We start from the raw sequence: 144,179 nt of genomic DNA, 5'->3' as shown, positions 1-144,179 counted from the left end.
AGAGGACATCTGCATTTTGATGATGCTGGGTAGATCTGTATTCTATGGTGTAGTCATACTGATTTAGTACCAGTGCCCATCTTGCTAGTCTGTTGGCTGCTAGAGCTGGAACTCCTTTGGTAGGTCCTAGAAGTGTGAGAAGAGGTCTGTGGTCAGTTACCAAGATAAACCGTCGACCATACAGGTACTGGTGATACTTCTTTAGGGCAAATATGATTGAGAGAGCTTCTTTTTGTATTTGTCCATATTTCCTCTGTGTGCTGGTCAGTGTTTTTGAAACATTGGCTATTGGTCTCTCACTTCCATCAGGATAACGATGAAATAGTACAGCTCCCAGTCCAGTTTCTGAAGCATCACATGAGATTCCAATGTCAAGATCTGGGTTGAAGTGTGCTAAGACACTATCAGTTGATAGCATATCTTTCAGTTTGTTGAAGCTCTTTTCTTGTTCAGTGCCCCACTTCCAGGTCTCTCCTTTGCGTGTCAGTTTGTGCAATGGTCCTGTGAGTTGTGACAGATTGGGTATGAACTTGCTGTAGAATTGTGTAGCTCCTAAGAAAGATCTTAGCTGAGTTAAGTCTGTTGGGACTGGCATCTGTTGTACTGCATCTGCCTTCTTTCCTTTAGTGATTCCCTTTGAAGTGAGTTTGTGTCCCAGATACTCTACTGTAGGTTGAGCAAAACAGCACTTGTCTTTTCTACATCTGAGCCCTCTTTCTTCTAATCTTTGAAGAAGTCGACGTAAGTTTTGTAGATGGCTCTCTGCATTGGCTCCACTCACTAGTATATCATCTAGGTATACTGCTACTCCTGGGAGGTCTTGTGTCAGTTGCTCCATGATTTCTTGAAAATACCCTGGTGCTGAGCTTATGCCAAAGGGCAACCTCTTCTGTAGTAGTACTCCTCGGTGTGTTGATAGTGCTAGTCGTCGTTGACTTTCTGGTGCCAACAATATTTGATTGTAGGCATCTGCTAAATCAATCTTTGTGTAGCAATAGCCTCCACCTAGTTTTCTGATTAGATCTTCTGGTAGTGGGATAGGTTTCCTATGTGTTTCTAGCTGATTATTGATAGTCTTGGAGTAGTCTCCACATACTCTGATCTTCCCTGCAGCTTGACCTGTTGTAGATTTGCGTACAGGTACAACTGGTGTTCCATACTGGTTGAATTGAGTTGGTTCCCATATGCCTTTAGCTACACCTGCTTCGTATGCTTGGTTGAGCTCTTCTGTCAAGGCAATAGGAACTGGTCTGGGTCGGCAGAAGACTGGCTTTGTTGAAGGTTTGAAGTTTATCTCTAGTTCAAAGTTCTTGAGACATCCTAGCTCGTCTTTGAATATTTCTGGAAATTCTTTGCACATCTCCTTACACTTGATTTGTAACCTCCCATCTGGCTGGTTCTCTGTGATTGTTGATACAAGGTTCTGTTGTAGCTTGTCATCAATAGAGATGCCTAGTTGCTGTATAGCAGTTCTTCCTAGTAGGTTGAGATCTTGTACAGCACTAATCACAAATGGTAGTCTGACTTCTTTCTGTGCATCCAATTGGGCAGTTAGCTCACATCTGCCAAGCGTCTCTATGAGATGTCCTGAGGCTGATTTGTAGTTAACTGTAGTAGGTTTTAGGTTTGGCTTTCCTAGCTTCTCCCATATTGATTTACAGATGAAGTTGTCACATGCTCCAGTGTCCAGTTCAAGTGTGAAGTTGTCTCCCTCCAGTTTGATGTTTTCAGCAAGTTTCACCATCTTGGTTGATGTGCATTCTATCATCTTTACTGGTTTTTCTGCTGCAGATGATTTCTTTTTCTTGCATGCTCTTTCTATGTGACCTTGTTTAGAACAAAAGTTGCAGGTGGCTGCTTTGAATCTGCAGTCATCCGCTGTATGGTTAGTTCGGTCACATCTGTAGCATAGCTTTCCTTCCTTCTGCTTGTCAGGTGTAGAGTTGTTTTTGTATCTTGATTTCTGTTGAGCAACCTTGTTGACTTTAGACGAGTTTCCATAAACTGTCTCTTTGGCAACTTTAGCTGCTTCTTCTGTCTCCTGTGCTACCTGTATAGCTTTGTTGAAGTTGAGTTCATTGTCCTTGACCTTGAAGAGAGATTTGAGAACTGCTTCATTGTTTACAGAGCAGATAAATCTTGTTCTGAGAGCCTCATCTAATGGATCTGTAATGTCTATGAAGGCACATGTAGTTGCATCCTGACGAATTCTGGCAGCTAACTCTTGAATAGTTTCTCCAGGTTTCCTCTGCATGTCACTCCAATACTTGTAACGCTCTCTAACAATGAAGCGCTTAGGGTCATACTGGTCTTTGAGAAATTCCAGTATTTCATCCATGTTGAGGTCGTTGATCTGCTTGGGTGTTGAAAGCTGAGCTGCCATATTACTAAGCTGCTTGTAGAGTGTAGGCTGTTGGTTGGTGAGAAAAGTGCCAGCAATCTTGTCTTGATGAATAGAATTTGCTGCAATGAATGTGTTGAATCTGTCTATGTAATCTGTTAGTAGCTCTGCTGTTGGGTCAAAACCTGGGAAGGCTGGAACAGCGGTTGCAGCTGTTTCTTGTTTCCGTTGTAGGTTTTGTAGTAGTAGCTCCATCAGTTTCTTATTCTCCTCCATTCTTTCATCTTGCTGACGTCTGTATTCCTCTTGTTGCTCCTGCATTAGCTTGATCAGGTCTGCTACTTCTGTCATTGTAGTGGTGCAATTTTGAACAGTTACTCTTGTAATAAACTAGAACTCTTTGTATCGATTTTATCAATGATAAAATCTGAACAAAACTCTTTGTAACTGTTCAAAAGAGAAATCCTTGTCGCCAATTAGCTTCTGTTATGTTTCTGCACAGAAGCAATTAAATAGAGTATTAAATTAGAGAAATGGTTTATTGCACACTCCAGAGACAACTGATTTGATAACAGAAAACCCAAGTATTTATATGTTTGGTCATAGAAAAGCTTTGTAAAAAGCTACAAGCATTATTAATAGCTATAATGAGACAGTACTATATAATATTAGCTTGTATAAAGCTTTAGCTAAAAAGCATAATGTTTGTTGGCAAAGTACCAGTAATACTTGGCACTTGCATGACAAATTTCAATTGTAAAATATCTTAACTGTCAGATTACCTAACACATCAAAATCAATCGCAAATAATAGAACATTATCAATACTTTCTGATAAATATATTAAAATTGTGTGCAAGTTCTTTTCTGATTTTTAATACAAATGGAAATATCTCGGTTGCTAGAAATAAATCATGAGCTGACAACTTCTGTTGAATCAAACTTGATTAGAACTTTTCAAGTGTCCTTTTATTTATAGAGTAAAGCCACCTGTGAGGAGGCGGGCCCACATACATTGATTACTACCCTAGGACACTTATGTATTCGCGGCATCTAACTTTTGAATTTTCGTGGCAACATCCTCTTGCGAAAATTTCATGAGTATAGCAAAACTATCATAACAAACAAGCGAAAACGCGAAAATAAATGGCTTTTTTCATTGATATTCACAATAATATCGTCATATTAGAAATGCATGCAATTTCGTGTCTGGTTGGCTCATTGGGCAATTTTTGCTAAACTCATTATAGCTAATACAACGACTGAGCAACATGGCCAAACCAATTAAGATATTAAGTTTCTTTGGAAAAGCCTAGACAAATGAAGAAGATGATGATATTAGTTTAGTCATTTAATTTGTAACTGATGAGGCTGACAGTCTGGTAGGAAAGTCATAAAATTAAATAATAATTATTGTGGTGATGAATTTTATTACCAACCAATAGCAATAACAACCCGGAGCCATGGCCACAGCGGCAACGCGTGCTATAAATGCTTGAATTCTAATATTGGTACCACATCAGTCACTGTGGCAGGGACGTTGACGTCATTGATAGTCCAGGAATCAAATGGCAGCAAGCAATCAAATTGCATTATTGATCTCGCCTACACATTTCTACCTGCGGTTCACAAATACAAACTACCATACTTTTCGGTCTATTAGCCGCTACTTGTTTCTGATGATTTGAGCCATGCGGCTTATATAAGGGTGCGGCTGATCTGTGGCTTTTTCTTTCACCGCTAGGGCGCACTAAAGGGAATCTCCAATTAGTGCGCTCTAGCGGTGAAAGAAAATATGAAACAATGCCTCACAGTACTGTCCCGTTAGACACTGAATTAAAAAGCGTCGATAATACGAAACTGTGCCATTCTGCACTGTTCCGTTTTAAACGGCAAAGTTGCTGCCACGTTAAATAGCACAGTCTTTAGTTCTGCGGCCTATACAAAGGTGCGGCTTATGTATTGCTTTATTATCATTTTTTGGAAAATAAAGCAGATGCAGCTTATATAGAGGTGCGGTTTATAGTCCGAAAAGTACGGTAGTCCCAAATTGAAAAATATTTTGTACCAGTGAACTAGACCTGAGGAATCTAATGATTTTTGCTCCGCTGCATTTATTTTCACATCACTATATTTTCGCACTCATCAGAGCTGCGAAATTGAGTTGCAGCGAAATTTTACTCCGTATGCTACTCATGAAACTAAATCCTAGCGAAATATAAGTGTCCTAGGGTATAGCATATGTACCTGTTGATACTTGTCAGCTACCCCTGGAGACCGGACTATGCAAAGATAACCAAATATCGTGGCGAAAAATAGACAGAAAATATGTAGTATTTATATACTGAGGTGTGAAAGGAATGGGAATAGATTGAGATAAAACCTGTTTAGTATTGTAAACAATCGGGTCTTTACTATAATAGGAGTTGTCTCTGTCTGTTTGAAGCCATGCTAAGAACGTTTGGAAAAATATGTTATAAAATATGTACTATTTTAATATGAATGTTGTGAAAGGAAAGAGAATAGATTTTAGTGAGTAAGTGGTTGAGATAAGAACTGTTTAATATTGCAAACAATTCAATCGTTACTATAATGGGAGTTGTCTGTCTTAAACTGTGCTTTAAATGTTAGGGGAAAAAGACTCCTCACAGGGCATTCGAAACAAGATATTTGGCTTCCCAATTAAGATTGCTACAATCTGTTAAACTCAACCACTTGGTTGTATTCTGGAATAACTGTACACATACTTATTACACAAGCACAGGACTGCCAGTGTACCAGTTTGTGATCATCACCTCATATCTGTTTCTGATTTTGCAGCCAATTCTCAAGAAAATCATGCTTGATAAAACTCACTTTTTCAGCATGAACAATAACTGCATTTGTCTCCCTTGTTTACATTAATGTAAATTGGTTGGGCTGGCACACACAATGCTAACGGAAGTTCATCTCAACAATAACTTGTAGACATTGATTGTTTTGCTTGAATCCAACTAGTAATGAAAAATAATTTACCTAAATCTTGGTTTGTCAATAAATATAAAAAAAACATTTTATTGCTGATTGAGATTTTTTAGAGAAAACAGGTAAAATTCAGTTTGAGTTTGTTAAATTAGCCGATTGCTACTAAATTGCAAGTTATTGAACGATTGAGACTACCAATCAGAGCAGATCAAGTGTTATTGCATTTTCTGAGACAGTACAAGCTAGCTGCTGCTAAGAACCAATGAGAGATGAGGCATTTGCAGTGTAACCACAATAGGAACTATATATTTAAATGTAACTACGATTATAAAGTTTAGATAAAATATTGTTTCATGTGGGGTTCGAACTTGTGACATTCCATCTGGTTGACCAATACTCTAACTTATCTTGTTGAAGGCTGTAAAATTATTGCAAGAATGCTCTCAGCACGGTTAGAAACAGATAGACTCACATCTTGGTCTGTCTCTGTGATCAAGGCCTCACTGCTCACCAAACACAATGTTTGTAATCCAGTTTTTTGTCCCCATGTTGAAAGGATTTTTATTGTTCTTTTCCTATTGGTATTGGCATCAGCTGTTGTTATGTTTATGTTTGCAGTGTTACCCATCTTTGTTGACATGTACATCTATTTTATTTTGTATTTGCCTATGATTGTTGGAAAAAAACTTTAAATATAGCCTCAGATACATTGCTATATTATACGTTTCAAATACTCTAAAGAGTTTGTAGAAAGGGTAGAATTTGTGCCATTGTTTTTCTCTTACTGTTGTGTAAACATATGTTAGTAACCAATGCTGATGATTGGATAAATAAGATGTCGTATATTTATCACATTTAAACATAAACAACTGTTAGGTACGTCATTTTAAGGGAAGTCTGAATGTTTTGACTGCTACCAAGTTTGGTCAGTTTTAATCTTGAAACATCCTGGCACTCAGACCACCTAAAAGAACCAACAAAATCTTACAGGATGGAAGAATATCTATAATTTCTCATATAATCTACTAAATTTTGATGCGATCACATCTTCAAGGATCAGATATTTTTGAGTTTTAGTTTATTCTAACACCTCGACAGCTGTATTGGCTGAGTGGTCATGAGTGCCTGACATGTGAATAACAAGTTGTAATTTGGTGTCACTAATTTTAAGCTGTAGAACCTTTAGACCACCAGAAAGGTGGTAAGAAGTACATCTTATCACACATTGCAGTAGTTGTAAAAAGAGAAATACTAAAACATGGTAGTAACCGGCTGCCTTGTTGGCACAAATATTGATTTTTGTAGGAAACTTTTTGTTTCCAATAGCTATAACAATGATTCACTTTTTATTGCTGTAGTTTGGCAATTTCAAATACAGCCATAAAATCACGGAAACATCACCGAATTGAGGATATATGGCCAATAAATAGCAGCTGTGGCCTTGTGGTCTGGCACGCTTGACCTACAAACAACATATTGTGATGTCAAAAAGTGATCTAAAAATGTCACTGCTGGGAACAACAATGGTACTTTTACCTTAAATTACTGCAACTTGGTATGTCTCATGTATTGGAGGTTTTCTTGCTGCTGGGTTCATGCATGTTCAGATAAGCAGGTTTGTTCACCTATGCTCTCAAAGGTGAACTTCCATTAAATTTCACTTGATTTCAATAGAAACTTGTGTATTTTTCTATTATTTGCAATTGTTTTTCACGCTTGATGCGTCCTGACTTCGAAAATGTTTCAAAAATAAAATATACCAAACTTGATCGCAGTTAAAATAATCAGAAGATAAATACATTCGTTGAAGCATCGTTGAAGTCAGGTCACCGCAAATGTCAAAAATAATAACAAAACAAAACACCGATATTTTCCGTTAAAATCTACTAAAATTGTGTGTAAGTTTATCTTTAAACTGGCAGCCATATTGGGTCTCCACCAGCATATTACTTAGAGGGTTTAAGTTAGAGTTGCCCCGATTTTGGTATCGGTATCGGTGCCGATATGAGTGTCAAGCATCTGAATCCGTATTGGCCAATCTTTTCTTAAAAAATCTGAACCTTCCGATACTTTTTACAGATCAACCATTTAGCAGAAAACTGTATTTTAGCCTGCTATACTAATAAAAAATCATCAGCTGTAAGCTTCTTACTTTTACTTAATGAATTTCAGGCCTGCCACACAATTTATTTCATGTCTATAGCCTGATCAACACAGCGAAGGAAACTTTTTAGCCAGAACGTAAACAAAAAGTGTGGTATTTCCCAATTACAGCGATAGGTTTTATTGCAAGCAATCACGAACAAGATAACAAAAATGGGAAAGAAGAACGCAGTGTAATATTTCTATTTACTTGCATTACGAAAGTAATTTAAACAGTCGACGCATAAAGTTATCTATCACTTTCTTGATCCTGACGATACAATGGATCGTTTGTATTGTACAAAAAACGGTAACCCCAGTGGCGTATCGGTATGTAGCCTGTCCTCCAACATCTGTTGCAAGGGAATCCCCCCTTCAGTACTCTTGGCTACATCGATAATGATGGAAGAAAAGAGACGTCTTACTGAGATAATTGAATCACTAACGGTTTTTAAAAGACACATTGATTTGCTCTAAACTTGTACAGGCACAGCAGTTCATCCAACAATAGAAGAGGGACCTCGTTATCACAGATAGAACTGTACCACTAACAGTAATTACCTTTATTTACAAATTACAAGAAACATGGACTGTTTTGTTACTACATGCACGGTATGTCAGTATGTGAATATGTATATATTTTTTTCCATAAATGCGAACAAATAAATACAATAATATTCATGTTTTCTTTGCATTATGTTTGTATTTGCATAATAAAATGAGCTACCATCTATGCAACACAAAAGATCTGAATCGGTATCTGAATCGGATTATTTTTAAATTAGGATCGGTATATCGGATCGGTATCTGAATCGGCTGGTGAATTTAGAATCGGGGCATCTCTAGTTTAAGTATATGCAGAGGAGCAGTGGTGATAAGGTGTCACCTTGATAGATGCCACAATTGATTCCGACATTAGTCAGCTTTTTACCTTTAGCTGTCAGTTCTGTTTTTGGTGGGTCAATAACATATTTATGAACTCTACAACTGCAGGGTAAAAATTCTACAGGCTTATTCACACAATGATCCAACTCTGGGAAATTGAGTCATAGACTTTTCTGTAGTCAATACAAGCAATAGAAAGATTGTGTGTTGAGTCAAAACTATTAGAATCAAGGAAAGTATGAGTGCACTTTTTATTAGAGCTGATGAAGCTCTAAATTTATATTTTACTTTGAGGCATTTAAACTAAGCATTGTAAATCATTGTAGATATTGCAGAGTGGTTATGAAATTATAATTCTTCCATAATTACTCTAGTAAATGAGTTATCATATTATTTTTATTTATCTAACATTGTGATTAAGATAATTGCATTTACTTGACATTCAGAATGTGGTTTAGCTAGCCATAGGGAGAATAAACGGAGGGAAAAAATAATGTCACAAGTTGGTCTCGAACCCACATACTTACAGAACACTGAGGACATCTAATTTTTATACTCCCTTCTTTTAAAGGACACTGAAGGCATGTGAAAAGAACTGTCAAAACTGATGAATAGGACATTTGATTCCCAAAAGAGAAATGACTGACTAGCATTTAATCAAATATGTTTATTTACCACTTCAAACAGCTTGTTGCTTTGTAACAAATTAACACTTTGGTATATTTGATAAAAATTAACTTGTGTTATTAATGTACATGTATAATTGTATACTTTTTTGCTTTGATGGATAGATATGCTGGTTGCTGTTTAAGGTCTCTGATAATATGCTAGAGCCTTCATGAAAATTATACAGTGGCTACATGCTGGCCAGTTAACAATATCTGTTCTGGCTGAATATTAGTCAATGTAGTTACTAGTAGTCACTACCATAATCTATTGGTAAGTTCTCTAGTTTGTTAAGTAGGTTTCTCTGTCGACCACTAATACTATCTAACATGAGAATGAATGATGATAATTCAGAGTTATCTTTTCTTTGTCAATATCTATGTTGAGCTAACACAGTAGTTATTCAATTATACTACTCTATTACCATATCTATCAGAAGAAGACAAGCATGTAAATTAATATAACATTTTAGCACTGCACAAGCTATTACATTGCTATTACCAGCCATGTAGTAGCAAGAGAATCGCCTTTAACATCTACCCAAGACAGTGACAAACTGCTATTACCAAAATAACTAGTCAGAGAGCACCATTACACGCTAGTATTCTCTTATCAAGAGTACCAGTTTAATTTTATTGCTCTATAGACAACCGCAATATAGACTAAACTGTTTATATTTACTCCATTCATCGTTTATAAAATTTTATTTGTACACTCAAGTTTGTAATAAATTATAATATATCTATACATGAAATGAAATATATAATTTAATCATGTTTGCTGCAGCGATATCAAGGAGTTGTCGTCAATGAAGGGGTCTAGGTTGACTGGTTGCTTCTCTGCCAATATTCCTGCCTTGATGAATATTACTACTTGTCTTTAGTTTTCGTAATCGGAGTAGGTTGTTTTATTCTCAATCTGCAGTAAACACAAAAAAGAAAAAAATCTTAACAAGTGTCAAGGAAGTACAAAAACAATAGCTGAAGTATTTAATGAAAGCGATCAGTTTTTAAACAAAAGAATTAACTAATGCAGTTAATAATGGAAAACGTATCTGCACTGCACATCAAATACATACCATAATGTCCAGATCAGAATCATGATCGTCCTCAACTTCGGTATTCGAGATTAATGGAGTTGATTTCAATGTAAAAAGACTACGAGAGCTTTTTTGCGATGATGAAGCCATGCCGAACAACTTGTAAAAACCTTGAATAATTTTGTAAAGTTTCTGCAATGGCAATAAAACTCGGAACCCCGGCGAGGATTTTAAAGAAGTTTTGGAACTCGGCTACGTTTAGTACTTCTGCCTAGTGGCTATTTTCTCTATGACGCCATTCTGCCTATCTTGTGACAACCTTGAATAATTTTGTAAATAAATGTGATGCATTGGCATTGGTGTTAGCTCAAAGCCTAGGCAATGATTTAAAAATGTTTTGGAACTCACCTATGTTTAATAGTTATATTAAAAACTAGCCTAGCGACTAGTTTTTACTTTGATGCAGTAGTTATTCTCCCTTGTGATAAAAAATAGAACTAATTATTCACGGAATTTAATAATTCGCGGAGTTGACTGTTCGCGAAATCGCGAATTTTTATATCCATCAGATATTTTCATCCTGTACGGTATTCAGCTTCCCAACTAAGCTTACTACCATCTATTAAACTCAAACATCTGGTTGTATTCTGGAATAACTGTACACATACTTATTACACATGCACAGGACTGTCGGTGTACCAGTTTGTGATTATCACTTCATATCTGTTTCTGACTTTGCAGCCAATGCTAAAAAAATTCATGCTTTATAGACATCACTTTTCTAGTATGAACAATAGCTTCATTTGCCTCCCTCGTTCACATTACTTGTCTTGTTAATTACTGTAAATTGTTTAAAATATTTTATTTGATATAAGTTAACTTGTGTTATTAATGTATAATTTTATACTCTTTTTGCTTTGGTAATTTAGGGTCAAACATAGACTGTAAAAACCAATTTATCAAATATGCTTCTGTTTGTTTTGATCATTTTATAAGTAGATCCACGAGTTATATAAAAAACAAGATGCCCAAACCCTGGTTAAGGAAGGTCCCTAGCTCGTCCCTTATTACTAGCTCTCAGTTTTTAGGTTACTACGTAATGTAGGAATGCCTCTATAATCATGAGCCTTGTTATGCACTTTCCTGATAGCACTGATTGGGGAGGCAACTGCTATTAACCATTTCCTGCATTTCTGAAACTGACTCTAGTACTGGTATCAAAAACTAACAAGGAAATAATCTCTTCACTACTGCTTTCTAGTAGTAACCAAGTTTCACCCATTCTCTTACTTATGTTCTAATCTAGTTTGTGATGAAGATGTTATATAACAGGAGTAGCTGTGTGTGTTAAACTCTACCTTCTGTAAAATATAATTATTGTGTTTTTCAAGCTGATTAGCTGACTTCACGATCAAACAAGTTTGTCAGCTGACATATAATAAAGGTAAAGGTACCTTTCCTCTTGTCTCCAGCGACTAACTAGTTAACACATTTCTCCCCATAACAAATGAATAGATACGCTGGTTGCTGTTTAAGGTCTCTGATAATATGCTAGCGCCTTCATGAAAATCATACAGTGGCTACATGCTGAGCAGTTAACAATATCTGTTCTGGCTGTATGTTAGTCAATGTAGTTACTAGTAGCCACTACTATAACATATTGGTAAGTTCTCTAGTTTGTTAAGTAAGGTTCTCTACCGACCACTAATACTATCTAACATGAGAATGTATGATGAAAACTTGGAGTTATCTTTTCTTTGTCAATATCTATGTTGAGCTAACCCAGTAGTTATTCGATTATACTATTCTATTACCTAATATAACTAATATTAACTAATATAACATTTTAGCACTGCACAAATATGGTTGTTACACTCGTTGCTGGATTTTTACACCACATATTGACTTTCTTTAGTAGACTTGGCAAGCCTCCAGACGGCAAGGCCATAATAAATTCAGCTCTATACAAGCTTCCCTGTTATACGGCCACAGTCGTGTGTCAATCAACAAGCTTTCTTCTAGTAGAGTTGGCAAACTTCCAAAAATTCAATTCGCTGCGAAGAACAGTTTTGTCTTGATTAATAGTTTATCTTTATCATTCTTGGTTACTATTTAGGAATTTAGGAAAAATTATAATTGACTAGCTCTGTGAACCGACCTTTTAAGGGCAATTCTATTAGATGCTTTATAACTTTTCTAAATGCTTATTACCAGCTTTCTTCTAGTAGGTTTGGCAAGCTTCCAGGTTTCGTTGGATTTTATTTCTATGGATGTTTATCAGGGAAAGTTTGAAGAGCTCTCTGACCTTTCACCTATTGACATATTCCACTGCCCTGCTATGATATTCTCACATTTTCTGCCCAAAAACAATATAATTTATTACAAACCTTTAAATTTAAAAAACGCAGAGTAAAATATCCAAACAAGTATAAAAATGAGACATTCTGGTCTACAAATGCCTGAACCCAGCCTCAAATATACAGGCATTCAAACAGCCCAACACATAAAATCAAACATACATATTCAGGCCCTACAAGGATGCATGGAGTTGTCAACATGGATACAAATATCATGATATGTACACCCATACATGTATATATACTTATACACTCCAACACTATGGTGTATGTACTCATATTGCTTAGCATACAGAGAGCCATATACAAGTAGAAACACACATTTTATACTCACAAATATTCAGATGCATGCAGACATATGTACATATAGCAAGGATTACAGACAGTCATCAAGAACATCTAGTAATATAATAATCACTAGTAATAATAGAAGGAATCAACATGTTTATAATCGACTCTCTCTAGTTATTAGTTATACAATTTTGTAGAAAGAGAGATTCCTGCTGTTGTATTTAGGAAGAAGTAGGGTTGAGTCATACACTTTTAAGGACCACACACTACCTCCAGCTATATCATTATGTGCCATCTGAGAGACTATCTTCCCTACAATATATAATAATAAATACACAGTCAGACTTAAACAGATGAATATTAGCTACACATGGACACTGCTGTCAGCCAGGTCTTCCAGTTAAAATAGAAGAAACATGGAGGCAGCATACAATTTGACATGAAATTACATGATACATTCCAAAGCTGCAGATGATTGGTTTTCTCATATCACAATAATAGCCATTGTTACAGAAAATGTTAAATGAAGGGGTTAATATAGTATTAGATACATTCATTTTTTATGAGGCTTACAACCATTTCTTGAAAGTTTGTTTTTCTATTTAGCGTACATTAGGAACTCAGTCTACCATCAGCAGGAGCTCAGTTTATCATGCAGTGTTATAATTCACATTTAAACTGCTGCAAACACTGTATATGGCCAGCTTTTTGCTAGCCAAAGAACAAATGCTTCTTGGAACTCAGTCTATAATAGAATAAAGTATGAATAAAGGGCTTCCATTAACAATTTACAAAATACTTTTCATTGCAATAACACCCTGCAATATGAACTCAGTCTATAATAGAATAAAATGTGAGTCAAGGGCTTCTATTAACAAATTACAAAATACTTTTCATTGCGATAACACCCTGCAATATGAACTCAGTCTATAATAGAATAAAATATGAATCAAGGGCTTCCATTAACAAATTACAAAATACTTTTCGTTTTAATATCATCCTGCGATATGAGCTCGGTCTACTATATGGTATTATATATGGTACTTTCAGTGTAAGCACAGCTTATGATGCAGTAATATATTATATATTTCACTATTATATGGCTCAACTCTTTGTAGCCATACATACCTTTTAAAGTGTTTTGTTTGAAAAAATAGGAGCTCAGTCTATCATGAACTATTTAATGTGCTAAAAATAGATGGTTACCCTCTGTGTAGCCATTTACATATTTTAATTAAAATATATCCCTATAATATAACAATATATATTATAACAACCCTGCATCATACTCATAACTAACCTGTAGTAGAATTAATGACATAGATAGTCTTGTTGTATGCAGCCAGTAGAATATACTCTCCATAGCTAACCAGCCCTAGAGGGTTCTTCACTTCAGTGAGGGTCCACAGGACTCCCTGGGTGGTCCAGTCTATTTTAAAGACTTTGGAATGTCTGTATGATGATATTATGATAGAGTTGTTGTCAGGGGCGCACATTCTGACACTACCACTATCAGCGAGAAGAGGACAGGGAATATGATGTAGAACTTGACCATCTAAGGAGTAGGTAGTGATTCTGGTGTTAGATGGGTCTGTGATATGAACCTTGTCTTCAATTATCACCATGTCAGAAAGGGAGCCATAACAAGGATGCTCCCAGCTGGTGATCAACTTCCCTGACATGCTGTAGACACCAACTGTATAAGGACTGGTACCGGACAATGTGTACATTCTTTCCTTGTAACAAGTGACAGAATCTACTGGACCGGAGGTAGAGATGAACTTGTTGGTGATCTTATTATCAATATCTACTCTGCTGACTGTCTTATCATCTAGTCCAATATAAGTATTACCCTTATAGTGGCAGATGGAAAAGGGACCGGCTGGTAGTTGTACGTAGGACAGTTTGGTGAGGGACTTGGGGAATTGAACAGGTGGAGTCTTTTGTTCTTCAATGAGGATATCATGAGAGAAGGTAACTTCTAATTCGATATCTCTCCTCTCACCTGTAGTATATAGAGTGTACATGTACTAGCAACAGATACTAAATATTATACACATAAATATTGTACTTGAGAGAAAGATATTAGCTCATAGTAGCCAGGATTCCGGTTTTATCACCATCTCCACATTGCTTTGTATGTAACTATAAAATTATGTTCATGAATTGTCCTCTTCCTTGCATGACAAGTAGAGTAAGGAAAGGATAATTTATCCAATAAGAAATAACTCAACAGTCAGCCCATGTGACAGCGCTGCCATACTGTACAACTATAAACTAATAATTAGTTATATAATACTAATATCAACTGCTATCAGCAGCATCCTATATTAACCATTGTTACATGGATTACTTGGAGGTATGCCAACCTGGCTCTTTTTACCTAGCTATTTCTTCACCTAAACACCAGACTATTAACTATTAGTATAGTTAAAGGTGCTTTAGTATTCCATGTAACAATGGTAATTATTATAGGAATATGTTGATATACAGTGATGGCAGCTCATCCTGTAAGAGCTGGTTTGGCAGCGCAACTCTAGATTACACCGATGCTGCGCATGAATGGCAAGTAGGCTATGATACTTATATTTATCATTGATATAAGATATATTTTTACCATTGAACCTGAGGCTAATGAGCCGTTCTGACAACTACAAGAAATTGTCTAGCTGTTTTTATTAAAAATATCTCAGCTATCAATATATCAGAAAGCTGAAATGACAAAAGGCTGAAAAAAAATTAAACATCAAAAATAAAGGGGGTGGACCATCATATACAGTAACTCTGAGGCTATGAACCTAACAGTTCTGCTTAGTAACAGTCTTAATCGTTATAAAGACAATAAAAGTTGCAGTTTTATAGTTTTCATATGTTTATACTTAGTCAAAAACTGGGTATTTGTTAATAGTGGTTTATTAGATTCATTCATGAGTCATCAATAGAGTAATCCTCTCTTTATTTTAATACCGTAGAAAGTGACAAGCAGGAGATAACTCCAAGATCACAGATATGATTAGAACTTAATGATTACCTGTAATTATTTATGTCCTTTTTATATTCGCCAACAAACCCTCCAGGACACATGTGTCAAAATTAAGGCTTTCACGACTTTCAGTGACCAAACATGCCATTTTATGTGAGAGATGAAGTTTTTTTGTTACAGCCAACAATTTTAGATTTTAAATACAGCTCTACAAGAAATAACCAAACATACATTTTATTTGAAATACTAAAAAGGTGCAAAACAAACCTGTAGCACAGTACATACAGAACAGTGTGGTCACCCCTCAATGATGATAGAAAATGTATACATGCATTTTCAGTTATTCATACCTATCTGCTTTAACTGTAGCTGGTCTGTGAGTTGGAGTTTTGGAAAATGCTCTTGGGTGATTTTGTCAAGCTGGGCCTTTAACTTCTTGAATCCTCTCACAATCGCCGCCTAAACATAGAGTTACCCTAATACAATCAATAGAAGACAAAGAGATGTTATCTGTAAGTTGATATACTTACAGTCAGTGTATCTACGGGAGAACTGCCAATGCTGAATATAAGCCCTGACAAGTGGTGTCTGGAAACTGGACTGATGGTAGGTAAAGCAGGGATGGAAAGGCTGAGAGTATAGACTAAACAATGGAAACATACAAGTAAGGAGAGCTGTTAGACAGCACACGATGTATGGTACATTAGTAATAGCAAGTTCATAAACTCAGATCCATTGAAGGAATGGATTGAGCAGACAGTTGATGGTAAGAGGTTAGTAGGTCATCATAAATTAGTCTAGTAGTCTTATTAAGCAGATTAATCTGACTGAGTAGATCAATTGATCATATGCAGCAGATATGCTGAGACGTAGACATGGATCCGCTGCACAAAACAGACAAGTTCAGAAATAAATCTAAATAATGTACAAACGCAGTTATCCATATAATACAACAACTTCATAGACCTCGAGTACTTTACCACACAAGCACTGGTACATAAATCTATACCAACATATTCACAAACACTCACACACAGCCAGTACAAAAAATCATGCACGATACCAAAGTCCTGAATAAGAAAACCGATCAATAACTTACTGGGGATGACTCTTGGTCCCAGTTTCAAGCAACTCTTGATGGGTTCTCAGGCTATTCCATTGCTTGAGCAACACATCTTCTATGAAGTCCGCAATTTTAGTCTGTGATTCCTGTCGGTTTTCAAGCACCTGTCTCTCAAGTGTGTCATATTTAAGTTTAACCTCATTCAGCTGTAAGAGGAAATAGTAAACGGAAATAATAGAAAAGCTAAAAATTTGGAGTTGTAGCCTCCTCCTCATTCTAACACAGATCCTTCAGTATCACAGTAACCACTACTCAGTGTGTCTGCTCTTGCTGCAACTACTCATTCCACTGATGGTTTCATAAAACACCAGTTTGTTTCAGTGAATACCAGATATATTACTCCTAATATATGCTGCTTTTGTGGCTTCTTAACATATTTATTAACAAATCTCTAAAAATATGCAGACAATAGACTTCGTATTAGTTACCTTAATAGAGTAACTGATAGATTTTATGTACTGATTTTACCAGCATGAAACCTTGTAATAAGAATAATATTTACAAACCTGACTATCTCTTGTCTTACGAATAAGCTGAAGCATGCTTTCTGTTTTAGCATCATAGTCCGACTGAACTTTGGATACTTCTTTGAAGAGTTTTTCATATTCCTCATCCTTCTTTGCACTCTCTACTGTTATCATAGTACTCAAGAGGGAAGCAGCCAGATCTTCCAGCAACTGGAAGTCATGTGGTACACCTGTGGAATATTATCTTAGCTGTTAGTAAGAAACAAATCAAACTGGAAGTACGAATTTGATGCAAACTTCATGATGTTAGTCAAAAGGCAGATTTTTGCGTAGCATCATCTACAACAAACTTTGATCTGTACCTGCTGAATATATATTTTGAAATAAGTTCAGCTTAAGGATGTATAAATATAGTGTTTTCCTGTGCTTATCCAGAGACTTGAAACAGTTCAAGGAAGTTCAACACACCTAACCACTTTTCCATGTAATAAATGTTATAAGACCGATAAAGCTCCTCAATCAAATGAGCTTCCCTGGCAGTGTTATAACTGCAAAAAGTGGGTACATTAAACTTCTTAAATGAGGAGAAGAAATGGAACAGACGGAAGAACAAATAGGAGTAACGGTAAAATTCTACTAAGTTGTCAGGCGAGTGTGCGATATCTGTCTTTGACCTTCATTGTAGTCAATTTTCATCAAAAAACTTGCAATATAAATTGAATATTTTAACAACTGTTTCTAATAGTTTTATTAGTTACGAAAGTGTTTGTCGGAATATTTCAGTTATATTTTAAAACAGCCGAGGTTTAGTTACAAGTTAGCTTATTTTTATTTCAAGCAAATTGTGTTTCTTCATAAAATACACTAACTGATTATCAGCCTGCCAGTCATGACAAAGCAGCAGATGTCAATATGAAGCATTCTTTACATATGCTAATAGAATAGTGTTCTCCACTAGCATCAGCTACAGCAAAGCCTCAGACCAATTTGCCTACTACAGAGAGCCCTGGGGGTATGATGCCACTGGTCTTTGATTATTTTGCCAACAATGTAGAACACAATGATTTTTTGCTTTTTACATACAAAATACCTTCAGCCATATGTTATTAATGAAAATTTCTCTCGAAATTCAAATTGGGCAGTCAATGTGCCAATTATGTAAGAATAATACTAGCGTTCACTAATAGCATCGTCAGCAGCAACACCCCCATGCTGATGAGTTCACTGATGGGTTACAGTGTTAACTCAATAAGCTTACCATTATCACATCTGGTTGAATCTGCTACACACTTCATACAGCTGATGGTATGGCAGACCTTACATCCCATTACTAGCGGCTGATTCTCATGCTTTGTACAGATGTCTGGCAGATGGGGGCTTTCCTTTGATAAATACTGAGCCAAAGGAATTGTATGATGGTCTTCAAGTACACCATCATGTTGCTAAAATAAAGCCAAACATGTTATGACAAAATACCAGGCTATAGACACTGGCGTGATAGTCATCAATTAACCAATCGAGTTGCTAGAATAAAGAAATATGTGGTTGCCATAGAATTCCTATCATTGTAATTTGTCAGGCAAATGAAAAGATTCAAGATATCGGTGACATAATTTGTATTGCAGCTAAACTTACACAAGATTATAAACATAATATTATCACCTCTAGTATACCAACTGTCTATTATAATCATGTTTAAATGGAATGGCTGAACAAGCGCTAACTAGTGATTTATCCTGCTCTGCTATCAGGATAACCATTAGGAGTAACTTTGATTTATAAAATAACCACATAGAAAAGGCTCTTTCATAGTAAACCTCTAGTGATCAACTATATAACTTAGTTGGAACTGCATAGCCTATGAGCAAAGTTTCTCTCACTAAGTGATAAGCATATAGCAGGTCACCCCCTAATAATCTAATGCTGTATATGAGCTGGTGGCTAGAGTAAATATTTACAGAGAGAGATATTGCAGCTGGTTAATACAGGTAAACAACTGGACTATTATATTTATATCTAAGGAATAACAGAGCTAACAACAGTAAATATGCTGCTCTGTAAAATGACCTTCATGTGACCAGCTGAAATCTGAAGGTATGAATGGTAATGGCAAATAACCTAATATACTACATGTGCATATGTTACATACCTCAAGGTGCTTCGTGCAAAACTTTCTGGAGCATTCTGTGCAATATGACACAGCCTGACGCTTGTTTTGACCCTTCTTGACACAAGTGTCACAAAATTGCGCATCATCAAAATCAGGTAGCATTTCAGGGGACATTTTATACACTTTGCTAAAAATCAAAGATGGCATAAAACAGAACATTCCAAAAATAGTGTAATAAAATAACACTATTAATACTGTTACAACAATATATTGTGTTATCCTATAAGTTTATTAGGCGCTTGCTCCAATAGATATGCTATCATAATAAAATATAATGGGCAGCTCAATTCTTTTTAATTCAGTTCAATTTGCTAATGAAACACTCTCAATTATCTATTATATCATTAACCATCTTTTGTCAATATGTTGATTATTACTGTGAGGAATCAATATTTATTCCCTGATTGGTACTATTATTGAAGGATTTGGTAGGCAACTGATTAGCTCAGTTGGTCAGAGTGTCAGCTTGATAATCTAAATGTCAGGTACTCAAGCTCCATGTTGACTTGTAGACATGTGGACATTTTAGTCATCTCATAACTTGCGTGTACATAGTTTTGAGCTTGACTAAAAGTTGGCATACCCTAGGACACTTATGTATTCGCCTCATCTAACTTTCGCATTTTCGCGGAGTCATCCTCTCGCGAAAATTTCATGAGCGAAACTAAAATATCATAACGAACGAGCCAAAACGCAGAATTAAATAGCTTTGTTCATCGATACTGTAGAATGGAATTTTATAACGACATTTATTTTAACGTTTTTATCGACCACTATAGCATCGTTAAAATATAAATCAACAAAATAATTTGACTGTCAAAATTTATTACGTTATTATTTTGCAATAATTATGATTATTCTCCCATTAATAATGATTTATAATGATAGGAATTTGATGTCAATGCACACGCATTAGTAGCGCTATTGTTTGTTGGGGACATCAATCAATGCAGTGAGCACCGCCTGTTGAAAGAAAATACGACACACTGATACTCACAGTACTACACAAGCAGCATGGCTCTGGAAAGGTTTGGATTCATCACTGACACCTCTTCAATAACTTGTAATGGTTCAGAAGATGAGACAATAGAGAAAGAGTTAGCTCTGATAAATAACACTAATGAAAAAGGAAGAGAAGAAGTTATAATAACTACACACTGTGCTAGTATCTGTAGCTGTAGTATTACTAGCAGCAGTATCATGTATGTATTTGTATACAACTTGTAATTATTGAAATAAAGATGTTCAGCAATTATTAGCAGCAGTTGAGTGTTTGGAAAAACGTTAAAATTAATACTTATATACAACACCGTTGATCGTTAAAATTAAAATATATTAATATAAAACAAGCTAAATTTTGACAAAAACGTTAAAATTTTCAACGTAATTAAATTCCATTCTACAGTAGTCCAAGAAACAAATGGCAGCAAGCGATCTCATTGCATTATCGATCTCGGCCATACTATTCTACCTGCGGTTCACAATTACAAACTAGTTCCAGAATAAAAAAAAATTCTTACCGGCGAACCGAACCTGAGGAATATAATTATGTTTATTCCACTGCATTTATTTTCACATCATATTTTCGCACTCATCAGAATTGCGAAATTAAGTTGCAGCGAAATTTTACTCTGAATGCTACTCACGAAACTAAATACTGGCAAAATATAAGTGTCCTAGGGTATTTAAAACTGCTGCAAAACAAAATAAAAAACAAATTTCTAAAAGAGCTGATTTCAGATTAAAGTTACAATGGAAATTGTAGTATGTCCAGAAAAATTATTGAAAAAAACTCATATCAACAAATTAAATTTGCATAAATCCTTTCTCAATGGTCTGATAAAGATTTGTACAAATGAAGAGCATGATAGCTATCTTCAGCTTGCGTTTGTCAATTTTCAACACATCATCTTTGTCTCTATTGTCAGTCATTTGGGCCTGTTCAAACCAAGTTAATGCTGCTTTACCAAAAACACGCAAAGTAGCAGACAACCTGTTTTACCAATCAATGTCCCTGAAGAGTACAATGACCAGAGGCAAAACTTCAACAACAATCACTATTTGAAGTGTTAGCAGGGCCAACAGATAAATATTTATCCTTTTCAAGTTCACTCTCACATGTTAAATATTTTTAATGTTAACTTGACAGTATTGTTGGATATTACTTACCCACAAATTTGCAGACCACACCAGAAAATCTCATTCTCTTTGTAGTGTGATGTAAGGCATGGCATGCAGTTTATGTGCCCACATGGCAGCTTCTTCGGATCAACTATTTTATCATTCCTTAGACCGCAAAACTCGCATTCGATGTCCTCTGATGCAGAAGCCATTGCTACAATGAAATACCAAGAATACAAGATAATTTAAAAATTCAAATATTTATAATTTCTACTCCTTAAAATAATATCTTCAGCATTGTATTATAAAATTGCAATGCACAAAAATGGGAGCATTGTATCTAGGCAGAAAACTGGCACACATCAATGCCATAGTCTAAATGTATTAGAAAGCTCCTGCTTATTGCGATGGAAAACTATCAATAGTTCTACTGAAAAATGCCAGAATTGAAACAGTTCATACCAGTTTTCTAATGATTAAATAATAGTATTTTAATATTATTTGTATTTACAATAACAATAAAAACTTTCCAGTTTTATCAATAAAATCAGATGTTTTATAATTGAAAATACAGTTTTGAAGACTAGTGGGGCAACCTCGCATAGTTGACAATAGAAGGCAACTCCCAAGGGGAAACAAAGATGTATAAATTACCAATAAGAATGCTGTAGACTCGGTAACATATGAATTTGAGACAATTTTGTGATGTTTGTTACTTGTAACACATTAAAAATTTATATTATATGCTCAGAAAATGCACAAAATCATAATGATTCACAGTAAAAATAGGATTGCTTCTAGTAGTAAAAACAGAGCCAGTCACGACTAATTAGTCTATAGTTAGGAGGTTGATGATTGATTTACCAAAACAGTGATTGACATTAATTTTATTGACCTCAGTTTTATGCAATGGCATGACATGAAGACACAACTTGCTCAAAAAGTACAGAACTTCTAAAAGAAACTTGTGTCATCTAGAATATTCTATAAAAAAGTAGCGCTTATGTCTCTAGAGTGATGTTGATGAACAAATTCAAATTTTCTTGTTCTCGCTCTCTTAGGTACTGTGCTAATATACGCCTAGGCAGCGTCAGTGGTTTGTTAGTAAAGCCAAGTTTTGTTCCTTAACGTGAATTAGCTAGCAGTGGATTTATTTTAACACCTCAAATAACAAGGCTGCAACGAAGCATTAAGATCTTTCGATATTACAATGCATACTTGGCAACTGGCAATCCTGTCCGCATGGTCTCTGAACAAAAGCGATACACGCACCTCACAATATTTTACAAATGTTCGACCATAAGTCAAACTAAACAAACATCATGTGAAGATGTAACGAGATAAGCTGAGAAACTATTAGGCCTATCCATTGTAGCAACGACCTAGATTGACTAATTATTATTAACTTATGGGACATAACAGCGTAATCAAATGTAATACTCACTGATACAACCTTTCACTCGAGATAACTGCAACGCAAACCTAATTGCACTTGAACGAGGAAGTCACCGGTAGGCGTATCCCTCTGTGCGCGCATTCCATTCCGCACTAGCAAATTGCTACCATTTATTTCAACAATGCTTAATAAGGGAAAGGAAGAGTGACAAATACGTGACTAGTAGTTTCGGTAGTTACGCCAGTATTCCGTTGTTTTATAGCTATTGAGTAGGAGCAAACAACTACAACATTTATGAGTTTCCGCTTCAATCAAGCACACGTGCATCGCGTGTGTAGACTACGGAGATTATATAAGATCGTTAGGTAGCATTAATTATTTCACTGTATGGAAAGTGTAAGGATATCAGTGAGGCGAGAATTTTCACGTCCTGTTAGCGTTGTCTTAGTAGCGGCATCTTAAATGTTAACGTTCAACAAAATTCACATTGCAGTTATTTGGTATCACAAGATTAACCATATCTTACTCTGCTGTGTTGTAAGTTCAAAATACATGGAAATGTGATTACAAGCTCTTAAAAGCTCTGAAACGAACAGTTAAGCACAGGCATCACAAAAATGTCGTAGTTTGGAATCTTTTGATTTCGATGATGTTATCACACAATGTATTTGTTGTTTTGACATGAGAAGTTATCACATGAAATTTTAGGCCAATAAAGGCTCAATATAAAACATCTCATAGCACTAGTTTAGGAAAAACATTTCGGGTTCTACGAAAAAGCCCTATCAAATATGGATGCAGTTCACAGTTTCGTTTCAGCATGATCTAATCGTCTATTCGTAATCTGATCATGTGACCCATACTTTCTGCCATATAGCGTGAACCAATTCTGCCGCATTTTTTACTATCACAGGTGCCCAGCAGGCTGCTCATGTTTATCAGAAGATGATATGCACACCTTCGAGCTAAGGTTGAAAAATTAAATAAATTTTTACAGTAGGTTTTGATATATTAGTGCTAAAAGTGACAGCATTGCAATCATGATGAAGAAGAGGCATTTAGACAATAGACATGGTTCTATTGAATGCATGAAGCATATTTGTAAAAATATTTCGACAAATGAGGTGGCATCAAAGTGTAAACAGAAACCATCGTGTTCAGCTATGTCCCATTCCAGCTGTTTTGGAAGGGGTTTGCAATATACGGCGTTTTCGTGATGGCTTCAATTAACTGTTTGTTTTTGAGCTTATAAGACCTTGTAGGAACACTCCCACATATGTTGCACCTACAACATAGCAGAGTGAGACATGGTGATTATGTTGATGCCAAACAACTGTAATGTGAATTTTGTTGAAAATCAACATTTAAATGAGTCCCATTTCTTGCCGTTTAGTACGATAATACGGGAAATACGGGCCTGGCCACACTTTCCTGATTAATTTTCTAATAATTTGTAAGGTAATTAGCAGTACGGCTGGCATACCAAACAAATAGTAGCAACTTAAAAATGCTGGTAATAGTAATTTTTCGTTCTGGTTTTATTATTTTTTAATAATATTTCAAAACTTATGTAACGATTTCGCATTAACACCTGCAGTAGTGATAAATTAGACATGTGGAGATTTCGTTTGCAGATTTAGAAAAAAGTGTTGTGAGGTCATAATGTCACTTAGTGAAATATTTATAGTATATATTTAGGTATAGTTTTTTTAGGTTTTCTAATGTGCAAAAGACAATAATGCAACATGAATTAATTACGAAAAACAATTTCTTAAATTATTTTAACCAATAGCGTTTGTCTGTGTTAATTTTTATCTGTATGTAAAACTAAACATATACTCTAAAATTCTATTTCTAGGTTTTAGATGATGTTTAGGTTCATAAATACTGTTGAGGAAAAATAACTGGTACTTTTATGTAAAAAATTCTCAAGGAGAGTTAAAGTTGTGTATATCTTATTCTTAGATAGAGCAAAACATTATGAAAACTGGTGATTAATTTGAATTTAAGTTATATGACAACAATCAAAGAAATGCTATTGAACTTTAATTAAAAAATAAATAATAAAATAGTTGTATTTCAGCAGTTCTCTTTTTGTGTGCGGTAGGACTTCTAACCGAGTTACCCATGTAACAAATATTTGTTTTGAACTCTCAACGTGGCTCCTTTTGACAAGCAAAGAAATATTTTTCCAGGCTGTAATACTGTCAATTTATGCTAGGCATTTCTGTAAGATCCATTAAATATCTCTAATTTTGACACTAATTGTCTTCTCCTGTTTATATGAACGCTCAACTCTCAGCTTAGTAGTTGTCTTGCCTCGCTTGGTCACTAAGGTTCGCTTTTCAATATTATGAAGAGAAGTTTCCGTTTTTCCATGCCTAGTTCCTAGCCTTTCTTGGACATCAATGACGACAGTTGCGTGCAATCTTGAATATTGTTGTTGTATCAACAACAGATTGGCCTACTTCAGGCTTTGATATAATGGATATTTAACAGTAATAATTATAATAATCCTCACTTGTGCAACAAACTATTTAAAAAAATCGTCCAATCAGTTCGTAGCATATACTGAGCATCTTAAGAATATGATCACAATTAGAATGGCTTCAAAATTGTATTAAAATTAGTGCAGTATTCGTACTCGTCCACTTGGACAGTTTGGTCTGCTTTCTCCTCATTTCATCTCATTTATTCACTTTCATATGCTCATTTTATACAAACCTTTTTGGTATAATTTGTTGAAGAATAGTCTACTTCAATTGACTTTTTGTCAGCATTGTGCATGCTATTTACAAACGCTGACTAAGCATACCGCAGCCCTTTTGCTGTGGTTGAGCACATTACCTCTTTTAGGGAAGACCATGATGTCTTGAAAACAGTCATTTTACCGAGTGTATAAATTATATAAATGGCTCTATTTCTTTTGTTGTTAGTGTTTAAGATCTAGAAAGAATTTCTAGAGTATATATTTTACTCAATACTTTCGGTTTTATGAAGGTCATACTTAAAATATATTAAAAAGGGAAAAACTATTAAAACTTATTTTTCAGAGGCTTCGCTTACTTCTAAAAGCCAGCTATCTGAGAACCTCCGTGATTAAATGAAATGTCATGGAAACTTAGTTAACAGGTCTGGTTATGTGTGCTTTATAGTTTACAAGTACTACCTTTACATAGCTAGTGCAAAATACTAATGAAATGTGCATAAAATACAAAAACTAAATTTAACCCAAAGTGGAAAGACACAATTATCATAAAATACAAATGCTTAAATTTAAGCTCAAGCAATGCAAATCTTATTTGTATGATGTTTGTAATACAATACCCTACAAGATGAATTTATTCGCGAAGTTACATTTTGCGAAAATTGTCTTTTCATGCATATTCGCGGATGAATTTATTCGCGGCTGAAGACGGCCACTCTCTAGGAAAAGTTAACTCTATTGCGAATAGTAATAGAGTTATTCCTATGCATGCGCACATCACGTGTTCCGGTTTATATTTAGCTTACAACTGTGAGGCGATCATGCTAAGCTACGGTAAACAATTTTTGCTGCGTCCAGAGGTTTTCACGAATTTTCATCGCTTTGGAGGCATTTGATAAACCAACAACTTGTGGTAAGTAATAAGTTTTTCACATTTACTAAATTAGTTGAATTTTACTTTGGTTCCTCGGTGAAACGCAATACTTATTTTTCCCTACCTACTGCTTCATTATTTGTTTTAGTGTGAGAGAGAGATTTTTCATCATACACCGAAGAACAATGATTGCAAGGGTGGTAGATGTCATTTTTAAAAGATCACCAATTATTCACGAAGGTCTGGAAATTGAGGTCGAAGTGACCGAAGCTACTTACGAGAAGAATATATCTGTTTTTAAAAAAGGAACAAAAACGCCTTTACGAGCACAAATCTTTGGCCAACCGGCAGAACTTTGCAATAGTATGCCACGAGGAGAGTTCTGATGATAGTTTCCTTACCAGCCATGTAGTAGCGAGAGAATCATCTACCTAAGACAGTGACAGCGACAGAGCTTCTATTACCAAAATAACTAGTCAAAAATCACCATTACACGCTAGTATTCACATATCAAGAGTACCAGTTTAATTTTATTGCTAGACAACCGCCACATGGACTAAACTGTTTGTATTTACTCCATTCATCGTTTGTAAAATTTTATTTGTATTTGAAATATTTTATTTGTACACTCAAATTTGTAATAAATTATAATATATCTATACATGAAACAAAATATATAATTTAATCATGATTGCTACAGCGATATCAAGGAGTTGTCGATGAAGGGGTCTAGTTTGACTGGTTGCTTCTCTGCCAGTATTCCTGCCTTGATGAATATTACTACTTGTCTCTAGTTTTCGTAATCGGAGTAGGTAAATTGTTTCATTCTCAATCTGCAGTAAACACAAAAAAGAAAAAAAATATTAACGAGTGTTAAGGAAGTACAAAAACAATAGCTGAAGTATTTAATGAAAGCGATCAGTTTTTAAACAGAAGATTAACTAATGCAGTTGATTATGAAAAAACGTATCTGCACTGCAAATCAAATACATACAATAATGTCCAGATCAGAATCATGATCATCCTCGACTTTGGTATTGGAGATTGATGGAGTTGATTTTAATGTAAAAAGACTAGGAGAGCTTTTTTGCTATGCTGAAGCCATGCCGAATAACTTGTGAAAAACCTTGAATAATTTTGTAAAGTTTGACGCAATGGCAATAAAGCTCGAAGCCTGGCGATGATTTTAAAGAAATTTTGGAACTCAGCTACGTTTAGTACTTCTGCCCATCGGCTATTTTCGCGATGACGCCACTCTGCATATTTTGTGACAACCTTGAATAATTTTGTAAATAAATGTGATGCATTGCCAATGGTGTCAGCTCAACGCTCGGGCAATAATTTTAAAAATGTTTTGGAACTCAATTATGTTTAGTATTTATATTAAAACTAGGCCAGCGACTAGTTTTCAATTTGATGCAGTAGTTATTCTCTCTTGTGATTAAAAATAGAACTAATTATTTACGGAAATTAATCATTCGCGTTATTGACTGTTCGCGAAATCGCGAATTTTTATGACCAATGAATATTTTCATCCCGTAGGGTAAGAGTTGTCATGCTCTAACGCAGGTGCTAGAGCAGCAGTCTCCTGAGCCAAAGGTCACAAGTTTGAATCCCCTGCAAGGTAATTCATTTTACATCAGTATCAGAAAATATTGCAACTGTTAAATTTTTAACAGTGTGTCAGAGGTGCAGCTGTTAGAGCAATGATCTAGCGAGCCAAAGGTTGCGAGTTCAAACTCCCTGAAGAGTACTCTTTTTAAACAACTAATGGGAAACTGCGTCTGTTCAATTTGCCTGATAATGAGCCAAGTATCCACAAGAACATATGCCATGTGTACAACCTCGGTGATGGTGATTGGCAGTCACGATTGCTTTCTACACGATTGCGCTGTACAAACTCGTATTGTAGTCTGAGGATGAATGCATGGAGGCTCTTACTGCTTTGAATGACTATTCTGTTCTCACCTCTCACCTTCCGTTGTATAGACAATACATTGTTGGGTTATGTTCAATCTGCTCAAGATTATAAATACACTAGCTGTGCTACCCGGCGTTGCTTGGGTAATAGAAGTCTTTGGACAGAAAATTGGATTTGTATTTAACATATAACAACATTAGCCATTATAACTTTCAAACTATGTATTATGAGAAAAGTTTTTTGTCTTATAAACAATGAAAAGTAGTGAGAGTTTCTCGCTATTAGCCTGCCCGCTATTAGCCAGTACGTTTAATAATGTGAGTGAACAGCTTCTCGTAACGTTATGCTATGACCCGCATCGTACACAAAGCCGGTAGGTATTAGCTCTAATATAATCAGTTATAATGGCAAGCTAGCAATTCAATCTCTGTAGTGTAGTGGGTAGGGCATTGTACTAGAAAACAGCAGGGTCTGATATCGAATCGTCTTTGGAATAGAATCTTTATTCCAAAATTTTAAAACCTATAGCCGGAACGACAGTTGTCTTCAAAGGGCAAAAGTAGGTTATGGTTTCCATGCCAAAATAGGCTTTGCTTTTTTCACAACTGATATCTGACATGTGTCTCAAAGGTTGGTGTGTGCTTCTTTTATTCTTTAGCTTTGTGGTGGACTCTGACCTTTTCTCCTCTACTGATCACCATGCTATACACAGACCCTCCAGTGATGACTTAGTTAGCTGACTAATTGTTACTGAGACTTGCTGAACTTTTGATGTTCTTTTTGGCAGCCTTTCAGTACTATATTGCATATAAACTGTATTCACACCATCTGATTTGCAAACATAAGTTTTGACGTCCATTCCTGAACGATTTTATGGAAGTTATTGATCTATTTTTTCCGTTCAAACTGAGGCGAGTTTAGACTCATGGGCGACTTTAACATTTTGTGCAGTATCGGATAACATAAACTAATACATTTTTAGTGAGTCTAGATTTTCATTTTGTCACAATAATATCAACATAATAACTGAAGCTGATGCTATAACCACTGGTTATAGATAATGCAATGCTGAGTATATGTGCTATTCTCTGGATTCTATTTAAAGCCTAATTTTACTGTAGTTTATCTACTGCTAAATACAAAAATAGTTGAATGTTGTTAGTTTTGATTTAGCAGGTTTGTGGCGAGGAATTAATTCAAGGTCACCACGCAGCCATCTAGATCGTGTCAGAGTCTGAGTCAAACGCTTTTCATATTTGACATCCCCAATACATTGTCAGCTTGGTCAGAATTCTTGGGGTTTGTAACACAAATTGAGACTGTAGCCTATTTTAGATTATAATTAGTTACTAAAGGGGTTTTTAAGGCCTACAAATTGAATACAAAATGTGAAAATATTTTGAAATACAAAATGCATGTTTTTTAACATTTTAAAATATAAAATACCATATGTATGCTTGTTTGAATACTATATTTATATGTTTAAAATATCAATAGGTAAACTTGATGAAAAAAGTTATGAATAAAAAGTGGTTAAGAAAACCTCAATAATATATTTAATGTCCAACCATTTAATTTCAAATAAATGACAAACTATTCTCCAAGATTAGCAAGGGGAGTATTCAAGTCTATGTAAAATGTAAAAGTTGGGCTCGCCAAATGCAAAAGCTTAACGATGATAGAAGCAAGCGTAAACATTGCTCATTATATAGTAGCCAATAAGCTTGCAGCTATCGATGAGAGACAAGATAGAGAATCAGCAGCTGAGGAATCAAACTTAGAGGTTCAGAATACTACCATCTGCACTACTCGACCACTTTTCAACACTTAAGAATACTTGTGTACCTAATTATTACACATTACAATCTCTTACAGCTCATGAACAATACAGTACATATACAAACATAACGAATCACCTCCTATCTACCATTAAATCTCTCAGTAAGTAGATTCAACATCCTTATGACCATCTCATGTTAGCATTGTTTGAACCAGTTCAAGCAATTTACAGCAATTAACAAAACAATGTAAACAAGGGAGACACATGGATTACTGTTTATACTAGAATGCGATTACTATAAGTATGATTTTTTTGGTACTCGCCTCAAAATCAGAAACGGATATGAAGTGATGACCACAAACTGGTACAACGGCAGCCCATGCACAATGAGAGGTTGTGATGTGTAATAAGTATACACACAATTATTCATAAATGCAGCCATGTGGTCGACTGACACAGAGGGTAACAAGCTTAGTTGGGAAGCCGAATATCTGGTTTCGAATGCCGCGTGAGGAATCTTTTCTACTAATGCTTTCAGCATGGCTTCAGCCAGACGGAGACAACTCCTATTATAGTAAAGATGAAATTGTTTACAATATTAAACAGTTCTCATCTCAATCACTTTATTCACTGGAATCTATTCCCATTCCCTTTAAAACCTCGGTATATAGATACTACATATTCACTGTCTATATTCCCCCATGATCTTAGGTTATACCTGCACGGTCCTGCCAACAGTGGCAGCTGACAAGTATCAACAGGTAAGTATGCTATAGTAATCACTGTATGTGGGCAGGCCTCCTCAAATGCGGTTTTGGTCTACAAATAAAGGAATACTTGAAAATCTCTAACGAGGTTTGATTCAACGGGAGTTGTCAGCTCATGTTTTAGATATAGAAAACAAAGACATTTGCATTAGCGTTAAAAATCAGAGCTGAACTTGGACAAAATGTTAGCGAGTTTTATCTAAAAGCAATTGACTTCTTCTATCATTTGCAAATGTTTTTGATGTTTTAAGTGATCTGGCTGACAGGGTATTTCATGATTAAAATGTGCATGGCTAATTTCTCATCGTTCATAGCTAGCTAGCTTGTACTGTCTCAGAAGATGCAATCACACTTAATCTGCTCTAATTGGTTGTCTCAATCATTGAATCATACAATCATCTGCGAGTTGAGAAAATTCAAACTGCATTTCACCTCTTTTCAAACATTTCCAATTAGCCGAAAATAGTTTTTCGATATTTATTGACCAATCAAGACTTGGGTTACTTTTTTTCTGATAATCGGTTGGGTAAAAACTAAACTTCTTCTGGCAGCTGATTATTGTTAGGATGAAATCTTTAGAGTAAATGCTATAATTTTGATCTACTAAAATATATCAACTATTAATTAGTAAATTAGAATAAAGAATAAACTATTATAAAAGGAAACTAGCTGAGGTTATCTCAATGGTGAATATTGTGAGCAAAATCTTAGACAGACAGACAGACACAGCTTTCATTATAGGAAAGATTATACCGTAAGAATTAAAGGTGAGCCCGGGGTATTTGTTAAAGATGTGAGAAAATTCAGTATTAAAACATTTAAAGAAAATGTATCATCATGAGACAATTATCATTATGAGCGATTTATGTACATGTATATATAGTTATATACTATGTCGAGAGATGAAACAGTCAACAGGAAATGATACATTGTGAAAGACACATATTTAATTTTTCACACCACTCTCGGAAAGGATTGCAGCTGGTGAAGTTTCCGGATAGTTTGTCAGAGGTTCAGGTGTCAATCTCCCAGGCCAAATATTGCAAGTTCAAAACCTTTACAATGTAATCTCTTTTCTTACAAAACCATTGAGAATTTTTACCGCTACTGTTACTACTATTAAAGAGATAATCATCAGAAATTTCTTGGGCTACAATTGGCAAAGCCTTGAGGCCAAACACAGTTCAGCATGAGTTTTAAACAAGTTTCTATTGGCTCAGTGCAGGAATATTACTGTTTCCTTTTGATTAAATCATAACTGCCAAGAACAGCTTTCATTGTTTGGTGTTTAGCAAACCAGACACGCTAATTCCGATTTTTTACTCAAAATATAAAGATTGGTCCACTAACTTTCAAAGTCGTTTTTGTTTTTAAAGACTTTTTTACATCAATTGAATATCAGTGTCGCAATCGTCACAACAAGTCCCACTTATAAATATGTGTTGTAACCTAGTTTTTTAGGGAAGGAAGTTGGAGAAGTTTAGTCTGATATGAAATTATGGAGGTGTGTGTCCTAAAACCCATCACTCTCTAAATTCAGCTTTCAAAATAATCTCAGTCTTTTCTTGAATGTGGATAAGCTATTTAACATTGCTTGTAGCTTGCATAGAAACTGAAAACAACTTGTAGGAAGTCTACTAAAGGCTGGTTCACTCTACATCACTGTATGTCAGGGTTGTCCTCTCACCGATTATTCATCAGCTATTTGCACAGTAAACCGGTTGAATCATTGAGGCACTGCAGATACATTGAATTGCATTTGATATAAGTGATAGTAGAAAATCGAAACTGCGAACGATCTTTGGCTGTCTTTTCATTATTCCTATTTAACCTTATCTAGTATTTCAGATTAAGTGAGCAAGAAAATAATTTATCAATGCTTAATTATCACTATACACTTTACTACTAGTGATATGGTAGCCAAGTGAGCCATAAAAGCACAGAAAACAACTATATGTACGCCATTCTGGAACACTAGAGTGTACTTGATTGGTGCAGATGTTAGTGTATTAGAGTATCAGTATAAGAGTATCGGTTTAACCAACCAAAGGTTGTGGGTTCGAATCCCCTGCAAGGTAATTCTTTTTACACCTATATCAAAAATGATTGCAGCTGTCATACTTTCCCAATAGTGTGTCAGAATAATAACTGTAAAAGCATTAGTTTAATGAGCCAAAGGTTGTGAGTTCGAAACCCCTGCAGTATAATCTTTTTTTATAGAACAATCAGGAAAGTTTGCCGCTGTCAAGCATTCCTGATAGTCTGCCAAGCACCTACCATAACATATGCAATGCACACTACTTCGGTGATAGTGATTAGCCGTCACATATTGCTTGATCTATATTTAGTTTCACGCACTTGCAACAGTATTTCATTGTTTGCACCACATTGAATATTGAGAATGCTATGCTGTGGAGTATTCGATGATATAAACACTGATAGGTTTTTGATACTGTGATCATTGTTATTATAGACAATCCCCAAATTACCATCTTATCGGCGATTTAGTGTTACGACCACCTATCGACCAAGAATTATGAATTAAAATTCACTGGGTTCGCTAAAGTGCCATCGATTGCTCGATCTTCTTATGTAACACTACTGTACAGATGGCTACTATCATAGACAAATCTACTCCAGGTACCAGCTAAATTACATGTTTATTCTACACAACTGGTTACATAACCGAAGTACTGAACATCATTATCATGTTTTCCCCAACCATCGCAGGTAAACTCAAAACATTTTCTATCTTTTCTTGGCCATCTAGGAAAGTTGCCTTTGCATGACCCTGTCACTGGGGATAATTGACAATTTTCATCAGGTGCTTCTATTGCTGTAGGAAGGCATGCTCTCCCACAGTCACTTTTGATTCTGTAACAAATCATACAATATCAACAGTTATCTTTACAAGTTGTGATTAACTGAAATCATAGGGATGTTTGTCACTATGTTTCTATTGTGGAGATGAAGCAGATTTACTGTAGAATTGTATAACCTTGCGGTAAGTGTTTCTATGAGAACTCGCATGTTCCGGATTAACAAAAAATTCAATAAAAATGTAATTTTGTCTCAAAAGTCATAGCGGCGCACTCATGTCTCAGGAGCGTCTCAAAGAGCGACTGAAGGGTAGAAAATGTTTATAATGGAATAGTTTGCCCAGCAGTTTCCTGCGCATCAATTGCCAGGATAAATTTAATAAATACTTTAAATAAAATATATAAATAATAAATAAATAATTTAATACTGTTTCCATCTTAATGAGACAAGCTTGATGATTAACCGTGTCATGGAAACATAGTGTAGGTCTGCATATAAAATGACATCCAGTGACAGTTGCTTGGTTTCAACAGGTGCCAAATAAAGCTGAAGGTCAATGTAGAGCTGCAACAGTCAGATCGTAGCTGGCAGCTGATGTCAAGAAGCAACCGCTTTTAAACAAATTTTTCTAATTATTATCTTCATTTCTACACGTATTAGGAACTCTTGTTTATGGTTTACATACCCTATACTCGTTTTTGACTTTATCTTTGCACCATTTAATGGATTATTACATAACTTAGTAATTTATCTAATTATCATATTTTGTGCTGACCCTGCTCAACTGCCAAAATTTCAACAACAAGGTGGCCAGCTAGTTGAAAAGTTTATCAAACGCCGCCCTAGACAATCCTATTTTTGAGACAAAGAGACCACTCATTCCTGCTAGTAAAATATATCTACATGAATGTGTATGTCATAATATTTACTATAATAGGAGCCGTGTTCGTTTGTGCATCTCTATGTCTGAAGTCTTGCTGAAATGTTACAGAAAAGAAATGCTTTCAACAGGATTTGAACTTGTTACCTTTAGCTTACATGCCCAGTGCACTATTACCTGCCCTAATTGACTGCTTTGCCACAATCGGGAATAACTGTACAGTTAGTTATTACATCTGATCTCTCACAACGCACTAGACTACCAATGGGCCAAATATTAATAAAATTAACCTTGATGAGCTCATATGACAGCTATTAGTCACATTGCTGTCAGAGTTCACTGTTCCAGTACCAACAGATATGATTGTAAGAGTTGGCTAGTAATAGGAGTTGGCTTCTCCTGCAAGTTTTCACTTGATATGCATAGATGTGCGCATTGTAGAAATCATACTACAGAGTCAACCCATGGACAGTTTGTTACAGTAGAAACTGATTGTTCCAGTGAGTTGAAACTTTAAATAAATTAAATGTATTAATAATAAAGAGCCCAATTAACTTACCACTCCATTATAGTTTCAAATTCATTTTTAGAGCATATTTTTAACAAAACTCTATTGCATTAAAAATAATTTCATAAAGAATAATAAAAAGATAAAAAGAATAATATAACTTGTGAAGACAATTACTAGAAAATAAAAACTAAAGCCTTTGTTCATAATTTAGAACCTAATAATGACCTTTGAAGCTAATTTGTTATAACAAAGTGAATAAAAGCCTCAGCTGATAACTTGCTATGATGACATGAACACATGAAACACCTACATATAATATTAATATGTATTACTATATACTAGAAGATGTTCATATTAAAGGATATCCAAGATATTCAAGAATATTTCGGAATATATAGAGTGTTGTACGAGCTCATTCAGTATTACGATAGAGCACAGAGAAGGAAGGTTGATTGATGTGGATAATACAGTGTCTGCATACTTTAATAATATTAGTGTTCGACAGAAAACCCTGTTTAACAAACTAGAAACCTTACCAATGGATTATAGTAGTGGCTACCAGTAACTTCATTGACTAATATACAGCCAGAACAGATATTGTTAACTGGTCAGCATGTAGCCACTGTATAATTTTCATGAAGGCTCTAGCATATTATCAGAGACCATAAACAGCAACCAGCGTATCTATCCATTTATTATGGGGAGAAATGTGTTAACTTGTTAGTCGCTGGAGACAAGAGGAAAGGTACCATTACCTTTATTATATGTCAGCTGACAAACTTGTTTGATCGCGAAGTCTGCTAATCAGCTTAAAAACATAATAATTATATTTTACAGAAAGTAGAGTTTAACACAGACAGTTACTCCTGTTTTATAACATCTTCCTCATCACAAACTAGATTATAACATGAGTAAGATTATGGGTGAAACTTAGTTACGACTAGAGAGAAGTAGTGAAGAGATTATTTCCTTGTTAGTTCTTGATACCAGTACTAGAGTCAGTTTCAGAAATATAGGAAATGGTTAATAGCTATTGCCTCCCCAATCAGTGCTATCAGTAAAGTGCATAAAAGGCTCATGATGATTGAAACATTCCTTTATTACATAGTAACCTAAAACTTAGAGCCACCAATAAGGGACGAGCTAGGGACCTTCCTTAACCAGGAGTTTGGGTATTTTTTATTTTATTCAGATAACTTGTTGATCTACTTATGAAATGATCAAAACAAACAGAAGAATATTTGATAAATTGGTTTCTACATTCTATGTTTGACTCTAAATTACTAAAGCAGAAATATATAATCATAACGACAATCATTCCACAAATTAATTTTTAATAAAAGTCAAAAGTATTAGTTTGTTAAATAACAACAAAGTAGTTGAAGCAGAAAATAAGCACATTTGAATAACTCTAGACAGTTATTTCTCCTTTGAGAGTGATCAAAATGTCCCATTCATCTACTTTTACAGTCTTTTTCACACACTTTCAGTGTCTTATAAAAGAAGGGAGTATGAAAACTTTGTGTCCTCCGTTTATGGGTTTAAGACCCATTGGTTGCATTACTTTTTCAACAAATTTTTCTTATTTGAAAAGCTAAATGCACTACTTTGTGGATTCTAAGTATACACAATATCTTAATTATGTTGGTAACTAAATACAGAATAATATATTAACTCATTTACGAAAGTATAATTATTGAACAATTGTAATTTCATAACAAGCCTGCAATAACTACAATGATTGACAATACTTAGTTTATATACCTCAAAGTAAAATATATATTTATAACTACATCAGCTCTAATAAAAAGTGCGTTTATCATTAACTTGGTTCTAATAATTTATACCCAAAATACACAATCTTTCTATGGCTTGTATAGACTTCGTAAAGGTCTATGACCCTATTCCCAGAGTTGGAGTGAATAAGGTTGTACAATGTTCATTTTGCCCTTGCAGAGTTCATAAAGATGTTGGTAACTCTCTGATAAACAGAACTGACAGCTAATGGTAAAAAGCTGACTAGTGTCTGAATCAAGAAGATTAGTAGATTTTATCAGAAAGTATGAGTATTTCCCAATCATTTGAGATTGTTTTTGATGTTTGAGGTGACCTGACTGTCAAGATGTTTCAAGATTAAAATCAACAAAACCTTATCGCTGTCAAAACAATCAGACCATGTGAAAGTGTCATCATAATGGCTCTTAAAGATAAACTTGCACTAAATTTTATTAGGATAATTATTAATATTATTATTAATTGCACTGATATTTATAATTATCAAAAACAATGTTTTGTCGATTAAAATCCACAAAACTTGATAGTTTTGTAAACCCTCAGAAGATGTAACCAAACTTCCTTCAAAAAGACCTAAATAGTTGCACTTCCTGTTTGAAAGTGATAAATATACAATATCTTCATTAGCCAATCATCAGCATTGACTACTCATATGTTTACACAGCATTTAGAGAAAAACAATGTCACATGTTCTACTCAACTTATCTTTATATCATTTGAGACATTAATAGCAATGTAGCTGACGCTATAATCAAAGTTTTATTCTCAAAATCAAGAGCAAATACAATATAAAATATATGTCAATAGAGATGCATAACATTGCAAACTTGCACACTGCAAGGAGCTGATGTCAATATCAAGATGAAAAAAACAGTAAAAATCCTCTCAACACAATAGTGACAAGAAACTGTACAATGACATCACTGATACATAGTGGAGACTTAATTGCAGAGGTAGAATTAAATATTTACTAAACTGCCTTCTAAATGCATTTGTCCAAGATATCTCAATGTCAATAATAGAAATCATGGGAACTGTTTATCATGTTTACTATAATAAGATTTGTGGCCCTCCGTAGCCACGATAAGAATTTTATTAGAGAAAATTGATTAAAAAAATTGTTTTATTTATGAATAATTTAGTACAAAAAATATTGTATCATACGAGAATAAAACTCAGATATATAGATTCGGAGCCAGAACTGCTACCATCTGCACCATTCAACCACTTTTCCAGATTCAAGAATATTTGTGTACCAAAATATTACACATGACAATCTCATACAGCTCATGAACATAAGTACCAAACGAAACACCTCCTATCTGCCATTAAATCGCTCAGTAAGTAGAATTAATATCCTTATGAACATCTTCTATTAGCATTGTTTAAACCAGCCCAAGGAATTTACAGCAATTAACAAAACAAGTAATGTAAACAAAGGATGCAAATGCATTTATTGTTCATACTAGAAGGTGATTACTATGAAGTATGATTTTTTGGGAACTGGCCTCAAAATCAGAAACAGGCATGAAGTGAGGATCACAAACTGGTACACCGGCAGTCCCATGCACCATGAGAAGTTGTCATGTGTAATAAGTGTACACACAATTATTCATAAATGCAGCCATGTGGTCGAGTGACACAACGGGTAACAAGCTTATTTGGCAAGCCGAATATCTGGTTTCGAATGCCGTGTGAGAAATATTTTGTACTCGTGCTTACAGCATGGCTTCAGGCAGACAGAGACAACTCCTATTATAATAAAGATGAAATTGTTTACAATAATTAGCCGTTTTCATCTCAATCACTTTACTCTTTACAATTTACTTTACTCCCTGCACAGTCATGCCACCAGTGAAAATTGACAACTATCAACAGGTACATATGCTGTAGTAATCACTGTAGGTGGGCAGGCCTCCTCACATGCGGCTTTGTCTACAAACAAAAGCATGCTTGAAAATCTCTAACAAAGTTTGCTTCAACGGGAGTTGTCAGCTCATGTTTTAGATATAGAAAACAAAGACATTTTCATTAGTGTTAAAAATCAGATATGAACTTGGACAAAATGTTAGCAGGTTATATTTAAAAGCAATGGAATTGTTCTATCATTTGAATTGTTTTTGATGTTTAAGTGATCTGGCTGCCAGGGAATTTCAGTATTAAAATTGACAAAATTTGATGGTGATTAAATTGTGCATGGCTCATTTCTCATCGTTTATATGGCAGCCGCTAGCTTGTATTGTCTCAGAAGATGCAATCACACTCAATCTAATCTAATTGGTTGTCTCAATCATACAATCATTGTGCAATTTGAGAAAATTCAAACTGCATTTTACCTCTTGTCAAACATTTTCAATTAGCCGAAAATAGTTTTTCGATAATTATTGACCATGCAGTCAAGACTTGGTTTTTTTTTCGATAATCGGTTGGGTACAAACAAAGCTTTTATTTCATATTATTTATTGCTATTCTTTGTGTCTAAAAACACTAAGTTGACAGTTTAAGTCCTACAAGAGGTCTCAGCCAGCAGAAAGTTAAGGTCGGAGCGAGACAAACGCTTTTCAAAATATATGCACTTAATAAATTTATAGGCATCCACTATCAAGGAGATAATTTCAGCTACCCATACCCTCCAAATTTCTTATTCAGTTGGGATGTGTTTTGAGCCCACCTTGATGTACTTAGTGTTAACTTCAAGAAAGCAGTTCTGGCCTTGTGGTCAGAAGGCCTGACTTAAAAAAACAGATGAGGGTTCTATTCCCAACAAAGGCAGTTGGCATGCAACATTAAACTGTTCTCAGGATCTTGGCAAATCTCAAGTTATTAAGGTTTTCTTGCCACTAGACTCAGATGTGTCAAGCAAAGATAATTGAAGCATTGTTTGTACAATAATTCTCTTTAAAAGTAGTAACATAAGCTTGTAGTAACATAAGCTGCCATCATACACTCTGAGTGATTGCTTAAATAGATATCTTCAGAATGTTGTCCTTCATGAAAAGATGGTATCTTTATGTCAATAAGTAACTCATACTATTTTATTACTCTAAGATGGTCCTTCAAGTTCTAAAGGAAAAAGAGAAAAAAGACAGACAAAAAGAAATGCTTGTTGAAAAAAACTCATAGTAAAAAGAATGTAGGGTTTGAGATCATTTTAATATCAGAATATATAACAAAAACTAAAAGACATACATGTATCATCAATCTTCTATTTGCATGCCATGGAGATGCACATTTTAAACCTTCCCTATAGTGACATTTTATTAGAGGTGATGTTTAAACGGTGCTGTATTTTTAGACTAGCTTGTCAGAATTTTGGAAAGATAAATTCGAAATAAACAACAGGTGAAGGAATGCAAGTGTCACCTAGCCGAGCACTACCAGGTCCTTTTACCAGTGTAAGTTTACAAGTAGTCACCTAGGTCGGAGCAAGCAGCCTCAAAATCACACTTGTTCCTAAAATACACAAATAATAAAATGTAAAGGCAGCTGAGCACTATGGGCTACCTGTATGTCAGTTTACTGCATGAGCTGTCAGCAGGCATACCTGAATGTCAGCTGATTGTGTACAAGGTCCTTTTACCAGTGGAAGTTTAGAATAGTCATCTGGGTTGGAGCAAGCAGTCTCACAAATGCTTGTGTTTCTAAAATAAGCATATAATAAAATGAAATAAAATAAAAATGCTATAGTAATAACTGTAGGTGGGCAGGCCTCCTTACACGCGGCTTTGGTCTACAAGCAAAAAGCACTAAAGAATTTCCGACAAGGTTTGATTTAACGGGAGTTGTCAGCTCGTGCTTTAGATATAGAAACTAAAGACATTTTCATTAGTGTTAAAAATCAGAGATGAACTTGGACAAAATTTTAGGGGTTTTCATCTAAGAGCAATGGAATTGTTCTATCATTTAAATTGTTTTTGATATTTTAAGTGATCTGGCTGCCAGGATATTTCATTATTAAAATTGACAAAATTTGATCGCGGTTAAAGTGTGGATGGCTAATTTCTCATCGTTTATATGGCAGCCGCGAGCTTGTACTGTCTCAGAAGATGCAATCACACTCAATCTGCTCTAATTGGTTGTCTCAATCATACAATCATCTGCAAGTTGAGAAAATTCAAACTGCATTTCACCTTTTTTTAAACATTTCAAATTAGCCGAAAATAGTTTTTCGATATTTATTGACCAATCAAGATTTGGTTAATTTTTTTCTGATAATTGGTTGGATAAAAACAAAGCTTTTTTTGGCAGCGAATTATTGTTAGAATGAAATCTTCTAGGTCTACACTTTAATTTCAATTTACTAAAATATATCTACTAGTAAATTTTACTGTTAATAATTAGTAAGTATTAGTGAAGAGCTGGTAAATTAGAATAAAGAATAAACCATTATAAAAGAAAACTAGCTGAGGTTATTTCAATGGTGAATATTGTGAGTAAAATCTTACAATGTTATCAGACACGGCTTGTCATGCTTTACTTCCTGCACTTTAATAAAATAATGTAGCTAATATTTCATATTATTTATTGTTACTCCTTGTGTCTAAATACAGCAAGTTGATAATTTAAGTTTTACAAGAGCTCTCAGCTAGCAAAGAGATAAGGTCGGAGAGCAAAAGCTTTAAAAGATATGCACAAAATAAATCTATGGGCATCCACTAGCGAGGAGACAACTTCAGCTATTCATACCCTCATTATCTTTCATATGGTTGGGATGTGTTTTAGGAACACCATGATGTACTTAGTAGTAACTACAATAACTTCAGACTTTATCTTCGCAACATTTCATGGATTATCATTACATAACTTAGTAAATCATCTAATGATGATATCTTGTGTTGACCCAGCCCAACTGTCAACATTGGAAAGTCAAGGTGGCCCACTGGTTCAAAAAGTTTACCAACCGTTGCACTGAAGAATCATCTTTTTGAGACAGAGGCCACTCATTCCTGCTGGTAAAATATATCTACATGAACATGTACTCCATAATCTTTGCTATAAAATGAGCCTGGTTCACTTGTGTGTCTGGATGTCTGAAGTTATGCTGGCATGTTACAGCAAAGAAATGCTTTCAACAGGATTTGAACTCACACCCTTCAGCATGGCTGCCCAGCGCTCAATGATCTGCACTATTGACCACCTTGGAAAACTAGTTATTAATAAAAATAGCCTTAATGATCCCATATGACAACCACCGGTCAGATTGTTATGATAGTTTACTGTTCTAGTACAAACAGGTTCGATGGTAAAAGTTGGTTAGTAAAAGGAGTTGTCTTCTGTCACTGGTTTTAAATTGATTTGCATAGATATGCGCATTGTAGAAATCATACTAAAAATTCAACCCGTGGACAGTTTGTTAAAGTGGAAAATGATTTTCCAATGCAATAAAACTTTAAATAAATAAAATATATTAATAATAAAGAGCTTAAATAACTTACCACTTCATTAAATTTTCAAATTAATTTTTAGAACATATTTTTATAACAAAACTCTAAATGCAATAAAAAGAATAATATAGCTTGTGAAAACAATTACTAGAAAATAAAAACTAAAGCTTTTGTTCATAATTTAGAACCTTAAAATGATCTTTGAAGCTAATATGTTGTAACAAAGTGAATAAAGTCTCAGCTGTTAACTTGCTATGATGACATGAACACTTGAAACATCTATATATAATATGAATAACTACGAGTGTACACTAGTAGTTATTCATATTCAAGGATATCCAGGATATTCCAGAATATCTTGGAAATCTAGAATGTGGTAACAGATCATACAGTATTATGATGGAGCACAGAAAAGAGGGTTGATTAATGCAGGTAATACAGTGTCTGCCTACTAAGCTGAATGTCACAGGTTCGAATCCTGTGCAGCACAATATTTTATCATAAACTCTACCTTGACTTCAGACATATCCTGCACTTATTATAGTTAATATTTCTTAATTAACTCTTTCGCTACTAAACTTAATTATTTATTTTTTTTATACTGATTTAATCACAAATGTGTTGCGGAATGAGCTCTAACCTTTTTCAGCTATTTTTTCACAATTTACAAAGAGAAACTGAAGGCAGGATGGATTGTAAACATATTTTCTATTGGCTCAACATATGTAGATAATAGTTTCCATTTGTTTAATTACAGACACAATATGCTAATTAATTAACCAACTACTCACTAATCCGAATCAGTTTACACAGAGTCTACTAAAGCCGTACCATGTGACTCTTGGCCATATACAAAAGGTATAGCGAGCCGCACTACACGGTGCGTGGTCTTCCCAAAGAGTTGATAGTTTTTTGCTTGATAAAGTGAAAGTTAAATTTAATCTGTAGACAATGCACATAGCCTCATACTCTATCTCATGGAGCTGTAGCTGTTAGCTGGTTAATAAAACCAGTTGTTATGACAATCAAGTAGTAACAGGGTCGATTTAGATGCACAGACAGGAATTGTCAGTTTCGCTTAAAATAATCAGTTCTCATTCTTTCCGCATCTTTCATAAATGAACCTGACTTATCTCCTTCCTGACCACCTGAACTTAGTAAAAACTGATAGAGTTCTGGTGGAGATGAACTCCAACACAGCTGTCGTTGCTGCTGCCCCAGTTTAGCTGAGCACTACAAGGTCATTTACCAGTGGAGGTTTACAGTAGTCCGCTGGGTTGGAGCAAGCAGCCCCTCAATCACACTTGTTTCTAAAATACACAAAAACAAAATGTAAATGAAGTAAATCATTATCATAAATGAAGCAATAAAACTTTAAAAGATTTCACACAAAAAATACATTTATTTATCTAGTCGTAATCTGATCGTGCAACCCATATTTCATGCCAGACGTCGCAAACAATTTCTGCAGAATTTGTTGACTATCACAGGTGACCAACAGACTCATCATGTTTAGCAAAGGATGATATGCACTCCTCCGATCTAATATAAAAACATTAAACAATTTTTTTACAGTAGGTTTTGAGATATCAGTGCTCAAGGTTACAGCATTAAAATGACGAAATAGACGCGTAAGGGTAATATACACGGTTTCATTGAATTCGTTAAGTATATTTGTGAAAACATTTCGACGATTGAGGTTGTATAAAAGTTTAAACAGAAGCCATCATTTTTAACTATGTCCCATTTGAGTCGCTTTGGAAAGAGATTCCAATTTACGATGTTCTTGTGATGGCTGCGATTAACTGTTATTGTTTAGCTTTAAAGAGCTTGAGATCACATTTCCACATATTTTGTACCTATAACACAGCAAACAAAGTAAGACATGGTGAGTATTTTGATACCAAATAACTGTAATGTGAATTTTGTTGCAAGTCAACCTTTAAAGCATAATCCCCCGAGCCAAAGGGTGCAAGTTCAAAACCCTCGCAATGTGACACATTTTTCTTACACAACTATTGGAAAGTGTACAGCTACTATTACTACCATTCAATAAAAACTCATTAAAAATCACTCAGGCTACAATTTGCAAGGCCTCAAAGCGAAACTCAGCTCCGCATGAGCTGTAAACACGTTTCCTATTGGCTCAATGCAATCAGATTATTGATTCATTCCGATTAAGTACAGAAATGACAGGCTATATAACTAACTACTAGCTAATCAGAAATAATTTGTATAAATTCTACTAAAGTCTGGTTCACTAAAGGCTGTATGTCAGGTTTTTCCTCTCGGCGATTATTCATCAACTGGGTGCAGGGTAAGGCGATGGAATCGTCAAGGCACCACAAATACATCTATTGCATTTGATATAACTTATGGTGGAAAATTCCAATGTTGACTGATCTTTGGCTGTTTTACTTTTCATTATTTCAACCCATCAAGTCCCTCAGGCTAGGTGAGCAAAAAAATAATTCATCAACACCTTATTATTATTATATACTGAGCTACTACTACTCTGCTAGTCAAGTCTGCCGATAAAGCACAGAGAATAAAGTGCAGAGAATAACCATATGTACCTTTATTCTAAAATACCAAAAGGCGCATGCTTGGTACAGGCGTTAGAACATCGGTTTCCTGCGCCAAAGGTTGTGAGTTCGAACCTCCTACAATGCATTCTCGTTACCTCCGTATCAAAAAAGATTCAGCTGTAAAATTTTCCCATAATGCTTCAGAGGTGCATATTTTAAAGCGTTGGTTTAATAAGCCAAAGGTGGCAAGTTCGAAACCCCTACAATGTAATTCCCTCCCAATACTGGGCTAAGCATCCGCAAAAACAAATGCAATGAGCACCACTTCGGTGATGGTGATTGGTCATCACAGATTGCTTGATTTATATTTTGTTTTAGGGCAGTTGCTGCAGGACTAGTATTTCATCATTTACCCAACCACATTATGTAATGAAAACGCTATGCTGTGAACTATTTGTTGATGTAAGCATAGATGCCTTATATCAGTACTAGCTGCATTACCCGCCTACAGGAACAGATTCCATAGTTTAATGCTGAAAAAAAGACTACATCGAAGGGGAATTGAACACACAACCTTCTGCACAGCAAACCTAACTTGCTGCTCTAACCCTTGCACAAATCAAGCACCTTCTATCATAAGTGAACAGACAGTTATTCTCTGTCCTTTGTTGACACATTTCACTACCAGAGTACTAGTAATAAGTGATGTGGTGATGACACTACATAGTACTAGTATGACATTGATAAGGCATTACTAATAATGCATTGATAAACTATTTTCTTGCTCATTTACTCTGATATACTTGATAGGGTTATATAGGAATAACAAAGTAAGACTGGCAAAGATCGTTTGTAATTGCAATTTTCTACGATCCATTACATTAAATGCTAAACCTAGTATCTGCTTGATCACCTACATTGAGTATTCTATACTCTATAAAGAATAGAGCGCTATGACTTTTAATTAAAGGTGTTTACGCTCAAAAGCTGTTGTTTAAAATACTAGCTAATATATAACATACACCATTGTACTTCATTCTACCTAGAGCTTCATGATGTAGTGATTCGATTGTAAGGTGGCAATTTTTAAAGTAAACGATTTGAAAATAACCACCATTTAAATAGATATCGTCATTTGTACAATGGTGTAATGACGAATTTGCTCATGCCTGATTATTTTCGATGGGAGTAATTTTGATAGATACTAAAAATAAAATGCATGAGCCTTCTACTGTTATAATAAACTCCTTCCATAGCTTCCCACACACGCACACACATACACACGCGCACACAAGCATTCATAAAATAAACGTTTCTAATTATTTAGAACACAAAAGTGTTTCTTTTCAAGTTAAAGTATGCAAAATTTAGTAACAAACATCTACTCTTTTTTACATAGTATGGCGATACATCGCGAATCGTTTATGTGCAACATGAAGTCATCTATGTACAATATGGAACCGTCTATGTGCAATTGAAATCGTCTGTGTGCAATATGGAATCGTCTGTGTACAACATGGAATCGTCTATGTGCAACATGGAATTGTCTGTGTGTAACATGGAATTGTCTAAGTGCAATATGGAATCGTCTATGTGCAATATGGAATCGTCTATGTGCGATAAGAAACCATCTGAGGATCTTTGGATATAGTGAAGCTCCAATACCAACTCATTATACTCTAATTCTACTCACCTTGTATTTTATAAGGAAATATTTTGTTTATTATTAGGTATAGCATTTATGAGAAACTCTAAGATAACTTCATTACAGAGTCATTCAATTCTACGAAGCAGCTGGATACACACTATTTGTGTCTTCAGTAGGTTTAACTTTACATACATGTATGTACCATTCACTTAGTTTCATTCATGGAGTTGTCTACCCATTGAGTCAATGTGGCATACCATAGGCAACATTTAGCAGAATTACTACAGCTTTCAACTGCAGGTTTACAAAACTTTAAAATTTTATTAAAATAAAATGAGATAATTTTTAGTCACTTTGAATTAGTAAAAATTCACTAAGTACATTAGGAACCTTGAATTTATTCAAAATAAATAATTTTATTTTAAACTCATTTCAAATAATTTTAATACGTGGTACCAAAGAGTCTTATGTAAATGTGAACCACAGAAATTTTTGACAGGAATGATAAGTAAAGCTTACAGGCCAAGGAGAAAGCCCGAGTAAAATACTGATCCAACCAGGGTTCATCCCGGCTTGATCGGATATGGCAGAATGTCCCTTAGCCTCAGCTGTGGAGAACCCTGGATTCAACATAAACCAAAGAAATAGTTTTAACATAGAAAAGTAGTGAGAGCACGACTAGAAAAGTACATCAACTTATTTTATATACAAAACAAGAGACCAATAGGAGAACAACTCCAATTTTTTGTAATCTGAGTTATTAGCTTTGACCTTGCTCTGTCATGGCAGTTACAGTAACTGATTTGGTGTTAATCATTGCTTATACTGAGCAGGATAGGTCAAGCTTATGCAGTGCTATAGACAACTTTGCATCGAAGGTCAATTTATTTTATCACGATTAATATTTCAGCAGCTTGACCTTAGTCTGTCTTTGAAACACGGAAACTATAAACAGCTACAAAAACCTAAATAGATCATCACTATGTTTATCATTTTCATTCTAGAACAATCTAAAACCACTGATGTAGCCTTAGAACTTAATCAAACTCATCGTGATTGCCACAACATCTACCATATATGAAATGTTCACATCTTCCACAAAAATTCCTGTGCATGGTCCATATTCCAACAGTAAACTACACACATAAGATGAAAGTAAAGCCTTATTTTCTATTACACATGTTTCCTAGAAGTAAGTACACCTAAACTAGAGGAACTTACCAAATGTTGTGAGAGTTTCCCTTGCAACGACCGTAAGTGAGCTCAACACAGCTACCATTGCTGCTGCCCCAGTTCAGCTGAGCACTACAAGGTCATTTTACTAGTAGAAGTTTACATTAGTCCGCTGGGTTGGGGCAAGCAGCCTCTCAATCACGTTTGTTTCTAAAATACACAACTAATAAAATGTAAGTGAAGTTAATATTTATCATAAATAAAATAGTAAATCTTAAAAGAATTCCCAGACTAAATACATTTATGTATAGAGTGGTTGGGTTAGTATTACACGCTGTGGTTACGAGTGGTTGGGTTAGTACTCTGGTAGTCCGGTGCACTGTGAGAGACCATCAGGTATATATAATGGCTACATACAACTGTTCTTATATATGGAAATGTGGTGGAATGGTGCAGATGTTAGCATGCTTGGCTAGTACGAGTTCCTTGAGTCCTGTGCGGTGCAATATTTTTTCTTATCCTCTTAGCATTGCTTCGGACAGACAGACAGACAGAGCTCTTATTATAGGAAAGATTATAATGTAACAAATAAAAGTGAATCTGTTGGAATCTGTTGAAATATTTGAAGAAAATGTATCACCATGAGACATCTTGCCCTATCAGCAATATGATTGATTTATGTAATATCTAGCTGTGCTACATTGCATTGCCAGATAATAAAAAGTCTTTGGACAGAACATTGAATTGTATTTAACATAAAACATTTGCCATTCTAACTCTCAAAAGACATATTATGAAAGTGTTTTGTTTAGTTAAAATAAATTAAGAGAAAAAACAAAAAAACTAACGGTTTTCAAACTTTGTCAAACAACTGTGAGTTTCAAACTTCATATCAAGAGGAAAATTTTTTGTGATTATCAAATAAATTGAAAAATGAATAACACAACTATAATAGGGTTTAAATGTAAATGTGAACTTATTAGCAAGTAATAGCTAAATAGCTAGAAATAATAGCTAATAACAATTATTTCATAGAAGTGCGTGAGTGTGCGAGTGTGTGTATATGAAAAAAAGGTTAGTTCGACCAGAAGCCATCCATCAAAACATTGAATACGATGATACTGGTTCCTTTCGACACTTGTACCAATGTAAAGATGAAATATTGTACTGTCTTTGTCTGACAAAACGGAGAGAGAAAATGTCAAGGATCTTCCTACGAAAATAATACAATTGTCCGCGTGAAAAGAATTGACCTTGACGGCAATATAGCAGTTGAACCAAAAATTCAAAATAGATGTTAAAGAAAACACGAAAAAGCATCACGTTTTATAGAGTTAATAGAATTAGCATAGTTTCAAATAATACACCAAATAGTGTATGCATATGTTATACAGTATATGATACACTATTGGTCAATATGCATTGTATAGCTCAGCGGTAGAGTGTGTGCATATGTTATACAGTATAGGATACACTATTGACCAATATACATTGTATAGCTCAGTGGTAGAGTGTGTGCATATGTTATACAGTATATGATACACTATTGATCAATACGCATTGTATAGCTCAGTGGTAGAGTGTGTGCATATGTTATACAGTATAGGATACACCATTGACCAATATGCATTGTATAGCTCGGTGGTAGAGTGTGTGCATATGTTATACAGTATAGGATACACCATTGACCAATATGCATTGTATAGCTCAGTGGTAGAGCGTGTGGATATGTTATACAGTATATGATACACTATTGATCAATATACATTATATAGCTCAGTGGTAGAGTGTGTGTGCATATGTTATACAGTATATGATACACTATTGATCAATACGCATTGTATAGCTCAGTGGTAGAGTGTGTGCATATGTTATACAGTATATGATACACTATTGATCAATATGCATTGTATAGCTCAGCGGTAGAGTGTGTGGATATGTTATACAGTATATGATACACTGTTGATCAATATGCATTGTATAGCTCAGTGGTAGAGTGTGTGCATATGTTATACAGTATATGATACACTATTGACCAACATACATTGTATAGCTCAGTGGTAGAGTGTGTGCATATGTTATACAGTATATGATACACTATTGATCAATATGCATTGTATAGCTCAGTGGTAGAGTGTGTGGATATGCTATACAGTATATGATACACTATTGATCAATATGCATTATATAGCTCAGTGTGTGGATATGTTATACAGTATATGATACACTATTGATCAATATGCATTGTATAGCTCAATAGTAAAGTGCGCATATGCTATACAGTATATGATACACCCTTGACCAATACGCATTGTATAGCTCAGCGGTAGAGTGTGTGCATATGTTATACAGTATATGATACACCATTGACCAATACGCATTGTATAGCTCAGTGGTAGAGTGAGCATATGCTATACAGTATATGATACACTATTGACTAATATGCATTGTATAGCTCAGTGGTAGAGTGTGTGGGTATGTTACACAGTATATGATACACTATTGATCAATATGCATTATATAGCTCAGTGGTAGAGTGTGTGCATATGTTATACAGTATATGATACACTATTGACTAATATGCATTGTATAGCTCAGTGGTGGAGTGTGTGCATATGTTATACAGTATATGATACACTATTGATCAATATGCATTATATAGCTCAGCGGTAGAGTGTGTGCATATGTTATACAGTATATGATACACTATTGATCAATATGCATTGCATAGCTCAGTGGTAGAGTGCGCATATGTTATACAGTATACGATACACTATTGACCAATATGCATTGTATAGCTCAGTGGTAGAGTGTGTGCATATGTTATACAGTATATGATACACTATTGATCAATGTGCATTATATAGCTCAGTGGTAGAGTGTGTGGATATGTTATACAGTATATGATACACTATTGACCAATATGCATTGTATAGCTCAGTGGTAGAGAGTGCATATGTTATACAGTATATGATACACTATTGACCAATATACATCGTATAGCTCAGTGGTAGAGTGTGTGGATTTAAAACTTGTGGTTACAATCTCTGTGAGTTCAAATTCATCAGAATGTGGAATTTGATTTCAACGATTTTAATAGCGATAGCTAGACATACACACAAACTTTGGGAACTGCGGATTATGTTGAGAGATGACACACATATAGCTGAAGACACATACATGTCCATTTGTGTGTTTTCCATTTCATCAGTGCCCTAGACTCTCCTATTTTTTAGGCAAAGAGGTCAATCATTCCTGCTGGTAAAATATATCTACATGAATGTGTATTTCATAATATTCACTATAATAAGAGCCATGTCCATTTGTGTGTCTGTATGTCTGAAGCCCTGCTGAAGTGTTACAGAAAAGAAATGCTTTTAACGGGATTTGAACACACAACTTTCAGCTTGATCGCCCAGCGCACTATTACCTGCACTAATTGACTGCCTTGGCATAACTAGTTATTAATAAAATTAGCCTTGATGAATTGATATGACAGCCACTAGTCACATTGTTATGATGGTTTACTGTTCTAGTACCGACAGACCCGACGGTAGAAGTTGATTAGTAAAAGAGTTGCCTTCTGTGGCTGATTTTAAAATGATTTGCATAGATGTGCACACTGTAGAAGTCATGTTACACAGTCAAACCTCAGGCAGTTTGTTAAAGTAGAGATTGCCTTTTCATTAAGTTTAAATTTTAGGTAAATATGTTAATAATGAAAAACTTATATATAAAACTAATAACTTAATATTTGATACATGTTTTAAAACAAGTTTTACAGCTAATTTCTGATAACGAAACTCTGCTTGGAAGCTAATTTGCAATAATGAATGAACATACGCCTCAGCTGCTATTATAACTGCTATGATAGAAATACTCTGTAAGTGATGGACTACTTTTGTTAGACTAAAGAATGAGAGGTTCACACAAAGTGCAGATTGGAACATGAAGGTGTTTATTTACAGACATATGGTATGTGAGAACTTACATCATCATGTGTCTTCAGTTTGTCAAGTGAAAAGGATGACAACTCTAGACTTTTCATGAGAAATGCTTAAGCATTCTTGTTTCTTGAGATTTTGTGTTGCTTGTTAGTCTTCAAACTGGATTCTCAAAGCTGATTACCAACGGTTGCCGTATGGAACAAGTTGCGCTGCCTGTAGGAACAGATATTCCAAACTAAATCAAGTGTCAAATTAAATTAAACCACCTCAGTTATATCAGTACTGTTTCAGCTTGTTCAGGTTCTTCAATATCTTGGCTTTCAAATGAGCCATTGTTTGACATGGTGAAACATACATTGGTTGGTGTTTATAGGATTTCCCCAGAGCTCTACTGCAGAAAAGCTCAATATTATAGGTCGTAAACTATTACATCACAATTGTTATATTCGGTGTTGTGTGCTCTTACCACTTATTTATCAACTACCATAATGACGCCAGAGGCAGGCGAAGGTAGGACAACTCAAGAGAGACGATGAACATGACAAAGGGATCAGTGTCATCATCTCTCCATGTACTGATTATTTCTTTGATAAATAGCTCAAAATCCAAGCACCATATTATGTTTTTTCAATGATATTGTGCACTATCCATATATTTTTTATTGTGATGTTGAGGGGCACAACTGAGGCTAATTAATTTCAAGCATTGTGTGATCTCCCGAGAATGCGAATTACATATAGTCCTAGGGCCACGCCACGGCAGGTCGACAGTTTATCAATGAGATTATATTTATTGAAGCATAATCATATTTAGAAAGCAACATGGAAAGCAATAAGAATTCTTCAGATAATAATACTACTACAACAGCAACTACTTTCACAAGAGCCCAAACCTGAAGTTGACAAAAGGTGGGTAGAAATTCCTGTCATATACAAAGCAATCTTATCAATAGCTTCATAACTTGAATAATATCCTTAGTTTTGCCATCCTCTCTCCAAAGACAAGATATAATATAAACTAATGCTAACAAGAGAACAAACAGCGTGCTGAAAGGATGCCTACTTGACAGGTTGTACATGTGATGGTTTGGTAAGGGTGTAGCACACAGTTGTTTAGTAGTGTTACTGTTTTCAAGGGTCAAACTCCAGCACCAACAAAGAAGAAGACGACTACCAAGAATAAGACTGACACCAACAAGGGGGCTTCAAACCAGACAACTGCTAAGCGGAAAAGGAATTGTTTTAGTTTCCTGTTGTATTTTATTTATGTTTTTAAAGTTAGAAGACAAAAACAGCTATGTGATGAATTTATTTATAGGGCAATCAGTATATGCCCAACAGTATCAATCTATTCATGATATTCACTATAAAGTTATTTATTATCAGATGTGGTGAATTTATTTATAGGGCAATCAGTATATGCCCAACAGTATCAATCTATTCATGATATTCACTATAAAGTTATTTATTATCAGTGTTAGGAAATTTTAAATGGACATAGTGATACGTGCAAGCTGGAAGCGGATGCTTCTCATTTCTTCGAAGTCCAGGATATAGCCAGAACACCAGGTTTTGATAGCCAAAGAACCTCTGTCTTAGTCCTTGTTCCACTGGTTCACCAGTAAGAACATATTTGTCATCTAGAAATAAAATATAATTAGTAATAAATGTGCTTATAAACTGTTTATATAATCACTGCTATTATATCAAATCGCTGGAGACGAGAGGCAACAAGTATGATAACTACTTACCATAATATACCAGGTATTGATTCCTAGATATTTCTAGAGGTGCTTCCTGTAGTAGTTGTTCCACCTAGGGTTCATTGTTATGCAACTAAAGTGAGAAAACAACAAAACATGTCAATCCCCGCATACAAGAGTCACAGTACTGCCAGGGTATAGCCAAGAGCAAGCATTATGTTCCGATACTAGTGATAACCATTGAATTGGCACTAACCTGTCTCCAGCCAAAATCTTTTCTGATGCTGCAGCATGTTCTTGACAGCATACATTCTGGGCTCTAGTGGGCATCAAGGCACAATGTCTACAGTGGCACCATCTTCTTACATCTTGATATTCCTCAATCACCTATGATCAATAAATGATGGTTAGTAATTTTATTGATTAGAGGGTGAACAGCTATGAGTGGCCAACAACCAGGTATGTTGTTGGTAGTCATTTCTGTTTTTGTTCTATTTTGCTGTAGAAGTCAATTGAATTAAATCAATCATTGGGGTTGTTGACTCACTGTACTCTGTACACTGTACTCTCTGTTCAAAATAGAGAAGCCAACTGTAAATAACTTGATTTGCCTATAAGCTAGTATATATCAAACACAAAGTGATTAATTTCACTATCCAATACATCTGTATTCTATTTACCATACAATTTATTCAAATATTTAATAATATAATATAAATATTTCAACTTTAATATTTATATTTAATTACTAATTAGTTATTAATCAAGTTCACTTACTCTTTGTCTCTCTTCAGCAACCTCTTGCATCACAAGCAGCTCGGGGTCGATTTCCTCGACATTTCTGTATGGAACAAACAATGCCATCATATAAAACGATGTAATAATAATTACTACGTTTAAAATGAACAAAAGGATGAAAAAAGCAAACTCTAACAATCACCCAAAATCTATTAACTCAGAACATGTGTTTGTATTGGTCGGGCGTTAGCACGATCCCCAGGCATTGTTGATTATCTAAAATGCTAGTTTATTATTAGCTCTCTCTGGGTTTAAGAGCACTGATGGTCACAAAAAAGCGCAGTCTCAATGGCAGCGAAAGGGATGAATGATAATGATGACGTCAAAATTTGAGAACCTGAACCAAGTGTTTTCTTTGCAGGACATATTTTTGACACCCTGTTTTTCATAGTTCTATTATTCTTTGTGTATTGAAAACAGGCTCATTCGAAGGCCAAGACATGGATGTATTGAAATATATAATAACAAAATTATGTAATTTATGTGCTTTAAAAGTAGTTTGCAGCAGACCTTGTCCACTGTAGACCACCGGTTCTGTTGATGATTGAACAGAGCACAAAGTAGCAGTTTTTATTTATAACATTTCTAACTGCGCAGTTACTAAACAGACATAGTGCTGTAACAGAGAAACATGCTATTTGCTATAATTGATTTTTGTTACACACAAATTTTTATCAAATGTTCCAAGCTTGCAAAAGATGGAAACGGCAAATGTGGACGATGTAAGAGAAATCACCGTACAAGCTATTCCATTTTAAACATTTTCCATATTTCAGGCATTCCTATTTGAAAGGTTGCTGCCAAATGAGACATGAAACTGCTATGACCCTCTGGTGTAGAATTCTTTATCTTTTTTAACAAAGCACTGATGTTAATCTGCATGTCCATTGTAACACTCATCGCAAGGTAGCTCCAAATGCGCACAAATTCAAATTCGTGTCATCATGACGATAGAAACATTGATAGTTAAGCTGGGTGAACAGGCTAACCAGGCTAACCCATTTCATTACATTCCAATCAGGACAACATGACAAGACTGCTAGTAGTGCTACGAGCCGCACTGACAGCAGTTAGAGGATTAAACAACCTTATTCCTGTTACCCCTGTGAGTGGAACCAGGTCGAAGGCTGCAAAACAAAGGTCAAACTCAACAAAAATTATTAGATAGATGACTGTGCAGCATGCTATAAAAGTGTGAAGCCATACAAAGATGGCTTAGCAGCGGCTAGCGGTGAGTTTGGTAGTTAAAACTGCTTTAAATTCCATTTACAATTTGTGAAAACTATCAGTTTTAAATTGAAAGCCTGATTAAAGACATAAACATGGGAGTTATCCACACAATACGACAATTCAGTTGCATCTCAAATTGGAAAAATTTGAGAGTACATGAAACTCGCTTGACTTGTGGACGTTTGCCGGTTTCATCATGTGGATGACACAACCTTGCAAATTAACCGCTTCATGGAAACAGTGATAGAAGCTAGTTAACAAAATGACAACTTTTGATAGGATTGAGGAGATGCCTGAAGGGAGAGGACCTGTCTAAGGGAGTCTGAAACCATGGCAGCTTTCATATTCAAATTTACATAAACTGATCATGACAGCGGCATTCTAGTTTATACTGAAAAACAACAAAGCAAAAAGTATATACTTTTACCACATATTAAAAAGGTTTCTATAATATGTATGACAGAATTTCCACGATCTCGATCAGATTATTTTTATACAATGTATTTGTTGTTTAAAGGATTCCATTGTTTCATGTCAAATAAGAAAGTATCTCATGTTTGAGTAACCAATTCCTCGAAGATCAGATATGATGATGGCTTAGCCTACCGCGAGTAGAGGCTGCGCATGTTTATAAAAGTATTGTTGTACAAATATTGCCTCTGTGATCTTGACTGGAAATGTCTGAGTCTAGTGTCAAGGAAACCTTAATGACTGGAGACATGCCCATGGTAGAGAGTAAATTGAGGTTTGATGATATTCCTGTCGCTGTCAGTGGCCTTTTTGGGAGTTGAACCCTAACCTGTGTTTGGAGGCCAGGAGTTTTAAACCATCAGGCTGCCTCCGGAACTATACTATAGCAAAAAGGGTTTGAACAGAGTTAATTTACAAAATCAGTATTTAAAATGTTTCATAAGCAGTTCCATTTTATGCTAGTGGTTTCCGTTTATCTGTTACAGTGGAAAGCATCCCACCCTAACCTCACCCGTACAGTGCATTTCGGGAATGTTTTTCCTGCGGCCTTTGGCGAAATTTGAACAGCGCTAAACTATTGCAATGCCGCCGGCAACTACCGGCGGTCCTCGGCGCATAGGTTCCCAATTCACCACTAATAGCCTGCGGTGCTATCGCCGGTGCTTAGCGACGTATATGGGAACTAGGCTATAGTTGGAGAGACAATCTTAGGTGAAACCAATTGAACCTCAAACTGTTGTTTGAGAGACCTCTGATCTGTGTATCTTGTGTTTACATCTTGCGTACCCCTCACAACTTTAAGAACACTCCGGAAGTTGCAGCCTTGATTGAAGTTCATAAAGATACGTAAAAGCCGAGCCAGTTAGGGTCCGTGTACATGCGCATGTGTGGTGATGCATTAATACATCTTAGAAATATTTTATTGTTTTTTAAAGTACAACAGTCAACACATGCCTTATGACAAAGGCGTAGGGTGTCTGCTGCAACATTGGATTGACGCATAAACCATTGATAGAGTAATTAAAATGCCTGTCGCACATCAAGAATATATGGCAAGTGGAGGACAACTCCAAGTATATGGATATGCTACCCCATTCCACAATAAAGAATGTTTGAAACAGTCAATCCTGTATAATAAACATAGCGACTTGAATGTAGCCTTATAAAATCGCCAGGACAGATCAGCAGCAGGACTCCGCTGCCAGTGACAGCAAGTCTAGTAAAGTAGTTCCAGTTATAGAAAATTTAACTCTAAAGATAGCATCTCATGAGGTCTATTGTGGAATGGAACCGTAAATCCCCCAAGATCTATCTTATCAGTGGCAGTACTTTCAACCGTCTTCCTAACGGAGATAAAAACGCCAGGCAAACAGAAGAAAGACAACTTACAGCATCCTTTGAAGATTTCCCACTCGCCTTCATTTCTCTCAGTCTTTTCTCCTGCTTTTCATAATCCTTTATCTGCTCCTTCCTCTTCTGTTTGAACATCTTCTTGAATGACGCTACACAACCACACATATCCTAATAATAATGCTACGCAACCAAATATATCCTAATAATAATGCTAAACAACCACATATATCCTAATAATAATGCAGAGCAACCGAATATATCCTAATAATAATGCTAAACAACCAAATATATCATAATAATGATGCTAAACAACGAAATATGTCCTAAAAATAATGTAAAAAACCAAATATACACTAAAATAATGCTAAACAACCACATATATCCTAATAATAATGCTTAACAACCACATTTATCCTAATAATAATGCTACACAACAACATATATCCTAAAATTAGTGGTACACAACCGCACATGTCTTAATAATAATGCTAAACAACCACATATATCCTAATAATAACGCTTAACCAACAAGTACATCATAATAATAATGCTAAACAACCAAATATATCCTAATAATAATGCTAAACAACCAAATATATCCTAATAATAATACTACACAACCACATATATCCTAATAATAATGTTAAACAGCCACATATATCCTAATAATAAGTGCTACACAACCAAATATATCCTAATAATAATGCTACACAAACACATATATATCCTAATAATAATGCTACACAACCACATATATCCTAATAATAATGCTGCACAACCAAATATATTCTAATAATAATGCTACACAACCACATATATATCCTAACAATAATGATAAACAACCAAATATATCCTAATAATAGTGCTAAACAACCAAATATATCATAATAATAATACTACACAACCAAATATATCCTAATAATAATGCTACACAACCACATATATCCTAATAATAATGCTGCACAACCAAATATATTCTAATAATAATGCTACACAACCACATATATATCCTAACAATAATGATAAACAACCAAATATATCCTAATAATAGTGCTAAACAACCACATATATCCTAATAATAATGTTAAACAGCCACATATATCCTAATAATATTGCTAAACAACCGAATATATGCTAATAACAATGCTACACAACCACATATATATCCTAATAATAATGCTACACAACCACATTAATCCTAATAATAATGCTAAACAACCAAAAATAACCTAATAATAATACTAAACAAACAAATATATCCTGAAAAATAGTGCTAAACAACCAAATATATCCTAATAATAATACTACACAACCACATATATCCTAATAATAATGTTAAACAGCCACATATATCCTATTAATAAGTGCTACACAACCAAATATATCCTAATAATAATGCTACACAACCACATATATCCTAATAATAATGCTAAACAACCACATTTAACCCAATAATAATGCTACACAACCACATATATCCTAATAATAATGCTACACAACCACATTAATCATAATAATAATGCTAAACAACCAAAAATAACCTAATAATAATGCTAAACAAACAAATATATCCTGAAACATAGTGCTCAACAACCAAATATATCCTAATAATAATACTACGCAACCACATATATCCTAATAATAATGTTAAACAGCCACATATATCCTATTAATAAGTGCTACACAACCAAATACAGTCAAACATGGATAACTCGGCCACGGATAGCTCGAAAACATGGTTAATTCGAACAGTTTCTTTGGTCCGTTCCCACGTAATGATAAATTGCTATAGATAACTCGAACTCAACACTGTTAATTCGAACTGTTTTTTTGCCCAACGGCTACCGAAACGGTTGTTATCGCTTTAGAAAATCACTTTATTCAAAGCCATAGAAGTAAACCTCATATTTTCGTAATTCATAAGCGTTGTTATTACCACCATCGGCAAAATAATTTTGTCAACGACTTTTCTAAAGGTTTGGTCAAATTTGATTTATACTGCTATACGATTAATAGCACGGGCTTGCCGGGTCACGCGCGCAAGGATTTTCGCCACGCACATACAAAACAAAAACAGCATGTTGTTTTGTATGTGCGTGGCGAAAATCTTTGAGTGCGTGACCCGGCTAGCCCGTGACGAATAGTTTTTCGAAGTTGATTCCGTGTTGAATCAACGTCGGAATGTTGAATGTTTAAAACGTCTTAAGAATTGTTTTTATTAAACGTATACGTGTCTTAGCTAAAAAAACTATTCATCGTTTGACCTAAACACAGAATACGTGTGTACATTCAATAAGTATCCATTCAAAAAGCGTGAGTGATATACAATGTACCGTTAAACCTCGTAAAACTTTTAATTGAACTGCCTCGGAGTGTTGCTCTTAACGAATCCCAGGTAAAGTAAGGGATTTTTCTTTGGTAACTTTTTCTTGAAGTTGCATAAACTTCAAGAAAAGTCGGCAAAATTGATCGTGGGTAAAACGCTCAAAAGAAAAAGATGTCTTTTCTTTTGAGCATTTCAACAACGATCAAGTTTTGCCAATGTCAATCTAAAAAAACGTCCTGGCAATAACATCACCTTAAACATAAAACCAATCTCAAGTGATAGAAAAATCTCTATACTTTTTGATAAAAACGTTTTAAACTTTACATTAAAGCATTTAATTTGAAACAAGCCATTTGTGCTTTTGATTTATAGTATAGTTTGCATATGTACATGTATCTACTAATAAATAAGTAAATACATGGACTTGTGACAGTGCTCTGATAACTTGAACGCTCTGATAATTCGAACACTTTTGCTCGGTCCCTTGAAGTTCGAGTTATCCATGTTTGACTGTATATCCTAATAATAATGCTAAACAACCACATTTAACCCAATAATAATGCTACACAACCACATATATCCTAATACTAATGCTACACAACCACATATATCCTAATAATAATGCTAAACAACCACATATATCCTAATAATAGTGCTAAACAACCGAATATATGCTAATAATAATGCTACACAACCACATATATATCCTAATAATAATGCTACACAACCACATTAATCCTAATAATAATGCTAAACAACCAAAAATAACCTAATAATAATGCTAAACAAACAAATATATCCTGAAAAATAGTGCTACACAACCAAATATATCCTAATAATAATACTACGCAACCACATATATCCTAATAATAATGTTAAACAGCCACATATATCCTATTAATAAGTGCTACACAACCAAATATATCCTAATAATAATGCTAAACAACCACATTTAACCCAATAATAATGCTACACAACCACATATATCCTAATAATAGTGCTACACAACCGCACATGTCCTAATAATAATGCTAAACAACCACATATATCCTAATAATAAAGCTTAACCAACAAATACATCATAATAATAATGCTAAACAACCAAATATATCCTAATGATAATGCTACACAACCACATATATCGTGAAGCAATCCAAAAACATCCAGACATACACATACATCCATGAAGCGAACTACACCAATCACGCAGCATAAATTAAGCAAATTCTACCAACCATAAGAACTGTTTAACAAAAATTACCCCTGAGAAACATGAATATAGCTTAAGTTCCTAATATAATGCAGGTACCCACCATAGTTTCCTTTGTAGAAAAACAGCTTTTGCATGTCAAGGTAAATAATGTCAGTGCACACGTTGTCAAGGAAAGACTGGTCGTGGGAAACGATCAGGAGGATCTTTTTCCAATTCTGCAGGTAATTGTCTAGCCATATGACAGCATTCAGATCGAGGTGATTGGTCGGTTCATCGAGCAGCAAGAGGGTTGGCTCAAGGAACAAGGCTCTGAAAAAAGTGTACATTTTGTTCTATACAACATTTTGATGCAGATTTCAAAGTACAGTCAAACATGAATAACTCGAACTTTGCGGGACCGAGCGAAAGTGTTCGAATTATCAGAGCGTTCAAGTTATCAGAGCAGTGTCACAAGTCCATGTATTTACTTATTTATTAGTAAATACATGTACATATACAAACTATAATATGAATCAAAATCACAATATGGCTTGTTTCAAATTAAATGCTTCTAGTGTAAAGTTTAAAACGTTTTTATCAAAAAGTATAGAGATTTTTTCAATCACTTGAGATTGGTTTGTTGTTTGAGGTGATGTTATTGCCAGGACGTTTTTTAGATTGACATTGACAAAACTTGATCATTGTTGAAATTCTCAAAAGAAAAGACATCTTTTTCTTTTGAGCGTTTTACCTACGATCAATTTTGCCGATTTTTTTGAAGTTTATGCAAGGATTACCTCACTTTACCTGGGATTTGTTAAGAGCAACACTCCGAGGCAGTTCAATTAGAAGTTTTACGAGGTTTTATGGTACATTGTATATCACTCACACTTTTTGAATGGATACTTATTGAATTTACACATGTATTCTGTGTTTAGGTCAAACGGTGAATAGTTTTTTTTAGCTAAGACAACGTATACGTTTAATTACAACAATTTTTAAGATTTTTTAAACATTCAACATTCCGACGTTCATTCAACACGGAATTAATGTCGGAAAACTATTCATCGCTTGACCTAAACACAGAATTTCGGTACCGTTTCGGTACCGTTGCACCCGGCGTTGCCCGTGTAATAGAAAAGTCTTTGGACAGAAAAGTGATTTGTATTTAACATATAACAACATTTGCCATTATAACTTTCAAAGTACATATCATGAGAGAAGTGTGTCGTGTAGTTGAAATAAATTAAGAGAGAAATAAAAACAACTGTAAAGGTTTTAAAACTTTGTCAAACAACTGTACCTTTCAAGCTAGTAGCCTGGCATATTGCCAATGGAAACTCCACTAAGCTAGTTAATAAGGTTAGGCTTCCAATGACAGTAAGAATTCCATGAATTTCCATGAAAGTCCATGAATTTGAGGCTTTAGTGTTGTCAAGCTCAGCTGTTCTAATAATAACCATAGCCGGATTTCCAACAGACATACGGACTTTAAGAAATATATATATATATAGATTATAGTAGTTTTTATCAAAAATTATCAGTGTTGTTCTATCATTTGCGACTTTTTTGACGTTTGAAGAAATTTGACTACCACAATGTTTCAAGATTAAAATCAAGTAAACTTGATCATGGTTAAAATGATAAGGAGAAAAATATGTGCCGAAATAACGGCACTATTCGCTCAGCTGACCGGTCTCTCTCTTTATTGATATCAGCTATTGTGTTAAAGTTGGCACTATTCTGTTAGTCTCTTAAGCCTGGTTTCCATATGACAGCGCAAGGCGCGCAACAAGGCGCACGACGTGGTGCGTAGGCCAGTTGTGATATGGAACTGTCAACACACGACGGTCGCGCGATGTACGTACGCTGATCGCAAGTATCCAACAGAATGGATCCTTGCGATGGGTGCGTGCGATTATGTATCCCACAATACACCGCTCGACCTTGTCAACCTATCCCACAATTCAAGCGAAGGGCTTTGTTCCGAAGAAATCGGTCTCCCGTACGAAAGAGTAAGCCTGATTTTTATTTGACCACGTAATTTCGCAGCGGAGGTCTGTTTTTCCGAAGAAATATGTCTCTCCTACGAAAAAGTAAGGAAAATATCCACCCTGTCCAATGCAAGCATGGATCTTACGCGCGATATGGAAACACTGCCTCGCGGCCCAAGAAATGCATTGCGCACGATCACTGGGCCACGCGCGATCATTGCGCTGTCATATGGAAACCAGGCTTTAGCAACCATAGATGCCATAATCACACTTTCTTGAATCTGAGTGTTTTAATTGTGATCAGGTTATGAAGAATTTAATATTGAAACATCCTGAGAGTCAGATCACCTTCAACATCATAAACCATCACAAATAATAGAAGATACTGATATTCTCTGATAAGGACTATTAGAATTTAGTGTAAGTTTATCTTTAACCGTAATGAAACAAGCCCAAGTTTTAAAGAGCAAGCAACTCCACCTTGAACAGGAGATCAAATACACACTGTCGGGAGGTAGGGGATTCCAAGATGAGATCAGATAAGCAGCAAAATGCATAAAGCTAATCAAGTTAACGATGGTACATGGTTACAGTAGTTTAGTTATCTTCTATGAAAACTAGCGCTGTCAATCTATGCAGTCAGATCTATTAGTAAGCAAAGATGTATCTATACATATTTTATGCCTATGATTTCACACACAGATATTGGAGTGCCTCCAAAAGTGTCTATATCATTCATTTTACCAATTTCAGGGACAGTTGAGGGATACTCCTCACCTCCTTAAGACGGGTGCCCGCATCAGCCTGCCCATTTTCAAAGTCAGCAGACAACTTCTTCTCTAGCTCTAGCAGCGAGTATAGCGGGTGTATCGTCTGCCTTCACCTCTACGAACAATATAGGTACAGTGTGAGACAAAAATGTTGTGACGTGCAACCATCAAATAAATTAAGAAACAAAATAAAACAACTATAAACGTGTTTAAATGTAAATGTGAAATAACTGGATTTAGGAAACATGTTTAGCAGCATACCAAAATATACTACAGACAGCAGCTAAGTTACATGCTAATCCTATACTATGGTTACACAACCAACTTACTGAAAGTTGTTATCATTTCTTCCACAACCACTAAAGGAAATCTCAAAACATTCCATCTCTGCTCCACCAACTAAGAAAGATGCCTTTGCATAAGACTGTCACTAGTGGCAGTTGACTACCAATGATTCTGTTGCTGTAGGAAGGCATGCTCTCTCACAATGACTCTCTCACTCTCACAGCGGTCCTAATAATGCACGGGATAAAATCGCCTAGTATGTTTGCGCCTTAAATATGCCTGATATGATTGCTCTGTTATGAAACAAGCAAACACTCCTAAACAAACAGGAAAAACTGGATTCAGCATTCTTACACAAGCTTTTAGAAACATGAAAATTTAAATTTATTTTTAGTGAATTAGTTTTTTAGTTTGTGAGTGACTGAATGTCATCACAGTATAAGGAGCTGCCTTGTCCTAGTAGGTCTAGTCATCTAGAACTCCTGACCTACAACAACAGGTTATGATTCAATTCCCAGAAAGGTCATGGGTGGTGTCAGAATGACACCCAACCTTAATCTGCTCTCTGTAACCGGGCATGTCTCCAATAATTCCTCTGCCACCGAACTAAGACATGTCCAGCCAAGATCACAGAGCCGTAGTTTGTGCCTTTTGAGCCGTAGTTTTGCCTTTTAAATCCAAATACAAAAAACTTTATAAAAAGTGACACAATTATGACCTTGCGATAAAGACCAGTTTATTCTTTACTGCTTCCAATTTGCTGTTCTGAAGGAAAACAATTAACATAATCTCACCTTGTTCACAGAGCAAGATATCAATGTTAGGTGGAATATTCGGTTTACGCTGGGTCATGTGGTTGAGTAGAGTTGTCTTCCCATGCCCAGTGGGCTAAACGAGACCATACCCCCTTTGGTTGGCTATGGTGAGAGATGCATTCACAAACAAGTCTTTTCCACGTGATCTTATTGAAAAGTTCTCTACCTGCAACATTACATGTTTGTCATAGAATTACATGAGGAACACGCAGCCACCACTTTCACTTGACACATCTGAAAGCCATCGCCAATCCAATATGTCATTGGCGAATCATTTAGCAGACATTAACAACGGTCTAAAAGGCTTTTACGATCACTCGCCAGCTATTGACCACCACTTGGCAGTTAATGTCAATCACTGTCGCCAGGCAATAATCGACAACAACTTGAAATCATAAACAAAATCGTCACATCTTCACTGCATCACTGCAGCACTGTTGCCACTGCATCTCAAGAACTTGTCAACTTTCAACAAAACACAAAAAATTCTGATTTGCCTTTTCTTAATTATAATTGTGTTGAAAGAACAGAGTGAACAATTATTCATGTTATAAAAGTAATAAAACCCAATAGTTTACCAAAATATAATTAATATATATTAATTATATTATTATTAATTATATTAATCGATATAAAGAAACTTGTTTGGTTTGAGCGCTGATAAATTTATAATAATTGTGTCACAGTTGCCTAATAAAGCACTAGTGATAAAAGACTTAGCAAAACTGAACTCTGATTGGCTACTGCTGTGTCGCCACCTTTCTTTGCCCGCCAATTTTTTCGTTTTTCATACCAATTATCGTAAAAACTTTCATTTTTATCTCGAACCATACATGCTACTCCACTGGCAGTGGAGTGTGCCGTGAAGGATCATCAGGTGTAATAAATATGCACACAATTATTCTAACTTGTTGCAAGTTGATGGAGCAGTGCAGTTAGTAGTGTGCCTGCCTGCAGAGTCAAATATTCGAGTTAAATTTCAGTTGTGTCGCTTTTTACCCTAAAGCCTGGTTCCCATATCGAAAGTGAGACCCCGGCAGTAATTTTGTGCAGCGAGACACTCACGGTGCTAGGCTCAGCGGCTTCTGCTCACATAAAGCTGCATCACAAATAATTCCACAAAAATGTTCGTTCGCCAAGCCATTTCGAAAATGCTGACCTTAACCTTTACGGTGCATTTCGTGAAGGTTTTGCCCGCGACTCTTAGCGAAAGTTGAACAGCGTGCAGGTTCACATTTCACATTAATAATAAAGACTTGGCAACTAAATATTTAGACACTACTCCTACCCAGAGGCAACCAATTTACCTTCATACCGCTGCGTATTTATGCATGCTCAACAACCATGCGTAATAACTATGTGCACAAGTATTCTTAAATGCTCAACAACCATGCTAACATTTGGCCAATTTTGTGGATAAATATAAATAGTAATGTACAGACACTGCCAAGTTACACCAAAACCAGGCTAAGGAGGCAAATATCAGTTGATATTTAATAAGAGACTACAACTATGGTGATCTCGTGAGCTGTGAGAGATTGTCATGTGTAATAACTATGTGCACAAGTATTCTTAAATGCTGAGAGGGGATTGATTGGTGCGAGTGGCAGCGTGCTCGGCTGTTAATCCGAATGTCTCAATGTGAATCTTGTGCAATGGAATTTTTTTAAACATATAACCATGCCTTCGGATACGGGTCTTATTATAGCAAAGATTCATGAGTAGAACATCCTTAAATTTCCATTTATGCACATAATCACATAATTCATCAAATAAATATTTAACAAACTATGAATTATTAACAAATAACATGTTTACTATAAGAGGTTCGAGAATGACGATCACCACTGTGGTTAAATGTGACTGAGGAGCAATGGAGTCTAACCTTAATGTCAAGGGCATTGTCAAGGAGATTACATGACTTGCTCGACTTATCGGCCTGTGAGAGGGTAAACCGGTCCTCAGCCTTCAGAGCATTCAACTGCTCCTCAAATAGCTTCTGTTTCTTCATTTTCTTTAGCTCTTTTCAGATGAGCTAAGCTGTTGGCTCCGCCTCCTCCTTCTTCTGTAACAGAAGGAATCAAAGCTACCATATAGCAGCCTGGAAAGTGCCAAGTAAGCCCATCTTTATAGTTAAGTCAAACCTCTACGAACTTTCAAACATACGACGGAGAATTTCAGCAAACACTTATAACAAAACTCAAATTTCTAACTTTGAGGGTTTAAAATCTCTAGAAAAAATTGTTTTTGAAAATTAAAAATTAAAGACAAAAACTAATAAAGAGCAAGCTAAGTTAGTTTAAACATTCCCTAATACAAGTGAGACTATAGGGGTGCGATTTTAGCTTGCTGCTGTCCAATTCATCGACAGCGAGCTACTGGTTGATTGCAAGACATGATCTAGTCAATCACAGAGCCGTTCGTTCGTTCTATATCCGTTGAACCCATCAACATTAAATCCTGTAATTACTTCCTTTTAAAATCTTTGAGGTCATCTGACGTGATAAAACTGACGCATGTGTGATTGGCTGAAATAGGCGAGCATGACAACCTCAGTCCAATTTTATTAGTTTTCAACGCAAGCTATTTGCGACTAAGATTGACTTTTGAGTGATGAAGACGACAAAGCTTCTCCCAGTTGGCTACTTATAAATATTGACAAATATAATCTCACTAGCAACATAAAGATGAAAGCCATGAGGATAAAGTGATAAACTGATCATGACAGCTGCATTCTAGTTTATACCGAAGAACAACAAAACAAAAAGTATATATTTTTACTACATATTAAAAACGTTTCTATTATATGTATGACACAATTTCCACGATCTCGATCAGTTGAATTTTATACAATTTATTTGTTTAAATGATTCCATTGCTTCATGTCATGTAAGAAAGTATGCATGTTTGGGAAAGCAACCCCTCAAAGATCAGATATGACGTCTGCTTAGCCTACTGCTAGCAGAGGCTATGAGTGTTTATAAAAGTATTATTGTACAAACAATGTCTCTGAGATCTTGGCTGTACATGTCTGAGTCTAGTGTCAAGGGAACCTCAATGACTGGAGACATGCCTATGGTAGAGAGTAATTTAATGTTTGATGACATTCCTGTCACTGTCAGTGGCCTTTTTAGGAGTTGAACCCTAACCTGTGTTTGGAGGCCAGGAGTTTTAAACCATCAAGCTGCCTCTGAAACAATACTATAGCAAAAATGGTTTGAACAGATTTAATTTACAAAATCAGTATTTAAAATGTTTCGTAAGCAGTTTCTTTTTATGCTAGTGGTTTCTGTTTATCTGTTACAGTGGAAAGCATCTTTCCACATAAGCTTAGTTATTTTGTAAAACTCTATTGTCACCTAAAGCCTGGTTCCCATATCCGCATATCGGTTGCAATACTCCGGCGGTAACTTGCACAACAAAACGTTTGCAAAGTTAGGCTCGACGGCATCTGTTCACATATAAGCTGCATCGCTAAACATAACTGTGTAATCAAAAAAATGTTCACTCGCCATGCCATTTCTATAACGGTGACCTTCACCCGTACAGTGCATTTCGGGAAGGTTTTGCCTGCGGCCTTTGGCGAAATTTGAACAGCGCTAAACTATTTCAATGCCGCCGGCAACTACCGTCGATCCTCAGCGCGTAGGTTCCCAATTCCCCGCTAATAGCCTGCGGTGCTGTCCACGGTGCTTAGCGACGTATATGGGAACCAGGCTTCAGTTGGAGAGACAATCTTAGGTGAAACCAATTGAACCCCAAACTGTTGTTTGAGAGACACTGATCTGGGTATCTTGTGTTTACATCTTGCGTATCCCTCACAACTTTAAGAACACTCCGGAAGTTTCAGCCTTGATTGAAAATCACAAAGATACGTAAAAGTCGAGCCAGTTAGGGTCCCTGTATATGCGCATGTGTGATGATATCTTAAAAATATTTTATTGTTTTTAAAGTACAACGAATGCCTTATAAAAAAGGCGTAGGGTGTATGCTGCAACTTTGGATTCATGCATAAGCCACTGATAGAGTAATTAAAATGCCTGTCACACATCATTAAAATATGGCAGTTGGAGGACAACTCCAAATTTATGGATGTGCTACCCCATTCCACAATAAAGAGTTGTTGAAACTGTCAATCCTGTATGATAAACATAGCAACCTGAATGTAGCCTTATAGAATCGCCAGGACAGATCAGCAGCCCGACTCCGCTGCCAGTGACAGCAAGTCTATAAAAGTAGTTCCAGTTATAGCAAATTTAACAGTCTAAAGAGAACATCTCACGAGGTCTACTGTGGAATGGAACCAAATTCCCTAAGATCTGTTTCATCAGTGGCAGCACTTTCAACCCTCTTCCTAACGAAGATAAAATCCTCTGGCAAACAGAGGAAAGACAACTTACAGCATCCTTTGAAGATTTCTCACTCGCCTTCAATTCTCTCAGTCTTTTCTCCTGCTTTTCATAATCCTTCATCTGCTCCTTCCGCTTCTGTTTGAACATCTTCTTGAATGACGCTACACAACCACACATATCCTAATAATAATGCTACGCAACCAAATATATCCTAATAACAATGCTACACAACCACATATATCCTAATAATAATGCAGAGCAACCGAATATATCCTAATAATAATGCTAAACAACCAAATATATCCTAATAATAATAATGCTAAACAACCAAATATATCCTAATAATAACGCTAAACAACCAAATATATCCTAATAATAATGCTAAACAACCAAATATATCCTAATAGTAATGCTAAACAACCAAATATATCCTAATAATAATGTTAAACAACCACATATATCCTAATAATAATGCTAAACAACGAAATATATCCTAATAATAATGTTAAACAACCACATATATCCTAATAATAATGCTAAACAACCAAATATATCCTAATAATAATGTTAAACAACCAAATATATCCTAATAATAATGTTAAACAACCAAATATATCCTAATAATAATGCTAAACAACCAAATATATCCTAATAATAATGTTAAACAACCAAATATATCCTAATAATAATGCTAAACAACCAAATATATCCTAATAACAATGCTAAACAACCAGATATATCCTAATAATAATGCTAAACAACTAAATACATCCTAATAATAAAGCGAAACAACCACATATATCCTAATAACAATGCTAAACAACCAAATATATCCAAATAATAATGTTAAACAACCAAATATATCCTAATAACAATGCTAAACAACCAAATATATCCTAATAATAATGTTAAACAACCAAATATATCCTAATAACAATGCTAAACAACCAAATATATCCTAATAATAATGCTAAACAACCAAATACATCGTAATAAGAATGCTAAACAATCAAATATATCCTAATAATAATGCTAAACAACCAAATATATCGTAATAAGAATGCTAAACCAAATATATCCTAATAATAATGCTAAAAAACCAAATATATCCTAATAATAAAGCTAAACAACCAAATATATCCTAATAATAATGCTGAACAACCAAATATATTCTAATAATAATGCTAAACAACCACATATATCCTAATGATGCTAAACAACCACATATATCCTAATAATAATGCTACACAACCAAATATATCCTAATAACAATGCTAAACAACCAAATATATCCTAATAATAATGCTAAACAACCACATATATCCTAATGATGCTAAACAACCACATATATCCTAATAATAATGCTGAACAACCGAATATATCCACATAATAGTGTTACACAACCAAATACATAATAATAATAATGCTAAACAACCACATATATCGTAATAAGAATGCTAAACAATCAAATATATCCTAATAATAATGCTAAAAAACCAAATATATCCTAATAATAAAGCGAAACAACCACATATATCCTAATAATAATGCTAAACAACCAAATATATCCAAATAATAATGTTAAACAACCAAATATATCCTAATAACAATGCTAAACAACCAAATATATCCTAATAATAATGTTAAACAACCAAATATATCCTAATAACAATGCTAAACAACCAAATATATCCTAATAATAATCCTAAACAATCGCATATATCCTAATAATACTGCCAAACAACCAAATATATTCTAATAATAATGCTAAACGACCACATATATCCTAATAATAATGCTACACAACCAAATATATCCGAATAATAATGCTACACAACCAAATATATACTAATAATGATGCTAAACAACCACATATATCGTGAAGCGATCGCAATACATCCATACACATACATCGATGAAGAGAACTACACCAATCACGCGGCATCAATGAAACGCACTCCCCGAATCACGCGGCATTAATTAAGTAAATTCCACCAACCATAACAACTGTTCAACTAAAATTACCCCTGAGAAACCTAAATATAACCTAGGTTTCTAATATAATGCAGGTACTCACCATAGTTGCCCTTGTAGAAAAAGAGCTTTTGAATGTCAAGGTGAATAATGTCAGTGCAGACATTGTCGAGGAAAGACTGGTCGTAGGAGACAATCAGAAAGGTCTTTTTCCAATTCTGAAGGTAATTGTCTAGCCATATGACAGCATTCAGATGGAGGTGATTGGTCGGTTCATCGAGCAGCAAGAAGGTCGGCTGAAGGAACAAGGCTCTGAAAAATGTGTAAATTTTATTCTATACAACATTTTAATGCGGATTTCAAAGTGTTTTATTTTGAATCTTGCATGTAACACTTGTTGGTGATGCAATCTATGGCAAGTATTTTGTCTCTTATAAAAACAAATCAGTTTTAGTAGCTTAATGACTGTGTATTACATAATTATGTGTGCTTTTCAAAACCATCATCAAATATTGGGTATCTTAGTGAGTTCTACATTTTATCATGGTGGCAGTTCCGCAAGAAGCAATCAAAGAAGTTCGGAAATTACGCTGAATTGCTGTCATGTTTGTCATTCTATGATCAGCTGCTTGAACAATCTTCCACCTAATATCCGTTCTCTTAGCAGAAAACAAGTAAAAAAGATCGCTTTAAAGAGGATTCGAACTCACAGCTTTTAAGTTCATGGATTGTCACTCCTCCACCTGTGCCAATTGACTGCTTTCTACACTATGGAATAATTGTGCAATTAGTTATTACACCTTATAATTTCTCACATCCTCCCGGCATTGCCATGGTATTAGTAAATATACAAGTATAAATAAACAAACAGTCATCTTACAATATAATAACGAGATGATAACCCTCCTATGCATGCACCACAATAGACCAATATTCTGACTTCTATAGTCCTAGAGGACAGACCTTGCAAGAATAACTCTCATCCTCCAGCCACCAGAGAAGTGTTTGGTCGGTCTCTCCTGCATCTCCTTGGTGAAACCGAGACCGGCTAAGATACGCCTAGCCTTAGGTTCCGCTGAATGTACTCTGATAGCTTTCATTTCCTCAGATACCTAACAAAAGGCCATCAGATGTACATGTAGTTGTGGTCTCTATTTTCATTCACAACATTTTAACAATAATGCCTTGTAGTACACACAAGGAGAAATAGTTTGTCAACCACAATTTTTTAATGAACTCGAGATAAAACCAAAAAATTTTTTTGAAGAAATTTGACTACCACGATGCTTCAAGGTTAAAATCAAGTAAAGATCGTGGTTAAAATGTCAGGGAGAAAAATACATGCTGAAATAACATCACTAGTTGCTCAGCTGACCGATCTCTCTCTTTATTGATATATGCTATTATGTTAGAGTTGGCTCTATTATGTCTCTTAGCAATTATAGATGATATAATCACACTTTCTTGAATCTGAGTGTTTTAATTGTGATCAATTTATGAAGATTTTAATCTTGAAACATCCTGGGAGTCAGATCACCTTCAACATCATAAACAATCACAAATGATAGAAGATACTGATATTCTCTGATAAGAACTACTATAATTTAGTGTAAGTTTATCTTTAACCGTAATGAAACAAGCCCAAGTTTTAAAGAGTAAACAACTCCACATTGAACAGGAGATCAAATACACACTGTCGGGAGGTAGGAGATTCCCTGATGAGCTCAGATAAGCAACAAAACGCGATAAAACCAATCAAGTTAACGATGATACGTGGTCACGGTAGTTTAGTTATCGTCTATGAAAACAAGAGTTGTCAATCTACGCAATCAGGTCTATTAGTAAGCAAAGATGTATCTATACATATTTTATGCCTAAAATTTCACACATAGATATTAAAATGCCTCCAAAAGTGCCTATATCATTCATTCTCCCAGCCTCAGGAACAGTTGAGGGATATTCTCACCTCCTTAAGACGAGTGCCCGTGTCAGCCTTCCTATTTTCCAAGTCAGCAGACAACTTCTTCTCTAGCTCTAGCTACTCCAGACACTTCTTGTCAGCATTTAGGACAGCGAGTATAGCGGGTGTATCGTCTGCCTTTACCTCTACGAACAGTATAGGTACTGTGTGAGACAAAATTGTTGTGACACGCAACCATCAAATAAATTAAGAAACAAAATAAAACAACTGGAAAAGTGTTAAAATGTAAATGTGAAATAATTAGTAAGTAATAGCTTAATTAAGTCTGTTTTGCTGGGATTACAATAAAAATGATTTGGTAATGATACAATTAATACAGACTGAAAAAAAAATCCTGAATATGTTGAATTAATAATAATAATTCGTGCATATATGTGTGTGTATAAACAATGTTAGTGTTCCAGCAGAATCTATCCATCAAAACTTTGAATATGCCAATACTGGTACTTCTCGATGCTGGTAAAATGTAAAAATGAGATATCGGACTGTCTTTGTCTGACCGAACGGAGAGAGAATGTATAGGCTATTCCTACTCAAGATAATACCTTTGCTGATTTAGTAATTGAACCTTACAAGAAGTGGAAATAGAAGTTCACGAAAACGCATCGTGTTTCATAGAGATGAAAGTGTTTCAATTAAGACGATATTCAGCGTGTGAAATCGGAACAAGGGGTATAAAGTATATAGTAAAAGATTTTAATAGCCATAGCTGGACATACAGAAAGACATACAGACTTAAATTGCTCTCTGCAACTGGGATGTCTCCAGTGATTTCCTTGCCATTGGACTCAGACCAACCAAGATCACAGAGCCGTAGTTGGCGCAACAATCTTTTTAAATCCAAACACATTGAAACTTTATAAAAAGTGACAAAATTATGAGCTTGTGATGAAGCCCAGTTTATTTTTCCGATTTGCTGTTCTGAAGGAAAACAGTTAACAAAAACTCACCTTGTTCACCGAGCAAGATATCGATGTTAGGTGGAGTATTCAGTTTACGCTGGGCCATGTGGTTGAATAGAGTTGTCTTCCCATGCCCATTGGGCCCAACGAGACCATACCTCCTTTGGTTGGCTATGGTGAGAGACGTATTCACAAACAAGTCTTTTCCACACGCGCTTATTGAAAAGTTCTCTACCTGCAACATTCCCTGTCTGTCATAGAATCATGTGAGGAACATGCAGCCACCACTTTCACTTGACACATCTGACAGCCATCGCCAATCCAATACATCATTGGCGAATCATTTAGCAGACATCAACAACGGTCTAAAAAGCCTTCAACTATCACTTGCCAGCTATTGACAACCACCTGACAGCCAATGTCAATCACAGTCGCCAGGCAATAATCGACAACCACTTGAAATCCCCAACAAAATCGTCACATTTTCATCAAACGTAGTTGAAAGTTCACTGAAAGGGTTGTCACTGCATCCCAAAAACTTGTCAACTATTAACAAGAACACAGAAAATCCTGATAGGCTTTTTCTTAAGTATAATTGTGATGAAAGAACAGATTGAACAATTATTCATGTTATAAAAGTAATAAAACTCAATAGTTAGCCAAAATAGTATTAATATATATTAATATATATTATATTAATTAATTATATTATTCCTAATTATATTAATCAAAATGAGGAAACTTGTTTGGTTTGAGCGCTGATAAATTTATAGTAGTTGTTTCACAGTTGCCTAATAAAGCACTAGTGATATAAGAATTAGCGAAACTGAACTCTGATTGGCTACTGCCGTGTCGCCACCTTTCTACAAACTCGAACTGAGCACATGCTTTGATAGAAGGCTTGCAGACGGGCATACAGTGGTGATCATAACTATGGGACTGCCTAATTCTATTTTTCATTTTTCATGTCAATTATCGTAAAAACTTTCTTTATTATCTCAAAACATACATACTTCTCCACTGGCAGTCGAGTATGCCGTGAAAGATCATCAGGTGTAATAAATATGCACACATTTATTCTAACTTGTTGCAAGATGATAGAGCAGTGCAGTTAGTAGTGTGCCTGCCTACAGAGTCAAATATTCGAGTTCAATTTCAGTTGTGACGCTTTTTACCCTAAAGCCTGGTTCCCATATTGAAAGCGAGACCCCGACAGTAATCTCGTGCAGCCAGACACTTGCAGTGCTAGGCTCAGTGGCTTCTGCTAACATAAAGATGCATCGCAAACAATTGCATAAAAATGTTTCTTAGCCATACCATTTCAAAAATGCTGACCTTAACCTTTGCAGTGCATTTTATGAAGGTTTTGCCTGCGACTCTTAGCGAAAGTTGAACAGCGTGCGGGTTCACATTTCACCGCTGATAGCCTGGCAGCGATGTTGCAGGTGCTTGGGGCGTACACAGGAACCAGGCTTCACCTCTTAGCTATGCTTTAGACAGAAGGATGGATACGGTTTGTACTATAGTAAAGATTTGAACAGCAAGTTTTGCAGCCATTCTGTATGCCACTGAATATTCTCAAAAACGTAATCTATTCATTGGGCACACATTTTATCCTTTCCTTTGATTAACAATAAATACTTGGCAACTAAGACACTGCTCCTACCCAGAAGCCACCAATTTACCCTGATAAAGCTGTGTATTTATGCATGCTCAACAACCATGCTGAAATTTAGTCAATTTTGTGTATAAATATAAACTTATTTTTAATGAATTTGCTGTAATGCACAGATACTGCCAAGTTACACCAAAACCAGGCTAAGGAGGCAAATATCAGTCGATATTTAATAAGACTACAACTCTGGTAGTCTCGGGAGCTGTGAGAGATTGTCATGTGTAATATCTATGTGCACAAGTATTCTTAAATGCTACAAGGGAGTTGATTGGTGCGAGTGGCAGCGTCCTCAGCTGTTAATCCGAATGTCCTACTGTGAATCTTGGGCGATATAATTTTTTTTCAACATCTAACCATGTCTTCGAACAAACATACTTGGGTCTTATTATAACAAATATTCATATGTAAAACATCCTTAAATTTCCATTTATGCGCATAATCACATAATTCATCAAATGAATATTTAACAAACTATGAATTAATAAGAAATAACATGTTTACTATAAGAGGTTCCAGAATGACGGTCACCACTGTGGTTAAATATGACTGAGGAGCAATGGAGTCTAACCTTAATGTCAAGGGCATTGTCAAGGAGATTACATGACTTGCTCGACTTATCGGCCTGTGAGAGAGTAAACTGGTCCTCAGCCTTCAGAGCATCCAACTGCTCCTCAAATAGCTTCAGTTTCTTCATTTTCTTTAGCTCTTTTCAGATGAGCTAAGCTGTTGGCTCCGCCTCCTCCTCCTTCTGTAACAGAAGGAATCAAAGCTACCATATAGCAGCCTGAACAGTGCCAACTAAGCCTATCTTTATAGTTAAGTCAAACCTCTACAAACTTTCAAACATACGACGGAGAATTTCAGCAAACACTTATAACAAAACTCAAATTTCTAACTTTGAGGGTTTAAAATCTCTAGAAAAAATTGTTTTTGAAAATTAAAAATTAAAGACAAAAACTAATAAAGAGCAAGCTAAGTCAGTTTAAACATTCCCTAATAAAAGTGAGACTATTAATTATTAGTAATAATTATTTTATTTAGTATAATAGGGGTGCGATCTTAGCTTGCTGCTGTCCAATTCATCGACAGGCAGTGTAGAAGAATTTGAGAAACAAAATGAAGCTGAAATGTCAAACTGGAAGCAGCAGTCAGATCGCAACTGGTAGCTGATGTCATGAGCTAAATCTAATAACTAAATAACTTTTTTCCAATTCATTTATTATTGTTTCTGTAAAATATTATGAATGTTTCTGTTTATGTCCCATGTTTTGACTATTTCTCACCTTGACTAGTCGAGGTGGCCTCATTGTTAAAAGTAGTAGGCATTAGTAGACACTCCTATACAGTAGACACTCCTATACAGTAGACACTCCTATACAGTAGACACTCCTATACAAAAAGACACTCCTATACAGTAGACACTCCTATACAGTAGACACTCTTATACAGTAGACACTCATATAATGTATATATCAGATACATCAGACACTCATATACAGTAGACACTCATATACAGTAGACACTCTTATACAGTAGACACTCCTTTACAGTAGACACTCCTATACAGTAGACACTCCTATACAGTAAACACTCCTATACAGTAGACACTCCTATACAGTAGACACTCCTATACAGTAGACACTCTTATACAATAGACACTCTTATACAGTAGACACTCCTATACAGTAGACACTCCTATACAGTAGACACTCCTATACAGCAGGCACCCCTATACAGCAGGCACCCCTATACAGTAGACACTCATATACAGTAGACACTCCTATACAGTAGACTCTCCTATACAGCAGACACCCCTATACAGTAGACACTCCTATACAGTAGACACTCTTATACAGTAGACACTCTTATACACTAGACACTCCTATACAGTAGACACTCCTATACAGTAGACACTCCTATACAGTAGACACTCATATACAGTAGACACTCTTATACAATAGACACTCTTATACAGTAGACACTCCTATACAGTAGACACTCCTATACAGTAGACACTCCTATACAGTAGACACTCCTATACAAAAGACACTCCTATACAGTAGACACTCCTATACAGTAGACACTCATATAATGTGTATATCAGATACATTAGACACTCCTATAATGTATATCTCCTATAACATAAATTCCGGATAACGTAGAAATTTTATTTAGTTTCCACTTCATACTATTTAAAAATGTTTGTATAACGTAAAGTGTCAAGTCGGTCGAGTTTTCATATTCAATTAGAATGTTAGTTTATCTCACCGCCCTTGCGGAGGAAAAACGACGTGCATATAGCGTAATATTGTTATATACGTGCGTGTAGCGTGATATTTATTATATACATATCTTTCGCGACATACTAATTTGTTGGGATAGATCGTCAAATGTGTCGACAAAACAGAGAATAGGACAGCTGTGCAAATTGCTCATAAATACTTAAAGGCAGTTGACTAGTGCATGTGTTAAAGCGATCCACTAATCTGAATGTCAAGAGTTGAAGTATCGTCGAAAGTTATCTTTTATTATAACCTTGACCTCTCTATGCAAGGGTCTAGCTTATAATAAACATCAAGATTTTGTCGTTTTGCTTTATTTTAGAACCAAAACAAAATGTTTCATTAGTTTTACTTGGCAGAATAGACCATACTGATTGGAACAAATAAACAAAACGTTGTAAATCAATGCAGAAAATGTGTAGTTCTCATCTCCTCGTTGTAAAATTACTACAATCATGGTCTATATAACCAGTGATATTGATCATAAAAGGGAGAAAATTTGCTGATGCAAACCGCTTATATGGCAGTTACTATACAGCCCACAAAATAAAAAAGTTGAGTTAAGTTCTTCCTTTTCGCATGGCTAAAGAGGTGAGTTTGGAAAGATCTTGGACCGAATCAGGCAATTAACATGTACTTCACTGTTCTTATAGGAACGTAAGAACTTTCTGTTGTAGGAACGCTTAAAGTACTTAAAAAAAATAAATGTGAAGATTTGGCAATGAGCAGGTTGAGTGTAGAGTGAGTGATTGAAACATGGTATAACTATAACTAGTAAGAAGATGGAATATACTATAAACTAAGTACTCCTGCAAATTCTAAAGTTATACCACCAATTCATAACACCAGTGGACTCCATCTTGTTAATATTGGTTATTTCGATGCAATGTTTAATTTTTGCTATGCAAATGAATAGATTAGCTTAAAAACTTTTTCAACGTCTTCAAAATAGTGCTGTAATTATAAGAGTTAATAATAGAAACTGACAGCACTTGAAGAAATAGAGAATTGAAAAGATCAAGTACGCACATATAAAACATGACAGATCAACCATAATAAGCTAATGACAGACAACGAATCAGGATAGCTTGGTCATGAAATGGTTAAAGTGAAGATAAATTTAGGAGTTATCTAACCTTTTTTATGAAGCTTCTAACCAAACAAAATGTACACAGATTTACTATTCACACAATGGTTCCATCATGACATCTAAATAACACAAAATAATCCACAACTTACCAATAGCTGGTCAGCTAGTGAGTAGCAGAGACCCAGACCTGACAATCAAAGGCTCTTAGAAGAATAGAACAGGAGTGGAGACACGTACAGAGTAGATGGTACTAGAGAGGAATAGAAGACAATATACAGCTCAACAGGAAGAACATCTCTGGAGATGGAAGATGTACAAGTGCTTGAACTGTCAACAGGATCATATAACTATGAGAGGATTGAATGATAACTATGGAGGTATACAGCATTCTCTAATCACTATTTAGACTGTCATGTTTGTAAGCGATGAGATAGTAATCTTTATATATATATGAATCTCAAAAGTTTGTCATCTGTTCGGATGTTTGCCTGTCCAGCTATAGCTATTAAAACTTAGAATGAAGAATCCGTATCGCAGATGATTTGATATCGTAACCTCCCATTTCCCAGATGATATGCTAAACAATTGAATTACATAGCAGCATCTAGAAAAACAATAGAAGACGAGGAATATTGGAAAACTAATAATACTAGTATCATAGGTTGAAAGCGGAATTAAGATGATTTGAGAGGAAGGACAACTAAAGATTACCCGTAGGATAAGGTACGCCCAACAGCCATATATCTGTGAGATCTGATGATTCGCTGTATTTAAGCTCTAAAGAGCTGAGAGAATAGACAGCTTGCACTGATGGAAATCCTCCCCTCTCATGGCATCGCAAATATTCAGCTGCAATGAACATATCGTGTATGATATTAGCAAATAGAGGTTTTGCTTAACCTTTTAAATAAGTAAAGTAGAATCATAAGTTAAAGGTTAACATGATGCTTAGAACCAGATATACAAAAACCTTATCTTCAAAATAACAAAACAATAACCAGAAACAAGCATCATAAAAATAAAAAGTGAGCACACTTATATATAAAGGTTGGTAATTATCCTCCAAAATGATTATACAGCGTGGCATATTTATTTGTCCCATGACCAACTGCGCATGAAATTCACATTGAATTTTATAATTCGCCAAACATGCTTAAGCATTTGGCCAACAATTCACGAAACGTGTACCCTTAAAACCTCTAACCAATTGCTAGTCACTTAAAAAAAAACTTTGAATAAAAGTAATGGTTTTATAGGTAAACTAGCACCAAAATAAATTTTGAAAGCAAACGAAAGATATAGGTTTTGCACAAAAATTCCACGCAATGCAAATTTTGTACGACTCCTGAAAAAATATTGATGCGGACCCTACAATCGTATCCAATTACACAGCAAATATAATAAATAGTTAAACAAAACATGCATACGCATTTGGATAACAATTCACGAAGCATGTACCCAGTAAATGTCTAATCAATTGTAAATGAACCACGATAAAATACAACAGCGTATACTCAAGAAGAAAAGGTTAGGAAGTCTATGAGAATAGACCGACTTACTTTTTTATCCGTTACTCTTTCCAAATCACGATTGACATTCAATGTTATTAACGCAAACTAGCTTATTTCTTTACAAAATTTGCATGTATTAATTTGTGAGGTTCACAGCGAATTCCAAGAAAGAGAGCAGCGCTTTTTGTAAGCAGATGACCGGCCAACGGATGTCCACGGGTTTGAGAAAGGTACCTCCTAGTAACAGATTGCTCGAACAGTCGTTTTGCGGTCGTTTACATAACGCAAGAATACAGCTCGCCCTCAAACGTAGTCCTGGTTTCCTAAAACACAAATTATGATCAGACGTCTAACAGGATTAGTTTTTGTTGACGTTTCGTTAGACTAATCAGTATCTCAACAATGAACTTCTTGCACATGCGCAGCAATTTCGTTTAAAGGATTGTCGTAAACGGTATCGAACGCTGTAGGACTTCCGCCTTGTTGCTGGGAAACGCTTGTCCGTAGCATTATTGTTGTAGAAACGTTTGCGGAACGTTAGAATTCCTTCGGATTGAAAGCTCTAGCAGTAAGTATAAGCCTTCACCGATGTGTTCAGAACATTTCAACCAATTTACGGTTATAGAACGCAATAAGCTGTACAGGTGTTGACCTTAAATAAGTTTTAGCACTATGTAATCGATATAGTCATCCGCGTGTAATCACCTGATTCGTCTCCGATGTTTGTGGTGGATCTCTAGTAGGGCGATTGACTTTTTTCTATGATTGATTCCTTCACTTTTCAGAATTTTCAATTGGTTTTTGTTAGGATTTTAGTCATTGTATACTTTGTTGACTTGGGTGTTTTGTTGTTTGTACATATCGTATGCTTATTTTGTGGTCTGGCTTCCCTCGCCGATTGTCTCGCGTTATGGAGACATTTTCATACCAAAATATTACCGAAAATTATTAAAATTTGGCCAAGTACATATATTGCTTTTGTTTGCTAACTATGCTGAAAGCATTGCTGGCTCAAAAGCTTGTATTTTATTATAAAAAACTAAACGTTTTGCAGCAGCCTTGTTATTTAATGTGATAAGATGAGCCGACAACAAACTATTTCACACTGGGGAACAAAACTTGGTTTTACTGACAAACTACTCATCCTGTGTTAGGCGTGTATTCAAGTACTATCTAGAAAAGTGTGAAAAAGAAATTTTGAATTTGTTCATCAACATCATTCTAGAGACATGAATGCAGCTTTTTATAGAACATTCTGGATGGCACAAGTTTTTTTTAAGAAATTGGTACTTTTTGTGCAATTAATTTCATTCTGTCATGTCAAGATCTGCCAATCACCACTTTGGTAAACCAATCACCAACCTTTTAATTGTAGGCTGATTAGTCATGACAAGCTCAGTTTGTACTACTAGGAGTTATCCTATTTTTACTGTGAATCAATATGATTTTGAGCATTTCTGAGGTTATAATGTGCCTTTTTAATGTATTACATGTAGCAAATACCACTAAAGATTCATCTCACATTCAGATGTTATTTTGTCCACAGGATTTCTATTGGTAATTTATACATCTATGTTCCACCATAGAAGTTACCTTTTATGGTCACGAAGACAAGATTGCCTCGCTAGTCTCCAAAACCGTGTTTTTAGTTATAAAATATCCAGGGTTATTACCAAAAATGAAATATTTTTGTTATAAGTACAAATAGTATGAAAACGCTATCAGTTAATCATTACAAAACTAGTAGGAACTGTTTCAACTTCTGCTCCCTTCTGCGGAAAATGGGATGGTTTTCTATAACGATAAGGAAGAGTTTTCTAATACATTTCTGGGGAATGGCATTGATGTGCACTAGTTTTTTTGTTAGGTCCAACACTTATTTGTGTTAATAGCATTTTTATAATGTAACACTTAAAATTTAATTCTAAGGATTAAAAATTTGCATCTTTTGAGCTTTTAAATTATATTGTATTGTTGTTATTTCTTTGAAGCAATGGCTTCCGCAGCAGAGGACATCGAATGCGAGTTTTGCGGTTTAAAAAATGATAAAATAGTTGATCCGAAGAAGCTGCCATGTGGGCACATAAACTGCATGCCTTGCCTCACGTCACACTACAAAGAGAGCAAGATTTTATGGTGTGGTTTGCAAAGTTGCGGGTAAGTAATATTCAACAATACCATCATGTTAACATTAAAAATATTTAACATCTGAGAGTAAACTGGAAAAAATGAACATTCTTCTATAATTGATCATGTAAACGCTTTAAATGGTTATTGTTGTTGAAGTTTTTCATCCAATCATTTTACTCTTCAGGGATAACAACTAGTAGGACAGGTTGTTAGTTACTTTACATGTTTTAGTAAGTTAGCATTTGCTTGATTTGAATAGACCCAAAAAGCTGACAATACATACAAACGCGATGTGTTGAATATTGATAAAACGCAAGCTGAAGATAGCTATCATGCCTTTCATTTGTACATATTTTTATTGAACGAATGAGAAAGGATTTACAAAAATTCGATCGGTCGAAATTAGTTTGTTTTTTCATAATTCTTATAGACAGACTACAACTTCCATTGTAACTTTAATCTGAAGTTAACTTATTGGAGATTCATTTTTATTTTTGTTTGGCAGTTGTTTTATTATGCCAACTTTCAGTCAATCTCAATATTATGTACACACAAGTTATGAGATGACTAAAATGTTGGTCAACATGGAGCTTGAGTACCTGACAATCAGATTATCAGGCTGACACTCTAACCAACTGAGCTAATCAGCTGCCTACCAAATCTTTAAATAATTGTACCAATCAGGGAATAAATATTGCTTTGTGACATTAATAGCAGCCAACAGATGGATGAAAGATGGTTAATAATATTATAGATAATTGATATTATTTCATTAGCAAATTGATCTAAATTGATAAGAATTGAGCTGCCAATTATAGTTTTATTATAATAGCATATCTATTTGAGCAAGTACCTAATAAACTTATAGGATAACACAATATATTGTTGTAACAGTATTTATAATGTTATTTTATTACATTATTTTTGGAAAGTATTTTTTTACCATTTCTGATTTTTAGCAAAGTGTATAAAATGTCCCCTGAAATGCTACCAGATTTTGATAATGCACAATTATGTGACACTTGTGTCAAGAAGGGTCCAAACAAGCATCAGGCTGTGTCATATTGCACAGATTGCTCCAGAAAGTTTTGCATGAAGCACCTTGAGGTATGTAAGAGATACACACGTAGTAAATTAAGGTCTCTGCCATTACAATTCTTAGCTTTACAATAATAAAAAAATTGTAAATTTGGCTTGTAAAAATTATATAATAAAATATTATTGTTGAAGGCAATGCAAACATGATTTGCAGAAAATGTTGAATACATTATAGCCCTGTTATCGTTTGTGCTGAAATCTTCACGAATAGAAGGATTTATGAAGACAATCAGAGCTCTAATGACAAGTACTTTTGAATAGCTCGACTCAATTCCAATTGACTAAATATTAAATTCAAAAGATTTTATGCTCCACCTTACTAGGTGAAAACAGCTGAGTCCACAAACCGCCAACCAGGTGCAGGAATGGTTTTATCAACCCTTTGCCAGAATCGGTGGGTTAATCGATTTCAACGAACTTGACGTTGTTTTGCGTTCACTACCTTGGTCAACTCATAAAACCATTTGTTTTGTACTTGAATTAACTAATCGAATGGGACCAGTAAAATTTTTTACAAATTGATACTAATAATGACTAAATAACGTAGACTAAACATGACTTTTTGGGATGCAGTTGGTTTTGCCATATATTCGAACATGTTATTTCTAAAGATGGCGGCGTGTCGATTTTATTTAATAGCTAGTTTCCGGCGTGCATGTAGCAACTGAAAACTTAGCCGATACAAAGGCTGTGATGAAATAAGCTAACTCGATGACCTAATTACCGTAGACCAGTAGAATTGGTAGTCGGTACTCAAACTTTTACAGTATTTAGAGAAAGTTAATATGACAAGTTTTCATTTTCCCTTATTTGAGGTATTTGAAACATTCATAATAATGTATCTGTAGCTGGATTTAAAATTTTATTCTAGCCAACATGAGTAAATACAAAATATAATATATGCCAATAGAGCCGCGTAGGACTAGACTTTTGTTGCAATAGCTGATGTAAATACGAGATACAGTGAAACTCGGATAAATCGCCCTCGGATGTATCGAACACATGGTTAACTCGAATGGATTTGCTTGGTTCGTTCCCACGCAATGATAAATGGCTTTTGATAACTCGACCGAAACTCCGTTAACTCGAACAGTTTTTTCCAAACGGCTATCGAGACGGTTGTTACTATCGCTTTAGAATATTACTTTACTCCAAGCCATAGAGATAAACATCGACTTTTAGTAGTTCTTAGGCCTCGTTATTACCAACATCGGCAAATATTTTCATTAACGACTTTTCTAAAGGTTTGCAAAAATCAAATTTTACCAAACATCCGCTTAGCGATAAGCCCTCCGAAAGCAAGAAAAGCGAGGTAAAATTTGGATAACTTTAAAGTAATATCGGCAAAATTGATAATGGGTTTTTAATAGTAAGGCAGTTTTGTAATAACTGACTTACTGCAAAATAGATCTTGGTTAAAACGCTCGGTAGAAAAATACGTATGTATTTTTTCTGAGCGTTTTAACCGCGATCAAGTTTTGCCAATTTTAATCTGAGAATGTCCTGGCAGTCACATCACCTAAAGCAACAAACAAATCTCAAGTGATAGACAAATATCTATACTTTCTGATTAAAAATATTTAAAACTTCACACGAGAGACCCTTCAACTTGCAACAAGCAATCTATGCTTTTGATTGATATATAGTTTGTATATGTACATGTATCTACTGATAAATACGTGCACTTATGACTGTCCTGATAACTTGAACGCTCTAATAACTTGAACACTTTTGCTCGGTCCCTTGAAGTTTGAGTTATCCGTGTTTCACTGTATATAGACAGGTTGTATCAAGCGTTTTATCATTTTGGACAAGTCTGGGCATGCTTTTTGGTCTGAGCATGTTTACCGCTATCAAGTTCTTTCGATATTAAGATTAAAATATCTTGACAATGAGATCGCCTAACACAACAAACAACATATCAACTGATAGACAAAAAAAATATTTTCTTTTAAAATTAACTCATATTTGACACAACCACATAATATGCAAGTATAATATGCAGTCAATATATTAGAGGTGATAATACTACGCTTTGTATTTTTATGTAACTGCAGTTGGGATACAAATTGTGCACCATAGTTTTCCTCTATACGTGCTTATTTATATACGCACTTGACAACTTTCCATCACTCCTCGATACAATAGTGGATTTTATAGACACAGGTATCAAAGCTATGAATAGTGATTATGCTATATTATAGTTTATAAACATAGCATATGAACGTTCATATGTTACAATTGTGAGCAGTAGCGATAGACATCACAATGCCTTATCTGAGTCTCAACGGTTTCTCTTCTCTACCCAAAGTATCCTTAAATATTGCTAGATGTTAATTTATATTAAGAAAGAACTGAAACCCATCTCTTAAATCTTTTCATTTGCCTCGCCAATTACAATGATAGGAATTCTATGGCAACCACACTCTCCTTTTTTCTAGCAACTTGATGCGTTAATTGATGACCAGCACACCAGTGTCCATGGCCAGGTATCCTGTCATAACATGGTTGGTTATATTTCAGCAACATGATGGTGTACTTGAAGACCATCGTACAATTCCTATGGCTCAGTATTTATTAAAGGAAAGCCCCTATCTGCCAGATATATGTACAAAGCATGAGAATCAACTGCTAGTGGTGGGATGTAAGGTCTGCCATACTATCAGCTGTATGAAATGTGTAGCAGATTCAACCAGATGTGATAATGGTAAGTTTATTGAGTTAACACTGTAACCCGTCAGTTAACTCATCAGCATGGGGGGGGGGTGTTGCTGCTGCTGATGCTATTAGTGAACACTAGTATTATTGTGACGTAATCAGCAAACCAACTGCCAAATTGGAATTTCGACAGAAATTTTTGATATTATCGTTTGGCGAAAAGTATTTTGTCTAGAGAGTGCAAAAAAATTCATCGAGGTCTACATCATAGGGCAAAATATCATACAGTAGTGTCATCGTAACCAGAAGGCACACTGCAGTAGGCAAATTTGTAGTGGGTCCGCTGTAGCTAATACTAGTGGAGAATACCTGTATATTGGCACATGGCAGAAGTGTTTCATATTCATATCTGATGCTTTGTCATGATTGGCAGGCTGATCATCGGTTAGTATACTTTTTAAAGCAGCACAAATTGCTCTGAATAAAAAATGTTAAGCTTTGAACTAAAACTTGGCTGTTTCAAAATAAAACTGTGTTATCCTGACAAAACTTAAGTAACTAATGAAATTGTTGAAATCAGTTATTAAAATATTCACTTTATATTGCAAGTGTCTTGATGAAAGTTGACTAAAATAAATGTCAAAGACAAATATCACATACTCGTCTGACAAATTACTAGAATTTCACAGTTACTCCTATTTGCCTTTCAGTCTGTTTCATTTTTTCTCCTCGTTTAATTTGTTTAATGGATCCATTGTTTGCAGTTTTAACAGCGGGGAGAACATTCGATTGAGGAGCTTTATTGGTCTTATAACATTTATTACATGGAAAATTGATTAGGTGTGCTGACCTCCTTGAACTGTTTCAAGTTTTTGGATTAGCACAGGAAAACACTATGTATATACATCCTTTAGCTGAACTTATTTCAACATATATAGTCAGCAGGTAGAGATCAAAGTTTGGTATAGATGATGCTACACAAACACCTGCCTTCTGTCTAACATTGTGAGGTTTGTATCATATTCATCCTTCCTGTTTGATTTGTTCCTTCCTAACAGCTAAAATAATATTACACAGGTGGACCACATGACTTCCAGTTGCTGGAAGATCTGGCTGCCTCCCTCCTGAGTACTATGATAACAGCGGAGAGTGCAAAAAAGGATGAGGAATATGGAAAGCTCTTCAAGGATGTCTCCAAAGTTCAGTCGGACTATGATGCTAAAACAGAAGACATGCTTCAGCTCATTCGTAAGACAAGAGAGAGTCAGGTTTGTCAATATTATTCTTGTTATGAGGTTTCATGCTAGTAAAACCAGTACCTAAAATCTATCAGTTACTCTAATATGGTAACTAATACAGGCTCTATTGACTGCATATTTTTAAAGATTTGCTAATAAATATGTTAAGAAGCTGCAAAAGCAGCATATAGTAGGAGTAACTCACCTGGTATTCACTGAAACCAACTGGTGTTTTATGAAACCATCAGTGGAATGAGTAGTTGCAGCAAGAGCGGACACCTGACATTTGCTGACAGCACGAGATCGATGGAATCTAGTAACTTTTTATTATAAAGTGATAATCACTCCTTATAATGTTTTTAATTTAGATTCACGGCACATTTTTCCATTTAATTGCTTTTTGTATCAGTCAAGAGCAGCCTAGCATATTGTGCACTGTACAGCTTTTGGATAATGTTATGTTTTGTATTCTAGTACATCTTGTATTACTCTTCAGGTTTAACCAAGAAGTTGCTGTGATACCGAAGCAATTATGATAGTATGAGAAGGAGGCTACAACTCCTGATTATTAGCTCTTCTATTATTTCTAATTACTATTTCCTGTTACAGCTAAATGCGGTTAAACTTAAATATGACACACTTGAGAGACAGGTGCTAGAAAACCGCCAGAAATCACAAACTAAAATTGCTGATTTTGTCGAAGATGTGTTGCTCAAGCAGTGGAATAGCCTGAGAACCCATCAAGAGTTGCTTGAAACTAGGACCAAGAGCCATCCCCCAGTAAGTTATTAAGCGGTGTTGTTAATCAGGAGTTCAGTATTGTGCATGAGTTTTTGTACTGGCTGCTTGTAAGTGTTTGTGAATATGTTGGTATACACTTATGTACCAGTGATTGTGTTGTAATTTATTTGAGATTATTGTATTTATATACATGTATTATTGAGCATTTATGATTAGCTGTGTTTGTACATGTACTTACCATCATTTCTGAACTTGTCTGTTTTGTGCAGTGAATCCATGTCTGTGTGTCAGCATATCCGCTACATATGATCAATTGATCTACTCAGGCAGATTGATCCAATTCATAACACCACTAGACTGATGTCTCACAACCTACTAACCTCGTACCATCAACTGCCTGCTCCATCCATTCCTTCAATGTATCTGAGTCTATGAACTTGCTATTACTAATATACCATACATCGTGTGCTGTCTAATAGCTCTCCTTACTTGTATGTTTCCATTTCTTAGTCTACACCCTCAGCCTTTCCATCCCTGCATTACCTGCCATCAGTTCAGTTTCCAGGTACCACTTGTCAGGGCTTATTTTTAGCAATGGCAGTTCTCCCATAGATACACTGACTGTAAGTATACCAACTTAATGGTATAATCTCTTTGTCTTTCTTCTATTGATTGTATTAGGATACCTCTATGTTTAGGCGGTGATTGTTAGAGGATTCAAGGAATTAAAGGCCCAGCTTGACAAAATTACCCAAGAGCATTTGCCAAAGCTCAAACTCACAGACCAGCTACAGTTAAAGCAGATAGGTATGAATAACTGAATATGGATATATACATTTTCTATCATGATTGAGGGGTGATCAAACTCTGCTGAATGTACTGTAAATACATGTTTGTTTTGCACATTTTAGTATTTTGAATAAAATTTATACTTTTTTAATTTTTGTGAAGCGGGAATTAAAAATCTGAAAATCTACTATATAAATGGCAATCGTTGTCTGTCTATCTGTGTATCTGTCTGTCCGCTTTATAGAGTACCATACTTTTCGGACTATTAGCCGCTACTTTTATATAAGGGCGTGTCTATTCTGTGTTTTTTTTCACCGCTAGGGCGCATTAACGGGAATCTCCGGTTAGTACACGCCTCTATTATAATACGTAACCCGCTATTCATCGTAGGGATGGACGATAAATACTGATATGCTAATAGTATGAGTTGTCTTCTCGATATATTAAGTCACCGATAACTCCCAAATATGAGCAGTATAAATAAATTATATGGCGGTCTTTTTTTTCTATTCGATCGTTAGTTAGTTAGTAATCTTTTATTTTGCTGATAACAAAATAACAAAAAGCCTCTATTTGCAGGCATGTTATCCAATAAAACGGAAACTGTAGAAGAATCCTGAATGCAAGATAGTAGTGAACAATTCATATTTAGTTTGAGATTATTTGTGTAAAAGTTAAAAGAAAATTTACATGAGAGGATGACTTCAAATAAGTAATGCAGGATAGCTTATACAAAGATAAATTGATTGATATGTACTATATACAAGGGTTCAGGGCTGAAGAATAGATCCTCTATGAGTATTGATTGTGGCAAGATTGTAACAGATTCGATTGTACGAAGCAAACTTAATTAATATGAGTAAGTAGTAAAATTAAATTAGTAGTAAATATTAGTAGTGAATTAAATTAAATTTACTACTCTTTAAATAAATTAATGAGTAGTAAATTACATCTAATTAATATTTACTGCCAACGTGTACTGGAAAGGTCATGTGAACATTTGTTTCTTGCAACCACTAGAAAAACGCTGTTCTCTATCTACTACATAAACGGCAATCGTTGTCTATCTGATTGATTGTCCGCCTTATAGAGCAGTCTTTCCTTTTATCGTCGTACGAATTTCGGTCGTACGAAGCAAACTGAATTAGGTAATATGTGTAGTAACGGTAAATAAATTATAGAGCGGTCTTTCTTTTTCCATCCGGTCGAACGAAGCCAACCGAATTAATATGAGTACTAATTATCGTAATATCGTAATTTCGTAATATGGACTATTAGCCGCTACTTTTCTCTGACGATTTGAGCCAAGCGGCTTATATAAAGGTGTGGCGATTCTGTTGTTTTTCTTTCACCGCTCGAGCGCATTAACCAAAATCCCCGGTTAGCACGCTTTTTAAACGGCAAATTTTCTGCCGTGTTTAAAAGCACCTTTCCTGAGTTCTACGGCCTATACAAAGGTGTCTATACAGCTATACAAATGTACTATTTATTAAATAAAATAAATTAACGAGTAGTTATTTACATGCAATTAATATTTACTGCCAACGTGTACCGAGAAGGTCACGTAAACGTTTGTTTCTTGGAGCCACTGGAAAAACGCATTTCTCACCTACTAAATTTCCACATCAAAAAGGTAAGTGTTTCTTATACGGTGTTGTATTGTCTATGAATTGCCACATCTCCACTACTTAATAACGTTGGATTTGCCGCTGTTCGTGATAGTGGGTCATGTTCATTTCCTTCAGCAGCCGAGTTACTAATTTTTTTCCAGCTACGAGTAGGCCTACTGTAACTTACTATTACAGAACTTTCACGAGTACTCCGAGCGTTGTGATACGCTATTGTGAAAAGAAAGAGAGCAGCTGCTATCGACTTACTGTCACCCTGCATCAGCCATGACCAGCTATACGTCGCCTGCTCAAAAGTAGGCACACGCCGAAAACTGTTTCTTCATACGCCCAACAGAAAAACCAAAAATGTTGTCTATCCGCATGTGTTGCGTTGAATTAAGGGAGAGAGAGAGAGGGAGAGAAAGGAAGAGAGAGAGAGACGGAGAGCGAGGTAGAGAGGGGGAGAGAGAGAGGGGGGAGAGGGAGAGAAGGGGAGAGAGAAGGAGAGCGAGGAGGAGAGGGGGAGAGAGAGAGAGGGAGAGAAAGAGGGAGAGAGGGAGAGGGGGAAGAGGGAGGGAGAGAGAGAGGGGAGAGAGGGAGAGACGGAGAGAGGGAGAGACGGAGAGAGGGAGAGAATGAGAGAGAGAGGGAGAGCGAGGAGGAGAGGGGGGGAGAGAGAGGGAGAGAGAGGGAGAGAAAGAGGGAGAAGAGGGAGGGAGAGAGAGAGGGAAGAGAGGGAGAGAGACGGAGAGAGGGAGAGAGGGAGAGAAGGAGAGAGAGAAAGGGAAAGCGAGGAGGAGAGGGGTAGGGAGAGAGAGAGAAGGGAGAGAGAGAGAGGGAGAGAGAGGGGTGAGAGGGGAGAGACGGAGAGAGGGAGAGAGAGGGAGAGGGGGAAGAGGGAGGGAGGGAGAGAGAGGGGAGAGACGGAGAGAAGGAGAGAGGGGAAAGAGGGAGAGAAGGAGAGAGAGAGAGGGAGAGCGAGGAGGAGAGGGGGGGAGAGAGAGAGGGAGAGAAAGAGGGAGGGAGAGAAAGGGGAGAGAGGGAGAGGGAGAGAGGGGAAAGAGGGAGGGAGAGAGAGGGGGGAGAGAGGGAGAGACGGAGAGAGGGAGAGAATGAGAGAGAGAGAGGGAGAGCGAGGAGGAGAGGGGGGGGGGGAGAGAGAGGGAGAGAAAGAGGAAGAAGAGGGAGGGAAAGAGAGAGGGAAGAGAGGGAGAGAGACGGAGAGAGGGAGAGAGGGAGAGAAGGAGAGAGAGAGAGGGAGAGCGAGGAGGAGAGGGATGGGGAGAGAGAGAGAGAAGGGAGAGAGAGAGGGAGAGAGAGGGGAGAGACGGAGAGAGGGAGAGAGAGGGAGAGAGGGAAGAGGGAGGGAGAGAGAGTGGAGAGACGGAGAGAGGGAGAGAGGGGAAAGAGGGAGAGAAGGAGAGAAAGAGGGAGAGCGAGGAAGAGAGGGGGGGGAGAGAGAGAGAGGGAGAGAAAGAGGGAGGGAGAGAAAGGGGAGAGAGGGATAGGGAGAGAGGGGAAAGAGGGAGAGATGGAGAGAGGGAGATGTAACTGCATATTTGGAGTTGTTTTACAGTATGAAAGACAACTCTCAATAAACCTTATGCTGCGCGTGAATCTATTCCTGTAGACGGGTAATGCAGCTAGTGTTTGCTATAAAAGAAAAACCTTCTTAGCTCTCACATAAAATGACATGTTGGGTCGCTACTGGCAAGGAAGTCTTGATTTTGACACACGTGCCCCGGAGGGTTTCGGGGCAAAATATAAATGTGCCCTGGTAAAGTTCTAAATACTATAAAACTACAACTTTTACTGTCCTTTTAATGATTTAGAGTGCTACTAAGCAGAACTGTTACGTTCATAGCCTCATAGTTGCTGTATATGACGGGTCACACCCTGTTTATTTCTGATGTTTGAAATTTCTCCAGCCTTCTGTCATATTGATAGTTAGGATGGGCCTCATCAGTGCAGCTCAGAGCTTAGGCAAGGGACACAAATCTCATTACCAATGAGAGTTGACTTCCTGTCACTCACGAAACAACTAGGTTGCCTCACACAGACTTTAAGGAAGTCAATGTGCTGTCACCAGAGTGCGCAAAGTTATGAGCTTTGCACAAAGGCTAATAATGCCCCACCTCTCACAGAGCACTCAACCACACCAAAGTGATGGAGCATATACTATATATTATATATATATATATTATATATATATATTTATATATATATATGTATATATATATATATATATATATATATATATATATATATATATATATATATATATATATATATATATATACATATATACAGTGAAACTCGGATAACTCAAACTTCAAGGGACCGAGGGACTTCAAGGGACCTATAATGCAAAACATGATTTACAGAATATTGTAGCGAATTGGATACGGTATATGGATGTCCGCAGAATTGGAGAATGTGAGTTCAAATCCAGTTTGCAGCAGACTTCTCCTCCTTAAAACTCTATCCCTATGTACAGTGAAACTCGGATAACTCAAACTTCAAGGGACCGAGCAAAAGTGTTCGAATTATCAGAGTGTTCAAGTTATCAGAGCACTGTCACAAGTCCATATGTATTTACTTATTTATTAGTAGATACATGAACATATACAAACTTTAATATAAATCAAAAGCACAAATGGCTTGTTTCAAATTAAATGCTTCTAATGTAAAGTTTAAAACGTTTTTATCAAAAATTATAGAGATTTTTCTATCACTTGAGATTGGTTTGTTGTTTGAGGTGATGTTATTGCCAGGACGTTTTTTAGATTGACATTGGCAAAACTTGATCGTTGCTGAAATGCTCAAAGAAAAGACATCTTTTTCTTTTGAGTGTTTTACCAATTTGAGCGATCAATTTTGCCGATCTTTTTTGAAGTTTATGCAAAGATTACCTTCCTTTATCTGGGATTCGTTAAAAGCAACACTCCGAGGCAGTTCAATTAAAAGTTTTACGAGGTTTTATGGTCATTGTATATCACTCATGCTTTTTGAATGGATACTTATTAAATGTACACACATATTTTGTTTTTAGGTCAAACGATGAATAGTTTTTTTTAGCTAAGACAATAAGTTTAATTACAACAATTTTTAAGACGTTTTAAACATTCAACATTCCGGCGTTAATTCAACACGGATTCAACGTCGGAAAATTATTCATCACGGGCTAGCCGGGTCACGCACTCAAGGATTTTCGCCACGCAAATACAAAACAAAAGCAACATGCTGTTTTTGTTTTGTATGTGCGTGGCGAAAATCCTTGCGCCTGTGACCCGGCTAGCCCGTGCTATTCATCGTATAGCAGTATAAATCAAATTTCACCAAACCTTTAGAACAGTCGCTGACAAAAATATTTTGCCGATTGAGGTAATAACGACGCTTATGAATTACGAAAAGTTGAGGTTTACCTCTATGGCTTGGAATAAAGTGATTTCTAAAGTGATAGCAACCGTTTCGGTAGCCGTTGGGCAAAAAAACAGTTCGTTATAACAGTGTTGAGTTCGAGTTATATAGAGCCATTTATCATTGCGTGGGAACGGACCAAGCAAATCCAGTCGAGTTAACCATGTGTTCGCTATATCCGAGGGCGAGTTATCCATGTTTCACTGTATATGTATATATATATATATATATATATATATATATATATATATATATATATATACATATGTATATGTATATATATATATATATGCGCTTCATAGGCTTATTGTCATTCACGTGCGCCCTCAGTAAATTCTATACTTTGCGCTGCCAAACCAGCTCTTACAGGATGAGCTGCCATCACTGTATATCAACATATTCCTATAATAATTACCATTGTTACATGGAATACTAGAGCACCTTTAACCATAGTAATAGTTAATAGTCTGGTGTTTAGGTGAGAAATAGCTAGGTAAAAAGAGCCAGGTTGACACACCTCCAAGTAATCCATGTAACAATGGTTAAGGATTGACTTTCAACAAAATTCACATTACAGTTATTTGGCATCAAAAGATTCACTATGTCTCACTCTGCTGCGTTGTAGATGCAAAATATTTGGAAATGTGATTGCAAGCTTTTAAAAGCTCAAAAACGAACAGTTAATCGCCGACATCCCGAGACTGCCATAGATTAGAATATTTTTCCAAAATGGCTCAAATGGGACGTAGTTGTACAAGATGGCTTCTGTTTACACTTTCACGTAACCTCGTTCGTCGAATTATTTTCACAAGTATACTTCACGCATTCAATAAAACCTTGTCTATTGTTCTGTTGTGACTATTTTATCGTCAATTTAATGCTGTCACTTTCAGTACTGATATCTCAAAACCTACCGTAAAAATTTGTTTAATTTTTAACCTTAGCTCAAATGAGTACATATCATTGTCTGATAAACTTGACGAGCATGTTAGTCACCTGTGATAATCTCAAAATGCTGGAGAAATTATTTGCTAAGTATGGTTCACCTGATCAGATTACGACTAGACGATTAGACCAAGCCCAAACAAAACTGTAAAATAGCGAGCATCTATATTTGATACGGGGGCTTTAGTAAAACTCGAAGTGTTTGTCATAAACTAGTGCTACGAGAAGTTTTATACTGAGTTTTTCATTGACCTTCAATTTACGTGAGAACATATGTGACAAAACAATAACCAAACTGTCATGACTGCGTCAGAGAAATAAACTGATTCCAATCTATCGCGGAGTTTCGTTTTTTAGCTTTTAAGAGCTTGTAATCACCTTTCCACATATTTTGCATCTATAACACAACAGAGTAAAACATGTTGAATTTTTCGATATAAATAACTAATGCAAATTTTGTTGCAAGTCAACCTTTAATATAGGGGGCTGCTGATAGCAGTTGATATTAGTAATATATAACTAATTATTAGTTTATAGTTGTACGGCAGCGCTGTCAGTTGAACTGAATGTTGAGATCTTTTTAATTGGATAAAATATCCTCTCCTTACTCTATTAAGTCCTGTCATGTAAGGCGAAGGAAATTTATAAACATAATTTTATAGTTTCACTAGCTGCATTACCCGTCTACAGGAATAGATTCACGCGCAGCATAAGGTTTATTGAGAGTTGTCTTTCATACTGTAAAACAACTCCAAATATGCAGTTACATCTCCATCTCTCCCTCTTTCCCCTCTCTCCTTCTCCCTCTCTCTCCTCTCTCTCTCTCCTCCCTCTCTCTCTCCCCCCTCTCTCCTCCTCGCTCTCCCTCTCTCTCTCCTTCTCTCCCTCTTTCCCCTCTCTCCGTCTCTCCCCTTTCTCCCTCCCTCCCTCTTCCCCCTCTCCCTCTCTCTCCCTCTCTCCGTCTCTCCGTCTCTCCCCTCCCTCTCTCTCTCTCCCCTCTCTCTCTCTCTCCCCTCTCTCTCTCCCCCCTCCCTCTCCCTCTCTCCTCTCCGTCTCTCCCTCCCCTCTCTCTCTCCCTCCCTCCCCTCTCTCTCCCTCTTTCTCTCCCTCACTCTCTCCCTCTCTCTCCCCTCTCCTCCTCGCTCTCCTTCTCTCCCTCTCCCCCCTCTCTCTCCCCCCCTCCCCTCCTCGCTCTCCCTCTCTCTCTCTCCCTTTCTCTCCCTCTCTCTCTCTCCCTTAGTTCAACGCAACACATGCTGATAGACAACATTTTTGGTTTTTTTGTCGGGCGTATGAAGAAACAGTTTTCGGCGTGTGCCTACTTTTGAGCAGGCGACGTATAGCTGGTCATGGCTGATGCAGGGTGACAGTAAGTCGATAGCAGCTGCTCTCTTTTCACAATAGCATATCACAACGCTCGGAGTACTCGTGAAAGTTCTGTAATAGTAAGTTACAGTAGGCCTACTCGTAGCTGGAAAAAAATTAGTAACTCGGCTGCTGAAGGCTGCTGAAGGAAATGAACATGACCCACTATCACGAACAGCGGCAAATCCAACGTTATTAAGTAGTGGGGATAAGAGAATTTAAATATCTACTATATGTAAATGTATGTAAATATAAGATAGTGGAGAATAACTGATACTTGCAATCTTACACGATAAATCTTACAGCAATCTTACAAATGTTTGTTGTAAAATGTGAAAATAATTACGAAAAACCAACTGGTTAGATTTAACAGGAAAGGTGTGTAAGCTAATACATCTAGCTGTACAACCCAGCGTTGCCCGGGTAATAAAAAAAAACACTGAACAGAAAATTGATTTGTATTTAACATATAACAACATTTGCCATTTTACCTAAAACAACTGTGAAGGGTTTCAAATTTACTTTGTCAAACTACTTTTAAACTTCATATAATGACAAAAAAGGTTTCATGCAGGTCAAATAATCTTTAAAAATAAAACGACTATAAAGGGTTTAGATGTAACAGTGAAATAATTAGCAAGTAATAGCTAAATTGAGTCTGTTTTGCTACGATTACAATATGAGATGATTCGGTAATGATACAATTAATACAAACTGAGAAAACAAAATAACATTCGTGAATATGTTGAATTAATAATAACAATTCTTGCATAAGTGTGTATAAAAAAGTTACTGTTCCACCAACAGATATCCACCAAAACCCTGAATACGACGATACTGCTACAACGATATGTTATGTAAAAGTAAATTATTGTAGTGTCTTTGTCTGATCGAAGGTGAGAGAATATAGATGTTACTCCTACTCGAGATAATACATTATTGTCCGCGTGAAAAGTAGTGACCTTAACAGCGATTTAGCAATTGAACCTTAAGAAAAGCCAGAAATAGAGGTTCACAAAAACGGCATCGTGTTTCATAGAATTAATAAAATTTAGTCGCCAAATTCTAATATCGAGAGAGTCTATTGTCGATATCGTTTTGCCGAAAACAAATTAGCCCTAATACGTCGAGGACAAGAAAGCATCGCGTGTCATGTAGCTAAAAGAAAGCCGTAGAGTTGTCATTATTACGTCATTTTGGGGTGAAAACGGCAAACGATGAATAGGTTATGAGGCGCAATAACTGGAGATTCTCGTTAATGCGCCCTAGATACTTAGTAACGGCTAATAGTCGGAAGAGTACAGTACTCTATAAGGCGGACAATCAATCAAACACGCAGACAGACAACGATTGCCGTTTATATAGTAGATATATAGCAATGTGAAGATGGTGATAAAACAGGAATCTTAACTACTATTAGCTAATATCTTTCTCTCAAGTACAATATTTCTGTATATAATATTTAATAACTGTTGCTAGTCACATGTACACTACATATACTACAGGTGAGAGGAGAGATATTGAATTAGAAGTTACTTCCTCTCATGATATCATCATTGAAGAACAAAAGGCTCCACCTGTTCAACTCCCTAAGTCCCTCACCAAACTGTCCTCCATACAACTACCAGCCTGTCCCCTCTCCATCTGCCACTATAAGGGTAATACTTATATTGGACTAGATGATAAGACAGTCAGCAGAGTAGATATTGATAATAAGATCACCAACAAGTTCATCTCTACCTCTGGTCCAGTAGAGTCTGTCACTTGTTACAAGGAAATAATTTATGCATTATCCCATACCAGTCCTCGTACAGTTGGTGTCTACAGCATGTCAGGGGAGTTGATCACCAGCTGGAAGCATCCATTTCATGACTACTCCTCTGACATGCTGGTGGTCATTGAGGACAAGGTTCTTATCGCAGACCCAACCAACACCAGAATCACTACCTACTCCTTAGATGGTCAAGCTCTATATAATATTCCCCGTCCTCTCCCCAGTGTTAGCGGGAATGTCCGAATGTGCGCCCCTGATAACAACTCTCTCATCATATCTTCAAGCGGCCTTCCCAAAGTCTTTAAAATACACAGGACCACAAAAGAAGTGATGTGGACCCTCACTGAAGTGGAGAAGCCTCGAGGGCTGGTGACCTATGGAGAGTTTATTCTACTGGCTGCATATGACAACAATACTATCTTCGTCATTAATCATACTACAGGTTAGTTATTAATATGACGCAGGATTATTCTGATATATGTTGTTATAATATAGGAATATATTTTGATTAAATTATATATATGGTTACACAGAGGCTAGCCATATATTTGTAGCATATAATAGTGTCATATGTAATTTAATACTGCGTAAGCTAAGCTTACATTGAAGTTACTATATATAATACCATATGGTAGACTGAGCTCATATTGCAGGGTGTTATTAAAACAAAAGTATTTTGTTATTTTTTAATGGAAGACCTCGACTCACGTTTGACTCTATAATAGACTGAGCTCCGAAAAAGCATTTGTTATTTGGCTATTAAAAGCTGGCCATATAAATTATTTACAGTGTTTTAAATATGACATGTAATACTGCATGATAGACTGAGCTCTTATAGAAAACTAAATAGAAAGAAACCACTTTCAGATATAGAGAAATACTTTCAAAAGATGCTTAAAAAATCAAAACAATAAATATTATTTTTTGAGAAATTTAATATACAATATATAAAAAAGTAAGTTATAAAAATAAAGACTAATAAATCGGTGTATTATATTAACAACAAGAAAGTGTGTATATCAGTACCTTACTAATAAGTAAGATAGCAGTAATAAATATCATTTTACTGTAGAAATCCTGTTCTTCCTAATCAAGTACTTCTAAGTGTACCTGTAACCGTGCTGTGTTAGAAAAAGCATCACCAGCTCTTATCACACCCTCTGACCACGTAGTTCATAACAGAGTAGGTGAACCACAAGTGACCTCTGATATATAGTTACTCTTGGTTTAAAGTCAGGCTGTTTCTATCTTAATCATGTCTGAAGATATGAAGCTATTTGATTATTATAGAACTCATGGTAAGGTGTACCGACCCTCAACACAAGCTATTTATGTAGAGAATAACACTATGTCAATGTTTCGTAACTCATGTGGCTCAGTTACAGTACATTTTAAAATGAAATATAGTATTACTCACAGCATCTAAGGGAGAGACCTACTGAACCCCCTTCCTTCCGCATACTATGTGACAATGGTTATTATTGTGCTATGAAAGAGCCAATCGTCGGCATCTTTGAAATATATTGTGTAATCTCATGTCAAAATGTGTGCAGCCTCCATTTTTCTTCTATTTTAACTGAAAAACCTGGTTGACAGCAGTGTCTATGTGTAACTAATATTCATCTGTGGAATCTGACTGTATTTGTTATTATATATTGTAGGGAAGATAGTGTCTCAGATGTCGCATGATGACATAGCTGGAGATTATGTACCCTCCTTAGCTGTGTACGACTCCACCCTCCTTGTACCTAAATTGGATAGCAAGAATCTCACTTTCTACAAAATTGAATAGTTGATTATAAACATGCTGATTCCTTCTATTATTACTAGTGATTATTATATTACTAGATGTTCTTGATGACTGTCTGTAATCCTTGCTATATGTACGTATGTCTGCATGCATCTGAATATGTGTGAGTATAAAATGTGTGTTTCTACTTGTATATGACTCTCTGCATGCTGAACAACCATACACTCATACACCCCATATTGTTGGAGTGTATGAGTATATATATATATACATGCATGGGTGTCCCTATCACGGTATTTGTATACATGTAGATAACTACATGGATGCTCGTAGTGCCTAAATATGTTTGTTTGGTTCTATGTGTTGGGGTGTCTGAGTGCCGGTATATTTGATGCTGGGTCGATACATACGTATTTGTGTACCAAAATGTCTCATTGATGTACATTTTTGACTATCTTACTAAATGTCTATTGAGGCTTGAATGCTTGTAAGGTCTTCCATTGTCTTTGAACAGCAAAAGTGTGACGATATTATAGAATGACAATGGAATAGGCGAATAGGTGAAAGGTCTGAGAGTTCCTCAAATATTCCTTGTCAATGGCCCCTGTTTCTTTGACGAACATACTAGAAGCCCATCGAAAACAATCCAACAAAACCTGGAAGCTTGCCAAATCTACTAGAAGAAAGTTGGCCATACACAGTTTAAAGTAAAAACATCTGATAGAATTGTGCTGCTACACTGAATGCTGTGAACATTGAACTTAAAACCCCTGGAATGGCAATCACGTGACTTTCACGTTGATAATAGTACGTAAATGTATGCGCCATATTGGAGAGCTAATCGAATGCTAGTTCCGTTTGTAAACAAACGGTGAAAAATGACAGAAATGTACATGTTGAATAGTTATTTTCCAGCTGGGTGTTAATGAAAGCTACTCCTACACAACGTTTAGAGTGCCCTGATAGAAGAAAACCTATTTATAACATATGGAGTAGGATATATCAAATAATAAGTAGGTGTATAATAGATTTTCGTGGACCATGTTACTCATACAAACTGTTGTATTACAAATGCATAAACCCAGCAAATGATATATTCAGGCAAATAACAACTGTTCCATTATATTAAAACCGAGCTGCTTTCAAATGACTTTTTTATGACTCAAATCAAATCAAATTATATCCAGCAAACTACAAATCAAATCCCCTACCCTTGTCAGCAGATTCGAAGAAAAGCAAATCAAATCGAATCAGACCAATAACGAATTCAAATCCTGAATCATTTGAGAATGATTTGAAATACTCTTTCAAATTGTTTGCTCGATTATTGCATAGTATGATCAATCTACAGTGTAGCTGTAGCGGCATAGCCTGTACTCCTCCTATCCATAGGACCTGAACCAGGGGGAAAGGGTAGGGGTTTGCCCCCTGTCCGTTTTGGGTTCTATGGATAGGAATAGTATAGCTGTATCTCTGTACCACTATATGTATTATGTATGCTAAAATCATCACTAGATAAGGTTTTTTTCTTTGTTCTACGAGGTATATTAAAACATCATGGTAAAGCACATCATACCATTGGCTGGATACATCAATGAATGAGTGGAGGGTTATGTAACAGTTTATGGTCATGGCTGTGACTGCTTTTATTGAAGCAAGAATGTACAAATGTAAAAAAAACAACTTTGGATACTTGTTTAACCCACTCAGGACTGTTCCCGAATACCTTGGGAAGAGTTGTGCTTTCCAGGGCCCATTCCCGAAGTACTCGGGTTAAACTTTGATTTGCTCTATTGCTTAGCTGTTTAGGTACATCGGTTTTATTCATTCACCAAACGAAGTTTAAGAGTCTGGGCATCATTTTGATACCAAATATGTGATTGGACAAGAAAGTTTTAACTAACAAATTATGTGATAGATATCAACTGTTTTGGAAATTTGATGATCGCCATATTGGAAAAGGTTTATCCGAACGATGGCAAAATTTTTAAGTGAATTAGATGCGGTAATCAGCTCAGGGGAAGAAAATAGCAACAAAAGTAATGTTCAAGAAGAAAATGAGAATTTTCTGATGGAAGAAGGTAAGTTTTATGTGGCTATTTATAGAATTTTACCGAAAAAAAAACGATAAAAAGCCGAAATTTTTCTTGTGAATTTCTAACAAACTTTATTCTAACAGTGTAAGATATGGATTTTTTTCATGATACACATGATTATAACATTTTCAATCCAATAAAATTTAGATCTTTTTGCAGCATGAACTCATCACTCTATTACCCCATAATAAACAATAGTTTTATGATTTCCTTGTAGAACTACATGATAATAAAAATTTCTTATTTCATTTATATCCAATTGTTCAACCCACAATTAGTCAAGCATATAGTTCTCAACCTCAACATCTACTATAAACTAGCCTCAACCACTAGGCTCTAATATTGGTCGATAGGGGACACTTACCACAGTAATCATCTTCATGACTTTTTGTGTTTATATTTACAGTATCAAAAAATATTTGCAATTTGTATTACCAATTGTTAGCTGCAGTAGACTACTTATTTTCAATTTTTTATTAGGTATTTACCCTGAAAAGCTACTAAAGCACAATTTTTTCTTGGCTGTACAAGAAGTTTGAAAGCAAATAGGTTGCTTACTACCGATCATATTTGCTACATGTAGGTGAAGACAGTCAAGGGCTTGTGAGTGATGATGCCATTGTTGATGAGCCTAGGCCTTCAACACCAATATCTGATGAATACTGCATCAACTAACTTATAATGGCAGCAAATATGCATGTGTAGTTGGCATCAAATAACTCTCACCGTGTCATAATTTTTTAATGAACACACCCTTATTATACATGTATATATTGTTTCGTTTTCATGCATATTCATTTTTACTGTATTTTTTACAATATATTTTACTGTATTTTTACACCTATTTTTTTTGCTAGTAATTGATTGTCTGTTAGCTGGTAACTTGAGTATTTTTTATGCATAATATATTCATAATAACCTCTGCAATGCATTTCAATATAAATTAACAAATTGTTTGATTATATAATTGATAAAACTGTCAGTGACGTAGTGTTGGTTAGAAGCTAGTAACACCTGTTCTATTGCTCGGAATTGAGAAATCTTTTTTTTTATTTGCTGCTGATAAAGTTTGCTATCAATCTAACATAGGTCCAACAATGTCAGTATCAAAAAACTGTTTGTGAGCTGCTACGAAACATGAAAAACAATTTTGATAAAAAAAGTTCACAGAATTATTAGAAATTGTGGTCAGTAGAATTTGTAAAGGTGCACAAAAATTTATATCACATTGTAGCCTGGAATGTCTTTGCTAAGCTGCAAAAAACAAATCAAGATTATTTTGAAAAGAACTCTAGTTATACTCAATTTTGTGTAGCTCTATTTTAATTGTAAGGCTAGTGAAAAATTAATTGGGCTGGGGGAGCAGTCAATCAATAACTAATTAGTCCTGAATGGGTTAAAGTTACAAAATATAAGATAAAAATATAAGATAAAACCTGAAAATGTTGGCAAGTGAAACTCAGTTACTGAGGCTTGAACTTGAAGGAAACGAAACTAAGCATTGAGCCTATAATCAACAGTTACATAATATTAACACATTTACTTAAATACACTTGTTGCATTGTAGAAAAACTAGCTTGCGCAAGTTTTCAGATGTCAAGGAGCTCTTGTGTGGCCTCATGATGAAGCCACTTTTATTAAAAACCCGTTCTATGGGAGCTGATGAAGCTAGTACTGAAAGGACCTTCAGCGCCAGCTTGCTAAGCCTCAGTAACTGTGTCTCACCTTGCCAATAGCTTAGAGTGTTACAAGAAGATCTGCTTTTTGCCATATACTTTTCAATCTCCTGCTGTACTGAATCCAGGTTACTTGTACTAGCTAAAGGTGCTCTATTCAAAAAATCAGCGAACATATCTTCATTAACACATGTTTGTATTTGCTGAGTGCATGTGACTTCCTCTTTCTGTACATCGTCCTTTTTAATCGCAATCCCGTTTTAAGTATTATACTTCACTTAGTAAGTAAGTGACTGTGTATAAAATATTATTAATTATATTATTATACATATAATATAATTAATTTTATAATAATAATGTATAGATAAATGCTAATGTTAAAACTATGTATGATATATAAATATTACATTTATTATACTTACTTAGAATATTATTGTTATGCTATTCGTTTATAATTTAAAATAATAAATTAAATCAAAATGTTATTTAATATTATTCTAATGAATTTGATATAACAAATAAAATTTTAATTTATTTTATTAATTAAATCCCATCAAATTATAATATAATGCATATTTATATTCATGAACATTGTCATTTTTGTGAATATTGAATGTGTCGGCGGCATGGAATAGTATTGTATAGAATATTATATATTATAATACTATATTCAGTCATTCATGCCGTAGGCACAGCACAAGTAATTTTTATTTTGACTAGTGATTGTGAGGTTAGAGTGGGATAGTCACAACCAATTACTAGGAATCAAATAATTGACATCAAAGTGTTCAATGCCAGCACCACAACTACAAACATGCCTTTTCCACAACTTATCAGAGCTGCTCATGTTGATTTCTTTCACACACACACGACACGCGGTCCATTTCTTTTTTCTGTAGAGGGACGCACACATGCGGTTGCTTAGCCCCGATACCAATGGCGCCCACTTCTTGCCAATGTTTGGGCTAGCTTCGCAAATGTTGTAAAAATGTTTCGATTGGTTACAAAAGACAAGGCTATCAATAGCGATGTGATTTGAATTATTTTTCAAATCAAGTCTTCAAATCAGCCCGAAACTTCAAATCAAGTCAAGTTACTTCCAAAACTTTTCAAATCAAATCAAATCATCATTTGTGTCAAATCAGTACGAAATGATTTGCTTCAAATATTCAAATATTCAAATATTCAAATCACCATGATTTGAGAGCAGCTCTGTATTAAAATTTATATTACATATGCATAAATGCATATGGAAAAACTTAGCACATGAAGTATTTCGATAAAAACAACACATAGGTATGCTGCCAAAACAGAAACTATTTTCAAGATTTAAGTGATAATAGCTTATGAATGTATGATATGTATAATACAGTATCTGTAAAAGATGGAATGAACTACTGCAACAACTAAACGGAAATTAAAAACCGTTATAATAGAGAATAATCAAAATAATGCAAACAAGGAAATGCAGGAATTAGTGTAATCAGATGATTAAACTTATACATACACGTTACAGAAACTGTGTAAAAGGAGATTTGTAGGCTATAGAAGTGGATATTGAGCCAAGGTGCATCAGTTTCTTAGAACTAAATTAGATTAGGAATAACAGCACAACAACAGCTGCAGATGAATATTACAGTGATTATATTGTTACTGGCCTTGAAAAAGTACTACTTTAGTATTGTATGCAACAAAGATGCACCTTGCAGTTTGAGTGCAGGATTTTAGCATAATGATGCTGTCGGAGATCATAAAACGACTGAATAAAGTTTTTCATCAATGAGGCAGTGGTTGGATATGCCATCTGCCGTATCCGTAAGGTGTTTCCCAAAGCATAACACATCACTAGACCTTACACTACTGATAAAATACACCACACAATGGAGTGGATCTGGCTTTGTATGAATACGAAAGTATTGATCTGCAACTAGCAGGATCCTGATGACATCGTCTGATGGACGCACCAATCCTCCATTGTTTTGTAGCTTGAGTAGAGTATAGAGATGTCGGTACTGGATACTTGACTTAGTGGTAACCAGCAACTGACGGCCAATGTGACGACAGCACTTTAGTTAGCTTTTGCACAATGTAGCCAGCTATATAGACTATACTGTTACCTATAACAGAAATTTGACATCTGAAATTTGACATTGAGTTCCACAAACTGATCAACTTCTGGAGTAGCCTGTATGATGAGAATCTCGTTTTGAGCAGTAACATTACCTGTCTTACCAGCATCTGATTCTGCACCACATTTGCTGATAAGTTTGCGAAGGTAGCCTCAAACTGAGTAACAGTAGGATTATTATTCCAACCCCCTAAACAAAAGCATCAATTATAACAATTACATAAAATCAACAAAAATGAAGGTCTTATTCACATAAACATAGTACCCTTAATAAACAACCATACAAGTAATAAAATAAATGAAAATAAAACAGCTCAAAATGCTACCATATCGCTATGTAAAATGAAAATGTAGCAATTTTCACTGGAAGTCATTCACACCCATCTTAGGCATAAAGCTTAATGGTTGACTTGCAACAAAATTCACATTACCGTTATTTAATATGAAAAGATTCACCATGTCTTACCCAGTTGTGTTGTAGGCAGGGTTGTTAAAAATCGATGATTTTTTTTAAATCAAAAAAATCAATTTCTATTGTTTTATTTGATATTTTTTATTTAAATCGATTTTTTGATTTTTTTTGTTCCAAAAAGATGTTTTGTGTTCTAAATTGCAAGTTATTGCTATCAATTTGGAATTTATGATTTGCAGGAGTATTGTGTAGTTTTATTACAACAACTAGGAAATGAAAAAAAACATTTACACAGTTAACATTTGATAAAAATGACAGCATAATTTATGTGTTGGACATTAAATCCCAGAAACGAAGATGAAGAATCACAGAGAACAGATCACTCAACTGCTAAGCTGCAGACATATTCATAGGCACTTGCTGTGTCAGCTGTCACTGTTTTGGGTGCTGTTTGAGGTTTCTATAAATTTTTTAGATATAGCTACTTTAAGTTGAGCAACCTTGCAGCACTGTGCTTGACAATTTGGTTTTAAATTTAATCATTGAAAAGTATCATTCAACATTGAAAAAGATTACCTTTAAATGGCTTCAGTCGAACGTTTTAACCTGCTGTTAAAACATGGATCATTGAAATTTTCGTTGCAGATAAGTGCTCAAGGATCAGGCTTATTCACTCTTCTGCGGTTGCGATACCATTGTAAATAACGAGAGTTCTCAGTTGCTTTGTTTGGAAATCTAAAAATTAAAATGAAACTGTAGTAGTTAGTTAGCAACAGTAGTAATAACAATAGTATTATTACTCTTATCTCCTTACTGTTAGCTAGATCCAGGTACAACAATAAATAATATTATAAGCACAACAAACACTTCCTTCAAATATAAATATTTAGAAATAACCTAATGGGTTGTAGTTCCAAAATATTAATATAAAAATTCAAAATTTAAATAATAAAAAACCTTCGTTCTGAAGGAAAAACATTTCACTCACTAGCTTATAAATTTATCTAATCACCGACAAAATACAGTCAAACTCGTACACTCAGTAGTGACACTGATCGACTCTCGCTCACCCAGTGACTAGTGTAGTAGGACTAACTAGTGGCAGTACTAACTAGTAGTAGCACAACTATTAGTAGTCGTAGACTTGAGCAATAGTAACAGAACTAGTAGTAGAAGTGACTCACTTGTGAAATGTCATGCCTTTTCCTTTAAAAGTCCATTCTTGCGGTTTTTGCAGTTCATGGAATAGCAATAGTACTGTGCACCTACACCCTTATCTCTCGTACATAAATTATTAGTAGCAATCTCAGTAGTCTGTTCCTTTGATTGAGCGGTGTATTCGTGACCTTCCATAGCTGTTAAATCTGAAATTAGATTTCTTTCTCATATTGAACACAATGAAATTAACTTGAACATTAACTGATAATGGCGTCGACCGGATTTCCGTACTCGCGAATGACCTCTTGCCATTCCAGGGGTTTTAAGTTCAATGGCTGTGAATATCTACTACCAGATCAAAGAAGAATTACAGATTACAGAGAAAAGATGTTAATACGTGTAGTATTTTATAACATAGTCCTCATCATGATCTATTAGTATGATTAGTATAGTTACACACATTTACTGTAATCTGCTGACTGGAGATTGTCAGCTGTTCATAGGAAGGGTTAGAAGGTCAGCTCACAAAACAAACCATTATTAAAAACTTATCATATTTTTTAATTATAACAAATATTGAACACAAACTCCTGGACGAAATTGTTTTTATTATACAGTACCTAATACTTCAACTTACGAGTGCTCCAACATACGAGAAACTTGAGATACGAGCCAGCCTTCAAGCAAGTTTTAGCACCAACATACGAGCCATGTTTTGAGATACGAGCACGTGAGTCAGTTGCCAAGTATGCCGGAGGTGTTTTATGAGAACAGCATCACTCTGTATTTTTAATTGCTCAGGTTATAATACATTTGGACAATGATTTTTTTGGGGCGATTTTCAGTGCAGAAGTATGTGAATTAAAAGTACTGCGCGTAGACCGAAAGTTTGCCAGTAAAATAAAAGATAATGCAAAGAAAAAGCAAATGATAACAATTGATATTAAACGGAAAATTATTGAAAAATATGCGAAATGTGTATGAGTGATTGAGCTAGCTCAGCAATATGACAGAAATACATCCACAATTATCAAACACAAGGATTATATTCAGGGCATTTAGTTCGCAAAAGGACAAACCATAGTTTTTAAACGGCGCAGCGATCTTCATGACCGCTGATGAAGAGACTGCTCAAGCATCAGATAAATGATAAACAATTGGCCGGTAACAGCGTAGCTGAAACAATGCTACGTGAAAAGGCCGGCGCTATCTATCAAAATTATAAAAATAGACATTCGGGCAAGTTGGCTAGTGGTCGTGCATTAACCCTTTGTGACGACACCTGTGTTCGCCCTAATCGCAACATGTTGAAAGGGCGACAAAAACAAACGTCCTTAGATAGGATTATCTTAAAACGGCCGGCTAGACGTGAAAGCGAAACAAAGGAAAAATTAGCTAACCAGCGAGCAACTTAAAATTAGGAATGCCGAAGAAATTTTAGTTATGTTCAGTTAAAAATGAAAGTTTGCTTCTAAGTTTGCTTAGGTTTGCTTCGAAGTTTGTCTGCTAAGACTGATTAAATCCAAATTTATCAAAGTCAACTGTTGTAATGAAGAATAACTTATATATCCCTCTCTGGCAAATGCTAGTGTTAGCTGCTATTGTATGTATTTAATTTTACATTTTTATTAATCACAACTTCTTGCATTATTTTTTATTTGTTGCTTTTTGAAAGCATGTGGTAAGTTAGGACAATAACCAACAAGTTCTTTCTGTTACAATATTTTGTTTTGAGTGTTTTATTTGCATTTTTTGGAGTATGGAAACCGATCAATATATTTAATTGCTCTATATATAAATATATTGCACCAACATGTGAGTAAATTGACATACAAGCGCAGTCTCGGAATGCATTAAGCTCGTAAGTCGAAGTATGACTGTATTCAGGTTCTTCAATATCTTGGCTTTCACATGAGCCAATGTTTGACATGGTAAGACAGACATTGGTTGGTGTTTATAGGATTTCCCCAGAGCTCTACTGCAGAAATGCTCAGTGTTATAGGTCGTGAATTATTACGTCACAATTTTCATATTCGGTGTTGTGTGCTCTTACCACTTATTTATCAACTACCATAATGACGCTAGAGGCAGGCGAAGGTAGGACAACTCAAGAGAACTGATGAAGATGACAAAGGGATCAGTGTCATCAGCTCTCTATGTACAGATTATTTCTTTGATGAATAGCTCAATTTCCAAGCACCATATTATGTTTTTACAATGATATTATGCACTAGCCATATATTTTTATTTGATGTTGAGGGGCACAACTGAGGCTAATTAATTTCAAGCATTGTGTGATCTCGTGAGAATGCAAATTACATATAGTCCCAGGGCCACGCCACTGGAGGTTGACAGTTTATCAATGACAGTATATTTATTGAAGCATAATCATATTTAGAAAGCAACATGGAAAGTGATACGAATTTTTCAGATAATAATACTACTACAACAGCAACTACTTTCACAAGAGCCCACACCTGAAGTTGACAAAAGGCGGGTAGAAATTCCTGTCATATACAAAGCAATCCTATCAATAGCTTCATAACTTGAATATTATCTTTAGTTTTGCCATCCTCTCTCCAAAGACAAGAAATAATATAAACTAATGCTAACAAGAGCACAAACAGCATCCTGAAAGGATGCCTACTTGACAGGTTGTACATGTGATGGTTTGGCAAGCGTGTAGCACACAGTTGTTAAAGGTTGAACGAAATTCAATGTGATTTAAATGTGATTAAAAGCTCTTAAAAGCTCAAAAACAAAAAGCCGCCGTAGATTGGAATCTCTTGATTTCGATGACGTAACCGCGCCGTTTGGTTATTGTCTTGTCACGTGATGTCCTCGCGTGAATTGAAAGGCCAATAAAAAGCTCAAGATCAAACTTATCGTAGCAATAGTTTATGATAAACACTTCGGGTTTTACCTAAGACCCCGTATCAAATATAGATGCTCGCTACTTTACAGTTTCAGCTTGACCATTCTGTTCGACAATTCATGTCTGAGTTGCGATCATAAAAACTGTCAAATTCTGAAGAGTTAAGACCCTGGCGTTTCGAGCCTGACGCTCTATCTGAAGAAGATCCTCAACAGAATCAAACCTCCCAGCAAGTAAGCACCGCCACTAGCCAGCTCTTATGTGCCAAGCTAGCTAGTAGTAATAGTTTTAGCTTGAGAGTGATAGAATGAATATTATTATATATATACATGATTTTAATGATGATAATTATCGCTTCAATATTGCGAAAAAATAATTACAGATTTTTTTCGAATGACAACATTAACAATATTAATACTTAAATCTAGTGCTGCACTGATATACTGTTGGATAACATCGACCTGATGTATTAGCTATGGTTGCATAGACATATCTGTTCATTTCTTTAGGAGCTAATACCACCGGCTACAGAGTGGTGTGTCTGCAAGCGCTGTCAAGACATGCCATCTCTTGATGAATGTTTGTGCTGCCATGATGCTGAGTTTGCGCATCGTCTCCATGACCATGGGGAGCATGAATGCCTGCGTATGCATCCTCGGGTGGACGAACTTGTGGCGCGTGCACCCCTTGAGTTGGGGTGGAATAGTTACCTGCGATATCATAGTGAGTTGGATTTTCATTTAATGCCAATAACACCAAAGCTATGCTAATGTGTCATGCATTATCTACAATTCTTGTGTTACACATTTAAGGCATCGGTTGAGCACACATATTCTGAACTCGTGCAACACAAGGAGAATTGTTATATTTGGCTTGTACACTTACTACAGTAGAGTTTATTAGTTTTATGATTTTATTATATAAAGATCGAGATTATTTTGATGATCAGCAATTATTGTTTTTCAATAATTGTTTTGGTAGATAATCTATTCCCATTTGGAGAGCCATCGCCAAATGCTCGGAAAAGGTTGTGTGCATACCGCAATCTTGTGTTTTGGTTTATGCCGCAAATCTTGTTTGCAAGTCTGCAAACTTTTCTTCATCATCCGTTGGTGGGAAAAGAGCTCGAATCTTAGACACCAAGCAGGCAGGTAGAGGCAGTCGCTCACTGCGACGAATTTGCGGCATAAGCCAAAACACAAGCTTGCGGTATGCACACAACCTTTGTAACAACATCCGTTGTAATGGACCTCACTCCCAGGCCGTGGGAAATTAGATCGGACTGGCATCGCTTGAAGCCTTCCAGCTTCATGGCGTTAGAGCTGGTAGTCTCCGTTGACTGCAAAGTAAAAAAAGTTACGACCAACAATCACTTTCACATTATTTGAATGAATTATTTAGCTAGATCAGCAACTTCATGTTTATGTATTGATAACTACTAAAAAATTTGGGTTTTTGTCAGGCTGTGAAATAAAAACTGTCAAAGTTTTACCTTGACAAGATGGCTGCTGACTATTAAACCGCAGCTTTGATCCATCATAGTGTAGGCCCCGTATAGTGCGCAATGTCCAGGACTATCGCATTTACCGTCACCTGCCAAATCAAGTCCCCAATCGATTGCTGCCATCAATTCCTCGTTATGCAGGGTGTACTGCTCAGCAATACACTGTAAAATATTGTAAAACTTCATTATTCAAGATTAATTTGTATCATTATCATTAGTCTAAGAATGTAGAATCCTCTTCCCCCTTTTTGTGTTATATTATGATGAAGAATCAGAATTTCAAATTATAATATATTTCGCTTGAAGGATAACATATTTTCATTTCAAGAAAAAAATTGTTTCTAAATGTCGTTATTCAATTAGTGTGCCTAGCTTTTACTCACATTTTCCAAGTTTATGGGTAAATATTAACACTCACACTATGTAAGTATTCTCTTTGTTGGTAGAGGCAAACGCTGTGGCTTGGTATCGCGATGTTCAGGAGCGACAGAAAACGGAGGTTCTGCGTAAGGCATCCGCCAGAAAAGAGTGATGCAGCTGCCAGCAGGGGGTTGATGACGTGATCTCTGTTCACCCTGGCAGTTGTTTCCCAAGTGTACGATTGGTGACTGGAGGCACATGTAACCTTGAACTCTACCCATCTGCCTTCTCGCACCATTGTGAATGAGCAGGGGAGGGCGCAGGCGTGACGGTGAAATAGTCGCTGGAGTGCTGTCACACTTACTACTATTTTCTCCTCTTTGAAGGAGGATTCGGGTCTGAAATCACAACACAATAGTTGACTTGCAATGAGATTTGTACAACATCATTTCCTGCTATTATATCATATTTGCTTGATCAGAAAAAGAATAAATATATGGCCATGCAATCATGACCCAGATTTTACCAAACCTTATCAGAATCCATGATATTGTAAACATAAAAATGTGAGTAATAACTCTATGGATATTCTTTATATTTTGTCAAGTTTGGTTAAGTTCAGCTCTATCTTACATGTAATTGGAGAGTGTTTGACGCTGGCCATTATAGCGCTCAAACTCTTCCCAGTCTTCAGTGGTTGGCACAAACTCTTCATCATCTAATACTAATAACAATCATCTAATAATACTAATATGCTATTAACGATGATACCAGAAAATGACAATAACTATTTTATATAACATATCTATAAGTGAGTGGGGTTAAGAAAGTTGGCGAAATTAATCGTGAAACTTATAACATTATTTTATCAATTATAGATTAATATATTACGTTTTACAGATAGATATGCAGTATGAATTAGTTTTGTTATTATAAGAATAATACACACAATTAAAAAGATAAAATACTAATAATATCATATGACAATTAAATGACATTAATATTGTAATATTAAATATAGATTAATACAGTGGTATTAGGAGAATACTAGAAAATAACCCGAGTTACTACTACTAATACAAGTGGTTCATAAAATAAATTACTCACATGCTTTGGTGACATATGGAGTATGCAAACAGGTTAGAAAACATGTCGTCTTTAAAATGGCGAAAACAAAGGTAAGAGTAAGCAGGCGAATAAATAAAGTTTGTCACATCCAGCTTCACCCAGTTGCTCCACGCCCGGTGAATGTCTGGTCTTTTCTCTGCTCTTGGCCAAGAAAAAAGGTGCTTCTCAGCTTGCCAGCTGCACAAACACGATGTGGCGCATTAGAGATTATGACGAATTGAAATTAACAAGTTTAATACGAGAAAGCGTATCTGTTATTTGCGATAGATCAAACTTGAACTGAAACTAAAATTATCTGATCATGTGACTTATAATTCCCGCCATATGGCGCGAACAACTTCTACAGCATTTTTCGACCATCATAGCGGACCAAAAGGCTCATCATTTTTGTCAGAGGATGATATGCAATCGTTCAAGCTAAATTTAAAAAATTAAACATATTTATATGCTATGTTTTGAGATATCAGTGCTCAAAGTTGCAGCATTACGATGCCGATAAAATAGACGCGTAAGAACAATAGACATGGTTTTTATTGCAAGCGTGAAGTATATTTGTGAAAATATTTCGACGAATAAGGATGCATGAAAGTGTAACCATAAACCATCTCGCACACATTTTAGCCGTTTTAACACACATACGTCACATTTTAGCCGTTTTGGAAAACGAATCCAAACTAGGGCGGTCTCGTGTGGCTGCGATTTTCTGTTCGTTTTTGAGCTTTTAAGAGCTTTTAATCACATTCCCGCATATTTAGCACCTACAACACAATAGAGTAAGACATGGCGAATCCTTTGATACCAAATAACTGTAATGTAAATTTTGTTGCAAGTCAACCTTAAAGTAGTTTTACTGTTTTCAAGGGTCAAACTCCAGCACCAACAAAGAAGACGACTACCAAGAAAAGACTGACACCAACAATGAGGCTTCAAACTAGACAACTGCTAAGCGGAAAAAGAATTGTTTTAGTTTCCTAATGTATTTTATTTATGTTTTTAAAGTTAGAAGATAAAAACAGCTATGTGATGAATTTCTTTATAAGGCAATCAGTATATGCCCAACAGAATCACTATATTCATTCATGATGTTCACTATAAAGTAATTTATTATCAGTGTTAGGAAATTTTAAATGTACATAGTGGTACATGCAAGCTGGAAGCGGATGCTTCTCATGTCTTCGTAGTCCAGGATAAAGCCAGAACACCAGGTTTCGATAGCCAAAGAGCCTCTCTCTTACTTCTTGTGGCACTGGTTCACCAGTAAGAACATATTGTCATCTAGAAATAAAAGATAATCAGTAATAAATGTGCTTATAAACTATTAATATAATCACTGCTATTATATCAAATTACAGGAGACGAGAGGCAACAGGTATAATAACTGCTTACCATAATATACCAGGTGTTGGTTCCTAGACATTTCTAGAGGTGCCTCCTGTAGTAGTTGTTCCACTCCCGGATTCATTGTTATGCAACTAAAGTGAGAAAACAACAAAACATGTCAATCCCCGCATACAAAAGAAACAGTACTGTCGGGGTATAGCCAAGAGCAACCATTATGTTTCAATACTAGTGATAACCATTAAATTGGCACTAACCTGTCTCCAGTCAAAATCTTCTCTGATGCTGCAGCATGTTCTTGACAGCATACATTCTGGGCTCTAGTGGGCATCAAGGCACAATGTCCACAGTGGCACCATCTTCTTACATCTTGATATTTCTCAATCTCCTACGATCAATAAATGATTGTTAGTAACTATATTGATTAGAGGGTGAACAGCCATTGGTGGGTAACAACCAGGTATGTTGTTGGTAGTCATTTCTGTTTTTGTTTCATTTGGTTGTTGAAGTCAATTGAATTAAATCAATCGTTGGGGTTGACTCACTGCACTCTGGGTTTGTTTAGATTAGAGAAGCCTACTGTAAATAAATTAATTTGCCTATAAGCTAGAACCATACACGAAGTGATTAATTTCCCTATCCAATACACCTGTATTTTATTTACCATATAATTTTTTCAAATATATAATAATATAATATAAATATTTCAAGTTTTTTATTCTTTTTTATATTTAATTACTAATTAGTTATTAATCAAGTTCACTTACTCTTTGTCTCTCTTCCGCCACCTCTTGCATCACAAGCAGCCTCGGGGTCGATTTCCTCGACATTTCTGTATGGAACAAACAATGCCATCATGTAAAACAATGTGATACTATTTACTATGTTTAAAATGAATGAAAGGATGAAAAAAGCAAACTCTAACAAACACCCAAAATCTATTAACCCAGAATATGTGTTTGTATTGGTCGGAAGTTAGCACGATCCCCGGGCATTGTTGATTATTTAAAATGCTAGTGTATTAGTAGCGCTCTCTGGGTTTAAGAGCACTGATTGTCACAGAAAAGCGCAGCCTCAATGGCAACAAAAGGGATCGATGACCTAAAGCTAAATAATAATTATGACGTCACATTTTGAGAACCGCAACCAAGTGTTTTTTTTGCAGGACATACTTTTGGCACCCTGTTTTTCATAGTTCTATTATTCCTTGTGTATTGAAAATAGGCTCATTCGAAAGCCAAGACTCTGATGCATTGAAATACATAATAAAAAAATTATGTAATTTATGTGCTTTAAAAATAGTATGCAGCAGACCTTGTCCAATGTAGACCTGTGCTGTTGTAACATGTAACGTGTGCTGTTGATGATTCAACAGAACACAACATAACAGTGTTTATTTACAACATTTCTAACTGCGCAGTTACTAAGCAAACACAAGGCTGCTGCCGAGAAGCAGGCTATCTCGCATAATTGAATATTTTTACACACAAATTTCTATCAAATGTTTCATGATTGCACAAGATAGAAACACCAAATGCGGACGATGCAAGAGAAATCGCCGTGCAAGCTATTCCATGTTAAACATTTTCCATATTTCAGTCATTCCTATTTGAAAGCTGGCTGCTGAATGAGACATGAGTAGCTGCTAAGAGCCTCTGGTGTGAAACTCTTTATCTTGTTTAACAAAGCACTGATGTTAATCTGCACGTCCATTGTAACACTTATCGCAAGGTAGCTCCAAGTGCGCACAATTTCAAATCCGCGTCATCACAATGATAGAAGCAGTGATAGTTGAACTGGGTGAACAGGCTAACCAGGCTAATTCATTTCATTACATTCTAGTCAGGACAGCATGACAGGACTGCTAGTAGTGCTACTAGTCACACTGACAGCAGCGAGAGGATTAAGACAGCCTATATCCTGTCACTCCTGTGAGTGGAACCAGGTCGAAGGCTGCAAAACAAAGGTCAAACTCAACAAAAATTACTTGATGGATAACTGTGCAGCGTGCTATAAGAGTGTGAAGCCATACAAAGAGGGCTTGGCAGCGGCTAGCGGTGAGTTTGGTAGTTAAAACTGCTTTAAATTCGATTCACAATTTTTGAAAAATATCAGTTTTAAATTGAAAGCCTGGTTAAAGTCATAAACTTAGGAGTTATCCACACAATGAGTTCAACGATAAGATATCGACACTGTAATTATCAGAGTAGGAGCCTTAGACAAACCGAAAACAGTAATACCTTAATGGCTTAAGAAAATGTGATCCGGAACCAAGCTCATATGATAATTTATTCACATCTCAAATCAATTTTTCCTATATAAAATAACTTAGTACAAATTAATGTTCTCACCCTCTGAAAACTAACTAAAGAATGATATTTTGGGTACTACGATGAAAAAATGATGGAAAGGATATTATGATGAAAAATTTGATTTCAATGGTTGTAATTCACTACCTATACTCACAAAGTAACAAATACCTATCTAGTATTGATGATCTACAATAAAACGTAACATTATGTTATTTATGTACCATATTCTATCAGAGCTGCTTTCAAATGACTTTTTTATGACTCAAATCAAATCAAATCATATCCAGCAAACTACAAACCAAATCAAATCCCCTACCCTTGTCAGCAGATTCGAAGAAAAGCAAATCAAATCGAATCAGACCAATAACGAATTCAAATCCTGAATCATTTGAGAATGATTTGAAATACTCTTTCAAATTGTTTGCTCGATTATTACATAATATGATCAATCTACAGTGTAGCTGTAGCGGCATAGCCTGTACTCCTCCTATCCATTGGACCTGAACCAGGGGGAAAGGGTAGGGGTTTGCCCCCTGTCCGTTTTGGGTTCTATGGATAGGAATAGTATTGCTGTATCTCTGTACCACTATATGTATTATGTATGCTAAAATCATCACTAGATAAGGTTTTTTTCTTTGTTCTACGAGGTATATTAAAACATCATGGCAAAGCACATCATACCATTGGCTGGATACATCAATGAATGAGTGGAGGGTTATGTAACAGTTTATGATCATGGCTGTGACTGCTTTTATTGAAGCTTTTAAGCAAGAATGTACAAATGTAAAAAAACAACTTTAGATACTTGTTTAAAGTTACAAAATATAAGATACAAATATAAGATAAAACCTGAAAATGTTGGCAAGTGAAACTCAGTTACTGAGGCTTGAACTTGAAGGAAACGAAACTAAGCATTGAGCCTATAATCAACAGTTACATAATATTAATACATTTACTTAAATACACTTGTTGCATTGTAGAAAAACTAGCTTGCGCAAGTTTTCAGATGTCAAGGAGCTCCTGTGTGGCCTCATGATGAAGCCACTTTTACTAAAAACCCGTTCTATGGGAGCTGATGAAGCTGGTACTGAAAGGACCTTCAGCACCAGCTTGCTAAGCCTCAGTAACTGTGTCTCACCTTGCCAATAGCTTAGAGTGTTACAAGAAGATCTGCTTTTTGCCATATACTTTTCAATCTCCTGCTGTACTGAATCCAGGTTACTTGTACTAGCTAAAGGTGCTCTATTCAAAAAATCAGCGAACATATCTTCATTAACACATGTTTGTATTTGCTGAGTGCATGTGACTTCCTCTTTCTGTACATCGTCCTTTTTAATCGAAATTCAGTTTTAAGTATTATACTTCACTTAGTAAGTAAGTGACTGTGTATAAAATATTATTAATTATATTATTATACATATAATATAATTAATTATATAATAATAATGTATAGATAAGTGGTAATGTTAAAAATATGTATGATATATAAATATTACATTTATTATACTTACTTGGATAGAATGTTATTGTTATGCTATTCGTTTATAATTTAAAATAATAAATTAAATCAAAATGTTATTTAATATTATTCTAATGAATTTGATATAACAAATAAAATTTTAATTTATTTTATTGATTAAATCCTACCCAATAATAATATAATGCATATTTATATTCATGAACATTGTCATTACTGTGAATATTGAATGTGTCGGCGGCATGGAATAGTATTGTATAGAATATTATATATTATAATACTATATTCATTCATTCATGCCGTAGGCACAGCACAAGTAATTTTTATTTTGACTAGTGATTGTGAGGTTAGAGTGGGCTAGTCACAACCAATTACTAGCAATCAAATAATTGACATCAAAGTATTCAATGCCAGCACCACAACTACAAACATGCCTTTTCCACAATTTACCAGAGCTGCTCATGTTGATTTTTTACACACACGACACACGGTCCTTTTCTTTTTTCTGTAGAGGGACACACACACGCGGTTGCTTAGCCTCGGTACTGATGGTGCGCATTTCTTGCCAAAGTTTGGGCTAACTTCGCAAATGTCGTAAAAATGTTTCGATTGGTTACAGAAGACAAGGCTATCAATAGCGATGTGATTTGAATTATTTTTCAAATCAAGTCTTCAAATCAGCCCGAAACTTCAAATCAAGTCAAGTTACTCCCAAAACTTTTCAAATCGAATCAAATCATCATTTGTGTCAAATCAGTACAAAATGATTTGTTTCAAATATTCAAATATTCAAATATTCAAATCACCATGATTTGAGAGCGGCTCTGGTTTCAACACACATATAGTCAGCAGGTTCATATAAAAGTTTGTTGTACGTGATGCTATGCCAACAACTGCCTTCTGTCTAACATCATGAGGTTTGTATCATATTTATACTTTCTATTTGATTTGTTTCTTACTAACAGCTAAGATAATATTACACAGGTGGACCACACGACTTCCAGTTGCTTGAAGATCTGGCTGCCTCCCTCCTGAGTACTATGATAACAGTAGAGAGTGCAAAGAAGGATGAGGAATATGAAAAACTCTTCAAAGAAGTATCCAAAGTTCAGTCGGATTTTGATGCTAAAACAGAAAGCATGCTTCAGCTTATTCGTAAAACCAGAAAGAGTCAGGTTTGTAAATATTATCCTCGCTACAAGGTTTCATGCTCGTAAAATCAGTACTTAAAATCTATCAGTTACTCTATTAAGGTAACTAATACAGACTCTATTGACAGAACATTTTTATATACTTATTAATAAATATGTTAAGAAACTGCAAAAGCAGCATATATTAGGAGTAGTTTATCTGGTATTCACTGAAACAAACTGTTGTTTTATGAAACCATCATTTTGAATGAGTGGTTGCAGCAAGAGCAGTCACGCTGACTTTTGCGGACAACAAGATATTGGTGGAATCTGATAATTTTTTATTATAGAGTGAATATCCCACCTTATAATGTCGCTAATTGGGATCTATGGCACAATTTTCCATCTAATTTCTTTTTATATCAGTAAAAAGCAGCCTATACCATATTATGCACTGTATAGCTACTGAAAGATGTTATGCTTTTGTTTTAACTTATCTCCTCTTCGTCTTCAGGTTTAACCAAGTAGTTGCTGTGATACTGAAGCAATTGTGTTAGTATGACAAGGAGGCTACAACTCCTGATTATTAGCTTTTCTATTATTTCCATTTACTATTTTCTGTTACAGCTAAATGCGATTAAAGTCAAATATGACACACTTGAGAAACAGGTGCTGGAAAACCACCAGAAATCACAAACTAAAATTGTGGATTTTGTCGAAGATGTGTTGCTCAAGCAGTGGAATAGCCTGAGAACCCATCAAGAGCTGCTTGAAACTGGGACCAAGAGTCATCCCCCAGTAAGTTATTAAGCAGTGTTGTTATTCAGTAGTTCAGTAATGTGAATGAATTATTGTACTAACTGTATGTGAGTGTTTGTGAATATGTTGGTGAACATGTATGTACCAGTACTTGTGTAGTAATGTACTTGAGGTGTTTGAGGTGGTTGTATTGATATGCATATATATTATTGAGCATGTGTGGATAGTTGTGTTTGTACATGTATCTATTGACATCAATTTCTGTACTTGTCAGTTTTATCCAGTGGATCCGTGTCTTTGTGTCAGCATATCTGCTGCATACCATATTTTGATCTACTGAGTAGGATTGATCTACTTCATAAGACTCCTAGACTTATTGCTCATGACCTACTGACCTCATACTATCAGCTGTCTGCTCCTTTCATTCCTTCAATGTATCTGAGTCTATGAACTTGCTATTACTAATGTACCATACATTGTGTGCTGTCCACTAGCTCTCCTTACTTGTATGTTTCCATGGCTTGGTCTACAATCTCAGCCTTTCTATCCCTGCTTCATCTACCATCAGTCCTGTTCCTCAGGCACCACTTGTCTGGGTTTATATTCAGTAATGGCAGTTCTCCTATAGATGCACTGATTGTAAGTTTACCAATTTATACATTACATATCTCTGTCCTTCTTCTATCGATTCTATTAGGATAACTCTATGTTTAGGCAGCGATTGTGAGAGGATTCAAGGAGTTAAAGGCCCAGCTCGACAAAATCTCCCAAGAGCATTTGCCAAAGCTGAAACTTACAGACCAGCTACAGTTAAAGCAGATAGGTATATGAATAACTGAATATGGATATTTACATTTTCTATCATCGTTTAGGGGTGACCATACTGTGTTGTATGTACTGTACTACACGTTTGTTTTGCATATTTTAGTTTTTTGAATAAAATTTATGTATTTTTTAATTCTTGTAAAGCTTGTAATTAGAATCTGAAAATTTTGGCTAGAAAAGGGAAAACTTTCTTAGCTCTTACATCAAAAGACATATCAGGTTGCTACTGGCATGGAAGCCTTGATTTTGAAGCATGTGCCTTGGAGGGTTGCTGGTGTGAAATATCAAAAAGACATTCATAAGCGCATGCGATCATTAAGTCCATATTGTATCTGTGATCTTAGAGTTAACTGCCGCCTGTCACTTTCTACTATACTAAAATAAAAAGAGGATTACTCTATTGATGACTCATGAATGAATCTAATAAACCATTATTAACAAAGCGATTGACAATTACCAAGTTTTTTGACTAAGTATAAAGAGATAAATACTATAAAACTACAACCTTTATTGACTTTTTAATGATTTAGACTGTTCCTGAGCAGAACTGTTAGGTTCATAGCCTCAGAGCTACTGTATATGATGAGCCACTCCTTCTTTATTTCTGATGTTTGAAGTTTTTTCAGCCTTCTGTCATTTTAGATTTTTAACATATCGATAGTTAAGATATTCTTAATATAAATAGCTGGACAAATTAATGTAGTTGTTAGAACTGCTCATTAGTTTCAGGTCCAGTGTTTAAAGCACATAAATTACATCATTTTTCATTGTGTTCTTCAATACATCAGAGTCTTGGCTTTCGAATGAGCTATTGTTTGCCATGGTGTGACAGACATTGGTTGGTGTTTATAGGATTTCCCCAGAGCTCTACCGCAGAAATGTTTACTGGCATAGGCTTGGAAATTGTGATGTCACAATTTTCATATGCGGTGTTGTGTGCTCTTACCGCCTATTCTATTGCTTACCACTTATATTTATCAACGACGATAATGACGCGAGTGTCAGGCGAAAATAGGACAAATCCATAGAACCAATGACGATGACAAAGGAATCAGTGTCATTAGTTCTCCATGTACAGATTATTTTTATGTATAATAAATAACTCAGATTCCAAGCATCATACTATGTTTTCCCGATGATATTATGCAGGGCTAGTCTAGCCCTCTCAATTTATTGTGATGTTGAGGGTTGCGACTGAGACTAATTAGTTTCAAGCTTTGCGCAATCTCGTGAAAGTGGGATTGACATATAGTCCTAAGGCCTCGCAACCGCAGTTCACATTTTAATCGATGTGATTTCATTAGCTTTATCAACGACAGTACATTTATTAAAGCATAATTAGTTAACCCAGAACATGTGTTTGTATTGGTCAGGTGTTAGCACGGTCCCGGACATTGTTGATTATTTAGAATCCTAGTTTATTATTAGTGCTCTCTGAGTTTAACAGCACCGATTGCCACAGAAAAGCGCAGCCTCAATGGCAGCAAAAAGGATCGACTACCTAAGGCTAAATAATAATTGTGACATCACATTTTGAGAACCTGAACCAAGTGTTTTCTTTTTGCAGGACATACTTTTGACACCCTGTTTTTCATAGTTATATTATTCTTTGTGTATTGAATTTAGGCTCATTCGAAAGCCAAGACTCTGATGTATTGAAATATATAATAAGAAAATTATGTAATTTATGTGCTTTAACTATTTTGGTACCACAAGCCGATGTATCAGCTGTTGTATCTGCGCAGCCTCCATATTTGTGAACCTTGCGCTGTCAAACCAACGTTTACAGGATGAGTTTCCATGACTGTATATTCACATAAAAATTCTTGTTGTCACATGGACTAAAGCACCTTTAACCATACTAATAGTTAATAGTCTGGTGTTTAGGTGAGAAATAGCTAAGTGAAAAGAGCCAGGTTGGCATACCTCCAAGTAATTCATGTAACAATGGTTAATATAGGATGCTGCTGATAGCAGTCGATATTAGTATTATATAACTAATTATTAGTTTATAGTTGTACAGTATGGCAGCGTTGTCACATGGGCTGAATGTTGAGTTATTTTCATTGGATAAAATATCCTTTCCTTAATCTACTTGTCCTGCAAGGAAGAGGAAAATTCGTGAACATAATTTTATAGCTGCACACAGTACAATGTAAAGATGGTGATATAACTAGAATCTTGACTACTATGCGCTAATATCTTTCTCTCAAGTACAATATTTCTGTGTATAATATTTAGTAGTTGTTGCTAGTCACATGTACACTTTATATACTACAGGTGAGAGGAGAGATATTGAATTAGAAGTTACCTCCTCTCATGGTATCATCATTGAAGAACAAAAAGCTCCACCAGTTCAACTCCCTAAGTCCCTCACCAAACTGTCCTCCATACAACTACCATCCCGTCCCCTCTCCATCTGCCACTATAAGGGTAATACTTATATTGGACTAAATGATAAGACAGTCAGCAGAGTAGATATTGATAATAAAATCACCAACAAGTTCATCTCTACCTCTGGTCCAGTAGAGTCTGTCACTTGTTACAAGGAAAGAATTTACACCTTATCCGCTACCAGTCCTCATACAGTTGGTGTCTACAGCATGTCAGGGGAGTTCATCACCAGCTGGAAGGGTCCTTTTCATGACTACTACACTGACACGCTGGTGATAATTGAAGACAAGGTTCTTATCACAGACCCATCCAACACCAGAATCACTACCTACTCCTTAGATGGTCAAGTTCTACATCATATTCCCTGTGCTCTTCTCGCTGATAGCACCGGCGTCAGAATGTGCGCCCCTGATAACAACTCTCTCATAATATCATCCCGCAGACATCCCAAAGTCTTTAAAATAGACCGGACCTCCCAGGGAGTCCTGTGGACCCTCACTGAAGTGAAGAACCCTCTAGGGCTGGTTAGCTATGGAGAGTATATTCTACTGGCTGCACACAACAACAAGACTATCTACATCATTAATTCTACTACAGGTTAGTTATGAGTATGATGCAGGGTTATTATAATATATATTGTTATATTATAAGAATATATTTTAATTAAAATATGTAAACGGCTACACAGAGGGTAACCATATATTTTTAGCATATTAAATAGTTCATGATAGACTGAGCTCCTGTTTTTTCAAACAAAACACTTTAAAAGGTATGTATGACTACAAAGAGGTAAGCCATATAATAGTGTAATCTATAATATATTACTGCATCATAAGTTGAGCTTACACTGAATGTACCATATATAATTTTCTTTGGTAGACTGAATTCATATTGCAGGATGTTATTGAAATGAAAAGTATTTTGCTATTTGTTAATGGAAGACCTTGACTCAAATTTTATTCTATTATAGACTGAGTTCTCAAAAGCATTTGTTCTTAGGCTAGCAAAAACCTGGCCGTATACAGTATTCACAGCATTTTAAATGTGAATTGTAAAACTGCATGATAAACTGAGCTCCTGCTGATAGTAGACTGAGTTCCTAATGTACGCTAAATAGAAAAAAAATCACCTTCAAAAATGGTTGTAAGCCTCATAAAAATGAATGTATCTATTACTATATTAACCCCTTCATTCAACATTCTCTGTAACAATGGCTTTTATTGTGCTATGAGAGAACCAATCATTTGTACCTTTGGAATGCATCATGTAATTTCATGTTAAATTGTGTACTGCCTCCATGTTTCTTCTATTTTAACTGGAAGACCTGACTGACAGCAGTGTCCATGTGTAACTAATATTCATCTGTGGAAGTCTGACTGTGTATTTATTATTATATATTGTAGGGAATATAGTCTCTCAGATGGTACACGATGATATAGCGGGAGATAATGTGCCCTCCTTAGAAGTGTATGACTCCACCCTACTTGTTTCTAAACGGGACAGCAAGAGTCTTACTTTCTACAAGATGACATAACTAATAACTAGAGAGAGTTGATTATAAACATGTTGATTCCTTCTATTATTACTAGTGTTTATTATATTACTAGATGTTCTTGATGACTGTCTGTAATCCTTGCTATATGTACATATGTCTGCATGTATCTGAATATGTGTGAGTATAAATTGTGTGTTTTTACTTGTATATGGCTCTCTGCATGCTGAGCAATCAGAGTACATACACCATAGTGTTGGAGTGTATGATTATATATACATGCATGGGTGTACATATCATGGTATTTGTATCCATGTTGGCAACTACATGCTTACAGTGCCTAAATAGGTATGTTTTATTTTATGTGTTGGGGTGTCTGAATGCCGGTATATTTGAGGCTGGGTCCAGGTATACGTATCTGTGGACCAAAGTGTCTAATTTTTTATAATTGTTTGAATATTTTACTATATGTTTTTGAGTCTTGAATGCTTGTAATAAGTTACATTGACTTAGGTCAGAATAAAATGTGAGACTATCATATCAGGGCAGTGGAATATGTCAATAGGTGAAAGGTCAGAGAGCTCTTCTAACTTTCCTCAATAAACAAACTAGCCAACATTCGAAGTAAAATCCAATAAAACCTGGAAGCTTGCCAAACCTACCAGAAGAAAGTAGAAATCAAGCAGTTAGAGAAGTTTTAAAGCAACATAGAATTGCACTGCTACACTGAATGCTATGAATGTTTGCAAGATCCAGAATAACTGCAGATTACAGAAAAGAGACATTGGCACATGTAATATTGTATACCAGTCTTCATGAACGATTAGTAGGAAAATAGATACACACATTGACTGTAATCTGCTGACTGGTGATCGTCAGCTTCCTGCTGGAAGGGTCAGAAGGCCAGTTCGCAGACCAAATTTTTTGAAATAGATAGCTTCTCAGATTCTTGAACTATAATAGACTGCTAAAGAAAACAAATTAGGCAACCAGGACAAAATCGTTTCCATCAGCCAGCGAACTGTCTGGAAGTTTGCCAAGTTTACTAAAAAAGCCAATAGCCTAAAAACCGACTCCTTGTTTAACAATGATGTTTTCATAGCGCTGAACTTTTTTTTTTGCCTTCTAGTAGATTATACTGGTGTGATTATACTGAGATGAAGGAAATACTGTAAGTGAAATAAAACACTAGACTGTGTGCCTCTTTGACCTCTCTTTGACCCCTATTTGACCTAAATAGGTTATTATTCTAAAGGTAGACCTCGGTACTCATAGTCACACTATCGCTGACCACAGTACATAGTAGTTGGATGGACAATCTATATACGCAGATGAATGAGTTTTTGAATGTGAAAAGATTAGGAAGTGAAGATGGCACAACTCCCAAAACAGCTTTTACATTACATATCCTGGAGAACCTAATAGCAATCTATTTAGTAATATACAGAAAACAAACTATAAAGAAAAGCTAAAAGTTAAAGAATACTTGAGAAATACTGAGCATATGAACTGGTGAATCTGAGTTGGATTAAGAATGGAAGGGATGTAAAAAAACAGAAACGGAAACAGGAAGTAAAAAGAGCATGAAATGTGCATGTGAAAACAACTCTTGACTCTCTATTACAATCCAGTCTAAAATTACTAACATCAAACTCAGAACCAGTCTTGATAACAGTGTGTGAGAAGTCAGAGATCTATAAGCAGGAATTCACTGATTAGCGGCTTATTCAGCGTGGATTTTCTTACTCCATTCGGCCTATTAACAGCGAATTGTGTTCCCATGTCAACACTCAATCAGACTTTTTTAAAGATTGCTGGCTAGTCAAATATACAAACTCAGCGTCTACATACATAAAGAAGCACTTGCTGACTCATTTTACACAGTCAATTGAAGAGCAAACAAACTAACAGCTCAGTAATTTATCGGCTGTCTTGTAAAAAGTACAGCATAAATCAAAGGTACACCTGATGTTTCTGTAACAAATTTCAAAATACCCAGCTGATGATAAAATAGTCCCTATATTACAGCAAAAAGTGCAACATTCTGGCAAATTATTCGAAAGATTATCCCATAATACCGAGTTGCTGATAAGCCCATAAACTATTACACATCCGATGAAAACCCGAAATCAGAGGGAAGACGACTCACACATTATGGTCAAGTGGCTGTGTCCATATCTGTTCATTACAAATAAACACTAGTCTCCCTTTAACTGGTTTGTCTAATCCTCAAAAATTTGCTTGCAACTGGTTTCTACAATGCTGCAGAACTGCTTGCTATAAAATGCATGATAAAGAAAGGTTGACATTGCTCATACTAACTGCATTCCACTTTAGCAGTTCACAGGAGTTGTCTCAGAAATATTGATCCTAAACAGCATCGTAGAACTTGTAGTACTAGCTGAACAGTACATACCATGGGCCAGCAATAAAGTACATATGAACTCATGTGACAACTATAATGATACCACAGGACTCTGTTTGACATTGTAGTTTAAAGACAGATTCTTGTTCAGCCACTTTCCTTATCCAGTCATGTATACCAGCATTAATGTTATAGTCATAATTATATTAACATAAATATAACTATAAACTCAAAAATGAGAATATTGAACACCTGACAACTTTCATATCTCTATTAGCATGTACGGAAATTATTGAATAATTGATAACTGATAATTTGATTATTGAATGGTTTTAGTCATCGTCTGACATGTCAGTCGGCTGCTGAACACGGTTATTACTGCAATTGGCAGCGTTATCACTCTCATGAATACCACGGCAGCAATCCTCTTGAGGCTGTTGAAAAGTATTGGCTGTTGTGCTCCCATGTTTGTCTGTTTCCTTTATACTCAGTTGTCTGCCATCCATTAGCTAAAATATACATAATACAGTCAGTACTTCTTTGGGTTTACATGATTGGCACATAATATCTACTGAGTTTAGTAAAACCTTTAGTACTGAAACAAAGATTCAACAGAATTAACCTCTAGTAGCTTTTACTTTAGTCCGCCTAAATGCTTTGTTCTGATTTCGTGATTTTTACAGAATACTAAGCACACAACTGTACTGGCGGTCTTTTCTGTTATATATTATAACTGAAGCTGTCTTTTATCACCTTAGCATGAGAGTGAAAGTGAAATTTTCCCGTTTTTCACCTAATGTGAATTCCCTTTCAAACCAGTTTTGACATCCAAGTGTAATAAAAGCCTTCTTTAGTATCAATAACTAAAATATCTTTTTTTCATTTTACAATAAAAAACAGCAAAAGATATTACGTTAGTACGTAAGGTCTTTAACAAAAATTCAAATTCAGCATGTGACAGACTCACCAAACTTCATTTATGATATTTGAAGTTACCCGTGGAGCACTTGTTGATACAGTCGTGGGAACATTCAGTTGTCTACCAAGGTTGACTGTCTCTAAAATGAAATATATTTGTTTTTGAAGGTGTGGTGGTGATTAGCACTCAGTTTTAAGTACAAAATATACATAACTAGTAGTTATACTCTCTCACAGTAAGTACTAAAATAGATAAAAGTTATCTTCTCTTTATTGATATTAGTAACATGCTCAACCTAGTAAATGGTGAGTTACAAAGGGTGAACTTTACAAAACAGCTGACAGTGACAGGCATGTTAGTAAGGAGTTATGCCAACCTGTGAGCAACGTAAAAGGATTGTATGAGTTTGTCATATTTTTAAGTAGGCATTGTGAATTATGTTTATTTTCAACCAATGTATATTTATGTACACGTGTATAATAGATATAATTATTTATACTATATATATACTATATAGTATAATGTATAATATATAAATATATATATTATACATTCGAAAGCACCTTCCAATTGTGTGCACGTGCAAATTACCGCGGGATGAGCATTAGGGTGCAAAGGCAGTGAAGAGGCTGTTTGGTAGTTTAAATTAATTCAATTTTACTACTCCAACATATATTCATTGTTCCTAATATTATATAATCTGAGTTTATCTATTTATTTAAATTAGGCAACTGAGTATACAGCTCACATGTTACAAAATCAAAGTACATGTTGTTTATACTATTCGTTATTTATAGTTGATAGTATAAATATTTATATTAAGTTAGAAGCAGGCAGGTATTCTTTGGTTGCAAGTTGGGGTGTCTGCAAATGTTAGGCGACTAGTTATGAACACCTGGGGGTATGGGGGGTCGGTGTTGGCCCCTAGCAGGGTTCGAAGCATCGCCCTGAAGCTCTAGACCTTTTAAGCATCAGCAAACTTCAACGTATGCATAAATGCAATCAACTGTAAGCATCAAAATCTACAGAAATATATTGTCTATGGTTTGTGATAGGCAAAACCTTTTCTTTTTTCAACAAATGATATAAAACTCATGACGCTACAGATTTCTGTAAGGGACATTAACAGAACAAGAGCTGTTACTTCTTTATTGCAATTGCTCTTGTTCTGTCAATATACCCATGGCAGAAATCTTTCAGAACTGATTCTGTATCTATTTCAACATATTTATATATGTATAATACTAGAAGATTATTTAGACGAGTCTGCCCTAGTGCCCCTCATCGATGTTTTGATTTGGTAATGTTATGATAAGGAAAATACAAGCTCGGGTGGGGGGGGTCTTTTTTACACCCCCATTATAAGCAGTAAAGTTCAGTTTCTAAGTCTTAACAAAGTCTCACAAGATCCCTCATTTACCGAGACCACCACGGAGACAATATAGAATGCTAGTTGCTACTAAATTAGTTGTTAGAAATTCCAAGTGAATGAGCTTCGACTGCAATTCTTAGCACTTAGCAGCCAAAAATCACTAAAAAGTTGAGACGGCTCAGCCACCCAGCCTCCTCAGGGAATGCGAGCCTGGTTACAAGATCTGGGCATCTGCTTGCAGTAACGACTAACATAATACACAAGAGTGTTACTATCAACGCTGTAACTTTTAATGAAGGTAGAAGGTTCCTGATATTGAAATAATATACTGTAAAACTTCTATTTGAACGCCACTAGGCTCCATTTTTTAACCTTTCTCCTATTGTGACAGTGAAATAGAGGTGACATTCAATTAGAGGTTTTATGGTATTTGTTTTTTGCTCACTGATCTGATGTCAACTGTGACAAGTCTGGTCTCTTGTTGTTACAAGTGAATGAAAAAGTAAACGATTAACAGAGAAAACAGATAGAATTAGACTGAGCTCTAGCTTACTAGCCAGGCATTATGGAGTCCTTATTTGTCAACCTTAACCATCCAAGTGAATGGTAACATCTACTCATGCATGAGTTTTCTACTAAAGATCACAGGTTCAGCACTTACGGTCTTAGCTGTTCCTCATAGCAAAATATTACCGAACCTTAATAGTGATAGCCTTCCATCCTCTTTCAATCATCAAGAACTTAGGCTACAAAATGGGGGGTTGTTTATTTTAACAATGATTTGCTACAAACATCTGGCTGTTATTTATCGACAATGAAGTAAATTTAAAGGATTGAAATGCATAATTCTATGACCCTACAGTTTAACTAGCTGACCCTTATATTCAGCTGTTACATCATGTATGATTGGTTGTATCACTGTGGTTCTTGTATTCCTCTAAATGTGGCACTGACTGGCAAGTAATCGACTTCTTATTTTTAGGTAATATACCTGCAATTTGAGTGCGATAAATATCTTCAGCAATGAATGTCTTTGTACGACTGCATTCACCAGCTCAAAATGGCACTTTTATTACAGTAATGAGCAGACAACTACAAAAGTTTATCATATATTTGTGCTATTTGTTTTCTTTTTTGAGCATGTCCTCCTCTCCAAGAGCCTCCAGAATTTTGTGACGACAGTCATCAAAGTCACCGTCTACTTCTGAGATGTTTTCGTTTTCTACGACCCAAAGATTGCAGTTGGCTGTACGAATGAGTCGCTCATCGTGGGAGACAATTACCACTCCTGTCACAAAGAACTTTATAATTTATAAAACAAAAAATACAACAAACTATAAAAATATACTTTATAAACTTCACGTTTTGTCAGGGAATGAACCAGAAATTTAATACGATAGAATGTATCTGCATATGTACTTTAATTACTTATTTATTGCTGGAAGTAGTTTCAATAGGATGAATAGATCTAAAAAGTTTTTTCAAACCAATATGTAAGGAAAGACAACTACATAAAAGATACAGAGATGAAAATTACCTCCTCCATAGTCATTTAGAGCATCTGCCAGAGCATCAATAGACTCAATATCTAGGTTGTTGGTCGGTTCATCCTGTAAAATACATAAGCAAGAAAGACAACTTTTCAAATACAAGAATGTTTGAATTCTATAAAATCATGAAAAGCAAAAGAAAAGGTAGTGTGTACATCAAAATGACATTTAGAGGTAAAATCAAAAAGTGTAGCAAAGAGATAATGAAGTTGTAAAAGAAATAGACACGTAAGAAAGGATTCCAGTAAAGACATCATGAGAAGAACATGAGAAGGTAAAAGATAGAACCACAAACAGTATTCAAAGATTGTAAGAACAATAAATACATATAAATTGTGACAATGGCAACAAATAGGCCAAATAATAAGCTAAATAACTGAAAATGACAAAGTTGAGGAAAGAGATCAAGAGAATCACTAAAGAAATCAATTGAATCACTAAAGAGATCAATTGAATCACTAAAGAGATCAATTGAATCCCTAAATAGATGAATAGAATATACATACGAGTACAAGCACATCAGGTGCTCTGCATGAAAGATCAGCAAGAGCTACCCTCGCCCTTTGACCTCCCGAGAGATCTCTGTTGAGTATGGTGTGGGCGTGACTGGCGAGCCCAAAAGATCCGAGCATCTTCCTCGCCTTTTGGTATTCAAGGTTGAACTTGTTCTGAAAAATAACAAACAGACAGCTCACATTTTGAGGTTTTCAACGTAAAAATGTCAGATATAATATAATATATCTAATAAATATTAGATATATAATATCATCCATCTAATAAATATTAGATATATAATATTATATAGGATATTAGCAGAAACTAAAAAAAGTTAGGTAAGATTCGAAAATGTTATTGTCTGCACTGAACCCAACACACAATGTTCAGTTAAAATACTTTTAAGCATACAATTCCTAGGAACAAAAACATAGAAAAAAACTATATTAAAAGACCTCACAATTCCATAGTGATTGTATAAATGTCAAGGTCATCTATTGTGCTCTGCTGAGTATTAGCTGCAACTCTGATACTCGTACTGCTAAATAAATATACAATATAATATTATAAATATTATTTACAATAATATATATCTAAAAAAATATTATATATATAAATAAAATACATAAATATACACAATAAACATTAGATATATAATATTATATATATTAATTACATATATAAACAATATTAGACATTATTTACATATTTAATAAATATTAAATATATAAATAATATCTAATTTTATTAGATGATATTTTATATATATTGTATCGTATATATATAATAGTATCGTGCTATTATTTAATTTCCCCATGCTTCAACCCAAACTTCCTAAAATATGGGTTGAATTACTTTGAGACTACATGGAGACTAATATCTCAACACCAGATAGGCTCTACGCCTTAGCATTAATCACACTAGCCTGTGAACCCCGTGACATGCTCCTATTGTATGTTACAAGAACATGGCAACTTACTCCAAGATACTAGACAGGGCTAGTATATAGATCAAGTTGGTCAGCATAGTGCTGGTCATATTTACCAACTCGGACTCTGTGGTTTTTCCTCATCTCTCCATTTGTCTGCAAATGTTACTACACAACTACCTTTTAAAATTCTAACTATTTTAAATTGGGAATTTTAATTCTAGTTAAAGAGTAGATAACTCCAAAGGCTATCTGTAATGTGCAGCAAACAAGAAAACTGACCACATTTTCTTAATCGAAGACCAAATACTTCTTAATCGAAGACCAAGTACTTTTTAATCTTCGTACCACAATGTGAAATAAGGTGAGTATTTAATTTGTAGCATTTTCCTTTGAAAATTTGTACGAAACAAGCAAACTAAAATTTACAGCTGCAGACAACTCCTTGTTCTCCAACGGTACCCAGCATTAAAACACCAATAATTATGTCAGAACTAATCTTGAGAGACCTACCAGCGTGAGATCACCGACAAGCAGTTTAACCAGAGTAGATTTTCTGACTCCATTGGGTCCCACAATAGCGATTCTTGATTCCATGTCGACACCAAAGTTGACCTTTTTTAAGAGGGATGCTTGGCCAGAATAGGCAAAGTCAGCATCTACAGACATATGGAAGCACTTGCTGACTCGCGTCATTGAGTCAATTGGTGAGCAACAAACTAACGCGTCATTGAGTCAATTGGTGAGCAACAAACTAATGCGTCATTGAGTCAATTGGTGAGTAACAAGCTAATGGTGGTAAACCACAGCTCAGTACTGAATCAGTGTCATTGTAATTTTTCGAACACTGAATATTTCTAAAGGATATATTATGCAAATAACCTACATTTAATAAATGCCACACCATTTGACACACATGCAACGTGTCATTCATAGGTTGATGAAATTTAATGTGGAGTCTAGAGAGGAGGCATGCTTTCAAAATGCTGTTCCTGCTATAATGGGCCAAATATATATATATATATATATATATATATATATATATATATATATATATATATATATATATATATATATGCGAAATAAGGCTGCAAAAACAAGTAATAGTCAAAAAATAGTAATACAACAGAATATAGTGTCCATAGCCCTGTGCTGAACAACATAACAAACAAGGTACAAATGAAATACAAAGCATGGTAATAATATATAATCAAAACAACCAAGACATTGTAAAATTTGTTAAGATACCAATGATAATTAGATAAACATATCACAGCAGAGACAAATTCAAATATTGACATGGTAGTGTCAAGGGAGAAAATTGATACTCAAAAAATGAATATTTAAAATTGAATTAATAATTGATATATGAATAGTTTTTTTGTTATAATAATTGTTGTAATGATTATTTGATACTTAAATAGTAATATAAAATGTATTGTTTTTGTGCGTTTCCTTTGAGTGAAATACTACAATGGTTCTATGTGTAATGGTTAGCCTCTGGACCTTGAGTTCAATTTCTCCCAAGAAAAATTTTGACTGCAGACAAAGTGGCACTTCTGCCCAACAATAATCAGACTGTTGTTATAAAGCAAAATTGAAATAGCAACTCAATCAATGGAGATGGGCACTACTGTAATGATGAGTCCAAGTATCGAGTATTATTGACATTGCGAGGCCTCCTATCTCTTGTAGGCAACTGTCTGCAGGTAATTACATGTATCTTATAATCGACAATAACACGCCAGTGGTTTGTTTCTAAGTGTCTGTGAACTCTATTTTCCTCCAAAGGTCAAAATAACAATTATTCTGTCAAGGCTTACTAGATCAAGCAAAAATAACAATATGCTTGTATACTTAGCCCTATTTGTTATGGCCTTACTAGGTTCAATGAGTATGTATTTATTAGTCGCGCAGCGGTAGCTCTTGCTGTCAGGAGGGCTGGATAAACTCTATTTTTAGAGCTTTATGGCTTCCTGGTTTGCCACCTCTTTGGGTGAATCGTATCTGCTATGTATTTCCTTGGCAAGCTGTTTGCTGCCCTGCCTGGCTCGCTGCCAGCTTCTCGTTCCTGTCTCGTCAATTTTTCCCCTCTTTTATACTTGCCCTTGAGTCATTGCCAAAGGTCATTGGTTGGTTCTGTTTTGCTGGTGGTTTTTGCATCATTTCTTGCATAATTTCTGTTTCAGATTCTCTGTGGTGAGCTAAAATTCCTTACTGTTCTTGGAATCCCATGACGGCATGCAAAAAATATTCTAAGTCCGGCAACAAATTGTACAAAACTGGCCATAACTCAAAAACTAATAGGAGTAGCCTTATGAAATTAATTTTGCAGTACTCCTCATTCTAAGACGCTACTAGCTAGCTAATTTATTTGAAGCAAGAAACATGTTATCATTTTAGGCCATTCTTTTCACAGCCATTTCATCGATATTTTTGCATAAAATACAATATCTTAGTTAATGAAAAATTATGCTATATTTTTCTACTGCTATACAATACAACATTTTTTAGACCAAAATGATGTTATAAGCTATATCTAATTATACTAAATGAAGTGTTGTAAATAATTGTCTTGCTGATGACTGGTTGCTGTTCTGGTGTATGCTGACTGCTACTTCGCTCCAACAAGTCATAAATCTAGCTGGCTCGCGTAATATTGGTGATATACCTCTCCTTGTACTTGCCACTCTCTAGAGCTGTTTGTTTCACTGAATAGCCATGAGTAATTGTTGTAGCCAGTTAGTCTCTTTCATATTAAGTGGTGATGGTCAAAAATAATCATGATCTAGTAGCAAGTTTGCTATTTTTCATTCATAAGCTTTTCATTATAATGATCAGACAACTCCCAATCCAACTGATGTCCCATATATTCACATTGCATCAGCTGTGATGGTTGGACAACTGCCATGCTTGATATTTCTAGCAGCATAGCAATTGCCCTAGATTTTCATGTTTGCTTGTTGATGTATCGCAGTGCTTAGTGCAATGTTTTGCAGCAGTTGTTCCGTGATCCCACAATTTATTATTTCTTTGGACTTATTGGTCATCTATCATTTCATACCCTGACAGAGCTTACCATAAAGTGCTCCAAAAAGTGATTTATTTTATATTAGGATGGATAATAAGCTGAAACAATTTTCTAGACCAAAATTTTATGCTGATTCTGAATATCTAGTTTTTAAACCTCTAAACTAGCCACCAGACTAATTATAATATACTACGTAATAAAATGAATTAATAATATAATTTTTATAATTTACAATTTCGACCAGTACAGAGCAGGACTGTGATACATCAAACTAGATCAAAATTTGTAGCTGATTTCAAATATCATATTATGAGATTTCAAAAATGCATGTATTTGAACAATAATATTATTATGTAGGTTATATGCGTAACTTGAAGTATTTATTAAATATGATTGTGAATACCACCCAATTCCATTTGTTTTTGGACCAGACTTTGGAGCTTGTTCTGAGTATGTAATTGACAATTCTCTCAACTGGTCACAACCTTTTTTTAAATGTATTATGTAATACATGAATTTAATTTCAAATTTCACCAGTTTATCAATTGGGGAAAGCAAAGAGGTTGCAACACATCAATCAAGATCAGAATTTGTAGTATATTTCTTATTTAATATTTATATCTTTCCAAGTTTTATAGATTTGAACTTATACACGATATTATATAATATAATGGATTACATAATTTGTCTGTCGGTCTGATGTAGCACCATGACTGTGTGTTATCTCCTAAACATCTACAAGAAGGAAAAATGAATCAAAAACTGTCACAGCTGTTTAAAGATTTGGCCAAGATGTAGAATCTTTTTTTCTGTCAAGTATCAGGGAAAGGTATCATGAATGAAAATATTCTTTAAACTTCTAAAGACATAACCTGATACTTGATGTATAATAACCTACCTTCACCAGCATTCTCAGCGAAATATGTATTATCTTCTTCAGCACCAGTTTTGTTTCCACAGTACTTGCACTGACACATATCTGTACATTTGAGTCCAGCCTTCTGGCACTGGCATCTATTGGATGAAAATCCTGTCTTACATCGACAAAACATGTCTGTCATCCCATGAGAAGACACTGGGTTCTGTGTCATTCATGTGGTTTTGAGGTTGCCATTAGACAAAGTCCAGCCATGATTAGTGGGTAGGGGAGGATCAATTGTTGGTTGCACAGCTCTACGCCATATGGCTGCTTGGTAACCAGCTCTCATTACATGCAGCCTCAGTTCATATTGGGTTAGAGGAAGGTTAGCTTGGGAAATCTTTGAGGGAGAGCAATAAAAAAAATATCTTGTTTCATTGACCTTTTCAGTTGTGTCAATACACGTACAGTATTATAAAGCCTGCATATGAGTTTCTCTATAGAGTGCTGAGTATCATCCTCTACTTCAAACTCCAAGCCCAAAGAGCTTAATATGTTGATGAACTCAGGGTTCTGCTTGAGTAAATTCAAAAAAGATGTATTTTCCTTTGAATGAAATGTGCTGATACTATCACAACCACTGAGTGCATGTAGACCCAGAAGTGCCTGGCAGTAGAGCAGTGTTAGAATACCTGACACATTTCCAATGTGTATGTATCACATTCGTTCTTTTTTTCCACAGAAGTAGTACAATTAATCTGATGAAAGCTCATGTACTAAAGATATACAAATCCTAAACGCATCTGTCTCTCGACACTATCATCACCGTACTGTCCGATCCTTTGTCTTACATGATGAACTTTATATGTGCTATCATTCTTGTGTCGGCTTCCCTATGATATGATGCTAGACTCACTATATTTTTATTACTAGTTTTCCCATCGATTTGAAAACTGATTTTGTTGCACTTGGAAGAAAATTCTATGTATACATCAATATCTTGTTTGATCTGTGCACTGCTCCACTCCTTACTCAAGAAAACCACCAAAGCTTCTTTGTTAGCACCCTCAGCCAGTAAGTCTGACCATTTTGGCACCATTTGATTTGGCCCAAAAATTGTAACCTTTTGACTACCTTTAAATCCATGATGCATTCATTCTGTTGATTTAATGCTTGCCTCAGGATAGCTATCACAGACAAATTCTACCCGAGAAGAACCATATCATGTAGCGATTGATGCTAGCCTTTTCAATAGGACACTAGCAACAATTCCAAATGACACTGAGGGTTTCAAAGCTTGAATCTCAGCCATTCCATCAATGACCACAGCATCAAATTTCGGAAGGTTTTTCAAATTTTGTGTAACATGTTGGATGTGGCTCTAGCTTTTTTTCCAATGCTGTCATAAGGGTAGAGTTAGCTGTCTTCATCATCAATCCATTCGCATTTGTCAGGCTTCACGTTACATTGCCAAGGGAATAAAAAAGTACGTTTCTAAGATCAATGTTCCTCTGCTGGCTGATTACAAGAAGACGATCAAAGATCCGTCCTGTACACTGCAGACTTTTTTACTAGAAGTTTTCTTAGCACTTTGACTCAAAGCAAAACCTTTCAGTTTGTTTGCCTTTATTGGCGCATTGAATTCTACTATTGAGGTTTCATCCATTTGGTGACAAAATCTTGAAACTGCTTTTCTCCAATCTGTCTTGCATTTTGTAAATCATAGACAATGTCAATTGAAGCCTCCACTCCACTGACGATAGAGACAAGATTTTTATCTTTGTGCTTGAATGGGTTGATTCAAGCTGATATGATTTCTTTGATGAGACATATTGTGTCTTCATCAGCTTTCCATGTTGATTCTGACAAGTCGTGCTTGTCTGAGCTAGTGGAGTCCAATTCTAGAAGCTTCCTTATTTCTTTATTTTTGTGTGCACAGTTGTCCTTTGTGGATGAGCCATGGTCCATCTCTGTAAGACAGATTAGGTGTTTGTGAATCCAATGAGACTTCCCTGTGATTTAAAATCACAATTGACGGTCTGTTCTATAGCCATATCACAGGCAACGCTGGAGCATGGGCGGTGATGCTCATATTGAAAGGTAGAATAACCAAGGTGATCTGTCATTGCTTGGTAAATTAGGGGGTGAGACTTTGCCAGCTACGTCATCTTCATATAGTAAAGTGTGCCATACCTTGCATAGTTGGAGTGGTCGTATGCAAAAACCATGGCAAGAGTCATTGTAGTTAGTTGACATGGAGGTTCCAATCAGATTTCCTTGTGGCTCGGACAAAACTTAGCAGCTAGGTCATCATTTCAATATACTCTACCCAGAATCTAAATGTGGGGTTGCCTATTAAAGAGATGACTACAAAATCTTGGAATGCCTGATTCGTGTGGGCAAGTTCAGATTGATTACATTCAGTGTGATTGAAAACATCTTTACTAACGTCCAAACTAAGAAAGTCAAGGACATTAAAGTGTTCAAGACTTTCAGCAAGTTTATCCAACAATTATAGGTCATACAGTGCTACCATGCAGAGTTTGTGTGTCATGATGGGCCTATTGTAACTATGACCATTCATCATCCCTTTCAGGCTTCCTTCAGCGATACATTGCGATTATGTGATTATTTTGACCCACCCAGCATCACCATACCTTTTGCTTATCACACCAAGGAAAGATATCACTGTGTGGAAACTTCTAAATTTAGGGACAAGTCTTGACATCAGAATGGGATTGAGGAAGCAAATAGTTTGTGTTTTACAATATATAGCTTGGTCAAACACTACTACTACAGTTTCTATAGCAAACTTCCTAGCTTCGTCGATACTTATCTGAAGAACCCTACCCAAGGTTTCCCCACAATTTTACACACAATAGAAGACACACTCTTCATCATCCACGCTTTTATAACTCCAAAATGTGAAAACTTGACTCATAGCAGTAACTTTAAGCAGGAAAATGGGGATTTCCCAAATTTTTAGGAGTTGTCCCCCCTCAATATAAAATCGTCCTAGAACGTCTAAATGTGACCATTTATAGGTGTAGAAACTATATCATTAGACTCAACATAAAATTCTGGCTAAGAACCTGATCTTACTTTATTCTCCATATTTATATGAATATGAGTGAAAGATAGCTCTGGGCTGCTTCTCCACTAATTACGTGGCACTAAAATTCACAGGCCTGTATTCCCTGAGGCGGCTGGGCAGCTGAGTCGCCCCAACTTTTTAGTGATCTCTGGCGGCTAATTAGTAAGACCTTCAGTCTAAGTTCATTAACTTGATATTTCCAACAACTAATTAGCCTACCTAGCGCTCTAGCGCTACTAGCGATGAAGTGGAGAGGCTCACTAATCTAGTATTGGTTTTGCCTGCCACCAATGCAGTGGGCGAGAGATACTTTCCAAACAATCCAAACATCGATGAGGAACACTATGGGACAGGCTGTCTAACGAATCTTCTAATATTACACATATATAAATATGTTGAAATAGATACAGAATCAGTTGTGAAAGATTTCTGCCATGACCACACTGATAGAAAAAGAGCTTTTTAAAAGACAAGTGTCAAGCTATAACAATCAATCTTCATGTACATTTATATTTGTGTTTGCAGGCCAAGTTTGTTGCTCATTGTATTCCTAAGTGGCCATAATTTAAACATAGTAAGTTTTAAGCAGGCCAAGTAATCTATTTGTTGTCTTTCCCTGGTGCATGTAATATATTATTTAAACTTATTTTTGTAACTGAAACAGGTGCTCTTAAATTTAGTTTTTAAAAGGCTAGTGTCAAGCTACAACAATCAATTTTCTATGTACACATGTACATGTACGTATATTTATGAATATAAATGTAAATATACATACATGTATATATGGTTACAACTCAAAACCATGTAACTCTGTAGCTAGTTCTCTTTGCAAGACTCGAAATGACTCACCTTGACAGGACCTGAATATCCACCTTAAATAATACAATATACACTTTAAAATGCTCTAATTTTGCTCTAAATTTTCAAAATTTTCTCGGGGAGGACCCCCCAACCCTAGACTAGTCCCAGACCCTAGACCCCAGACCCCAGATCTACTCCCAGACTCTCCCCACACGGCTGAGTCGTGCCTTCTACCCTCTGGCAACTACTAATTGACAGTGTCCTGATCACGTTCTCTTTGGGCAATACAGCCCTGCACTGTAAGGAAAGTGTAAGGATACCAGTGAAGCGTGAGTTTTCACGTCATGTTAACGTTGTCATGTTAGTGCCATCTTAAATGTTAACGTTGAACAGAATTCACATTGCAGTTATTTGGTATCACAAGATTAACCATGTTTTACCCTGCTGTGTTGTAGGTGCAAAATACATGGAAATGTGATTACAAGTTCTTAAAAGCTCAAAAACAAAAAGTTAATCGCATGCATCACAAAAATGTCGTAGTTTGGAACCTTTTGATTTCGATGACGTTACTAAACACTGTGGTTGTTGTTTTGACATGTGAGAATATCACATGATATTAACGGCCAATAAAAGGCGTAATATAAAACTTCTTGTAGCACTAGTTTATAAAAAACACTTTGGGTTCTACCGGAAAGCCCTATCAAAGATAGATGCAGTTTACAGTTTCATTTCAGCCTGATCTAATCATCTATTCGTAATCTAATCATGTGACCCATACTTTCTACCATATAGCGCGAACCATTTCTGCAGCATTTTTCGACTATCACAGTTGCCCAGCAGGCTGCTCATGTTTATCAGATGATGATATGCACTCATTCGAGCTAAGGTTAAGAAATCAAACAAATTTTTACAGTAGGTTTTGATATATTAGTGCTCAAAGTGACAGCATTGCAATGATGATGAAAAAGAGGCATTTTGACAATTGAAATGGTTCTATTAAATGCATAAAGTATATTAGTAAAAATATTTCGACAATTGAGGTGGCATGAAAGTGTAAACTAAAACCATTGTGTTCAGCTACGTCCAATTTGAGCTGTTTTGGAAGGGTTTCCAAAATACGGCGTCTTCGCGATGGCTGCAATTAACTGTTTGTTTTTTAGCTTTTAAGACCTTGTACGGACACTCCCACATATGTTGCACCTACAACATAGCAGAGTAAGACATGCTGATTATGTTTATACCAAATAACTGTAATGGGAACTCTGTTGAAAATCAACATTTAAATGAGTCCCATTTCTTGTCGTTTAGTAAAAACCTACCTGAATTTATTCTTGCCACCCTCAGGGCTGTATTCCATGGTTGCATGTTGAGGCGGCAAGTGTTGGGTGACTCTGTTATAAACATCTGAGGGTTTGGCAGCGGTGTAAGCCCCAACGGTGTTCGGGGTAGCGCCTCAAAGCTGTAGACCTTTTAATCATCAACAACTCTCAAAGTATACATGAGTTCAATCCATTGTGAGCATCAAAATTTACATTAATATATTGTTTATGGTTAATGGAAAGCAAAACTTTTTCTTTATTCAACAAATGATAATAAAATTATGACATAAAACTCATGACACTACAGATTTCTGTAAACGACATTGACAGCACAAAAGCTATTACTATTTTGTTGCAATAGCTCTTCTTCTGTCAATGTGTCCATAGGGGAAGTCTTTCATAGCTGATTCTGTTTTATTTCAACATCTTTATATATGTGTAATATTAGAAAATTATTTAGACGCTCCTGCCCCATGGTGCTCCTCATCGATGTTTCGATTCGGTTATGTTATGATAAGGAAAATGCAAATTTGGTTGCCTTCTTCACACCCCCACTGTAAGCTATAAAGTTCAGTTTCTATGTCTTAACAAAGTCTCAAGATCACTCATTTGGCGAGATTACCACGAAAACAATATAAACCGCTAGTTGCTCATAAATTCGTTGTGGGAAATTCTAAGTGAATCAGCTTAGACTGCAATTTTTATCACTTAACCGGCGAAAATCACAAGGTGGTCAAGGCGGCTCAGCCGACCAGGCGCCCCAGGGAATACGGGCCTGACCACACCTACCTGTACAATGTTCTAACAATTTGTGAGCTAATTACGCTGGCTGAGTTCTCAAACCAGTCATGTGGGACACAAAGCTAAGTTCACAAAATGGATTACAAGTTTTGGTTTTCTGTAATTTCATTTTAATTATTTTCCATGTATTTTGTGTTCCTCATAGATCTTGAAAGTTAGAATTTTCAAAATCCAGTAAACATTATCCTGACAAATATGACAATGAATAAGTGAAATATTTGTGTTCTATCAGTATTCATTGTGGCTAAAACTATTTTTCATATTTCCAGTTGACTGGCTTGTTCACAAACTAGTTAAGAAGTTAGAGCACAAAGCAGCCAACTGGTATATCAATTAAGCATAACAATGGGTCTGAGGATGCGCATAAAACATGCGCATAAAATTACATTGGTTTATAATAGGTCCTATATAATAGCTTACAAATACTGTATTTGCTTTCTTTAGATGAACAACCAGATAGTTTTACGACATTAAGCTACATAAGCTCAAATTTATGATGGTAAATGTCAAAGATTTCTGTGGTTAACATTTACGTAAGACTCTTTGGTACCGCATTTCAAAGTTATTTGAAATGAGTTTAAAATAAAATATTTTATTTTGAATAGAATCAAGGTTCCTAATGTACTTCATGTTGCACATAGACGATTCGCGATGTATCGCCATACTATTTGTAAAAAAGGGTAGATGTTTGTTACTAAATTTTGCATACTTTAACTTGAAAAGAAACACTTTTGTGTTCTAAATAATTAGAAACGTTTTTTTTATGAATGCTTGTGTGCGTGCGTGTGTGAGTGGGTGTGTGTCTGTGTGTGAGTGTGTCTGTGTGCGTGTGTGCGTCTGTGCGTGGGTGTGTCTGTGTGTGTGGGTGTGTCTGTGTGTGAGTGGGTGTGTCTGTGTGTCTGTGTGTCTGTGTGTGAGTGTGTGTGTCTGTGTGAGTGGAAAGCTATGGAATGAGTTTATTATAAGAGTGGAAGGCTTTTTATTTTTAGTATCTATCGGAATTACTCACATCGAAAATAATCAGATATGAGCAAATTCATCATTACACCATTGTACAAATGATGATATCTATTTAAATGGTGGTTATTTTCAAATCCTTTACTTTAAAAATTGCCACCTTACAATCGAATCACCACATCATGAAGCTCTAGGTGGAATGAGGTACAATGGTGTATATTATATATTAGCTAGTATTTTAAACAACAGCTTTTGAGTGTAAACACCTTTAATTAAAAGTCATGGCGCTCTATTCTTTATAGAACATGGAATACTCAAGGTAGGTGATCAAACAGATACTAGGTTTTGCATTTAATGTAATGGATCGTAGAAAATTGCAATTGCAAACCGATCTTTGCCAGTCTTACTTTGTTATTCCTATACTACTCTATCAAGTATATCAGAGTAAATGAGCAAGAAAATAGTTTATCAATGCATTATTAGTGATGCCTTACCAATGTCATACTAGTACTATGTAGTGTCATCACCACATCACTTATTACTAGTACTCTGGTAGTGAAATGTGTCAACAAAGAACTGAGAATAACTGTCTGTTCACTTATGATAGAAGGTGCTTGATTTGTGCAAGGGTTAGAGCAGCAAGTTAGGTTTGCTGTGCAGAAGGTTGCGAGTTCAAATCCCTTTCAATGTAGTATTTTTTCAGCATTAAACTATGGAATCTGTTC

The 144,179-nt window shown here is 35.5% G+C and overlaps 1 protein-coding gene and 2 pseudogenes across 2 annotated transcripts; all 3 read right to left on the bottom strand.

The window, feature by feature from the left end:
- Window positions 1-53,099: 53,099 nt before the first annotated feature.
- On the bottom strand, window positions 53,100-114,913 carry LOC137398942 (uncharacterized). Of its 2 annotated transcripts, XM_068085108.1 has the most exons (3): window positions 114,832-114,913; window positions 114,623-114,708; window positions 53,100-53,317 (listed from the first exon to the last, which is right to left on the bottom strand). In XM_068085108.1, the coding sequence occupies exons 1-3, from the start codon at window positions 114,903-114,905 to the stop codon at window positions 53,139-53,141; spliced, it is 339 nt and encodes a 112-aa protein (XP_067941209.1). In that variant the 5' UTR covers window positions 114,906-114,913; the 3' UTR covers window positions 53,100-53,138. The 2 variants fall into 2 exon arrangements, 1 of the variants encoding a protein (XP_067941209.1); XR_010979071.1 differs by lacking the exons at window positions 114,623-114,708; window positions 114,832-114,913 and adding an exon at window positions 53,429-53,493.
- Window positions 66,650-76,824, bottom strand: LOC137398773 (ATP-binding cassette sub-family F member 1-like; annotated as a pseudogene).
- Window positions 114,914-130,737: 15,824 nt separating the features above from the next.
- Window positions 130,738-136,714, bottom strand: LOC137398166 (ATP-binding cassette sub-family F member 1-like; annotated as a pseudogene).
- Between the last annotated feature and the right edge of the window lie 7,465 nt (window positions 136,715-144,179).

This window comes from Watersipora subatra, chromosome 6 (genome assembly GCF_963576615.1).
Source record: "Watersipora subatra chromosome 6, tzWatSuba1.1, whole genome shotgun sequence".
NCBI lineage: Eukaryota > Metazoa > Bryozoa > Gymnolaemata > Cheilostomatida > Watersiporidae > Watersipora > Watersipora subatra.
Note: the sequence above shows the minus strand (reverse complement) of the source record. Positions and strands in the feature narration are given on the sequence as shown.

Bases quoted from the DNA above. Each gene is read 5' to 3' on its own strand.
- LOC137398942 (XM_068085108.1), bottom strand. From the start codon at position 114,905: ATGCCCACTAGAGCCCAGAATGTATGCTGTCAAGAACATGCTGCAGCA. The intron at 114,709-114,831 runs GTTAGTGCCAAT...TTCTCACTTTAG, and splicing joins AAGATTTTGACTGGAGACAG to TTGCATAACAATGAATCCGG. The intron at 53,318-114,622 runs GTAAGCAGTTAT...TTTTATTTCTAG, and splicing joins CCAACACCTGGTATATTATG to ATGACAAATATGTTCTTACT.